Source organism: Microplitis mediator, chromosome 7 (genome assembly GCF_029852145.1).
Source record: "Microplitis mediator isolate UGA2020A chromosome 7, iyMicMedi2.1, whole genome shotgun sequence".
Classification (NCBI taxonomy): Eukaryota; Metazoa; Arthropoda; class Insecta; order Hymenoptera; family Braconidae; genus Microplitis; species Microplitis mediator.
Window position 1 is genome coordinate 9033641 of NC_079975.1, and position 144179 is coordinate 9177819.

Here is a 144179-nt window from a genome sequence, read left to right on the forward strand (position 1 = left end):
CCAAAATCGACTGGGCTCTGAAGCTTTATAAGCCGCGTCGATTGCCACCTCAACCGTCTCAATCGGTTTATTCGTTTGAGAGATATCGTTGATGAAAGAAATAGTGAAAAACGTTTTTTTTTCGAATATTACAAAAAAATTGAATCAATCGATTTCAAAATCTAATCAGTTCTAGAACTTAATAAAACACGTCGATTGCCACCTTAACCGTCTCAATTGGTCGATTCGTTTGAAAGATATCGTTGGAGAAAAAATGGTGAAAAACGTTTTTTTTTTCGAAAACAACAGCATACAAAAGTATTTTCGAGCTCGAAAATGTATTCACAATAATGTTTTCGAGGTCCTTGAGCTCGGAAACAGCGGGAAGTTTTGGGGCTGGCCCGCAGGGTCAACCGATAGACCGATTTTTTTTTTTGTTCATGCATGATTATATATAATTATATATCATCAGATCCTGCCAATTTTTAGATCTAATCATTTATAAGTTATTGTTTATATGATTAAATAAAATCATTTTTTCCCGGGTATATATAACTTTATATGATTATATAAGACTTTATATGATTATATAAGATTTTATAAAGTCATATAAGTTTTTATAGGACCAATTTCATTATAATACTATATGGTTTTATTTGAGTCACTTTTATATAATTTATATATGATCATATAAGAACTTTTTTTCCCGGGTGGATCATAATAATATCTTAAATTTGACGTTTTTTACTTAAATGGATACTAAGTAGGTTCAGTTAGCCAAAATCGAGTGTGTTTTTCATCTATTTTTGACTTGCTTTTCGACATACTGTTCATATAAGTCAATAAAATCGAATTTGACTTGTTTTTGGCTTAGTTCATTCAAATTTAAGTCGAAAAAGTTAAATTTGAGTTATTTTTCTGACTTGGAAACCATTCAAAAATAGCATCAGTGACACATAACTGATATATTCCTCCAACCACTTACAGATATGTCAATTCAACTATAATGAATTTCTGAAATTTTCAATAAACTTTAAGGTAAAAAAAAAAATTCATTTTTTTTCTTTAAAATTTTGGGAAATATAGCACTTGTGACTAGAAAAGCTAGTTAAAATTATTATACTTTTGTAATAATCAATTTCTAACTACGTATACTATGAATATCACTCTCAGTGTGTATCAATTTATTTTTAAAAATATTGACTGCATATTTAATTTATGAGGAATGTTTTCATATAAAATTTTATGAATTAATTTAATCATCTCAACTAAAAACTTACGTTTCGCTTGTTTTGTCTGTGTTATTTTTAGACTGTAACCCTGTGTTTTCCATTTTGTTAAATGTTGTCCTCACAATGTAATTTATGCCCCGAACAAAAAACACTATTAGTAAATGTGATAATCCGTACGCTTTGTGACATGAATGTATGAAGCACGGATTTTCCGTCTTCTTGTTACATATTTAGATAAATCAAATTAAAAATATACTATTTTTTTTAAGTAAGGTATTGTTAGTTCGTATTCAAATTGGTACTCTCGAATAAATTAATATTAATTTTCTATCTATTGCGGAAAAAATTTGAATTTAAATTAAATAGGTGTTCGAATATTCAATATATAACTGAAAGCTGAATCGGTATACAATTAAATTAAGATATATAAATAAGATTTATCAATCTTTGAATTTTAAATGTAGATCGCAAGAGTCTTGAAACAACCTACTAGTACCAGCTTTTCGTAACAGACTGGAGATCCTTTTTTTTCGGAAATGGAAAACTGGCCCCTGAGGAAAGTAGAAGGAGTAGGTGGTGTTTTCCTATGCAGAACTAGGCTTATCCGGTGGTCTCTATTCTCCCCACTGTCCTTTGAGTACCAATGCTTCGGGTATGCACCCTCTCCACATGGGTTCCTATCTGAAGTCACAGTGGATCTGTTTCCATCCCCTCTACAAAATATTATTCATCAAAATAATTTATGATACTGATTTTACAGTATTACAGATGAATCTATTCTGATTCGTTCAAGATTTATGATCAAATTCTACATCTTATCATAAATCTCGAAAGAGTCGAGTTTTTAAATTGACAGAGCTAAACGCAAACAGACCACCTAAGATTGTTTGTGATATAAAAATTTTAATCATCTTAAGAGGCTCATTATGCCTATATTCCCCCCTTTCCCTCGGATACAACAGTAAAAGGTTTTAATCTTAAATTATTTAAAAATTACATTTTTTAAGTTGTTATTTTTGAATCAACTATTGAAAATGATAAAAAATTCAAGTATGAATTCAAAAATTCAGTAAATCAAACGTGACCACGACGTAGTTTATCTTATTTATTTCACTTGCAGTACCCACAGTACTTAAAGTGTTAAATAACAATGGTTTTATACCTGAGTTAGTTTACCTGGCTTCACCAATTTAAACGACTCCCAAACTTCTCAAATGCTGCTTTCTTAAATTTGATATAGTGAAAATAGTGACTATTCAATGTTTACTAGTGAAAAGTATGTCACTAATTCAAATACCCATGCAGAAACTGCCAGAGTTGAACGACGGGCCCCTACTTGGCCCAGCACTGGGGATCCTAGCTTTGGCACACCTATATTGGCCCATGCTTGGCTCAAGATTGGGTACTCAGTCCTGGCCGTAACAATGATTACCCGGGCTTGGGCCAAGACTGGGCAACTTAGCCGTGGCCATTCAATGACTTGGGCCAAGGTAGGATTACCCAAGTTTGGCTATACTTATGGGTTATATAAGTAGATCATATAAATATATCGGTTCAACATTAGTAGGTCCGTCCAGTAGCTACCGTTTGGACCTAGCAATCAGAAGGACGGCAGTTCGCGCCCAGAGCCCAGCAGAATTTTCACCGTGTTTTTTTCACATCATTTACCTCCCTTAGATAATTTAAACGTTAATGATCATGAATATTATACGAGGTTAATAATAATAAAAATTTTTTTAAATTAAATTTATTCGTTTCCTCGATGTATGGGCCAGGTCTGGCAACTAGGCTTGGCCCGAGATTATCATTCGACTTTTACCAAAACTGGGCTAAGATTGGCTTACAAGCCTGGCCCAAGGTTCTACAAAGTTGGACCAAGCTTGGTCCCGTGGTACTTTCCTCTCTGGGTAGTGGTATACTTTTCACTAGCAGTAAGTGACTATTCACTGCCAAATAGTAATTGTCACGTGATTTTCACTAATTCGTTTTTAGTGTCCTAGCGATCTCACCGTGTAAAAAAATTCTTAAAAAAGTGTTGACTATTCTAAACTTCCAAACGTGACACAACGACGAACTTTTTTTGAATGTTTTTTAAACTTGAAAATTCAAGGGAAAAATCAAGAAATGTCTCAGTATTATTAAGATATGCTAAAACGAAAAATGTTCAGAAACAGTTTAAAATCTGTTCTTTCTGAACGTATTTTGCACTGAAAAATGTTGATTTGTAGTATTATCAATTACTTTTTTCTGTGCATTTTCAGAAATTTGAAAATCGTTTAAAAAAAGTTCCTCATTGTATCAAAGTATTATTACTGCACATGATTTACACGATAAATAGTCGTATGTTAAAATAAATTGTAGCTTACACAAAATTCGATACTTTGAATTAAATCATTGAAATGAAGATTTTACCACAGCTTATTTACCAAATTCCCTTTGACTTCTAATTGATAACAACTGTAAGTAATTTTTTGCATCAAATCTATATCATGGCGATATTGTCTCTAGCGGATCCGAATTACGGTTTGTACCGTAAATTACGGGCATTTGCTGTACAAACACGTGTCAATCTACCATAATTTGCGGCATTTTTACTATAAACGAAGTACAACACCTTGTGGTAAAATACCGTAATTTTGTAGTTAATCCGCACAATTGCGATGAAATATCACAATTTCACTGTACTTGTAAGGTAAATACCGCAATTGTACAGTAAAATACTGTATTTTATCGCAATTTCCTGATTACCATAATTAACCCTCGCGAATTTGAATCACGGTGGGTTTGTTCCATTTTACCACTGCGATTACGCGGTGTATCCACCGTGATTCCACGGTGGCTTTACCACCGTGTATACACGGTGTTTCCACTGTGATTACGCGGTGGATACACCGTGGAACCACGGTGGTGAAATAGCACAAAGCCACCGTGGAATCACGGTGGATACACCGCGTAATCACAGTGGATACGCTGTGTATACCCGGTGGTGAAATGGAACAAACCCACCGTGTAACCACGGTGGATCCACGGTGTTTACACTTCCACGGTGTTTCCACCGTGATTCAAATCTGCGAGGATTAACCTAATTCGAATTAGTCAGGGGTTACTCCATGTATAGAAAATTATGGTGGCCATTTCTAGTTTATTTATAAAGTATTAACCCACAAAGTTATGGTAATAAAGTAAATGTCCTAATACTGGGACAACGAAAGGTATACGACTGATTTTCATCGTTTCAAAGATATTTTAATAGTTTTTAATAATATAAAAGTGAATTGGAGTCAATTTCTTTGTCTAGAAATGTCTTCGAAAAAAAATATGGACAAATGAAAACTTACATATCGCTTCATATTATTTGCAGTGCAATAAAAAGTAAAATTGCTAATTGAAATATTAATGCATCAATTATCTTACAAGTATTTTCATAGCTACTGAAAATTCACAATCATAAATTTTCAGGACCATCTATAAGAAGTTCGAAATCTGTATCTGGTTGTAAATCTTCATTAAGCTCAGAGAAATCATTTCATACTTTTTAGTCCGTTTTATTTTTATTAATAATTAATTTAAACAAGTAATGCCACAGTTAAAATGACTGGAAAACAAATTTTCTAAAAATATTATATTTTTTATTTAAATTATTAGAGTGACTTTTACAATAAAAAAATAATAACTCTTATACATAAAACATTTAATACGTAATACAAAATGAAATTTTATTAGTAGATTGTTTATAAGTAGCGAACTCATTTTTATCAAGTATAGTTAATGAAATTCAAGTTTTTAAATTAAATGTTTAAGATGTATGACTTACTCATGTTTTAAGGTCAAAACAAAATATACCAGACTCATTATAACGAAATTAAATTTCTATTAATAAATATCTCAATAAAATTTTAATGAAAATGTTTAATTTAAATTTATGATAATAATCATTATTCTTAAATAATTTTAAAGAAAAAACATCTACTCAAATTAACTTTAAATCGTCTGACTCATTTCTTTCACATAAAAATATTTTACTATACTTATATTTAAATTCCAATAATTATTTCTTCTTACAATAAAATCATAATTTATATTCAAACAGTAATTGCAATTAAGAGAAGCTTAAATACACTTATCATAATTCATTATTTATGTTGAATTTGTATCTATGCATACATTTATGTGTGTATACAGTAGTATTGTGCATGAATAAAGTTTCAATAGAACCAACTTTTAATTAAAGATTTAAATCTACGTTTTAATTATCATAACATCTTGAGTAATTCGTTACTATTAAAATGAACACATGAATGCCGTCGAGGGAATTCTCAGACCATGCCCCCACTTTACCAAAATACTTAATGTTCATGAACTATCATAATTATATTAAAATTTTTTGAATTAATCAAAAAAAAAGTTGAAGCATTAACGGAAAATGGACGATGCAGTTAACATTTGGCTGAAAAATAGATTTGAAAAAAAAATTTACAGTTATTGTTAATTTGGAGTTCAGCGTAATTTGATAAATAAATTTTAGCAAAAACTTGTCCATACTATAATTTTAAATGTCAAATTTTATAGGCTAAAATTTATTTACCAAATTTCGTTTAACTCCTAATAGATAACAACTGTAAAAAATTTGTTTTCTGATCTTTGTCTCGAAATTGTAACTGCGCTGTGCTTTTTTCAATTAATGATTCAACTTTTTTCAATTAATTAACAAAATTTCAATACAGTTATGACAGTTGAGTCATTAAATATTTTAAAAAAATGGGGAACTCTGTCTGAGAATGGCTTGAAAGTTACATCTTGTTAAACATAACTAAGTAATGACAATTTTAATTACTGTCTGTATTAAATCAGTGGTAAAACAGAAAACTTAAACTAATACATCGTGAAAATATTTATATGATAAAATATTCAATAAAAAAAACAGGGATTACTTCTTATAAAAACTTGAAAATTTTAAATAAATAAATATAAAGTAGTAAAAAGTAAACTTGTACGTTTAAGAACAATACATAATTATTCTATGTTTGATATCCAATCATCAATTTAAAAGTCCCTAACAATACAGCTTTTGCAGCTGTCATTTCTTCACAAGGATAAACATCGTATTTTCCCAATGTATTCAGAAGCGCAAATAAATTAGACATTAGATTTTTTAGTCTCTGAGGAGATAAATCTTGAGCAGAATCACTCGAAAGAATTTTGGTATATTCATCACAACATTCAACCAAGACCGTTGATACACGAAATGCAACTCGTTTTGGAATAATATTTTGCTAAAAATAAATAAAATAAATCGTTATATTTTAAATTGTCTTAATCAACCATTTTAAAATAATCAAATTTGCACTGAAAAAAAAGATTTTTTGGTGCGAAAAATTTTTACTTACTCCAAGAAAATTTTTACTCGCCCTAAGAAATTTTTCGCTTTATAAAAAAACAAAATTTTTTTAGGGCGAGAAAAAATTTATTACGTTAAGAAATTTTTTCTACACGGAAAAAAAATAGGCACTGCAACACAGGACAAAATTCTGTTGCTGCAACAGGATTTTGTCCTGTGGAAGCTATAGGATAAGGTACAAGTTTCATATACTAATTTTTTTTGTCAGTTTGGAAAAAAATTCAAATTTCGAGCAAACTTTAGAGTTTTAAAGAAATTTTAAATTTCGAAGAAAATTCAAATTTCAAAAAAAATTTGAATTTTGAAATTTTTTTCAAATTTTGGAATTTTATTACACTGACAAAAAAAAATTGGTATGTGAAACTTGTTCCTAATTCTATTGTTTTCACAGGAAAAATCCTGTTGCAGCCCCTGTTTTTTTTTTTTTTTTGTGTAGTCCTAAGAAATTTTTTATTTCATTTCATAATAGAATATTTTTCTTGCGCCAAGAAATCCTTTTTCTTGGGTACATAAATATTTATTACCATACAAGCTGATGGGAAGTCATGGCCTGGGTTCCAATCATTAACACAAGCGATGCAGTCACACCAATAACTTCGAACATTTTCCAGTTTAGCTCTGCGTTCGGAAGTCGGTTTATCTTGAAAATCGGGTCCATAATTTAAAAATATCTGTTGCCCTTTTTTGATAGGATGTATAGATATAAAGGTCGTTAAATCACGGCAATCAAATCTTTGTATATCAGGGTCACAGCTATGATTATATAAAGATTCTAGTGGAATCAACACTCCACCACACTGAGGTAGATCCTCTTCTAAATTGTCACTGTTGGCAGCAATCTAAAAATGATATATTAATAAAAACAATATTCGAAAAAAAACTAATAAAATTATACATTAAATTAAAAAACATAATAATAATACCGCAAACATGTTACTGCTGCTTAACACAGTTTGATGAAAAAGCAATTTTCCAATGAATACAACCCACTTGTTGTTGGCTAATTCAGTCATACTTTTCATTTTTTTACCAAATACATCAGTTGTAAGGGCCATTGCATACATATATTGAAGAGCTTTCAATCCAGTCTGAACTTGAAATCTTAAATCCATAGGCTTTCGATTTAGTGCGTAAACACTTGCAAATTTAGTATCATCGTAAGTATTGTCACTTAATGTTTGCATTATTGGATCTATATAAAATAATTCACCAAAGTATGAGTTATTTTATAATAAATATAAAATATTTATTCAACACATAACTGAGGTAAAAGACCCTAAACCCGATCAGTGCCATTAGTCGCTAACTTTATCTAAGTAATGCGTTTTTATAATTTTTGTAAAAAAAAGATCAATTTAAAAAATTATCATTTATGAATCTAAAAATAGTAGAATATGACGTATAAAAAAATTTTACAATTTATTACAAATTGAAATTAAGTGATGGTCTTCAAAATCGCGCTCAGGGGGAGCAAAACGGAGTACTTAAGGAAATTTTAAGTTTTCGGGGATTGAAATGCGTCAAATTTTTTTTATTTAATGATATTCAAAGTAAATAGAAAAAATTTACAGTTGGTAACATGATTGCTACTTAGTTGGGTGACTGCTTAGCCATGCGTCGAACTCAAGCGGAGGTCTCCCCTGATAGCCAGAGTTTCTGATCAGAAAGTTGGTGTACATGAGTTGCGACTAACTTGACGACAAGTTGTCGACAACTTTCAGCTTGTGTAATTGTTGACTACAAGTTGCTCAGAAACTTGGCGACAATCTACTACCGCAACCTGTCACTAAGTTTCTGAGCAACTTATAGGCAAGTTGTCGGCAAGTTACACGAGCTGAAAGTTGTCGACAAGTTTTTCGGAAGGTTGCCGTCAACTTATGGAAATCCTAACTTTTGCGGCCAACTTGGCTATCAGGGTCTGAACGCTAGGCACGGAATGATCTAATCGGTAAAATGGGAATTTTATCGATTACCAGAGCTTCGCCCAAATCGAAAAAACTGTACCTTGATAGGCAAGTTGGCGATCAACTGGCGTCAAACTAACAGCCGCAACCTTTCGCCAAGTTGGCCGCAAAAATTGGTATTTCCAAAGTTGATAGACACTATCTCAGAAAGTTGGCGGTAACCTGTAGCCAACAGTTACAAAAGCTAAAGTTGTCGACAAGTTCTTATCAAGTTGGTCGCAAACTAATGAATACCAACTTTCTGACGAGCAACTCGTGCTATCAGGGTACTTGCATAGATTTGCTCTTTAGTTTCCCTATGCCGCTACATCTCTACCGCAAGATGAGCTAGTAGGGGATCGTCGTGATGATGCAGTACAGTACAAGTACTAGTCGGGCCACAATCGCAAAATAAAGGAAGAAAAGAGCTTAGGGTGATAAAAGATAAAACGTTGTAAAAAACTAAAAAGCTGTACAACTACAGCACACAATTATTTATTAGTTCAATTGATATTGTTTTTGAGCGACTATGGAGCCATGTGCTAATCGAGTAATGGAATATCAAAATTTTTAGTGAGCGACTATGAGTACAGCCAACGAGTTTCACCGAAAGATTAGAACCCGACTAGTTACTGTTCTGCACCCAACTCAATACGGTGCTGAAAAAAATGCTCGGTTGAGGTGCAGCGCCACACTGATTACTGTGCGGTACTGCACCACAACCGAGCATTGTCTTTCAGCACCGTATTGAGATGGGTACAGAACAGTAACCAGTCGGGTTTTAATCTTTCCGCGTTATTCGAAAAATGAATAATAATTGCAGTCCAGTCGCGTTATAAGTCCGCCGACTTATATTTCTTGGAAGACATTACCCCTCTATGACTACGAAAATAATCATGTACACACTCACACGCTTGCAAAGTAGGGGAAGTGTGAGTTACGGCGTTCAACTGCTGAGCAGAAGTGGGGGTATAGGAATTCTTAGAATTATATTCCCCTACACCCCTGTAGGCGGTCTTATAACGTGATTTGACTGTAATTATCAACATTGTTATTTGAAACTATAAAAACTAACAATAAAAAAAAATGATTTTTCAATTCATCAATCAAAAGCCAGTGGGCAATGGGTCTTTTAGTTTATCTTACCTTCCATTGAATTCATTTTTTGTACGTCTTCGTACAGCGCTTCTACTGTTCCATATTCTTTCAGTGCTTTTATTAGTATCCTCAAACTCATCAAACTAATCTCTTCATAAAATTGAGTGGTATATAATATAGCATTTAAAATAGCGCACTCGATGTCATGATACTCATTCCAAGAAATATCACGACATTCTTCACTGCAATAAATAACATGGGAACACTTGTTACAAGGAACACTAGACCAGCAGTGTTTTGAACAATTCCAACAACGTTTGAATTGGTATTCTTCCAAAAGTATTAACGCGTACACTTTTTTAACACACAGTGCTTCACCTGCTTTTATATCTCTTGTAGCTACAATATGACGTCCAAATTTATCAGAATAATTAACAGTGATAGCACCTGATGTATTTTTAAATCTTGGATTATCATTTGGAGTCGCAGGCATAAATACTTGATTATTTAACTCTTTAACTGGTTTTTTGAATTTCTTTGTTTTGAGTTTATCAATATTGTTTAGAAGTTTAGTTTTTTCTTTTTCACTCATCTTCGACGCCCAATGCTTTGCTTCAACTATTATTTCATCAACATTTGTAACTGGATTTAGAGCTAGTAAATTTTTTGCTCTCCGAACATACAGTGTAGCTCTTAAATGATCCGGATAGTTTTCTTCTAGTGCTCGTCGGATATCTTTCAGTGACTCTTCATACCTTCCATTTGTAGTAAGTACTGCTGAACGATTTGCAAAGGCGTGTGCTAATAACTCTGATCCAGGTGATCCATTTGCCATTGCATAATTGAAAGCTTCTACAGATTCAACGAACGATAAACTGGAAATTCGTTTCCCTTCATTCAAATACCACTTAGCTTTATCAGCACATTTCAAAATTTCTACAGCTGGTAGTAGATCTGGCAATTGATCTTGCATATCTAAATGCATCTTTAGAGCTTTTTTAACGAAATCTTCGTCAGTTTTAGCGCCTTGAAAATGTTTAGACGCTAGAGAGTGTATTTTCAGTGTATTAAACTTTTCCAGCAATTCTATTGTTGTAAGAAAATGAAAAAATGACAAATTTAGTATCTATTCTCTGCATGGAAAAAAATGGACTATATGAATTGTAAAACGATAGATAATATAATAATAGTGATTAGTAAATACTATCGTTCTATACGGTAATTCATTCATTTATAATTAAAACCTGAATAATTATGGGATAAGTATTAAAATTTATTGTCTATGCAAGAAAATTTAATATTTGAACTTAAAATCGTAACAAAAACTTCCAAAATTTATGACACGTTTTATAAAATTTATTGTTTGGAATGTTAACATTCCCTATATTGACACTCAAGATCCGGGTTCCCGATGAAAAATAAATTTATCTAAATATATATGATTATACATGGAATTATATATAATTATATATGAACCTATATACAATTAGATCTGACCAGACATGACTGATATAAACTCATAAGTAGTTATGTATATGTCTGTATATGATTAAATTTGATCAGGCTTCATTGACATCAAACCTATATATGATATGTATCTAAAAATCGGAAAGTTTTTATGTACCTGAAGTTCAGAACATTTTTCGCGGAACGAAAATGATAAAATAAAATGAAAAGTAATAAATCTACTGGATCTAGATTTCTGCGATGTTTGCACAGGTACATTGTGAAAAATTACCAACAAATTTTACTATGGGTGCATAGTAACACTAAACTATAAGAAAACTGGTACAAAATTTACAAGTGTCCCATAGTAAACGTATGCGCATAGGCCACAATCGTGTAGTCTGTGCATACATTTACTATGGGACACTTGTAAATTTTGTAGCAGTTTTCTTATAGTTCAGTGTTACTATGCACCCATAGTAAAATTTGTTGGGAATTTTTTGCAGTGTACTAGTATGTCAACCGAAAATTGCAGCCACCTCCAATTACCCCTCAAGCAGTCAAATTACATAAATTTTTTTTATTTTCATTGCGCGAAAAATGTTCTGATCTTCAGGTACATAAATTTTTCGCGCAACGAAAATGAAAAAAATTTATGTAATTCGACTGCTTATGGTGACTTGAAGGGTAGTTAAGGGTGGCTGCAATTCTAGGCTGGCATACCACCATTGATGTGCGAAATATTTTAGAAATCTAGTCATCCACTAGATTTTTTATTTTCCATTTTTTTTTTTGTCGTTGTGCGAAAAACGTTCCGATCTTCAGGTACATTATATGATTAATTTTGTATACAGGTCCATAATATAAGTATATATATATATATATATATATATATATATATATATATATATATATATATATATATATATATATATATATATATATATTACATAATGTAACAATTTTAATATTAATGTTATTAAATTTTTATTTTGTCAACTATCAATTAAAATTAAATCCCCATTACTTAAAAAATGTTCAACGGTTTCGGCAGTAATTTAAACCTATGAATAGATATCGATTCTTATATGGATACATATAAGTTTATAAAAAAAAAGACGATTACATCTATCTAATGAATTTTACTGTAATTTATGTACCGAACCAAATTCATCATTTGGTGTGTTATTCACGTAAAATCTATTAATTTGATCATTTGAGTTAAGTAATACTATGAATTGTTCATATTTATAAGTGTATAGCAGGCTGCAATCCAGCTATAGACAAAGTTAAGTAGCTTCGACGTGGGACAGTAATTAGTTGGGTGACCCCTTAGCGAAATAGTAGCTAACCGAACGAGTGTGAACGTAGCAAACATCAGACAAATTTAAAATCATAAATAATAAAAAAAATAATATTTATAAAAAATGCATTTATTAATTTTAAAATTATTTGAATTCGCATTTTTTTCATTTTAATTTTATTCATTATTTACCCCTTTTATTAATAATTTTAAATTTGTCTGATGTCTACTAGATTTACACTCATGTTAACCGAGAGTTAATGTGTTTTTTTTTTAAACTTATATATCACTGACAATTATATTAATGAAGGCGATAAATTACAATTGAATTATTTAATTAATAATTTACAGATATTTTTAATGAGATTTTATGAATTACTATATTCTGTCATGCGTGATTATATATAATTATTTATGATTATATATGATCAGATCTGGCCAATTTCAGATTTGATTATATATAGAATCATATATAATTACATAAAATTATTTTTCATCGGGAGTAAGTTTTTAAGAAGACTTGTTTGTTATTCAACTAATTTTCTTTAACTATAAGTTTATTATTACCAATCATTTATATATTTATATATCTTTATGCAATATATATTAATGACGGTGGACATAATTGTTAATAAAAAATGATCCTGGAGTTAACAGACAATTAGTAATTTTCAGATTTTTTTTTTTTTTCAAGAAATCAAATACAAAAAAAACACAAACAAAATATGCACTAGTAGAAGATTTAAAAAACTACAGGTTCAATTTTTTCAAATATATATTTTTTCTTGATTTATTGCTTAAAAAAAAAATCTAAAAATTATTAGACGTCGGCTAACTTCAGTATCATAATAAAAAACTGTAAGTTAATAATTTTTTTACATTTGACGAAAGAGTTATAGTCTGTTCTATTGTTTAAACAAAATTAATTATATATATACCATTTTTATTTATTCACTTAGCAATTGAATAGCCTAACAAAGTATAAGTTTTGATTTCCCACTTTGTATGTAAAAATACATATAGAATAACAAATCAAAAAAAAAATATCCAGATATTATGTACATTGGAATATTTTTTTTTATATAATTATAAATAAATATTTTATAGTTGTATGAAATTATAAATAACTTATTTTATTCGGGTGATTAAAATAAAAATTACCTGTCAATTTATGCATTGTGTTGTTTTTTTATGATGATGATAAATATTGATGTAAAACAAGCATTGAATTTTTGTTTTTAAGAATTCACATAAATTCTTTTTTATATCAACTTGATAAAGAAAATATTGCGTAAATTCAATTAAATAGGTTAAGTTTTGTCATTCCGTACGTTGGTCAATGGACGCCATTAGTCAAATGCTATAAGTATAAATATTGATGATTAATTTTATCTACAGTTAATGTTGTATAAAATAATAATAAAAAAAAATTTTGGAAAATCCAAGAGTGCACCGCAATCGCTCATTGTATTTTTTATTTTAATCATTATTTTTATTTCATAATATTAATTTATTTTATTTTTTATTTTGAATTTTTATTCAACTTATAAATTATCAATTTGATTTTATTAATTCTTATTTTTAGTTTTTTATTTTTTTATAAACATTTTTTTTTTAATATCCCGCCTTTTTGTCTTAGATGCCGCTCATTTTTTCAAACCTATACTGTTACGCTAGTGCTACTGCCAGTAGTTAATCTTCCATCCGTCGCGCTATGAGCGCCGCGCGCGCCACAATTTGAATTAAAAGATAATATAGAAAGAAAATAAACATCTAGTCTACTTGCCCTACTACGATACGAAACTTTGTGGCGAAAAATTGCCGTAGTCAAATAAAAAATTAAATAAAATAGAGAAAAATCTCGTGAATTTCCCGCTACAAAAACTCGACAAAAAAAGGTGTAATTTTTTTTGTTATTAACAAAAACGTTTTGCAAGTAAAGCCTCAGTCTACTTTAACGGAATACTGGATAAAGATTTTTCTCATGCAGTTAATGAAATGTACAAAATAAAATAATTCAATCTTTTATGAATCGTTTGGTCATGAAGTTTATACGAAAATGTTAATTATTAATTATGAAAATAATTATTTAATCTAATCAACACAAAAAAATACTAGCCTAACAGTTGCTGTTTGTACCGATGTGGTCTGCGCATATCCATAGTGGGGAGAAGTTGCGCGCGTCGCCATGATTTATTTAAAATTCCAAGCGCGTGAATTATTTTATTCCAGGCAATTATTTATTTTAATACTATAAATTCAATTAATAAATGAGAAATTTTTACAACAATTCATAAAATTATTAAAATTATTGATATATACTGTGCTTGGAATTTTAAATAAGTCATGGTGACGCGCGCAACTTCTCCCCACTATGGATATGCGCAGACCACATCGGTACAAACAGCAACTGTTAGGCTAGTATTTTTTTGTGTTGATTAGATTAAATAATTATTTTCATAATTAATAATTAACATTTTCGTATAAACTTTGTGACCAAACGATTCATAAAAGATTGAATTATTTTATTTTATACATTTCATTAATTGCATGAGAAAAATCTTTATCCAGTATTCCGTTAAAGTAGACTGAGACTTTACTTGCAAAACGTTTTTGTTAATAACAAAAAAAATTACACCTTTTTTTGTCGGGTTTTTGTACCGGGAGATTCACGAGATTTTTCTCTATTTTATTCAATTTTTTATTTGACTACGGCAATTTTTTGCCACAAAGTTTCGTAGTAGGGCAAGTAGACTAATCCTAGTCTTTTGAAATTTTATGAGTTCTTCGACTGTACTTTTTAGGATCGAATGAATTAATAAAATAATAATTATTTATCCGATATTTTAAATATCAAAAAAATAATTTTTTTTTTTTTAAAACCTGAGAATTGCGGTGATTTGTCGCTGACGCGAGTAAAAACTCGGGCGTTGAAAGTGTTCGGATTTTCTGCGCAGTGTTGCCAGTTACTTCTATGCTTTCTCTAATATTTTTATTTCATACAAAACTTTTGTTTTAGTAAAAAAAAGTACAAATGTTTAGTCGTATAAGCTTGTGTGGTTTGAATTTTGAAAAATCATAGTTATGATACTTGGCAACATCGCAATACTAAATAAATGGCGGCGGAACGAATGATCGATGGCGAGACGCGCGATGGATGGAGGGTTAAAATACAATTCTTTTTATACTGTTAATGTGTTTTTTTAATTGTATGTAATTCTAGATATATACACTGTAAAAAAATAAATAATAGGAATTACTATCAAGTTATATTAAATCAACCCCGTCGAAACTTCAATACAGGAACTTTCACTCTGCATTCTGCAGAGGATACTGCATCGTAGATATTAATTCCAAAATAAAATTATAAGCTGCAGAATCATCATCTTGGAAAAAAAGTGTTCTTATAATCTTTTTTGAACATTACTGATTAAAATTATCATATTGAAATCAGCAGACATCTAAATCATTACTATTATTATTATTTTTTTTTTCTCGATAAATAAATTACTTCAACAGAAATCGAAAAAAAAATTTGCACACGTAAATATTTTGATTACAATAATTTATCTTTAAAAAAAAAAAGAAATTGTTTGACATCTGTTACTCTCAATATCATTGATTCTTAACATTAACAATAATAATTCGGAATTAAAAACACTGATTTCGATTTTTCGTTTTACATCGCTTGTAGATTGAATTTTTCAAAATTTTGCGCTTATGCTTACCATCGATACTAATAATCGATGTTCCGATATTTTTTTTAAAAACATCGATAGTCCGATGTCGATATTTTTTACCAATATCGCCCATCCCTACGTATTAATTTCTTTATCATTTATTGCACGACTCATAATGCGAAGCATTAGGGAGTGCTTTACGATCGAAAATTTTTTTTTGCCTCCTTTCTACAACTATTTCTGTTATTATCGTCTTCTTAGTGAACAGAAACATCTCAAATGATGCACCAATTTACAGACAATGTAATAAAGATTATTTCTGCAATTTTTAAAAACAAATTCAGGGCGATAGAAACGAGAAAATCATTAAAATAAACTAAAAAAATTTTCCCGTCAAGCAGTAAAAAAATTTTGTAGCTTGAAAACACAATATCTCGAAAAAGAATCCATAATTTAACTCCATTTTTTTTTTTAAATGACCTGTTTTGCCCTAGAAGGATTTGCTTTCGAAAATGGCTATCTAACTTTGTGTTATGCAATTATAATTAATAAAAAATTAAATCGCATTTTCTTTAATTTTAGCCTAAATATGTGTGGACATTCGCTTAAAAAGTGCGCATGCGTGGTTTTTTTTTTCTCGTACTGTATATACTGTATATACTGTATAACCCAGTGTGCGGCTTGCAGGCACACCGTCAAAAGTAAAAATTTCAGAAGTATACCAACTTCAGAAACTCACAGTTAGGAATGTAAAAAATAAAGATGGTTCATAATTCAGAATGACAAATTATCACCTTGTCAAAAACATCGAATCTCTAATCTTTATATCAACACATACTCAGAATTTACAATATTCATTCTTTCGTAATAAAGAATTAACAATATTTAGAATGACAATATTTCAGAAATCCAATACTTCCGAAATTTCAAACTACGAACGCCAATTCTTCAGAATTACATTTTATACGAATGACCATTTTAGTAAAATTTTCTAAGCTTTGCTGACAGTCGGTATTACAGACTTTCCCTATGAATTTACCATTATCATGTGAGTGCTTTGGCGGATTGATTGGGTTTAAAAAATTTGTATGACTCGTTATGTAATAATTATATATGAATTTTACGAGTTTAATTTGTATGAAACGATTATATTGAATGTACTGAATTAAGATAGAAGTGCTATTTATGGCCAGTGTTTTATTTTTAGACCTTTAATATTTCATTTTAATTAATGGAGAAGTATAAAAAAAAAAAAAAATTCATTCTAATACAGTGAAAAAAATTGGTCTGTCAGTTGACCCTGCGGGCCAGCCCCCAAACTTCCCGCTGTTTTCGAGCTCGTTGAGCCAATTTTGTATACAATTACTACCACAATAATTATTAGTATTAATTTTATATATAATTTGTATACAATTACTATCACAATTATTATTAGTATAAATTTCATATATAATTTGTATACAATTACTATCACAATAATTATTTGTATTAATTTTATATATAATTTGTATACAATTACTATCACAATTATTATTAGTATTAATTTTATATATAATTTGTATACAATTACTATCACAATAATTACTGTCATAGAAAATCGATAGAAAATTGACAGAAAACAAAAACTTGTTGCTGTCAGAGAAAATCGATAGAAAATCCATAGGAAATTGACAGAAAACAAAAACTTGTTGCTGTCATAGAAAATCGATAGAAAATCCATAGAAAATTGACAGAAAACAAAAACTTGTTGCTGTCATAGAAAATCGATAGAAAATCAATAGAAAATCAGTCTGTCAGTTGACCCTGCGGGCCAGCACCAAAACTATCCGCTGTTTTCGAGCTCGCTGAGCTCGAAAACATTATTGTGATTACATTTTCGAGCTCTTCGAGCTCGCAAATACTTTTGTATGCCATTGTTTTGTAAAAAACCATTTTTTAGCATTTCCTTCTCCCACGATATCTCGCGAACGAATTAACCGATTTTGATGGTTGAGGTGGCAATCGACGCGTTTTATCAAGTTCTGAAGCTGATCAAATTTTGAAATTGATTTATTTAGCCGTTTTTGAGAAATTTCAAAAAAACCAAGGTAAAAATTTTTTTTGAATTCTTTCGTTAACGGTTTCTCTTGGACGAATAAACCGATTTTGATGGTTGAGGTGGCATTCGACGCGGCTTATAGAGTTTCAGAGCTGATTAAATTTTGGAATCAATCCATCGATCAAATTAAAAGTTATCCAAATAAAACATTTTCGAAAAAATTTTATTTTTGAAATATCTCTGAACGCACCCTACCGATTAAGTTCAAATTTTCACGGCTTCAAGACATTAACAAGCCGCGTCGAATGACACCTCAACGATCAAAATCGGTTCATCCGTTCAAGAGTTATGAATATTTACATACATATATACGTACGTACGTACGTACGTACACACATACATACACTCGGACATCATCGTGAAATTAGTCATAATAGCTTTTTAGGACCTTGAAACGTCGACATCTGATGGAAATTCGATTTTCGTAAATCGGACCGAAACCAATAACTTCCCGAATTTTTGAAAATTTACAATTTTCTTAGCGGGAAGTTAAAAATTCCCTTTAAATGAATTAAAAAAAATTCATCATATCATTACGTACTTTGCGTATTATTTTATTAAAATTTTTGAAGTAACCAAAACTGGTACTAAAGTGGCCAAAAATGGTACTTCTATCCTATATGAATTATAAAATAAAATTCAAATAAGATATTGAAAATAATACACGGATCAATGTCCAATAGAATGAATCAATTATTCTTGAATTATAATTATTATTTAAAATATTGGACCTAATAAAACATAAACGTATATGTTAATTATAAATTTATAAATAAAAAATGCATCTGGATTTGATTTAGGCTGTATTTTTATTCATCACACAAGCATTAATAATAATTAAGTTACAATAATAATAATCCGAAAATTCCCATAGAATCCAATCACATGCGACAAAAACGGCATTGAAACCAATACAGTCTATAGGATTCTATGCGGTTTTTGTCGCAGTTACGTGGATTCTACAAGAATTTTTGGACAGAGTATATACTGATATACATCAAGATTAGTTTCGATTAAAATTTAGTTTAGTTAAATTGATAATATTTAAAATCTATAAACTATTTTTAAACAGATGAGATTATATTGTTTATTAGTATGTGTTAAAAAAATTATGTCACTAATTTTACGATTTTATGTTGAAGCTTAAATAATTATAACTCAACTATTCTTTCTAAACATGAATAAGTCAATATTCACTAATTCTGAGTGCCAACCGAACCACTTTTTGAAATTAGCGGTTCGGTTTGCACTTGGCATTAGTAAATCTTCACTTATTTTCACTTATTCATGTTTAGAGAGTTATTAGAACTTAATTATTACTGGCCACAAATAGCACTTCTATCTTAATTCAGTACATTCAATATAATCGTTTCATACAAATTAAACTCGTAAAATTCATATATAATTATTACATAACGAGTCATACAAATTTTTTAAACCCAATCAATCCGCCAAAGCACTCACATGATAATGGTAAATTCATAGGGAAAGTCTGTAAAACCGACTGTCAGCAAAGCTTAGAAAATTTTACTAAAATGGTCATTCGTATAAAATGTAATTCTGAAGAATTGGCGTTCGTAGTTTGAAATTTCGGAAGTATTGGATTTCTGAAATATTGTCATTCTAAATATTGTTAATTCTTTATTACGAAAGAATGAATATTGTAAATTCTGAGTATGTGTTGATATAAAGATTAGAGATTCGATGTTTTTGACAAGGTGATAATTTGTCATTCTGAATTATGAACCATCTTTATTGTTTACATTCCTAGCTGTGAGTTTCTGAAGTTGGTATACTTTTGAAATTTTTACTTTTGACGGTGTGCCTGCAAGCCCAGTGTGCCTGCCCCATATTATATACTTCTAACCAATTCTTTTGGCGCGGGTATTTCGAAAATAAAAATATAAAAAATTGAGATGAGACGAATAAATACATAAATAAAAATAATAAATAAACAAGTAAAAAAAAAATAAAAAAAGAAAAAAAAACGTAAAATTTTTCACAGATCGTACGGCGAATAATTTCGGAATTTTTTACGTTTGAAATTTATTATTTTTTTTTTTTTTTATTATTTTTATATAAATAAATAACATTTGTACTTCAAATTTTATTTATTTTATTTTGCCTGCGACATTACCCTTACGCAGTGTTTTGATATTTACGATCAAATAAGCATTATGAGTCGTACACTTTTGGATTTTCCAAACTTTTTTTTCTCAACTGAAACTTCACTTTATTTTTCCATTCATTGAATTTATTTTAATAATACCTTCTTTTAATTTTGAGGTTCTCCAATTACTTAATTTTCTTTATTAATCAATTTTCCGATTATAAATTTTTCACTTAATTAATTATTTCACTATTGTTGTAAATTGATTTTATCACTGCAAAATAATCCGTTCCATAACATCAAGACGCTTACTACTTTTACTACTCAACGATACCTTATCAAAATTCTTGGCGTCACTTTTAACTCCGATTTATTTTAGAAATTTATTAACTTAGTTTTATGATTAATTTATAATTATTTTTACGACTAGAATGTGCAATTAATTAATTAATTTTGGGCCTGAATATAATTTATACACGTGACTAGAATTAGAGGTTGTAAACAGACTATATAAATTCGGTCAGTGATTTAGAATCACCTGGGCCTGAATTTGACAATGTAAAATTAAGCAGATTATCTATTGATTAAATAATTCGGCCAATGGAATAAATTCCGACCTCAATTAAGCTATGACGCGATAAAGAAAATTAATTTATAGCGGTCGATGGGCCTGAAATAAATTAATAAATTGAACGGGTTACCCATTCCGGAAAAACAAATGATTTTATAAATTGTGCAAAATTTTATAAAACTTTATACTGAAAATGGCCTGGTAGAATTTTATAAAATTTTACCAGGCCATTTTCAGTAAAAAATTTTAGTACTAAAATTTTGTAAAATTTTATAAAATTTTATAACAACATTTTTTTCCGGGTAAGTAAAATTTTCTTCCGAAAAACTTGAAGAAAACAGCAATAAAATAATTAATATTAAGATGAGTGACTCTTCTATCGGCCAGTTAAGCGTATTTTTTTTTCGAATTAAGAATTAAAATATAAAAAACCAATTCATGTATAAAACAGTAATAGAACCTTGAAGCTTATACATTTAACTTCAAATTAAAAAAATTATATGTAAAAATATTTATTAGAAATTAAATAATAAATGAAAATAACTTCAATTGCTGATGTCCCCTTTATCAGCCTAGCTGTCCCCTCTATCGGCCTGCCTAGACCCCCTTTATCGGCCACCTTATAGATAAAATTTTAGCTCATCGGATGTATATAATTTATTTACATCTATTCTAAATATTTATATTTATTTTGAAATATAACTTAATCAATTTGTTGATTTATTTTGACATTAACAAATTAAATTGACTATTTTGCATATAAATGCTGATAACCTCAAAAAAAAATAAAACTAAGGTGGCCGATAATCCATACAGAGGTAATTTTCTTGTATCTATATTCGGCCACCCTATTTTTAAGATAAATTAGGCAAAAATCATTAAATTTTTAACTCCTAAAATTACTATGAAACGAATTAATGAGATTACAAAAAAAAATCGGACTTTTATTGTTATTTTTAATTAGTAATAGGTTATTGAAAAAACAAGAAACCTTAACCTACCTGATAAGAAATCACCAGAAGTCGCATCTGACGCACTACTATTTTTTTTTTAATTATAAAATGAATTTTTACAATAATCAGAGTTGACTCTGCTCCTTACGCAAGTATCTTCGCGAAATGTCACATCAAATATATTGAGGATATTTTGTGGAAGTATCTCGCCCCAAAATTCATAAGGATTAAGAAAGCTATTAGAGTAATAATTTTAATTAGAATCCATGATTACACAAAGAAACATAAGTAATTATGATAATAGTGCCTGTCCAAAAAATAACTTGACGTTTTAATTAACTTTTATGAATGATTGGCATAGTAATAATATTTTCTCCTCATATGATAGAGTTATATTCAGCATGTATTGATTAGGTGGCACTCTATCTGCTAATGCTTCTGGATCAAGTACATAACCTTCGGTTCCATAATGACCCTAGAAAGAGTTAGAATTAAGATTAAAACATTGTATAACAATGAGATTCATAGATATGAGTAACAAAAATCAATATTGAAATTTAAAAAACGATTTTAGTTAAAGATGTATTCAATATCTAATTAATCATTATGTCTTGTGTCAAAAATTGTTTCCATTCTCGGGAAAAAATGTTTTTAAAAAATTTTAGAAAATTATATCAAATTTTATAAGATTTCACAGCAAAATTTTAGAGAAATTCATACAATTTTATAGAATTGTATAAAATTTTATAAAGTTTTACACGATTTTATAATATTATATCAAATTTTATACACAATTTTATGAGACTCTACAGTGAAATTTTATATAGTAAGATCTGAGTAAGGGACGTAATAAGTATAAATGAAATTTTATAAAATTGAAAAAAATTTTCTAACATTTCATAAAACTTTAGGGAATTTGATGTCATTATTGCATCTAGTGTGAAATAGCATTTTGTAAAACTTGATAGAATTTCACACAATTTTGTAAAATTTTATACAGTTTAAAAAATGATAAAAATTGTCATATGACAACTGTATGTATAAGGTTTTATCTGATTTTAATATAAAATTTATTAAAATGTTATAGAAACATTGTCCCCGGCACCTTATTACTAGTCAAAAACAGAACTTGATCTAAACTAAGTCACGATTTAAGGTGATCAAGTCTGAATCAAGTTTTATTTTTGACCCGGGTATGCAGGTGTTTGTGAATCACGAATTCGCTAGTAGTTGTTTGCAGCATCGGCTTCGCCTTGGTCAACAATTACATGTGATCTGAGACATTTCTTACTTTACTGCCAAAGGTATGTATACTATTTAATGCTTCTGAATCGCCCTTATGGGCATTTAATATTGCAAATCGTTTATCTTAAGGGGCAACGGTAACGGATTTTTAATTCAATTTAATTCACGGACAAACACTGGAAACCTAAAATAGAAAGTCTTTAGCGTTTTTTAAAACCTTAACAATGCTAAAAATTTCGTATTTTCAAAAATTCTGATTCGTCTCCGAAAAAAATTGTTTTAAAATTCTCCTTTACTCTACGAATGCAACAGACGTAGTCCTATTTATTTTTCGGAGTGTGAGGAAAAAGTCCGGTGGCGTTCCTCTTTAATCAGGGAGTAGCATTTTTGTAGTTACATTCTCTGACGAAAAAATATTAATGAAAAACGAGTGGACTAGAATTTTTGCACACTAATGCTTTAGTACCATTAGTGCGTTTAGTGGTCTTGGTATTTTCAGTGTTATGAGCGTAATGCACTTATTCCGTATCAATGTGTAACGAAGTTGAAATAATTTGAGTTGAGCCCATTTTTTTTTCTGTTTTTTTTTAAATATTGAATTTATTAATTTTTTTTAACTTCCCGCTAAGAAAATCGATGATTTTCAAAAATTTCGGGAAATTATTATTTTCACCCCGATTTGCGAAAATCGGAATTTCATCAGATGTCGACGTTGTGAGGTCCTATAAGAAGCTATTCTGACTATGTTAAGAATAATGTTCGAGTGTCTGTGTGTGTGTATGTGTGTGTGTGTGATCGGTCTATAACTTTTTAACTAATGAACCGATTTGGATGGTTAAGGCGATAATCGTAAGAGCTCGTTGGCCATCAACTTTTCTGAATATTTCAGATCATTTGATCAAGTAGACTCGAAAATATTGGCGAATTACGAAAAAAAATTTTTTTTTCAGTTTTTTATTGTTTTCTCAGAAACGAGTTGAACGATCGACTGCAAAAGCTACTCAACTCTAGAACTTTATAAGTTGCGTCGAGTGCGACCTCAACCATCAAAATCGGTTACATCGTTCGCGAGATATCGTGGGAGAAAGAAATGCTAAAACACGGTTTTTTTCGATAACAATGGCATACAAAAGCATATAAAAAAATTTTTTAGTTTTTATTAATGTATTCACAACAAAGTTTTCGAGCTCAAGGAGCTCGAAAACAGCGGGAAGTTTTAGGGGTGGCCCGCAGGGTCAACCGATAGACAGATTTTTTATTTTTGTGATCAATTTAGCTATAAATCTACTTTTTTGCTTAACATCATTCAAAAAATGAAAGAAAATGAATTCGTTAACGTTTGAACTTTCCTTTAATCTCTTGTGCGAAATCGCCGTCATGAAACTGTATATTTCTTGGTGCGTTTCACATACACCGTAAAAAATCCGGAGTGAATCCGGATTGAAAATAAATCCGAATTCACTCCGGATTCACTCCACCACTCGGAGTTCCGGAGTTTTAAAAAAAATCACTCCGCATGCGGAGTGAATTGGGAGTTTTTTTTGTAGCGGAGTGATCTCGGAGTGATGCAGATTTTATTTCACTCCCAATTCAGTCCGTTCCGGAGTTTTAACATTTAAATTAATTTATAGTAAACTGTTAAACAGCGTGTGTGTGCGAGCGCCAGTGCGTGCGTGCGAGTGTGTCGGTGTGCGCGTGTCTGTGGATGTGCGTGCGTGCGTGAGTGCGCGTGTGTGAGTGTGCAAATGTGTGCGTGTGCGTTTATGCGAATCTGTTCGTGTGTGTGCGTGTGTCTGATCGGGTGTGAGTGTTTGTGCGAGTGTGTTCGGATCTCTGCATGTGTGTGCGCGTGTGTGCGTGAGTGTGTTTGGGTGTGTGCGAATGTGTGCGTATGTATATTCGGGTGTGTGTGCATGTGTGCGTGCGTGTGTTCGGGAGTGTGCGAATGTGTGCATATATGTGTTCGGGTGTGTGTGTGTGAGTGTGTGTCTGCGTATCAGTTGATCAATACTGTACTACGCGATTTTTATTTCGATTTCACTTAGTGGAGTTATATTTTACTAATAATATTCCTAAAACTCCCCTCCGGAGTGAATTTCACTCTGGAGGGAGTGAATAATTTAAAATTCATTTACTTCGCATTCACTCCGGATTTAATCCGCATTCACGCCGCGAATTTTTTACAGTGTATGTAAAATATTTTATAATTTTAATCTTAGTAAATATTATTTTTTGAAGAATGAATATCACTCGCTTTGGCTTTTGTGTTTTCAAAGGTGTTATAACTTACAATTTCCGGTGGACAGTGGTCTTGAGAAAATCCAATTGCACTAAGAAAAGGAGCTGACACAATAGGGTCCTCCATTATATCACACAAGTCCACCGTTTGATCAATTCCAGTACTCACAACATATTCTCCCATTGATGCTGCTAGTATTGTGAGATGTCCCTAAAATTTATGAATAGATTATTTTTTTTGATTCATGAGCTATAAAGCTTATATACACGAAAGAAATATCGTCAGAGTGAGTATACGTATCGCTATTCTGGCTAATACGCTGTATACTCAACTTACTTACTGATACGCCGTATAGCCAATTCAGCTATACAGAGTTTCATCACAGTGGATCATCAAAATGATGATCCATATCCTTATTTTAGGCATTTTATGAATCTCTGATATGACTATTACGCAAACTCTGTATTTAGGGAACCGAAAACCGATAACGATGCAACGTATAGCCAATTTAGCTATACGGATCCTCACGCAGGCAAGACAGATACTTATATCAATGAAACTACATATATTTACAAAGGCTACTATTTGTCGCATTTTTAAATTAAATAAATGAATGTTTATCCTAACATAAATACATATCTTTAATTTAACGATACTACAGACTATTGAATTAACATATTAGTATTCTTAAATAAGGTATACGAATCATTATTCTCACGATACATCATTTGAAGATACATTGGATAGTCATTCTGACATTATATTTCTCTCTGTATACATCGGAAACTTGATTCTTTTCAGAAAAAGGCTGCTATGGTCTAACATCTAATGTTGATAGTTTACGAGATATAATCTCTAAAATGTTAATTATTCAAAAAAGTGGCTAGTGAAAAGTATGCTACTGATTTAAATAGTCGTATACTTTTTACTGCAAATAAGTGACTATTCAGTGCCAAATTCATATTTTCATTAATTTTTAGAGAACCTACTCTCTATAAATGTCTATAGACAATTTAAATATGTTAAAACAAAATATCTTCATAGTATCATTTGTACATTTTACTCGTTCATAATAGAGGGGTAGCTGAAAAAGTTTGTTCAAAATACTAACACTGCACAGCATTATAGTACAATCAAGTGAGAATTTCAAATACATAAATGAGGTGAACAAATTCGAAACATTTTGGAATTTCGACATTTCGAGAGTTTGTTAATAATAAGAAAAATAATAGAGAGCTCTCTAAAACTGAATTAATAAATATTCAGTATTTACTAACTCGCTTTTAGATAGAACTCTGGTAGACTAAAAATACGGTACCCGGGTCGAAAAATTCGATCTGATCTTAGTCTAATTGAACTGCATTTGGACTAATTGGCCTGTATGTGAACTATAGTTAATCTGTTTTTGATCTTTTATAAAAATTTTAAGTTGTCTTTGATCTGCTGTTTAAAAAAACGTAGGTAGCCATTTGAAATTTCCCATTTAAATAACATGCAAAAAAAATTTTTTTGATTAAAAATATTATAACTTTTGAACCGTGAGAGATAAAAATTCGGCTCTAGAATACTCTTGTATGGCACTTTTTTAAATTAAGCTAAAAATTTTGCCCAATGGGAGAGTTTTTTTCTCAATATATAGGTCCTTTTTAAGACGTAAATTCGATAGGTTAGTTTTTTTGGCTCACCCTAATGTCCCCGAATCACTTCCCATGAGCAGTAAGTTTAATTGAGCTTTATTTATTCTTATTATTTTCGATAAATCATGTATGTAGTGGTTAATGGAATAGTAATTAATTTTCTCCATAAATGGAAATATTAATTGTTTTTAACTTCCCGCTAAGAAAATTGTAAATTTTCAAAAATTCGGGAAGTTATTGGTTTCGGTCCGATTTACGAAAATCGAATTTCCATCAGATGTCGACGTTTCGAGGTCCTAGGAAGCTATCCTGACTAATTTCACGATGATGTCCGAGTGTATGTATGTGTGTACGTACGTACGTATGTATGTATGTAAATATTCATAACTCTTGAACGGATGAACCGATTTTGATCGTTGAGGTGTCATTCGACGCGGCTTGTTAATGTCTTGAGGCCGTGAAAATTTGAACTTAATCGGTAGGGTGCGTTCAGAGATATTTCGAAAATAAAATTTTTTCAAAAATGTTTTATTTGGATAACTTTTAATTTGCTCGATGGATTGATTCCAAAATCTAATCAGCTCTAAAACTCTATAAGCCGCGTCGAATGCCACCTCAACCATCAAAATCGGGTCATTCGTTCAAGAGAAACCGTTGACGAAAGAATTCAAAAAAAAATTTTTTTTTGGTTTTTTCGAAATTTCTCAAAAACGACTCATTAATCGATTTCAAAATTTGATCAGCTTTAGAACTTGATAAAACACGTCGATTGCCGCCTCAACCATCAAAATCGGTTAATTCGTTCCCGAGATATCGTGGGAGAAAGAAATGCTAAAAAATGGTTTTTTACAAAACAATGGCATACAAAAGTATTTGCGAGCTCGAAGAGCTCGAAAATGTATTCACATTAATGTTTTCGAGCTCAACGAGCTCGAAAACAGCGGGAAGTTTTGGGGCTGGCCCGCAGGGTCAACTGACAGACCGATTTTTTTTTTAATGATTTTGTGAATTCAAATTTACTGCTGTTACATTCTGGGAAATTAGTTGATTTAAAGCAGATAAAATTTTTCGACCCGGGTGGAATGCCCCACATACAGCTATAAGAATCTATCGGATTTTTTAAGCAGGGAAATCTGTGGTGAAACGCAACAAATTGTATCATATTATAATTAATATCTGTTAAGTATTTACTGGCGTACGGAAAATCTTGAGTATTATTGCTCTCTAAAATCGAATTAGTGAAATTCTCGCGAATCAGTGGATAGTTACTATTTCTACAGCTATAAGTATACCACTAATTCAACCAGTGGTATACTTATAGCTGGTTCCCAGTGAATATTCACTAATTTGAAGTGAATTTCACTGATTCATTTTTAGAGAGTGAATAAAATAAACAATAATATGAGTAATAACGATAATAATAATGCGAAACAATAATTACTTGAGTTTCTATCGGAAGTTGTTTAATTATAGTGATGTTTGAAGCAAATTGATTCTGATTATTTACAAAAACTTCAGGTTCTAAGAAATATTCCTTATCGTAGAAGGGACACTCGGTGTCCTCGAGAACAATATCTACGGCTCCCTAAAAAAATTACATTAAGAACAATATATTTACTGCAAAAAAAAAGGAACAAATGTGAGTACACAGAAAAAAAATTTCAGTTAATTGAAAAGTAACCTACATAGTAAATTTTGAAGTGAAGACATTTGAAGGTTGATGTTTGTTAGAATATAGTCCAAGATTAAGTTTATATCATAAATTTTAATGGAATTTTCTTTCCGTGTAGAATAAAAAGTTGGTATTATAATTAAATAAATTACCTGTATGCCAAACGATTGAGTGATGACAACTAGAGTGATTAGTAACATCATATTTTCGTGTAAACTGTTATACCTTCGAAGATTACGATACTTATGAGCCACAAAATCGTAATCAGCCTGTTATATTATAACGAGAGAGAGACTTTAATTAGAGCAAAAATTCCAGGCCACCGGTGACGTAAGTATACACTAAGCTATCGTCACAAAATCAATCAACAACAATGTAAAAATGCGATTTAAAAAAATACAAAGTTAGTAATCAGTGAATCAATCTTTTTTTGAAGTCCGCGTGCAGCCATAATTATATATTAAAGACAAATACTGTCCGGAAATTCAAAACTTATCTAATATCTTATTTGATTGAAAGGCGAATAATAATAATAATAATAATAATAACAATCTATCGGATTTCCCGACAACATTTCTGCTTAGTATATAATTATGGCTGCACACGGATTTCAAGACAAAACTGATTCACTGATTAGTTACTTTGTATTGGTTTCATATCACATTTTTACATTGTTGTTAATTGATTTTGTGACGATAGCTTAGCATATCGCGTGCTAAAAGGTAAAAGGGTGCATTGCTACAGGTTAGTAGGGAATTATGCTAAAAGGGCGCATGAAACAATTTTTTTTTGCTATTAGCTTTGAAATTTTTCGAAACGCAAAGATCTGCAAAAAAAAAATTTGGGCATCCTTAAGCTAAAAGGGCGTATCTCAAGACATACGCCCTTTTAGCTTTTGAAAAGTAGTGCCTAAAGCTAAAAGGACGCATAAAAAAAATTCAAGTTTTAATACAAAATATTAACAAATCGTTTCACAAAACAAGTTAGATGAAAAAAACAGTCTCCTACACTTTTTTTTTTTTTTTCAAAATTTATTAAAAATAAAATAATTAAAAAAAAATGAAAATATCAAATTTTTAATTAAATAAAAATTTTCAAAACGATTATAAAAAATAAATATTTACTGGTTTTTTCTTTAATTATTGTTTTGGATTATTATGGATCTGCCATAAATCAGAATAATTTTAAAAATAAAAAAAAAGTACAGATATGGATAAGGGGGGTATGGGAGTCGTACCTAAATGAACCGGTTACATATTTCTGCAAATTTTTTTTTTTTTCAATTTACTATAAGATTATAACAATCATAACAACAAATATTAATACAATCACGCGTACTTTGTGATTTTTCTAAGCATATTTTTAATTTTGATATTAAAAGAATGCATCAGTTAGAATACACCTTTTTGACTGCAGCATTTATTTTTTTTTCATTTTTAGACTTCGGCTAAGCTTTTAATAAATTTTTCAGAAAAAAAAATTTATACGCTCTTTTAGCTTTCCCTCTAAAAACGAATTAGTAAAATTCACTGCGAATCAGTGGATAGTCACTATTTCTACAGCTATAAGTATACCACTAATTCAACCAGTGGTATACTTATAGCTGGTTCCCAGTTAATATTCACTAATTCGAAGTGAATTTCACTGATTCATTTTTAGAGAGTTTAGTCACAAAATTTTCAAATTCCTAAAGCTAAAAGGGCGCATAATTAAAGACATACGCCCTTTTAGCTTTGGAAAAACAATGTTTGATTTTCAAGCATAGAAAATGTTTACTAATCAATTGGCGATGAAAAAAAACTTATGCGCCCTTTTACCGTTTGGCACACGATATGCTTACGTCACCATTTTTCTGGAAGCTTTGATCTAATTAAAGTCTCTCACTCATTTTAATATACACTCATGCCATAAAATAAAGGAACAGAAAAATTTTCGAAATTTTTTAGTGATTTTTGGAAGGCTGTAACTTTGTGAAAAATAATCGTATCGAGATTGAAAAAAAGGCATTTTATAGATTGAAATCTCTAGTTCCGGTGCATTTTTATCAAAATTTTTTAAGAGCTCCAGCTATTGTGCAAACATGGGAAATACCGCGAGACAACAATTTTCTAAATTTTTTCTTTTCTTTGAGAGAGTCCACGGGCTGCGAAAAAATTTCAGCAGCTAAACCAATGCAAAGGTCAGTTAGCAAATTTAATTAGCTTTAATTTGAATTTTTGTTTAGATTCTTACGACAACTTGCCGCTGAGATATCAGCCTACAAACGAAAAATGATTCTTTTGGGTTTGATCATCGATATTTCAGCTACCAATGATTGCACAATAAATTTGAGGGTGGCGTTGAAAACTCGAATAAATTCCCTACAAGACCCTTTCATCATTTTTCGGAAAAAAATTTTTTTTTTATTTTTAACATCCATTAGAAGTAAGTACAAAAAATGGCTTTTTTTTTATTTTTAGTAAATCAACCGCTACTTTGTAAATTTCGATGAAAAAAAAATGTTGCCAGGTACTTTTTAACCTCAATGTACCCCCAATAACTCTGCAAATTTTTAAATTGATCTATCGAACCCTTTTTCGGAGTGGATTGATCAAAGTTTTGCAAAACAATTAAAGGAACAAGTTTGTTTAGGTTTAGGTAAAGCTACCTACTATATAGGGGAAGGGGGGGGGGGCAAAAGGGGGTAGTGTAGGCAAAACGGGGTACCCCCAAAATTTTATAAAAAAAAGTTTTATATTTTAAATGGTTTTTAAACATTCCAAAATCACTTCTGTAAATATAATTAAGCGTTAGTTTGAATTTTTTTTGGTAAACTTTTTCAAAAATCAATTGTCAGTTGAAAAATATTAATGACGTTTGTTTTATGATAAAAACTATCAAACATTTTTTTTCTTCTTTTGAATCCGATAAACTTGTAAAATACAATTTTTCTTCATGTAAATTACTTACAAAAAAATTCAACTTAATTAAATTCGTTTAAAATCCAGAAATTTTTTTTTTTTACCTTTTTTAGGGGGTACCCCACTTTGCCCGCAGAAATGAAAAATTTTTTTTTTCAACGATAACTGAAAATTTCTTCTATTTACTTTGAATATCATTAAAAAAAAAAAGATTTAGCATATTTGAGTCCTCGAAAACTTGGTATTTCCTTGAGTAGCCCCTTTTGCCCCTCCCTCCCCTATATGATTATATAAGATTAGATCTGGCCAATTTTCAGATCTGATTATATATGGACTCATAGATAATTATACAAAATCACTTTTTATCGGGTTGTAATAAATAATAATAAAGAAAGTTTTATTGAATTTTATCACGTACAAGTTAAAATATAATATGATAATTATCAAAACGTTCCGGCATTGGGGACATTTACCTTATCTCTGATTAAATTAATTATGATAATTTCCTTTAACCACAAATTTAATCGATTTTTTGTCAATTAAAACTTTATATTGAACAAAGATTTTATGTTTAGAAGAGGACATGTCTTATAATAAATAAAATGCATAGAGAAATTAATCACTTATTCTGAATACAGATTTTATTGTTGGTACATAAAAAAAAAAAAAAAATTGAAATGTTTTTTTATAAACTCGAATCACTATGATAGATATTTTTGATTAAATTATGAAGAGATAATAAAATTTTCTAATTCAGTTTTTATTGTTAATTATTTTACGTATTTATTCATTCAACTTTATGAAATATATAATTTTTAAAGAAAAAAAAAGTTCCTTAATAAAATTGGTAGGTAGTTTTTTATGAAACATATGAAACACAACATGTTCAACTTTGTCAAGAATTTTTTTAAGTTATAATGCTCTTGCCAAACGATTATTAATCATCCCCCCGTACAACGGAAACTTAGATTTAACCATTTCTTCATTAAAATTGACATTATCGTCAATGGATTTCAATCTCAAACCCAGTTTGTGTTGTGATTTATGTCCAAGCTAAAATAACTTTAGAACAGATGGATTTATTCAAAAATCATAAAGCCCGTTTTTGTAGAGCGTTGAATTACTTACAAATATATATCCTGGGCTTATTTGTAATATACGCCATTACCGAGGTATAAAATTTCAACCTTAAAATTTTTCTTATTTACTGGATAAAATCGAAAATTTTTTGGCATTCGAAAACATCAAAATTCTTGTGCCACGGAGAATAATGTTGGCTCGAAATCAACCAATTTTTATTATGCTGTCGACCAAACTTGAAACAGTAAGTAAAGCATCCAAAAAATTACTATACTCTTATAAAAAATTATTATGCTGCATCAAAATTATTATAATGTATGAAAGTAATTGATATCAAAGCTTATCGATAAGTTTCTCACGCGTTGTAAGTATTGTGATGCAGCATAATCATTTTTTATAAGAGCACGATAATTTTTTGGATGCTTCACTTCCTCTTTCAAGTTTGGTCGACAGCATTGTAAAAATTGGTAGGTTTCGAGCCAACATTTTTCTCCGTGTGAAATCTTATTACCGAAGCGCATTAGCATATTCCAAATACCAAGAAAATTAAAATAAATTTATAATTCTAGATTATTATTATTATTATTTATATTTAAAAAAAGTTCTGTTTTTGTCCTTAAAAACAATTGAACACAGACCAATAATTATAATAAAAAAGTCTGTTTTTAGTCTAAACGCGATTAAAAACAGACTAAACATCATACGAAATTAAGTCTGATATTGGCCTGGATAAGGAATAGTAAGGGCAAAAACAGATTAAATTCCTATATAAAATAAATACGATTTATACACTTGAATTAAAGAAAAAATATTTAAATTTATCATTTATTTTAAAACAGATTTAATTTTTTGACCCGGGATCCAAAATAGAAACAAAGAATTTAAAATACAAATCAATGCTTAAGGCACGGTTACAAGGAAATGGCTCGTTTTACGTCAATTTACTAAGAGATGTTTTTGTAAGGAATTTAATTTCCTTTAAGAATACACATTGCTTAAATTTTTCAGATAGATGATTTACGAGTTCTGGGTAAAAAATGAAATTTCTGTCAAAAAACTTATAGAAGTAACGATACACCTCTTAATATCAATATTAAGGGCTCAAACTTGCACAATAATTTTTTTTTGTCATCAGGAATAATATTTTCACAGTATCGAAAAAAAAAAAAAAAATAGTCGATTTTTTGGCCCAGTCTAATGTTTACTATACATGGTATTTTAATGCGAAGATGTGCACCCAAAGCATTCGTACTCAAGGAACACTGGGGGGAATAGGGACCACCGGATTGGCCTATTTCTTCCTACAGAGAAAAACGCCACTTACTCCTCCTGCTTTTCTCAGGGGCCAGTTTTCCAATTCTGGAGAAAAAAGATATTCAGTCCGTCACGAAGAGCTGGTACTGGTAGATGGTTTCAAGACTCTTGCGATAGTCATTTACTACTCATAGATTCATAAGTCTTATTCATATATCTCATTTTAATTGTATCTATTCAGCTTTCAGTTATACATAAAATATTCGGAGACCTTTTTAATTTAAATTCAATTTTTTTTCACCAATTGATATTAAACTAATTCTAATTCATTCAAGAATATCAACTTGAATACGAATCAACTACCCTACTTCAAAAAATTATATCTTTTTAATTTGATTCATCTAGACATGTAACATGTAATGTCGTACATTAATATAGACCAAACAAACGATACGTAAGTTTTTAATTGAAATAGTTAAATTTCTTCATAAAATTCTGTACGAAAACTTTCTCATATAATGCAGTCAATATTTTTAAAAAATAATTTGATACACTGATAGTAAATTTCATATAGTGTAGGTAGTTAGGAATTGAATGGTATAAAAGTATGATAATTTTATCTAACGTTTTAGTAAGTAAACTAGTAGGGGAGACCGGAGCAGGGTGGCCCCCCTAAGCCGGTTATTACTTTTTGTGGCTTTCAACCATCAGATCACTTTAATTTCGTCCTATTTTGAACAAATTTATAGACATTTTGCCGAAACTCTGAAAAGAAAAAACTTTTTTTTTTTTTGGCAAGGAGGCCCCACTCCAAAAAATGATAATTTCTTTTTTTTTTTTAAATTGTTTTCATCGTTAAGAACGTATTTCTTTTTCTTAAAAACTATTTTTACTTTTATATGACTCAAAAAAACTTTTTAAGGTGTAATATATCGTTCCTCCACGATTAGATTAATTAATAATTATTGTTTAAAAAAAAAAATTCTACATTTCTTATTTGTCATTATTTTTAACTTAAAAACAGTGTTTTTTAATTTTTTAGATAATGGATAGTTTTACTTTATTTAAAAAATTTATCAACTAAAAGAAAAATTTTTACTTCTGAATATTTTTAGTGACCAAATTTGCCTCATACATAGAGAATCAGCCGAAAAATATGGAAAAATCATTTTTTCAGAATTTTCACCTTGTCCATTTTGCCCCAGGTGTCATGCAAAGGACTAAAAATGTGCAAACATATCGGATTCATAGTAATTAGACGAAAAAAAAAAAATTTTTTTTTGATCAAAATTTCAGGGGGGCCTCTCTGCCTCGGTCTCCCCTATTCATTTATTCGAGAACATCAATTTAAACTCAAATCAACTACCCTGCTTAAAAAATAGTATCTTTTTCATTCGATTTATCTAAATATGTAACAGGTAGACGGGAAATCTACGCTCCATACATCCAGGTCACAAAGCACACAGATCATTGCATTTACTAAGAGTGAACTTTGTTGGGAACATAAATTATATTGTGAAGACAACAATCAACAAAATGGAAAACCCAGGGTTGCAGTTACACAATGATATAGACCAAAAAAGCGATGTGTAAGTTTGTAATTACAATCATATTATATTTATTATTAGTTAATAATCGTCGACGATATCTCTCGAACGGATTATCTGAATGAGACGTTCTTGGCAGCGATCGATATCTTTCATTGATTTCTAGAGCTAATTAAGTTTTGAAATTGATCGATTCACACACACACACACACACACACACATCTCTCTGAAAATGTCGGAATAGCATCCTAACACCTTCAAACGTCGACATCTGATGAAAACCCGGTTTTTGATAAAGTTTTAGGACGCCGTCGACATGGTGGACATGCTGGAGGAGTCGAACATTTAAGGAACGGATACAAGTAATATTGCTGATTGTTGCAGTCATTGCAGTTATTGGCTTGGCAGTAGGTATTAGTATAGTAAATGTGAAGGTGAATTCACGCAGTGGCACAGATGCAGGTAAAAATATAATTTTTATTATTATTATTGCACACCTCGACCGCGAAGCGGAGAGGTAGTGCTCTACTGTCATCAAATTTTAAAACTGAGTTTCGGTCAACTTCTATTATCTCCACTAATTTTATATAGCACTTAATAATAGAAATAATAATAATAGAAATTCTGAGTTTCCGAGGACTCATGAGTTATTTGCAAATACGCTAAATCTTTTTCGTTTTTAATGATAATCAAAGTAAATCGAAAAATTTTTCAGTTGTCGTTGATAAAAAAATTTTTGTTTTTGCGGACAAAATAGGGTACCCCCTAATAAAAGTAATAAAAAAAAACTTTCAGCAGCTCATTTCTAGCTCATTTAATTCATCTCTTTCTTTAATATTTTTATTTAATACAAAATTTTTGTATTAGTAAAAAAATTACAATTGTTTAGTCGTATAAGCTTTTGTGGTTTGAATTTGGAAAAATCATAGTTATGATACTCGGCAATATCGCAATATTGAAGATAGGGTGGCGAGATCGCGTGACGGGCGGAGAGTTAATACAATTTTTTTCATATTGATGATGTGCTGATTTTTAACTCTGTGTAATTTTAAAATACATAAAAAAATTATTGAAAAGTAATTTTATACATCCGAGACTATTGTGATAATTTCCTTTTTTTTCATGCTTCGAATATATTTTAAAATCTATTTTGTATACTATCTTGTAAATGAAAGATTAAGGTTGTAAATAAAGAAAATTTTATTGAATTTTATCAAGTACAAGTTTAAATATAATATGATGATCATCAAATCGTTCCAGCATAGGGTCTTCTTCCAGGTACTGGGACATTTGCCTTATCTCTGCTTAAATTAATTATGATAGTCTGCTTTCACCACAAATTTTATAGAATTTTGACAGAAAGCTTTATATTAAATAAAGATTTTATGTTTAGAAAAGAAAATTTCTTATAATAAATAAAATATATATATAGAGAAATTAATTACTTATTCTGAATACAGGTTTTATTGTTGATATATAAAAAAAAAAATTACAAAAAAATCAAAACGTTTTTTTACAAACTCAAATTACTATGATAGATATTTTTAATTGAAATATTAAGATAATATAATTTTCTAATTTACATTTTATTGTTAACTATTTTATCCATTTATTCATTTAATATCATGAAATCGATAATCGTCAAATAAAAGAAAAGATCCTTCATACAAGTAGAAGGTAGTTTATATAGTAGAAAATACGTTATAAAACACATTGAACACAATACCTGAAATTACGTCATAATTTTTTTTACGTTGAAATAGTTTTACCAAACGATAATTAATCATTCCCCCATACAATGGAAAATTAGATTCAACCGTTTCTTCATTAATATTGACATTATCGTCAATGGATTTCAATTTCAAAGCCAGTTCATGTTGTGGTTTATGTAGTAAATCATAATACGTAAATCCTGTGACGCAATCTTTTGTTTTTTTCATTAAATTAATTTCTTTCAAATATTTTTTACGTATTTTCTTAAATTCTTTGCCTTTGACTGCCTCAATGTTTTTGTCACAAACATCGAAACCAGCAACTATCAGTTTAACAATATGGTGTTTCACAATTAACATACTACTGTCGTAATACTGATAAAACAGATGAAGATTACCTGGTAAACGAACATACTCATAAGGATAATCAATTACCAATTTTCCATTCTTATCCATTAAATTAACATCACAACCGGCTTCCAGTACAAGTTTAGCATATGATTCACTCATGGGTAGTGCCATTATAACATGAAGATAAGATTGCCCTATCGAATTTGTTTGGTTGATTTCGATTGTGGGATGATTAAGTAAAATTTTAACAGTTTTTTCATTAGATTCTTTTTTTAACGCGCTTTCTAAAGGTGTTTCGAATGCTACTTCAAAAAAATTAATTTTATTAATGTCACAGCCATATTTATTAAGAAGTAAATCCATTACTTCAGCACTACCGTTGTACGCAGCAATGTTTAGTACTGGTCGAGGATATTCAAAATTATTGATGTCAATGGAAGCACCGCGACTGATAAGAAACTCAACAATCTCACACGAATTACATAAAACAGCTTGTTGTAATAGTGTATATGATGGATATATTTCTTTTCTTTCGAGCACACGTAAACTTTGACTAGCATCCATCCCCGAGTCGATTAATTTCACAACGTATTTTAGTTTTTTAAATTTAATAGCATATGTCATAATGTGACCAAAATTTTTTGTTGTCATTGAAATATTGGCGTTATTTTTAATAAGATAATCAAAAAACTCTTCGTCATCGAAATAAAACGCAAGGTAAAGAATCGTAATTTCGTAATCATGTTCATCTTCCCGCTGATGACCATTGCCATAATTAATAAGTTCGTCACTAATTTCGTGAAGTAAGTTATGATATTTACTGCTTATTTTGACTGTGGTATCAACTGACAAGATCCCATTCATTATTTTACGACGCACATCACCATATTTCATGTTATCGAAAATTTCCATAGTTTTCAATACATCTTTATTTATTTCTGCCATAATTGTAAAATCTTCCTCAGTTTGTATTGAATTCACTTGAGTAATTACTGTGAAGTTTTATTAATTAATAACCGTTAAAAAATACTTTCAAGATGTACAAAATAATACAGCAATAATTGCGGTGGTCGAATGATAATAACTGTAAGTTGAGTATCTTACTCTATAAATATACGGTTACATTCTTTTGATTTGATTATGAACATAGGTGGCGATAAAATAAATTTTTCACCATAATTAACCGGCTATCTAATGAACTGACTATCCAAATATTAAAACTTGATTTGATTATTGTTTTCACAGATATATCAACAAAGCACGACAAAGAAATTAGGAAACAAAGGTTTTGAATTGATTCATAAATGATGTATTTTTACATGATCCTGAAGTTAGTAGACAATTCAAAATTTTCGGTTTTTTTTTCTCTCAAAGAATCAATTACAAAGAACTAAAAATATGCCCAAATAGAAAATTTGAAACATTATTAGTGCAATTTATTAATTTATTTTTTTTTTATAATTTATTATTTTAAAAAGAATCCGAAAATTATGAGACGTCGGCTCACTTCAGTATCATGTTTTTACACATTAATGTCTTCTTTGAATAATCAAATAATTTTATTTAATGGTAAGTAAATATTGATACGGACCTATTGTCATAAATTTTTACTACTTAAGCTCTTATTTACCCTTATGTTTCCAATGCTGCAACTCATTACTACATTGTCATTTGAATTTATTAATAGTAAATTTGCTTAAGGTATTTGTTTTGCTATTTATATAGAATGTGCTATTGCCCACTCTCTCTTTTGCTATTGCTTACTCTTTTACTCAATATCGCTTACTTGCTTTGCTCATTTCGAAAATGTGAGACAGATATCGTTGAATATTGATAACTTTATTATCAGAAACAAAATCATTTGTTGTTTTGTTTATTTTATAATTATTTTTCTTACAATCTATTCATTTTTGGAAAGATTTAACCGATAGCTACATGAAACATACGTAAAAATGTGACTTGTTTTTTTTCCCTAATTAAAACTCCAATTGAAACCAATGAATTCCGATTTAAAGTCTATTACATTTCAATCAGAACCAATCGGATTTAATCGGAATTTAGCGATTTCAATCGGAGTTTATAATCAGGGTGAAGTTTATCTAACTTACTACATTTTAATAGCGTACACTTTGATTATCGACACCTCGCTTCACAATCGGTCAAAAATTCTGACTATAAAATTACATTCTGGACATTCATCTAAATATCATAATTCAATTTCATCGAATTCTACCGATGAAGCCTATAGCGCAACAACTACCTTAATACTCTGTTTTTTGCTTTACAATATTTTTGATAATTTATTGTCAGCATTTAATATATTTAATTTCATTACTTCAATAGTTAAAAATTACTTTCATATAAATATTAACGTTATAGTCATACATGAAAAAAACAAAACAAACAGAATACTAAATATCAACAAAGAGTAATCAAAAGTTGAGCTTGTCATTAATATGTAATTAGTATTTCTTGAGATTTAGTATCATCATTACCGATTATTTTAGAAGCTTTCACGTGTATATTTAAAACTGATCAGTAAAAGCCAATTAGTTTATGATATAAATAAAACAAATAAGTGACACTTAATGAGATGAAAACCTGCGTTCCCAGATTTCAAATTCTTATTTCAGAAGTTTTAATTTTGATATTTACTATTTATTGATGAATTATGGTTCTAGTTACAAATCAGTACGTACACAAACTAATGTAAGTTTGAGGTATACTGAAAAATTATTCAAATTTTAAGTATTATTTTTTTCGTGTACAAATACAATACTTTTTTTTGCCTGTGAAAAATTATTAATAAAAAGTTACGAAAAGTCATTATTAAAAAAGAGAAACTAACGGGCTTACTCTTACAAAAGAATAATAATCACAACACTTATTGAGTACTCGTAAATAGTGATCTTGAAATAGTTAGAGCTCCTGAAGTAGAGAACCATCCATTCGATTTTGCGATTAAGAAAATAAGTACCCATGCGCATTACTAATCTTGATATCAACGTGATTGAAAAAACCTTAGAAGATTGTGGAAGTTAAAAGATGTAGAATAGTGACTAGAGCAATTGATCATAGAGTAGATCCTAATAAAAAATACCGTGATGATTATTGGTGTTGATGATATTTTTTTTTAATATAATATTACATATTATACAATGTTCCGTATATCCTCAATGTATTGTTTATAGTATATTGCTTTTTTACATGCGATGGTGCAAATATAAATGCTCCTCACGCAGAATGATACTCACCTCTTGACTATATTACTAAAAAAACTCTATATCAAAGTTATTACACAACTTATTGTGACATTATGCACTTTTTAAATTGTTGCGAAAAGATTCAAGATGGTTTTCAAAATGAATTTGTAAGAAAAATCTTGAATACTTGAATACTTTGTAACATAATTCTTAAATACCAAATTCTCACTGTTTCTTCACGAAGAAAAATTTATTGTAACAATTACTATATATTATGGGAATGGTTTCCGCAACGTACATTAACCGGTTTTTTCGAAGTATCGATTATAGAAGCGGCTCCTATACAAATTATGACAACCATTTCTATTTACAGAGTTTTCATTCGTGTACGATATGGGAATACTTTCTATACCATTATGGTAATACCTCCTACGTAATTATAGTAATTGTTCCCACCTATTATGGTAATGATTACTCTAATAGAATTAATTTCTAAACATTATGGTAACTATTACCATGGTATTATATCAACTATTACCATAATTGAGTTATCACACGAAGAAAAATGGAGGCTTCTCCCCATACCCTCCGTAAAGGGCTTACTCCACTTGTTATCTTTCAGTTTGCCAAGAAGATATTATCCGCTTGTTCAGTCCCTGATGAATTTTTTTCTTCGCGAGCTGTAAGACGCTCCGATTATTTAAGCCAAATCAGAAATGAAGGACAGCTCAGGGAGAGTATATGTACAAAAGCATAATCCTGATTTTTGACATTTTCAAATTTTTATGCTTCAAGAGGCTTATGTGGTTCGAAATAAATAAAAAACATATCCTCCAAGTTTCAGGTTTCTATCTCACTTTTAACCCGTGCCGTACAGCGATGTAAGTTTCCCTTTTTGAAATAAGGTCAACCTGATTAGGACTTTGTTAGATCCCGAAGAACAATAATAAGGCAAGTGACCCTTCTATCGGCCCCTTAGTCGAAAAATCGATATATTTTCACAATAAGTACGTATTCATGCGTAAATAGTTTAAAAAAAAAAAGTAAAATCAATCTAGTTTAGATTCAACATACTCTGATTATTGTAAGAAGTCATTTTATTATTAAAAAACAAATATTACACGGAAAGAAAATTATGGAAACTGTTCCCATAATTTTGTAAAATTTTTTCCTATATCATCATAGGAATTACAACCATAAATTATGGGAGCAGTTCCTATAATTATAGGAATGTTTCCCATAATTATAGGAATAGTTCCGATAATTATGGGAATGATACCCATAACGTTATAGGAATGGTTCCTCTAATTATAGGGATGGTCCCTATAATTTATAGGAATACTTTCTATAATATTATGGGAATCATTCCAATAATATATAGGGACTATTCCTATAAATTATAGGAACCATTCCCATAAATTATGGGAACCATTCCCATAAATTATGGGAACCATTCCCATAACATTATAAGAACTATTCCTATACTATTATGGGAACTATTCCCATAATATTATAGGAATAGTTCCCATAATGGTATAGGAATAGTTCCCATAATGGTATAGGAATAGTTCCTATACCATTATGGGAATCATTCCCATAATATTATGAGAATAGTTCCTATACTATTATAGGAACCATTCCTATAATATTATGGGAATGGTTCCCATACTATCATGAAAAAATTAATTTAAAGAAAAGTGTGGCAATCACTTTTACAATACACAGAAATTTGATTAAGTATAGAAACAAAAATTCAAACATTGAAAAAAAAATCCATATTTAGCAAAAATATTAAAATTTTTAACGAAAAAATTTTTTTTAACAAATTTAGCGTCGAATAAGCTTCATTTGGATCTTTCCATATTATTCGGGAAATTTCTACACTGTTTTGCAAAAAAAAAATTTTATGATATTTTATTTACGTAATGGGAGTAGTTCCCATAATATTATAGGAATAGTTCCCACACCATTATGGGAATGGTTCCCATAATGGTATGGTTACTATTCTCATACTATTATGGGAACTATTCCCATAAATTATAGGGACGATTTCTATAATAGTATAGGTACTATTCCCATACCGTTATGGGAACCATTCCCATAATGCATAGCAAAACTTCCCATAATTTTCTTTCCGTGTAGTTCTAAATATATAGAATAGATGTTAATAAATTATATACATCCGATCAGCTAAAATATTATCTAAAAGATTGCCGACAAAGGGGGTATAGGCAGGCCGAGAGAGGGGTCATCCGGAATTGAAGTTATTTTCATTTATTATTTAATTTCTAATACATATTTTTACATATATTTTTTTTAATCTCAAGTTATATGTATAAGCTTCAAGGTTCTATCACTATTTTATACATGAATTGGTTTTTGATATTTGAATTCTTAATTCGAAAAAAATAATACGCTTAACTGGCCGATAGAGGGGTCACTTACCTTAGTTAGAAAATTATAATTTTTCAATTTTCCGAGATATCATCGTCGAGTATAAATTAGTATTAATAAGCACAAAAATTAAAATTTTTTTTATTCTGATAATCTTTAATATGATGTTCAATAAATGAAATATTTCTCAAATTATGTTTTTTTTTTATTAAACAATAAAAATACACTCTTCAAATACCGACGTTGGTTTATTTCTTATAGAATCAATAATTATTATAATCTACTCATTTCACTTTCAGATTTTTTTCATCGCTTTTTCTTTAATTTACATTGATAAAGGAATAGCAAAGGAAAATTTTGAATTAAATTTCGACCAAAATTTATACTATGATGATCAGCAAAGACTTATATGGACGTATTTAAATTTCATAGCTGCTAAGAATAAAATAACAGTAAATTTAGTAGAGGAGAAAAAAATACAAAAAATTAGTATCATTATTGGAGGAATATCGCGTACCCCTTTGATGAGTTTATTCCATCGGTTTCTATTGTCAGACAAAAAAGATTGAATTCAACGGAGTCACGTTTGGAGCCTCGATTGCGTAATGGTAACTTGAATCTGAGAAACGGAGTCGATGCCATGACGGAAATAGCTAAAACTCTGCCGAAAAAACGTATAGACCTTGTTAATTATAAAATTCCAGATATTTATGAGGAAATCGTAGCCTAAATTATATATAAATATATATAAATTATATAAATATGTATGTAATTTAGGCTACGATGTTCTTATAAAGCTCTGGAGTTTTATAATTAACAAGGTCTATACGTTTTTTCGGCAGAGTTTTAGCTATCTCCGTCATGGCATCGACTCCGTTTTTCAGATTCAAAGTTACCATGACGCAATCGAGGCTCCAAACGTGACTCCGTGGAATTCAATCTTTTTTGCCTGACAATAGAAACCGATGGAATAAACTCATCAAAGGGGTACGCGATATTCCTCCAATAATGATACTAATTTTTTGTATTTTTTTCTCCTCTACTAAATTTACTGTTATTTTATTCTTAGCAGCTATGAAATTTAAATACGTCCATATAAGTCTTTGCTGATCATCATAGTATAAATTTTGGTCGAAATTTAATTCGAAATTTTCCTTTACTGTTCCTTTATCAATGTAAATTAAAGAAAAAGCGATCAAAAAATCTAGAAGTGAAAATACTATTTCAAAAATTAGTACTGAGACACAAAAAAAGGGGGAAGTTTTAAGTTTAAATTAAAGTACAAACCAATTTTTTTACATATTTCATAAATTTCGAGGTCAAATATAAGCTGTTGGGCCTTTTATGCATTTCTAATATGCGCGGGTTTGTTTATCAGCAATTAAAGCAATATATTCAAAAGAATATGTTACTCCATTGATAGTCACTGTTGTTGGTTATCAACAAATACATTTATTACAATTGAAGTTTTTTTTTTAATATTTTAGGTGCAATGTGCTTTTCTAATCCACTAAATATTCCCACATACAAATATTGCCCGTAACTTCCATTCTTGTGTAAAACACTGTGGGAATTTATAGAAGATTTATACACTAAAAGAGCACGAGATGTTGAAGTGAACGCACGACGTCCTTCACTAATTACAACCTCCAAAAGCTCAGAGATCGTAGCTGAAGGTAACTTGCCTGTATTGTTAATTACCCAATGAAAAATTTTGGAGTAGAAATCAATAGGCTTCTCCATAATACACTGTATATCCTTCTTTATATCCTGATTACTTCTTGATTCAATTTGAAAACTACCAGAAGAAGAATCCTTGAACCATTGATCGAAGCTGTAAAAAAATTTTTATTAATTTTAAAACTTATTGAATTACTTAATTATAATAAATAAATACTCGCTTTGTTAAACTTACCAAAGGAAGTTTGAGTCTCATTAGCAACACCTGTAGATCATTAACTCCTACTAATTTATTCGCAGCATTTACATTTAAACAATCATCTTCCTTATTTGTGTTTTCCCAATTTGTACTATTACGCATGAAGCGATTTCTTTTTATAATATGAAGTTGCACTTTCACGTTTACGAGATGCGTATCTTTCAATAACATATTTGCAGGTTATATAAAAAATATAACGTATAAAAATAAATATACGCAAACATGTAATTTATAAAAGTGCACACACGTGAACATTTAGTAATGCAACGAGGCTTGAATGTGATACATGCTGGGCTCCATGCTCAGTTTCCAAAGCTTGGATGCGGCGTGATTGTCCATTGATCCAGGCTTAAAACGAGGCTTGGGCCAATGCTCAGTTATCAAGGCTTGACAAGTGGCGAATGGTCCGAGGCTTGGCAAATCGTCAGCCTTGGCAATTCCTACCTGGACAGAAATCATTTATGAATATAATAATTATTATAGAAATACGTTTCGACTGACATAAAAAATCAATAAATATTATTTTTTTGATTAGAAATAATAAATGGTCGTCAAGTATTACTTACCAATGCTTATAACTTTCACTGTGTCTGCGTACTGTTGTATTGTAAATTTTGCACAAATAAGCCAGGGTATTTATACATCATTTCATGTTTGTTTAAATTGATTGCAATCACAAACTGATGAAGTAAGCATTAAATTTCCGCAAAAGACAAATAAAGAATTCTGCTTATATCCCAGCTTATATTTCATCACTATTATATTTTTAAATACTTTCGTAATAAAATGCATATTTTGAAATAAAATATTATGTAAACAGATTTGTCTGGATTCCTCACGTTTAAGAGTTTCTTAATCATTTTACACTTAAACCTTCAAAGATATGGTTACCGGGGGAAAAAGGTTTATATCTGACCACATACAACTATATCTGATCAGATCTGACAAAGCAGATCCGGCCAGATCTTTAAATTGTCTCTATCTAACGAGATCTGATAAGAACTAATTATATCTGACCAACTATCGTCAGATATGATCTATAATTTAGTTCAGATAAAGTTATATCTGATCAGATCTTACGAAACATACGCAGATCTGATCACACATAAACAATTTTCTATTAAAATGAGACAAGTACATGATTTTATTATGTATTATATATGAAAAAATTACAATTGTATAGTAGTATAAGGTTGTGTGATTTGAATTTTGAAAAATCATAGTTATGATACTTGGCAAGATCGCCATGTTAAATACGTGGCGGTGGTACGCCGAAGCGCGTCGGACAAAGGGTGACGGGATCACGTGACAGACGAAGGGTTAATATAAATTCTTTCATATTGTTAATGTGTTTTTTTGAACTTTATGTAATTTTAGATACATAAAAAGAATTATCGAAGAGTGATTTTATACATTTTCCATAAGTTTAAGACCATTAACTGATTTCTTAGCAAATTTAAGAGATATGAAAAAATCGTGGATCCGAGATTATTGTGATAGTTTCTTTTTTTTCCATGCTTCGAATATATTCTAAAATCTATTTTATATCTTATCTTGTAAATGAAAGATTAAGATTGTAAATAAAGAAAATTTTATGGAATTTTATCAAGTACGAGTTTAAATATAATACGATGATCATCAAATCGTTCCGGCATGGGGTCGTGTTCCAGGTACTCGGACATTTGCCTTATCTTTGCTTAAATTAATTATGATAGTCTGCTTTCACCACAAATTTTATAGAATTTTGACAGTTAAAGCTTTATATTAAATAAAGATTTTATGTTTAGAAAAAAAAATTTCTTATAATAAATAAAATACATAGAGAAATTAATTACTTATTCGGAATAGAGGTTTTATTGTTGATACATAAAAAAAAAAAATTACAAAAATTTCGAAACGTTTTTTTACAAACTCAAATTACTATGATAGATATTTTTGATTGAATTATTAAGATAATATAATTTTCTAATTTACTTTTTATTGTTAACTATTATATGCATTTATTCATTTAATTTCATGAAATCTATAATCGTCAAATAAAAGAAAAGATCCTTCATACAAGTTGAAGATAGTTTAAATATTAGAAACCATTTCACGAAACACATTAACTATAATATTTGCAAGTTTATTTTGAAGTTTTATACGTTTAAATGCTCTTGCCAAACGATAATTAATCATTCCCCCATACAATGGAAAGTGAGATTCAACCGTTGCTTCATTAAAAGTGACGTTATCGTCAAGGGATATCAATCTCAAAGCCAGTTTGTCTTCTGGTTTATGTAGTAAATCATAATACGTAAATTCTGTGACGCTATCTTTTGTTTTTTTCATTAAATTAATTTCTTTCAAACATTTTTTACGTATTTTCTTAAATTCTTTGCCGTTGACTGCCTCAATATTTTTGTCACAAACTTCAAAATCAGCAACGATCAGTTTAACAATATGGTATTTTACAATTAACATACTACTGTCGTAATACTGATCAAACATATTATAATATTCTGGTATATAATCATGCTCATAAGGATAATCAATTACCAATTTTCCATTCTTATCCATTAAATTCACATCACAACCGGCTTCCAGTACAAGTTTAGCATAAGATTCACTCATGGGTAGAGACATTATTACATGAAGATAAGATTGCCCCATCGAATTTGTATGGTTGATATTGATTGCGGGATGATTTAGAAAAATTTTGACAACTTTTTCATTAAATTCTCTTTTAAAAGCGCTTTCTAAAGGTGTTTCAAATGGTGTATTGAAAAAACCAGCTTTATTAACGTCACAGCCATATTTATTGACAAGTAAATCCAATACTTCAGCACTACCGTAATATGCTGCAACGTTTAATACTGGTCGAGGATATTCAAAATTATCAATGTCAATGGAAGCACCGCGACTGATAAGAAACTCAACAATCTCACACGAATTACATAAAACAGCTTGTTGTAATAGCGTATATGATGAATGTGATCCTTTTGCTTTTAGCAAATTTAAACTTTGACTAGCATTCATCCTCGAGTCGATTAATTTCACAACGTATTTCAGTTTTTTAAATTTAATAGCATATGTCATAATGTGGTCAAAATTTTCTGTTGTCATTGAAATATTGGCGTTATTTTTAATAAGATAATCAAAAAACTCTTCGTCATCGAAATAAAACGCAAGGTAAAGAATCGTAATTTCGTAATCATGTTCACTTTCCTGCTGAAGACCATTGCCATAATTGATAAGTTCGTTACTAATTTCGTGAAGTAAGTTATGATATTTACTGCTTATTTTGACTTTGGTATCAACTGACAATTTTCCATTCATTATTTTACGACGCACATCACCATATTTCATGTTATCAAAAATTTCCATAGTTTTGAATACATCTTTATTTATTTCTGCCATTATTGTAAAATCTTCCTCAGTTTGTATTGAATTCACTTGAGTAATTACTGTGAAGTTTTATTAATTAATAACCGTTAAAAAATACTTTTAAGACGTACAAAATAATACAGCAATGATTGCGGTGGTCGAATGATAATAACTGTACGGTGAATATTTCCTTCTATATATATCCGGTATCATTCTTTTGACTTGATTATGAACATAGGTGGCGATAGAATAGATTTTTCACCAGAGTTGACCTGCTATCTAATGAACTGACCAATCAAATATTAAAACTTGATTTGATTATTGATTTCCAAGATATATCAACAAAGCACAACAAAGAAGTTAGGAAACAAAGGTGATGAATTGATTCATAAATGATGTATTTTGACATGATCCTGAAGTTAGTAGGCAATTAAAAATTTTCGGTTTTTTTTTTTTTCAACGAATCAATTACTAAAATACTAAAAATATGCACGAATAGAAAATTTAAAAAATTATTAGTGTAATTTTTTAAATTATTTTTTTTTTATAATTTATTATTTTGAAAAAGATCCAAAAATTATTAGACGTCGGCTAACTTCAGTATCATGTTTTTACACGTTAATGTCTTCTTTGAATAATCAAATAATTTTACTCAATAGTAAGTAAATATTGATACAGACGTATTGTCATAAATTTTTACTACTTAAGCTCTTATTTACCCTTATGTTTCCAATGCTGCCACTCATTACTACATTGTCATTTAAATTTATTAATAGTAAATTTGCTTAAGGTATTTGTCTTGCTATTTATATAGAATGTGCTATTGCCCACTCTCTCTTTTGCTACTGCTTACTCTTTCACTCAATATCGCTTACTTGCTTTGCTCATTTCGAAAATGTGAGACAGATATCGTTGAATATTGATAACTTTGTTATCAGAAACAAAATTATTTGTTGTTTTGTTTATTTTATAAATATTTTTCTTACAATCTATTCATTTTTGGAAAGATTCTACCGATAACTACATGAAACATACGGAAAAATATGACTTTTTTTTTAAGTTTATCCAACTTACTACATTTTAACAGTGTACACTTTGATTATCGACATCTTGCTTCACAATCGATCGAAAATTCCGACTTTATAAAATTACATTCAGGACATCCATCTAAATATCATAATTCAATTTCATTGAATTCTACCAATGAAGCCTATAGCACAACAACTACCTTAATACTCTGTTTTTTGCTTAACAATATTTTTAATAATTTATTGTCAGCATTAAATATATTTAATTTCATTACTTCAATAATGAAAACTCGCTTTTATATAAATATTAACGTTATGGTTATACATGAAAAAAAAAAAAAATTGAATACTGAATATCAATACAGAGTAACCACAAGTTGAGCTTGACATTGATATGTAATTAGTATTTCTTGAGATTTACTATTATTACTACCGATTATTTTAGAAAAAATTTTATACTGATCAGTAAAAGCTAATTATTTTATGATATAAATAAAACAAATAAGTGATACTTAATGAGATGAAAACCTGCGTCCCCAGATTTCCAATTCTAATTTCAGAAGTTTTAGTTTTGATATTTACTATTTATTGATAATTTATGGCTCTAGTTAAAAATCAGTACGTACACAAACTAATGTAAGTTTGAGGCATACTAAAAAATATTCATATTTTAAGTATAATTTTTTTCGTGTACAGATACAACAATTTTCCTTGACAGTGAAAAACTATCAACAAAAAGTTACAAAAAGTTATTATTGAAAAAGAAAAGTTAACAGGTTTACTCTTTCCAAAAGAATAATAATCACAACAATTATTAAGTAATCGAAAATAGTGACATTAAAAAAGTTAGAGCTCCTAACAAAAAGGACCATCCATTTGATTTTGCGATTTTAAGAATAAGCACCCATGCGCATTACCAATCCTGACATCAACGTCACTGAAAAAACCTTAGAAGATTGTGGAAGTTAAAAGATGTAGAAGAGTGACTAAAGTAATTGATCATAGAGTAGATCCTAATAAAAAATACCGTGATGATTATTGGTGTTGATGATTTTCTTCTAATATAATATTACATATTATACAATGTTCCGTATATCCTCAATGTATTGTTTATAGTATATTGCTTTTTTACATGCGATGGTGCAAATATAAATGCTCCTCACGCAGAATGATACTCACCTCTTGACTATATTACTAAAAAAACTCTATATCAAAGTTATTACACAACTTATTGTAATCTATAAGAAAATGTAAATATTATATATGCACTTTACAGATTGCTGCGAAAAGATTAAAAATGGTTTTCAAAATGAATTTGTAAGAAAAATCTTGAATACTTGAATACTTTGTAACATAATTCTTGAATACCAAATTTTTACTGTTTCTTCACGAAGAAAAAGTTATTGTAACAATTACTATATATTATGTGAATGGTTTCCATAACGTACAGTAGCCGGTTTTTTCGAAGTATCGATTATAGAAACGGCTCCCATACAAATTATGGTAACCATTCCTATTTACAGAGTTTTCATTCTTATACGATATGGGAATATTTTCTATACCATTATGGTAATACCTCCTATGTAATTATAGTAATTATTCCCATCTATTATGATAATGATTACTATAATATAATTAATTTCTAAATATTATGGTAACTATTACCATGGTATTATGTTAACTGTTACCATAATTTAGTCATCACACGAAGAAAAATGGAGACAAAAAATGTATGAATTTTTATTATGCTGTCGACGAAACAAGAAGATAAATCGTCAAAAAATTATTATGCTGCACTATAATTATTTTGAGCTCGTTACAATTTTTTTTTCTACTATAAATCCTAACTTAGACAAATAATATTAATCACAATTTTTAATAACTTTTAAGTGTATAATATTTTTTGTAGTATAATATAATAATTTTTTGGCAACTCAACTTCTTGTTTCAAGTTTCGTCGACAGCATAATAAAAATTCATAGATTTCTTAAGTCCATTTTTCTCCGTGCATACGATATAGAAGCTATTACCCTAATTACAGGATTTATTCCCACAGTTATGGAGACTTTTTCTAGAAATTATGGGCGTATATCCTATAATTTCTAATAATTATCACTATAATATTATGAGCTGATATTTCATAAACGTACTAGGAGCAGTTACTATAATTTTCTTTCCACGTAGTAACAATTTTTTATTACTACCAAAAAAGTAGAACTAAGCCCTATACTTACACTACCGCTCGAAAGTATTTGGCCTCTCAGAAAAAAGTATTTTGTAACAGCAGTTTGAATAAATCAAACGACTTCATAGTAATTTTAATTATTTATTAGTAAATTATCAGACGTAATAACAATACGTATTTTGTGGTGAGATACAAACAATGAAACCTATGATAAAATTGTTTTAATAAATGTATTGTTTGAAATATAATAAAAATTGCAGGTGGCTAAATACTTTCAAGCGGTAGTGTAGTTTAGCATATGGTTGTACATATTGGGCAAATAAGCAACTTAAAATTAATTCTTATTGATCCGGATTTATTAAATTTGTTTGCCAAGTTTCAGTACTCATTAAAGAAACTTCCATAGATCCCTCTGAGTTAAACTTTAATAAATCTATAATTAATTAGTAATCGAACGTTTTCGTGTGTTTATATTTTACTATGTAACGTTTCAATAACAGAAAATTTACAAAAAAAATTAATTTCTATTTTAATATCGTAAACAAAATTAAATTGAGCTACAGCTGCTCAGGCATTAAAGTACTAATGGAATTAAAGAATAATCAAATCAATACATATTAATTTTTCTTTAAAAGCACCGCAGTATCAGTAAACAATAATAATAATAATAATATTATTAATAATAATAATAATAATAATAATAATAATAATAATAATAATAATAATAATAATAATAATAATAATAATAATAATAATAATAATAATAATAATAATAATAATAATAATAATAATAATAATAATAATAATAATAATATACATAAAGAGATTTAATACTGATTGGTAATTGCTAATTATCACTTACCAATCAACTTATTTAACCACATATTCAATCTTCCAATAATAATACAAGAAGAAATAAAAAAGGAAATTAAATTTAACCCTTCGAATATTTACAAAGCCATTTAAATAATATTATATAATAATGAATAATGTCATAACTTAGTATCCTAAACGTTATTGAAAATTACTTTTATTTTTAGAACTTTGAGTTCTATATCAAGATAATTTCAGCTCACAAAATATATCCTTAAATTAAACGTGAAACAGATTAAATTATATGTAATAATAATAACTTATGTAACATTCTATTTACATCATTTTCCGTACATAATTATAACATTATCGTTAGTTATGTTTCACAAATTATTTATTATAATTAAAGAAAACAGGACTAGAGTAAATCGACCAATATATGGATTTATTTACTTAAAAATTAATTAGGATCTTGGAAAAAAATTATAATAACAGAGTGAATAATAATAATATTCCCAGTAAATGGAAGTACATTTTCCGATCATATAATCTGTAGTTAAAAATGATCCAATTATTGTTTTTAAAATAAAATTAATTCATTTAACTTAAACTTAAAAATTATAAACCAACTTTTTTTAATGATTAAAAAAAAAATACAATTAATAACTGAGCCAATAAAAAAATATAATGTCTAGTATTTTAAATTTTAAAAATCATTCATCACAAGTAACATTGTAGACATCGATCAAAAGTAAATTAATTACAAACTAACAATATATTTATCTATGTATATATTTACCATTGATCTATGTACGACCTTTAAAGGTATTTTATGTAACTCATGCCGAAGAATACGCCGCTAATTGGTTAAAGCCAGCCCCATAAAATTTTATATTAAAATACAATCCTTTCTGATTGGTTAAACGAGTGGTTTAACATGTATTAACACACTGAATTTTAGTAAAATGGGTGGACTATATCCCTACACAATAATTTAAGCCAATAATTATGACCTTTCACTCTTATGACGTTACTTTGAATTTATCTGCCTTATTAACATGACCAAAATCCCTAGACTGCACATGCACATTTAATTAATCAGCCCACGCATGTGTAGATTAATGCAACGTCAGCTGAATGTTATAACCTTATATGTCTTTTAATTGGTAGGACACCAAAGATGACTTTTTTTACAGAGTTCAGTTTTTGTAAGTGAATAGTACTAAACAAAGTACCGAATTTCATGAAGTATAAATCTTTTTTAATAATAATAAAGTTAATTATTTTCATCATAACTCTGACTGCATGACACTGGCCTTAGACATTTAACGGCGTTTTTCTTCATGCCTTCATTGTATATACTATTTTATGAAGTCCTCCCAGAGAATGAGTCGCTGTCGGTTTTTACCCCCACTGTTAAAAAACAAGTATAATCTCACGCCGTTAAACACATTAATGTTAATGTTAATCTACTGTTAATTAACACTACAAACCGAAAACTCACGTCAATTCTCGATGGCGACTTAGTTTCTGGGACGTCTTTACATCTAGTGAAATCAAATCTAATACCGATTCCACATGATGTATTAGATACTATTATGGTTCGAAGGTGGAAAGATCTGCAGATTAACGATTCTATTAATATTAGTATTTTTGTTTGATATGATATTAATTAAAAATTAAAACTTAGAATAGAAATTTCTATAGAAGCATTTTCTACTATTATCTCACCCAAATAAGAACTTATTTTTATTGTGTATCTATCAAAGTAACATTTACACCGTTGGTATTGTGATCATTCTAATTCACACAGCCAAAAATTTAACACCGTGTCAGCGTAACTTTCACACCGGCAGTGTTGAAAATTTGCACACCAAATCATTTACACCACACCGCGGACTGAATTTTTTACAGTTAACCAGTAGACACCCTGATTTAACATTCTTATAAATTCTTATAAAATTTATTTTAATCTGAAATCAGCTTCAAAAATACGGTACTTTGTATCAGAATTCAAAAGATACCTTCAGTTAAATTTATCAAAATATTTTACCCCCGATTATTGGGGCTCAGTCATTTATTGGTCGAGTTACCCTGTCCTTTATTTATTTTGTTTTTCAACAGGAAAGACATTATTTTAATCATTTAAACTTTGAGCATATTTTTTTATTAAATCATCTTTTAAAAAATTGAACAATTTAATTATAAAATATGATTCAAGAGCATACAAAAATATATTTAATATTTTATCTGAATAAAATATATAATATATATTAAAGACATTGTTTTAAAAATTATGTGACTAATAAAAAGGCGAATACTCGAAGGGTTGACAAACATTGATAATTTAAAAATAATACGGCATTAACATTCAATCGAGTCTAATCAATACGTTATTTATTATTAAATAAATAAATGCTAATAGTCACCTGGTATTTATTATTACTATATATGTATATATTCGTTCGTTGGTTTATTACCGTAAAATTACGTAATTATTTTAAAAAATATATATGCTATCACGTGACGTTTGAAGTTAGTTGAGAGTATTTCATATTATTATTACAAGTGATCTTGATGTCTAGGACTATATTGAGGTGACCACGCTGGAGTAGTCGTCTGATTGAAATTAACGGATATCGTCACTGGATGAAGTACAACATCAGGTCCTGTATCTGCTACATAAGACATGTGTGGTCTAATGAAGCCAGAATCAACTGTCAGTGGAATATAAAATGATCCAGCTTCATGTAAAGCAAATATTGGTACGCCGTGTGACTTTTCTGAAGTGGGTAATGGGCTCGATTTTATTCGTTCTGCTGAAAATCGTTGTTTTATCGAACTCTTAAATTTATAATTTGACGGCCTGGGAACTGATGAAGATGCGGTATTTGAATGTGTACTGTGATTACTGTCATCACTGACCATTGTAGGAGGTGGAATAATAGCTTGAGGACGCTCTGAATCGCTGAATGAACTAACTCCCGAACTTGAGCCACGATCTGAATGATTGTTTGGTGGACTAAGTGTTGGAATACTTGTATGAACGAAATTCGGAACACTTGTATCATTCAACGTTGGCATTTCTGGATGAGGAAATCCTAATCTATCACCTGTAATATTTTATCAACATTAATAATCACATTTATAAATAAATAAAAAAACATTCAACACTTAAATGACACGTGTCAGTGAAATTAAATATACGTCAAACAGTAACATTTTGACCTCAGCACGAAAAAATTACCAATAGAGTAGAAGTACCGTTTTTGGCCACTTAAAAATTTTGAATAAAATAATTTGTAAAATATGCATCAACGTAATTAATTTTTTTAAATGTGTTTGAAGATATTTTTATCACACTATTGCGATGAAATTTTTTTAAAATACGTTTTCATTATTTAAAATAAAGTATTAAATGTCCAAAAATGGAGCAGTGACCACAAATGGTACTTCTATCCTACCCCAAGAGTGTTTAGCATTTCTTTTTGAATAAATTCTGAAACATATTTTTCACTTTTACAAACAAGCCTCAACCTTAATCATATTGGGTGTTTCGGATTTTCATAGAAAGAAAAAAAAGCAGGAAAACTATTTTTTTGTTATTCAAATGCGCGCAATTTTTTAAAAATTCAAATATTAAAAAAAAAGAATTAGTTTTACACCAAAGATTCACTACTTTAAGATAGACTGTAAAAAAAGCGGTGTTCAAATTAAATAAAACCGGTGTAGGCGGTGTAATTTGACGGTGTTAAATAGGTGTAAAAAAAAATTCCACGTATAGAAATTAGAAAAAGAAAATGTCTTGCATATAAAAAAAATTTAATGAATATTATCTAAAGGAAATTTCAATTTTGCTATGTGCTTAGGTACTTCAATAATTATTTATGTTATACGTAATTTACTTGAAAATTACACAATTGTACGCCTACGATTTCAATCACCAATAATTTAATTAATTAATAAAAACACTGTGTTAACTGTAAAAATTTCCATAACGTAAAATATTTTCAACACCGAAAAATATTTTAACACTGAGAAATTTTTTTAACACCGGTGAAAAATATTTACACTGGCGATGATTTTACTTTAACACTTCTTTCGGTGTTGAAATTTAACACCGAAAAATTTAACACTTACCCTGGTTTTTTTTTTACAGTGTATACTATTATTTGAATTAGTGGCATACTTCTAATTAGTAAATAGTGAATAGTCATTATTTTCACTATTTCAAATTTAAGAGAAGAGAAAGAAAAAAAGCGGTAAAAAATTTCTTTTTACTTAAATACGCGCCATTTTTTTTAAATTCCAATATTTAAAGCAAAGAATTAGAATTTGGCACCAAAGATTGACTACTTCAAGATAGTTTAGGTTCCATAAATGGGTTTACCAAAAAAGATCCTTATTTTAAAGTATCAATTGTTAATCGATGATAGACATCATGGCTAGTCCATTTCTATAGGTTACATTTAAAAAAAACGAAAATGGTCTGAGGTCAAAACTGCACACGGTGTCATTTAAGAGTTGATGTATTTAAATATAAATATTTACTTGTAGCAACGATTTTTTCACAGTGCTGTTGCAAATGATTAATTAATTGTACGCAGAGGGAGTCTCGTGCAAAAAAACCTTCTCCCTCAACAAGAAAATGTACTGTCTCACTGAGACACTCTTGAAAGCCCATTCTGTAATGTTCAGCAGCTATTGATCCAGATGCTGAATGTGAAACACTATCAACACTATCTTCTGGGTGATTATGAATAGTCGTTACCGAAGGATGTTTTGTGTCTATAAAATAAAATAAAATAAATATAAATATATTTAAATTTAAATTCATATAAATGAATTATTTAAATTTACCTTGATGAGCTCCTTGAAGAAACTTCATATGCCGAATAGCCATTTCGATAATTTCAGTTTTTTCAACTCTTCCTCGGCCTTTTTTCAAGTACTCAGTTGGTATAAGTCGACTAAGATCAGCTAGGCAATTATTCATACGATCTCTTCTTCGTTTCTCGATAATTCTATGTGACATTGGATCTTGCTGTAACATAATTAAAAAAAAAAATTATTTATTTATTAAATTATTGAATTAAAATTTATAATTTTCATTGTATTAAATATATTTTATAAATACAATACAAATAAAGTAATGATTCTGATTATAAATTATATTGTTATTCATTTCGCAAAAAAGGTCGCATGCCATCGACGTCATCGGAAATGCCAGTCATTTAATTTTTTTTTAAATCGAAACATAATTATCAATGACAATGATCTTAAATAAATTTTCCTAAAATATATAACCGTACTATGAAATTTTTCATAAGGGTAATAATTTATATATTTTAACATAATTTATTATATTTTCACATAGAAATTACCTCTTTATTTAAACAACGTCTTTTCCGGCTTAACGGGGACGAATTTAGCGCTTCGTCTTGATTCGCCGGCGTGTAATACTGCATTTTTAAAATATTTTCCATACTATGTGTTACCATTTTTATACATTTAATGATTAATATTTAAATAAATTAGCAACTAATTAAATTTAATTCTACACGATCACAAATAAAATTTTACTGTCTTTATTTTGTTTTATAAAAATCTATACAATCAAAGGTGTGCGGGGGTGTGTGTTATTGTGAATAAAAATTGAGATAATGGCTATTGTATGCTATTATAAATTATTGCGAAAACCCATCAAAATGAAATTTCAATAATATTATTTAATTTCATTTTGTTCCACCTTTGACGAGTTATCAAGTCAGACTGAAGCAACTGCTACCAAGTTACGTCGTTCTGAATGATTGGATAGCTAAGAGTGGTGCTCAACCTTACTCAACAGTTAATGCATTTCTTTAGTGGGCCAAGCAGAATCGTCTTCTTTATACCCCCTCCCCCTTATGTTGGTGTAAATTATATCATCTAATCACGTGTATACGTCTCTCAATAACAAAACAACACGTGAGGATCCAAGTACATAAGGAAATTTATTTTTGATTATTTTAAATTGTAAATATCATAAATGTATATAAATATATTCGTATTTAAATTTAATTTATTGTAATATTATAAATAAATGTTATGTTATTGAAACTTTTGTGACCCGTTTATTTGCAAAACTTATTTTTTTTTTTTGGTGATAAAAAATAAAATGACCCGAAAAAAAAACATAAAGTTGATAAGATGAAAGTTCAAAATAACTGAGTAATTTATAAGTCGGTTTAAACTAGAAATATATAATATAAATAAAATAAATAATTTATAGAGTTTGCGAGTAAATAAATAAATTATTTAATTTTTTGTTTTAATTGCAAATTTTGAAAAAATTTAATTTTAAGTAATTATCCAAATATACATTTTTTAATTATGGTTTGTATACATCACGTTTGCGAGTTGTGTCAATGAATTTAAAACAACGTAAGTATATAAACACGACGTGTTGAAAACGATGTATGTAATGTTTGACAAGTTAGAAGAACACAGATGTAGATATTGATGCAACAGGTGCTTTAAAGGGGTCAAAGTTTAATGAGTAATGAGCAGATATGAATATACCCAATGTACATATACTAGTTATAAATAAACTTTAATGAAAAAGTTTTATTGGGATTACCACTGCGGAATAAAAATAAATAATAAATTTATGTTCGGAGAAAAATTAAGAAATCACGTTTTTTTATATTTATTCCACGAGTGGCACGTGATACAGCTCATAAGAGTGATTAAAAAAAAAAAACTAATGTTATCAAGGAGAAGCAGCAATCCGGGTCGAATGATATCAAATAAACCGGATAAATCTAGTATATTTGAACTATGTGCTTGGTATAAATATTCTCATTATGGTCCGGTTATCTCTGCAAATGACAGTGGAGGTCCCCTGCATGTTTTTCAAACGATAACTGAGATTTACTGGATCTTGCATACGGTCTGACAACAAGACTTCTTCTTTCTTTTTCTCGCTATCTTGACTGCTATACGTGATTCTTAGGTTACTAGAGGTGATCGGCCTCATCATAAAAATCAATAAATTTTTTGTTTATAATTATGAGTTAATAAATTTTATTTTATAGATAAATTGATTATGCAAAATAAATTTTAATAACTATTCATTTTTATTTTTTTGCTGATTACATTCAGAGTTAGCGATTTTTGAGTAAACATCATAGCTAAAGTAATAAAAACAATAATTATAATTATTATTATATTTGAGATTCTAACATTTACTGTAAATATTAATTGGGAAAAAAAATTTTTTGGAAAAATTTGAATATCTTTTTTATGATGAATTTATGCAAAGATTTAATTTTTTGGTATTTAAAATAATTTACAAAAATATAGTAGGGGAGGGGGGGGGGGGTACCTCGAAATTTAAAAAAAAAACTTCTTTTTAAAATGTTTTTTAAACATTCCAAACTCACTTTTGTAAATATAATTGAGCATGATTTTGAAGTTTTTTGTTAAACTTTTTCAAAAATCGAGTGTCAGACGAAAAATGTTAATTCCCAGTTGAAAAATTTTCATTTTTACTTCGACTGTAAAAACTTTAAAAATATACGTAATCTCTCAAAAAGTTCAAAGACACTATAAAATATATAATTTTATAAGCTATTTAGAGTTGTAACTTCTCTTATTTATCAATCAAACTTTTATTTTTGAGCTCTTTGAGATTTTAATGATTTACTTTGATAAGAATCATTATTCAAATCAATTGATTGATTCCAAAGATATATTATGAACACGACAAAAAGTATTTCATTCATACAAATGTCAATTTGGACATAATCATAAATTTCTATACAAATTTCGTTAGACCTCGAAAATTTCGGCATTAGATTTAAAAAAACTTAGATCAAAAGAACTATTGCCTAGAAACAATACTGGTAAACTTTTGTAAATATGTGATCCGTCAAAGGTATCAAAATTTTAATAATTATTAATTATCCACGAAAATTACAGTAAATATGTAAATTCATTCATGACGGACTTAGAAAACTATTGCAGAAACTTATTGTATTTTATTTTTGATGTTGTCATGATTTTAATATATGGAAAAAGACTTGAACCGTCGAAAATTTGTTAATTGGAGAAATCTATTTTATTTAACTGCCATCATTATTTGGGTTATTGATATATTACTTGAAAATGTATAATTAATGATATAACATTTTCATTGTTAGAATTATAAGTAGTGCCACCACATATAGATAATAATGAAACGGTGACATCAAACCGAAATATGCCATGCCTGATAATACGGCAAAGAAAATTAAATGCAACATTGTAAGGAAATTATTGTAGCAAAATGAAAAAGATAGATAAAAGGTATAAATTTAAAATTATGAAACAATATTTTGGCTGTATTGTTTCATAGCACTAGATGCGAAGAAATTCAACTTATGCATTCTGTTGTGAGAATCTAATGCGAGAATTTTTTATATTTTTCGGCCACCTAGCGGAGACTTTGATACTGAACTTATAATTTTTATTTTCTGTACAGTCTAACAAATACAGACGCCCTAACTAATCGAATTGCTATAAAGCTAAGAGATTTATTTTTATTATTAATATTTTAAAGATATAATAATTAATTAATATAAGCTACTAAAACAATATTTTAACTATAACGTAATTTAATGGAATATATTAAAGAATATTTATTCATCGTTTTATTTATTATCAAAAATTATAATTTGGACTTTCTGAAATATACGAAAATTGGCCAAAAGTTAGCTATTAAAAATATATTTTTTATATGTATTTATAATATGTTTTTTTTATACAAAAAATATATATTTTATATAATTTAACATGTATTTTTTTAAAACACTAGAATTTCGAAAATTATATAGAAAAAAAAAGTACAGAAGTCGATAAAATTACAAATAATTTTTTGATCAGTCGATATTTGATAAGATATCTTTGTATTCATGACTTTAATGATATAACAGCGGGAATAATTATGAATAACAAAAGAAAAATATAAGTAGCATTTAGAAAATACACATTGAAATAATAAGTTCCACATGGGATTATATAATTGATATTGTTACAGTTGCTCCCAAAATATTGGAAAAATTTCCAGGTTTCAATTAAATTACATTTTGTATATTTATCCAAGAATATAAAAAAAAAACAGCACACAATAATTTTTATAAAAATATACAATTTTAAATCCAGTTAAAATAAGATTACTTACTCTAGAAACTTTTTTTTTTGTGTAAACTTCATCATCTTCGGATGCTGTTGTAAAATTGAGATTTCCATCACAATATCCTGCACCAATTCCCATTCTATATATTTCATCTTTGCATGATCTTCCGTCCAAGCTGTTGGAAAAAAATAAAAAATTTTAACATTTGTATTAAAATATATATCCAATAGCTTCTTGCAAGCAATAATGTTTTTTTTTCGTAATTTCAATCAAATTTTGAATTTTTGAAATTGTGTAACTTAAAAATATATTTAGTATTTTTTCGTACAATGATTATCTTCATGACTCATGACGATAAATTTTATTACTCAACATTTGCAAGCATACATTATCATTTATATTTATTGGGTATAAAGTTTTTTTCCACTGAAAACAAAAAAAAGGTAATTTTTTTAATACTTTTTATTCACTTGATATATTTTATATAATTAGTTTCTATAGGTTATTGTCATAATTGATTTTTAATTAATATGAGCCTGATTAATTACAATCATAGGCCATATTAAATTAATTTTAAAAAATCTAGAAAACGGTTGACCTATGGGTTAGCCCCAAAACTTTCCGCTGTTTCCGAACTTGAAAACATTTTATATGTATGGATAAATATTAGGGTGGTCGTTAAAAATTAAATTTTCTCAGGCGCCCTATAAAAAGCTTCTTTTTAGTGAAAAAATACGTAGGGAATTTGTTTTTTTCTTTTTAAGTAAAAAGAACACGTGCCGCAGGACGATCAAAGTTCATTTTTCGATACAATCGTGGTTTTTTTTTAATATCTCATGAAATATGCAGATTAAAAGAAAAAATCATATGAACAATTTTGTAGGAAATTAAATTCTTAACAAAAAAGGCCATATTGATTTTTTTTATAAAATGTGTATTTATGAAGATATTTTAAAAAAACTTTTTTTAAATCTGATGATGAATTGAACGTTTTCAGGATTACAATTTTGAAAATAACATTTTTCTAAGTATATAGAAACTATGACAAGCATTAATGATTGATATGTTGCGAAGTTGTCTATATTTAAGAAATAACGTTATTTTTATCATTCGTAATCCTTAAAATGCTCAATTGATAAGATCTAAAAAAGTTTTTTTAAAATATCTTCATAAATACACATTTTATAAAAAAAATGAACATGACCTTTTTTGTCAAGAATTTAATTTCCTACAAAATTGTTCTTATAATTTTTTCTTTTAATCTGCATATTTCATGAGATATTAAAAAAAAACCACGATTGTATCGAAAAATGAACTTTGATCGTCCTGCGGCACGTGTTTTCTTTTTACTTAAAAAGGAAAAACCAAATTACCTACGTATTTTTTCACTAAAAAGAAGCTTTTTATCGGGCGCCTGAGAAAATTTAATTTTTAACGACCACCCTAATACATATATGTACACATTTTCGAGTTCTTTCAATTATAATTTTCCACATGCGAAGCATTTTTACTATTGTTATTTCCTTATAATGACATTAAAATTTTTTTCAACCATTCTAACAAAAAATTGATAAAAACGAAAAACTTTTCAGAAGATTAGACATTCTTGGGCTAAGAAATTATTTTATTGTAATTTTGCATTCAATTAATCGTTCGATACAAGAAATTCATTTTTGACTGAATAAAAATTATATAAGTAAATAGAATACTGGCTTGACTTAAATAATTTTGGTTTGAATGAAAAAATATTGTATTGAGATGAAAATTCGAATTAACAAGAGTCGGCTCTGTTTTCTCTATCACACTCATATGGACGAATGGTACTCTCCTTGTTGCACTTGCGTAGTGAATGGAAACTTTATCCACGTAATTGTCTTAAGCAAATGAACATTTTTTAAAAATGAAAACGTAGATTACTAGATTATATAGAGATATTTGAATAGAGCAATGAGATCCTCGTTCTTAATTTTGCGTTAAGAGTTTTCATTTGAGAGAAAAGGTTGGACAAAAATAACTATCGACCCTTAAGCACTTTGTTTACATAAAAATTAATTCATTAAGTTTAAAAATGAATAATTTATTGACCCAAGAAAGTTATTTTTTTTTAATTGTATTTCTCTAGTGTAGAATCATATTTCTAATTTTAGTTAGATAGGAAAAGTAGAAATCATTTTTTTTTTTTTACAAAATTAGGATTATATTCTCAGTAATTTTAGTTCCATTTACTGAAATTCAAGAATTTTTTAAGTGAACATGAAATAATGAAATGTCACAATAGTGCATACGATCTGTTTATAAGTAATGTTTTTGTCTCTCTTCTACTTATAGAGAAAATTTCAATTTATGTGAATGAGCAGAGTGACCAGAATTACGTGCAACCAGATTGTACTATATCCTTTTTGAATAGTGTTTCAATTTTCTTCAAATAGTCTCTACAATTATAGAGTATAAGTGATATTTTTCTTCGATCTCACTCATATATTCAAATATTAATTCTTTCATAAAATATATATGAAATGGTTTGAATTTGAAATTTTTTCTGGTCTTACCTAACATGTTTTATTTTAAACAATGTCTAGTTTTTGAAAGTTCAAGTTTAATTTTTAGATTCTATTTCTTAAAAATTTCAAGAATAAGAAATGACAATAAACGTAGTAGAATTGGATAATAAGCTTTTATCAAATTTTTAAAACAATGAACTTCGTAACTATTTCGAAATTGAAGCAGCTAAAATTAATATTCAACATAAATAACTATACTCAAAGAATTTTACGGTACTTTTTACATAAAAAATTTATAGAGAAATTACTACAGTAATAGTAGCATGAGGACAGTATGGAATTATGGTAAAAATGACCTATAACATTCCTATCAACAAAATCCAAACGGGAACCCAGTCTAGATTCTTATATGGGAGTTTCTACATGGCGTTTTCGGATAGATTCTCATATGGTTTCCTATAGGAGTATTAATTTATTCTTTTATTAATATAAACAGTTTCCTACGTGGGTTTCCTACATGAAATTCCAGATACCTAGTTTCCTATGTGAAGTTCTTACATGGACATCATGGTACCCACAGTTTTCTATATGGATTCTTACATAAATCCATACTTTCTTTTATGGATTCCTATGGGTTCCCAGACAATCCCACATGGATTTTTTTAATAGGGATAGAATTTTTTAAATGCATCAAACAGAATTTACAATGTACATTATAATTTCACAAAGCGACAATTTTATTTTACAAATTTTTATCAGTTGCATCTTAATTGATTATGCTAAATTAGAACGTTCAGTAAAATATTTATAAAAAATAAAATAAAAGCAATAACTTGAATAAACATTATAATTAAAAGAAAGCTAAGAAGCCGAATATTTCTGAACAAACTCGAATTTGGAAGATTTTTGATAAAATTACTATGCCGTGTAGTACAAAGTATCAAAAATAGTTGGAGTTTTTAAATGTAAATTCATAAGTTTTCTATGAAATTATAACATTTGCATAAAAAACTATGTTTCTTCTAAGTTTTCTATGTAAATATTAAAATAAAGTGATAGATTTTTTTGATAAGTCAGAAATATTACTTTGTGTTATAGTAAAAATAGTTATTCTATAAAGTGTATTTCAATAAAATGTTTTTATAAACTACTGAAACAAATAATATAATTCTCACGAATAATAGGCTGTCCCATGGTTGCCAAAAATTTTTTGGTTATTTTTACTAAAAAATTCTCTGCGTATACTTTGTAGAATTTTCGACATCGTTATATATCAAATAAATAAAAGTATAATATTTCAAAAGTATTAAATAATAGTAAGGAATTCTCGACAAAACTAATAGTTTGTTTAATTTATAAATCTAGAGCACAATTTTTTACTGTTTGTATGTAAAAAAAAATAGTATCAATAACGATTAGATGCGTCCTTCAATGGTCTCTCCTCCCAACATTCATCTCGTCCTCACATTCATACTTTTACTTTCACATCTTTTTAGCAATGTGAGTTATTTGCTTTTTTGCATTTAGTTTTTTACACATAAATCTTAGTATTTCTTCAATTTTGCTATAAATTTTAAAGTGATTCTGGTAAAATAATGTTTCTAACTCTTAAGCAAAACGTTTTATTGAATTTCAAAATTTAAAGTATCTACATATTTTAGAGATATGTTCAAATAAAACAAAAATATATATTTATATATATAAAATAAAATATGACAATTTATTTCAATGGAGTTCCTTCTGATAATCCATAGAAGGATATCCAATTGGTCAATTTAAAATACACGAGCATTGAAGTAAGTTGCGCGAAACATGTCTTATTAGCAAAAGTGTGATAATATCCACGTGTTTCAGCTTACTTATATGTTAAAATGAAAACTCAGTTGACTCATAGTTAATTCACGTGTATGCCAACGTGTACACCGTGTAACAAATGCAGTACATATCACATGTAAAATTTTTATAAATTTCTTTTATTAAAAAAATCTTTGACTGGTTTTTAAATCTTTATTTAAAATCATAGTAACTACTTTTCATCCTACAATTCATTAATACCTTTTATTATACAAAGAATGATAATAATAATTTCATCCATGTCCCTGAATGTATACATCATTATTATTATAAGCTAAACGCTGTCTGATGAATTTATTTGATGTAATCGCTTCATTGAAAATAAGAGAAATTTATAAAAATTCAAATAATGATCATTTCAAATCATTTTTTATATTCTTCATGTATTAAAGCTGCCTAAAATAAATTCAACAATAATTTAGTGTTCTTTTTTGGAAGGCTATAAATTAAAAGACTCAGTAGCCGACCAGGAACCAGTACTCGATCACTGCATGTATTTATGATAGAAATATATATATCTAAATATAGATATACAAGTACATGGAGTGATCGGGTACCGGTTCCTGATCGGATACTAGGTCTTTTACTTTACATAGTTATTATTTTTTAATGAATTATTATTTTCATCAAGTAGAAAATATTTATTTAAAAGTTATATTCGTAAGCTAAACATTAAAAATAAGAACAATTTCATGATATTGCTAACGTAACAAATGACCGCGTGGCAACCAACGTGACTTAGAAAATATAAACGAGACTTGCACATAATTCCCGTTCATAACCTACACTGTTTACTCATGCATATCTTTCATTTTAAACTACACCTCATAATATAAATATATACATATATATACGTAGATTATGGTCGTCTAACTTTTACGCACATAATCTACTAATGGATCTAAGTTTTTATTTATTGTAACTGAAATACAGCTTATAAAATTACTATTATTTTTTTATCATTTTATGAGATGATTGACGGGCATTTGATGAAAAAAAAAAATGAATTTTAACGTGAAACATAATTAATAAACAGTAACCAAACAAAAAAGTAATAATAGTGGACTAAAAATAAAAAAACTAATATCTATATTTTATGGAAATTACGTGAGTTTTATATATCTTATCTAATTATGCGTGTGAAGTAATATCTACTGCTGAGTTCAGTACTCTTTGATAGTTCAGACCTCTGTTAAAATATATATAACAATTTTTATTTTAACGATTCAAATTTACAAATATAAGCTTTTATAATTTAATTATTTAATCCATAAACTGACTGTATAACTTTGATTTTCTCATTTTGATGATTGTAAGTACAACTTAAACAAGTTTTATTGGAAATATTTTTTAGGAAAATGTATTCACAGCAATGTTCTCGAGCTCCTTGAACTCGAAAACAGCGGGAAGTTTTAGGGCTGATCCGCAGGCTCAACCGATAGACAGATTTTTTTTAATAGAATTAATAATTATTGGATGATAACTTCTGCAATAAATTTCGTAACAGTTACTATCAGGATAGTAACAGTTACCATCAGGATGATAACAATTACTATCAGGATGGTAATAATTACCATGATACCATCAGAATGATAATATTTACTTCTGCAATAAATTTCGTGATAGTTACTATCAGGATGGTAACAATCATAATTTCTGATGGTAACTGTTACCATCTGGATTATAAATATAACTATTTAGAATAATAATAACAATTAACTCTAGTTAACATACAGGATTGTAACAATTATTACAAATATGGTGAATATTACAATCTAGATGGTTTATACAATCATCTAGATAATATTCACTACTATCGGATTGATGGTTAAAAATTTTACCATAACTAGATAGTAATTCCTATTATTTTACTTTCTGAGTGTAGAGAATAAAGAGATATTTCAATACTGTTTTCATAGTATTTATAGTTGAAATTTAACATTCCAATATTTCGGAACTATGTCAGCCTAGTGGACAGCAAACCAGGCTTCAAACTCAAATACAAGTTCAATTTCGTCAGAAGTCAGTGTTTTTCGAAAATAAAGTTGGAAATTAAAATTATTACGTATCCCTGACATCATTTCTTTAATTCGAAAAAAAAGTTCATGTTTAATAAGATAAAGTGCTGTCTTGAATCAAGTCACTAGTAATGTAAAGTCACACCAATAGAATGATACATATTTTTGAGACATGAATATCACGCGCCGACTAAAGAATGCAAAACTTGGATCAAAATAATATAATTCTTGATGCAAGAATAAATTTTCTTCAACTGAAATTAAAATACTTAAATCAAAAATTTTCTCGTTCTTGACGTACGTAAGTATTTTCACAAATTAAGAATCCAGAATTTCTTAAAACAAGAATTCAATTTCGGAGAAAGTAAATCAATTTTACATCTTATTTTAAGTTAAATACTTAAATCAATAACTACATTCATGTAAGAATTCTATATATAAATAAACAAGATATACTATTTTTAATAAAACGTATCATTAATAGTGTAGCAAAATGACCGTCATTTTTATGTTTATTCAGATCTCAAGCAATTGACTGACAAGTTATTTAGTTAACTTTTCCGTCATTTTTTTTACAAAACAAATTCTTAGACAATATTAAATGCACAATTACTTGCAATTGTAAGTAAACTGCAAGTCGTATCACGACCGATTTATTTATTCTAAAAAATTTGTAAAAAATTTCTCTTTACTTTTATTTAGATGCGAAATGACAGTAAAAAATTTTTCGGTTAATTTTTTATAAAATAATTTTCTGGGCAAAATCAAGTTCGCGCTGGAACCACCACTAAATTCAAAAAGTGACCATTGGTCAATTTTTCGCTGGTCAATTGTCCATACTATTGTTTGACAATTTCTCTGCCTTACATCGCTAATCATTAATTATCAATAGTCAAATATTTTGCAACGATGTCACTGAACTAATAGGTAGTTAATTGTATGAAAGAGTTTATCATATATTTTTATCTAAATTTTAACCACAAACAAAATCTGCAAATATAAAATAAAGAGTTTGCCATAATGTATTCCACTATGAAAGAGTATATCCTTTTTTTTTTCATTACTTGGACAATGTTAAGTATTGTGTAAGTATAACAAGAAAAGAACCACTTGTTCACTCAAGAGCGAAAGAGATATAACAATAATACGATTATGAAAGGAATACATTAAAAAATAACATACTTCAATTAACTGATCTGAGAAATACGTAAATTTTAGTATTTGTATATTTATATATGTATATATCTGGCGGGAAAAATGAAACGAACGGTGACATGTAAATATACATACTTAACAACCAATGTCGTTCACTGTACCTAGTGATATCGTTCTTTTCCATGACGTATATAAACGCATTACTTACGTCAGAGCTCCATGAACGATGTACGACTGCTACATATATGACTATTAGATCGTACATTTTACTCGATCCCAGTCGATCAATGACAGCGCTCCAAACTAAATTTATACGGCATTAACAACTTTTAAAACAAAATACCGTAGAAAATTTGAAATTTTGATCTCTTGATCTGTTATAAAATAAAAATTAATATGTTTCTTTTAATAGAAAACTAAAAAAATATGAATTTTTTTTGACACCATAAAAAATCTTGAATTTTCAGAGTATGAATTTAAATAAATGGATACAATTTTAAGACAATAAATACTTATAGCAAATTATTTGTTAGTAATTAGAGTAATAATTCTATTGGTATTTTCACTGTTTTTTTTTTTTTTTTTATAAATGGTCATTGTGAGATTTGCGAACTTACTTTTAAATTCCAGAACAAAACTATTGAATTTCAAAATAAGCTTTGAGTATTTCAAAAAATTTCGTTAAATTCAAAATAAGTTTCAAATTTTTTTTTATTTACAATAAATTTTTACAAAAAAAATTTCGAACCTTTGTTAGAAACTAAATTGTCAATTGCGAAATCTAATTACTGTCGATGACAGAATCGTACAAAAAGAAATAACCGCAAGGTATCATATTATAAACAACTCATTTATTCAAATTTAATGTATTTATGTTAATTTTTAAATGAATATCAATTTTGTAATTTTTCCGAGAGCTAAGGTCTAGGACAGACGTGTTCTATCAAGGTTCAAGTTGTGTATTTGTATTTCAATAATCATTTATAAAACTATTATAATATTAAATACTATTAATTAATTCCTAATGTTAATGACATGTAAGATTTTTTTTTATATGATAGTAAAAGTTGTTGTAAATAAATTGCAAAATTTGAAAAAAATATAAATTTACAAATCCATTTGAATAAAGTTATTTATGCCAAAAGAGTCTTTATTTTTAAATCAATTTTTTTTTTAAATGTCAATTCTTGTACATCCGGTATCAAAGTAAGGTAAGATCGATTGAACAGTGTCAATGGCTTGCATGATACATTTGTCTTTGACAATATGTATACATAAAAGACGTGAAATCGTACACGTGATTTAGATGCAATCATTCACAATACCTATGTCTCTCTTTCTTACTTGTTTTTTTTTCTGTATGATTATTTTTGAATTTGAATAAAAAAAAGGTCATTGGCAGCCGAAATGGATGGTAGATTTCTCAAAACAAAAATTTCAATACCTCTATATACATGAACTTTAATAGTGAAAAGATAAATTCTTTAAAATCGTGAAAATTTTAAACAGTCACAGCTTCTAAAGTAATTGACCGACTTAGCCCATCTTTGAACTTAATCAAGGTAACCGCCTGTAGAATAATCCTTGAAAATTTGAGATCCGATGAGAATTGTCAGCGCTTTGCTGGCGACAAGGCCGGTTATATTACATATATATTTATTAGACTGTGCCAAATGAAATCGATATTTTTTTTTCAGTCCCATACGAAATTACGTTGATCATAAAAAAATTGGGTACTAAGTTAGGCCCTACCTCCAACACAATTACGAAACGCGCGCTCGCTTAAATATAATTTCCCATTTATAACATGGGAAAATTTTTTTTTTAAGTTTGAAATGTTATAACTCGTTTACGGATCAATAAATTGAAACGACCGTAACATCTATTTGTAGAGAATCGAATTCTCTACAAGAAATTATTTTTTTACGAAAATTTCAGTTTTCTTCCCAAATAATTAATTTGTAAAACCGGTAATTTTTGAACTGTGAGATTAAAAAATTATTGAATAGGATATTTTGATTGCAAGAAAAAGTGATCTATAAGTAACTTTCAAATGGTGAGATTTATCAAAAAATTATAAGAGACTTTTTTTGTAGAGCATTTAATTTTCTACAAATTATAAAATTTCAAATTAAAAAAAAAATTTCCCATGTTTTTTAAATGGGAAATATTATTTAAGCGAGCGCGCGTTTTTTGATTGAGTTGGAGGACTTAACTAGGTACCCAATTTTTTTCATGTTACATACAGCATAATTTTCGTATGGAAACGGAAAAAAAACTATTGATTTTATTTGACGCAGTCTAATACATAGGGGAGGGTGGGGCAGAGCGGCCCCCATGGGGCAGAGCGGCCCCCCTGAAATTTTGACCAAAAAAAAAATTTTTTTTTTTTCGACCAATTACTATAAATCCGATATGTTTGCGCATTTTTACTCCTACGCATGACATTTGGGGCAAAATGGACAAGCCCAAAATTTTGAAAAAGTGATTTTTTCATATTTTTATCGTCAAATTAAAAAAAAATTATTATAATTCCACATTTCTAGCCCTACGCATGACACCTGGGGCAAAATGGACCAGCCGAAACTTCCGAAAAAATTAATTTTTCATATTTTTCGGCCGTTTCTTTATGTAAGAGGCAAATTTGGTCACTGAAAATTTATAAAAATTAAATTTTTTTTTTTTAGTTGATAAATTTTTGAAATAAAGTAAAATTATAGAATTGATTTTTTTTTTATTAAATAACAATTAGTAATTAAGGTAATCGAGAGTGAACGATTTTTTACGCTTTAAAAAATTTTTTTCGAGTAATATAAAACCAAAAATAGTTGTCAAGAGAAAGAAATACATTTTTAATGATGAAAACAATTTGAAAAAAAAAAAACGAAAAAAAAAATTTTTTATCACTTTTTGAAGGGGGGCCGCTCTGCCCCACAAAAAAAAAAATTTTTTTCAGAATTTTGGCAAAATGTCCATAAATTTGTTCGAAATAGGACAAAAGTAAAGTGATCATATGGTTGAAAGCCACAAAAAATAATAATTGGCTTAGGGGGGCCCCTCTGCCCCACCCTTCCCTATATAAATTTTCGAACTAATGGTAGTTTTTGAACCTACTTTACTTATAATTATAGATTATGACAAAACTCTTTGAAAAATATAAATTTTCTTAATTTTTAATAAATTTGTATTCGCAATTTAGTGACAAATTTTACAAAGTTTAAGTACCGAACACTTTAATCTCCAGCATTATTTATTATTTATTGTATTGAAGGACAATTTTAAGTGAGAGTGAACCACGTGAATGGGATGACCTTGAGACTCATTTTCACTTTACCAAAAAAAAAAAAAATGTCTAGTAGTTTTGTAATCTTACTTTGTACTCAATAAAATATAAAATAAAATTTATTGATCTAATTGGTAAATATGTAGAAGTAAAGCTTTACTTTTTTTTGGTCTTAAAAAATTTTTTTTGCACCTTTCATAAGTTTTATTTTCTCGATATGTATTTGAGTTAATTACGGATTAAATAATAAAAAAACAAAAATTCAAATTAAGAGGAAAAATGACTTAGGAAAAATGACTTAGGAATAAAATACATTTTTGATAACTAAAATTAATTTATTGCAAGCTTGCAATAAAAATATTTTTTGATTAAAGAAATAGCAATTCCTTTTTAGTAATTATTTTAAATAAAAGTAGTTGCTAAAAAATTTTTTAATAAATATTTTATATTGTAATAAGTAATAAGTAATTTTGTTTTTTAAATTACTACACGAAATTATAATTTTTTCAGACAAAAAAAATTATTGCAAGTTTTGCAATAAATTAATTTCTTCGATAAGAATCAATTATTTTTATAAGAATCATTTTTTCTCTCAGTGAACTGACAAATCAAAATTTTTTCAGTCTTATGTAGATACGAAACGTAAAACACTGGAGTCCTTAAATTGATTCCCCGAGGATTTTTTTTTAATTTCAATCTTTTGTAATTAACTCAAAAATTGTCTTATTTCCTGATAATTCTTATCAATTTGAATTAACTAACCGATTGAGAAAGAAATAGTGATTGCAGAATTTTATGATACTAAAGTTAGCCGACGTTTAATAATTTTCGGATTTTTTTCAAAACGATAAATTAAAAAAAAATATATTTTAAAAAATTACACTCGGAATTTTTAAAATTTTCTATATATGCATATTTTCAGTTTTTTTTTTTAATTAAATTTAAAAAAAAAATCGAAAATTGTCAATTGTTTGCTAACTGTAAGATCATAAAATCTTAATTTTTGAGAACCACGAAAAGTGAAGCCTCACTTGCAGATTTTTATCATCTAATTAATGAGATAAATTATATAATTAAAAAATAAAATACGTTATTCACCTTTCATATTTCACCTGCATAGAATGTGCAGAACTTTCATCCCAATAATTCTGAGTATCCATCATTTTGATATTTAAATAAAATAAAAATCTTTGAGACAAAATGGATACGTATAAACACACTTTTAAGTCCAATAAAAGGATAATAGTCTTCTTAAATATTTGTATCTTCGAAAATACTCATATACAATAAGAGCGTGTCAACCACCACGTAACGAATACAATTTGTGTCAAGCTCATGTTAGCATGAGAGTTTATACGAGAATGTGACTTAACAAATCAAAGAATAAGCAATAAAAAAACAATATCTATATATATGTAATTTTTGATTACACAGTCTGAATATTCATTGATAATTTACACTCAAGTATTAATGAATTAACATTAAAATGAATTATTTAGTTATCGAATCGCTAGACAAAACTTTATTTAATTCACTTTGAATTGTTTTTGTCATTAGTTTATTTAGCTGAGCCCGTAAGTTTTCACTAGTTGATAAAATTTATCAATTTACCGGCAAATTTAAATAGTAGATCACTGTCACCACTAAAAAACCAAAATAATGTTTTATTTAAAATATTAACATGTTTATATATTTAGTTATATTATTTGTCTCTTATGAATTTAATCTTAGTCTATCTCTTTTTCTTAAATCTTATGCTTCTGTTCTCGCGTGTTACTCCTGCATCAACCACACGCCCTTCCACGTGATCATCAGTTATAAGTAGTGGGAGGAAGCCTTCAAGATTCACGATACGGCCATTGACTTTTCAAAATTCCTCACAACTCACAATTGTCAGGTGATCTGTGAATGCGTTGAGAAAAAACACTCATTATATTTACAATTACTGTAACTCTTTTATTTAATTTTTAATATTATATACACATATATATATATATATTTTTTTTTTTAAATAATTAATCTATGATCACATTAATGATAATAAAATTTGGCGAAAATAGAGCGCTACCTCTGCGCTTCGCGATCGAGGTGTGCAATATTTTGACAATTTAGTTTTTTAAAATTCAAATTAGACGATTTAATTAAACAAATAAGGGCGACCCCGATTAATTCGCTTGGCACGCGTGTCGTTGCCCGGCAGGTTGCAATACGCGTATAAAACGTGTAGTCGCGCTCCGATCTTCGCGATGTGGTATAGACATATAGAGTTACGTGGTGGGAACAATTACTGACTAGCGCAGGTACGGCCCGACTTAATATTAGGCCACAATCAAATCACTCTGCAAATAAAAAAATTTTTATAAAAATGTAAATATAAATTTAATCAATAACATTTTTTAAATACACATAGACAATGTAAATAATAATTTAAGTTTATTTTTTTTTATTTCATTTAGTCTAGATAATGTAATTTTAAAAAAAATTAATACACGTCATTGATAAAAATTTGTTTACTACGAGTGATCACTGTAAGTATTTATAAGTGAACATTGCACTTGATGATGATGCATATTGGAGGTACATAAGTGATCACATTATCAATTATAAAGAGATAAATTAATTACAAAATTATTTTAAAGTTTATAATCCAAGTTGATTAAAGAAATGATCTCATTTTAATTCAAAGTAATCGTAAATAAACGACTTATAATATATATCTATGTATTCGTAATCTTTTATCAGTAAGTTATGAAAAAAACAAAACAAAACAAATATATATATCTATACATATATTTTACTTAAATATATTAATTATTAGTTATAATTAAAAATTGATATAAAAAGAAAATTTATGTGATTATGGTTTATCTGCTCCTTGAAATTTTTCTATAAATATATATTCATATGTATCAATTTAAAAATTTGGAGTTATCAAGGATACATAAAAAAAAAGGATTTTTTGGCGCGAAAAAATTTTACTTTCTCCAAGAAAACTTTTACTTACTCCAATAAATTTTTTGCATTATGAATTAAAAACAAAAATTTTTTCGAGTTTTAATAAAATTTTGGTTTTCAATTCAAAATGAAAAAGGAATACTTTTTAAAAAAATAAATATGTGAAGTAGTAAAAAAATTAAGTTGCAAAATAATATTGAGTAGAATTAAAATATATGTTTATGATATTTTTAAAAATGATAATAAAATAAAATTAACAAATATATAAATTTAAAAGATGTAGAAAAATTTTAAAACTTTTTGTGAAGCTTGAGACGGTACTGGGAGGGAGTCGGGGTGGCGGCATCGCAACTTCACTACAACCACGCTATGTGACACGTGCAAGTGACGTCACGAGTCCGGTCACGCGAGCACTGTGTGCTCCAGGTCACGTGTCCTGTCACGCGCTTACACCGTAACCAACTTCTTTTCCCCGCCACGTTAATGTTCTTTACCTCTCTCGGTACTCACAAAACTGGACATTGTACCAAAGTAAATATACTGATGATTTCAAAAATTCGCGGCTTAATGACTTTTTAACTCCGTAATAGAATATTTTATTTCTCAGAGTGCATTAGTCCTAGAAATTTTTTTATTTTTAGTTTGCCGACTTATTTATATTACATATAATACATATGATACTTTTCATTTATGTGAAATCATTAAGAGGATTTGTAGCTTAGAATTAATTAATTTAATTGCGGATAAAAATTAGCTAATTAATTAATTAAATTTTTAGTCAGTCAATTCTAACTTTTTTTTTACATTTTACATATAAAACTCTCGTTATAGTTTTTGTCAAAAAAAGACTTAATTATCTTCTTATCAAATTAATTAAATTACTGATTTAGTATCGAACGATCTTGTTTATAGCAGAGTATTATTTTTAATAATTAAAATCATATATATAAAATATATATAACAATTGTATGCAATTAAATTAATTCGACTTTGTGTGCAGTAAAAATAATTATTCATATGTTTAATTATAGATAAAAAAAACAAGATGAAACATAGTATTACTTTTTATTATATACTTATAGACTGAGTACGTAAATAAGTTTGTAAATATGCACACGTGTACGCGTGCCGAGACGAAGTTTAAATTGAACTAAGTATTTTCTGTCCGGCGAGGATAAAAATAAACTTTGTCTGTTCGATAACTTTGTATCAATTTAGTTTTATATTCTGTTAATATAAGCTTTTACGTAATACTGATTTACAAGAAAGCGTGAGTTACTTTTGAGGAAAAATATAAAAACGATATTGGAAATAGCGATTAAATAACATCACTTTATTTACATTACTTGTAGTATGACAACAAAAATATGTTTATAAACTATTTATAGCGACTACTCATTATTATATTGAACAGACATTAAACTTAATTAGAATCTGTTGAAAATATTTGTACAGTTAAAAAATTTTATTCTTTGATATTTTATGAACAAATCAATAATTGATATTCATAAATTTTAAAGTTGGAGGAATTTCTTTTATAGCTTAGAACGTCCTCGAAAACATTAAGTTTTTTATTATATGTCGGTACACGGAAAAAAAAGAATTTTTATAAACAGAGTTCAATATCTAATCAGTATAATATACTCAGTAATTGATTCAATTAATAAAAATGAGAATAAATAAATTTTTTCGGATGTTTATTATTGAAGCAAATATTAAATATCCCTACTGAAATCGATAGAAATAAAATTCAGTGTGTAAAACTGTATATTATACTTTATTGACATGTAAAAAGTATATAGGGGAGAGGGGGGCAGCGTGGGCCCCTTAAGGAAAATAATTTCAATATCATTAATTTTTTTTACGCGTTCACTTCTTTTTAGACCCTTGATACTTATTTTCACTTCATTATTCTGCGTCCATTAAAATTGAAAAATCGAAAATTAGGGGCAAAGTGGGCCCTCCACAAAATTCTGGATTTGATATTTTTTATTCTTTACACGTGTGATATTTGCAAATAACTATAGGACAATTGTATTTTATTAACATAAAAGTCATTTTAATAGGCTGCTGCGACATAACTTTAAAACGTAACTTTATTATTTTTAACTTTCTTAATAAATTATATTTAATGAACAGATTTGGTGGTCTATTTTAGCCCTCATTATATAAGAAAATTCGATAAGTTTATTATCCGTCCGAATTTATTGGCGTATAGAAAATTTTAAGGGGCCTACTTTGCCCCCTCCTCCTCTACCAATCTCATTAAATTTTCTCTAAAACTTTAAAAAGTAAGCAATCTAGTGTAAAATATTTATGTGATTCAATTAGAAATTATTCATTTGAATGGAATCTTATACATCTTGTGAAATCGGTATTATACTCGAGTAGAGTTATGTGGGGCAAGTGTGCATTGTGGGTAAGTGTATGCAAACTCATTCATTTCGGACTGAAATGCATGGGTTTGCGCACACTTGTCCCACATGACTCTATGAGTTTGGCAGCACGTGCGGAACAATTATTGCCAACTCACGAGAGTATAATACTCGATGTCACTAGATGTATACAGTAGTTTATGTAATGATTAAACGAGAAAATCGCCGTTAAATATCTAAAGCCAGCGACATGCAGTCGGAATTATAAAAATAGTTTACTTTATTGTTATCAAAAAAAAATTAATACTTTATGAAATTGAATTGATAGAGATATGTAAGGTTATAAAATTCCGCTGACGTTGATGCATTGATGTGCACATGCGTGTGCTGATTAATCAAATGCGCATGTGCGATCTAGAGATTTTGGTCATGTTAATAAGTCAGCTAAATTTAAAGTGACGTCATAAAAGAGGGAAGTAATAGATTCGCCGTTAATGTCTTGAATCATTGAGTAGGGAAATACTCCGCCCATTTTACTAAAATTTTATGATTTACTACAAATAGTAGTGATTTAACATATATTAAATCACACTTTTGACCAATCAGAAAAGATTGTATCGTAATATAATATTTTATGCGTCTCAGTTTAACCAGTTAGCGGCGTATTCTTCAGATATACGAGTTACAAAAAATGATTTTAGTTTTCATTAATAACATTTAGTTACAAACTTTTATGACGTATTTCACTAGTATAGATAAAAATTGCAGTCTGCTTATGAAAAAATAATTTTGAAATGGAATCGTCTTATTTTATTATATTATTTAATTTAAAAACGTAAGAGATATAAAACATAGACATTAATTGATTAATTATTGATATTGCATGCGTGACACATCTTTATTCCGTATTCCCGTTACATTATATAATATATAACGTGAGATTTAATAACTGCAAATAATACACTGATCGAAAGGTTATCTTGGTTCAAAGAGAATTATCTTGAGTCAAGAGAATATTTAGGAAAATGGAATAAATCTTGGTTGAAGAAAATTTTCTCTTAATTTTGATTATTTTGATTCAAAAAGTTATTTTTTCGACCCAAATGGGTTAAAGTTTTAAGTTAAAAATATATGATTTTAGTTCAAAAAGAAAAAATATTTTAAGAAAGTAAATTGTTTTTTGAATTAATATTTTGAATTTCTTCATTCATGTATATTGAATATTTTATTCTATGAAATTTAACTTCTCTACGTAAGGAGTCAGATTTCTTAAACCAACTAGTGGCTATTGCTTGAAACAAAAATAAAAAAAATTCAAGTCAAGAAAATCAAGCTCTTGGTTTTTTTCCATAGCAGCATTCGGATAACAGGAGCACTCGGGTCTATGCAGCTTCTCTACTTCGGACACTACTTTGTGTATACACGTAGACGCCCGAAGATCCCAAAAAAATGAAACGAGTCTGTTCAGCGCTGGCGCCGTATATGTGCAATTATATATTACACACCAATATTCTAATAGTATTAGTTAATTAATTATACAATTAACTAATTCATATACATAAATTGTTTTGAATTGAAGTGTCCGGTAAAAATGTGAGTTATTGTAGTTATTAGTCATTATATCTGGTGTTTTTTCCTGATTCACGTTAAGTTAAATGGTGTCGTTTCAATCACAAAAAAGAAAGTTAATTATTATTTATGCTGTTTTTAATCATATCAGATAGTCACGTTTGTTATCATTTCTGATCCTAAATTTATATAAAATTGTTTCCTTTTTAGTGTGGTATATATCATGCAGTTGATGCTGTCAATGAAGCCAGGATAAATAACCTAACCTTTCATTTATTTTTGTAACAAAAAAAAAATTTTTTTATTGTAATAAAGAATCAAAATATATTTTGATGATTAATTGTATATACTCTGAAAATAGAATTTTTAATAAAAACCATTAATTTAAAATTGAACTTAATTATTGTATTTTAAAATAAAAGTATTTTTTATTTTACGTTAATGTATAATTTAGTTTTAAAATGAGTTTTTTATTTTTTTAATCTAAAATTAATTGTTTTCAGATAAAGTCTACATTTATTTTGAACTAAATGTTATCAAATCTTTAAATAAATTAATTTTTACTTGGAGTAAGTTAAATGTGCCTCCGTTTAAAAACTCGATGTATCGAAATGAATCGATATCGACTACATTTGAGAGAACGATGTTTTTAGAATGAGTTGGTATCTTCTAAAACCAAGAGCTAAATTTTCTTGAGCCAACCAAGTTGTTTTCTTGTTCGGAGAAACTAAAAACATTTAAAGCAAAAATTTATATTTTTAAATCAAAATTGAATTTCTTTATTGAAGAGCTTTATATACTCTAATTAAAAAAAAAAAAATTTTTTACCAAGAGAAAATTTTTTCAAACAAGAAAAGAGGATATTTTAATTTAAGAATTTATTTTTGGAAACGATTTTCTTCTTGACCCAAGAATTCCTTTTTTTGTGTGTAGCCAACTATCATAATATAAGAGAAAACGATATTTTTTTAGTAAAAAAAATTGTATTTATATTAAATTGTAATTTAAAACTACACTTTATGCTGTTAATTTATAAAAATAAAAACTGATTATAGTGAATATAATGAAGCTTACTCAATAAAAAAAAAAAAAAAACATAGATTTATGTAGACGGTAATAAATTTTAATTTCTGAATATAAATTTTATAACACATTGTTTCGCAAAAAAAAATGACTTGTTCAAGTCAATAAAATCTGTGAAATTGTTGATGTGATTAAGACAAAATAACATCGACAAATGATTGATTGATCAATCAATATCTATATAAGGTCAATTACTCTACTATAGCTTTCAGATCTCGATAGCGTTAAATAAACCTTACTTAATCCTTAGTAATACGTTTAATCATCGACAAATTATTTTATTTATTGTTAGTATGTTATTTCTTTTTAATTATTTATGTATGCCTATAATATAAGTACTTGAAAATAAGAAGAAAATAGAAATAATGATACAAAACTTACATTTTTATTGTACGAGTGTGAATTGATTTTAAAGTTAAAAATTTTTTTTTTTACTTTGTTATTCAATTAAAAAAATTCACAGATCTAAAAATGACGATATTTATGTAATTTATACGCCGAAATATTGAGTTTGCGTCATCACGTTATTTTTAGTTGGGTTAATTACCGGAAATATGAACATCCGAGTGTCTTTTGATATAGCCACAATTGCATGCCTTGTTCGACTTATTTATTATTGAATTTATAAGCTTATTATTAACTTAATATATATAATTGTAAATTTTTATGTAAACAATTTTGAGTACTGCCAATTACTTAATACAGTTACTTCAGAGTATATTTATATTTGAAGCATTTTTAAAATAAAGTAAACAAAATTCTTCAAAAGTATTCTCAGACAGAACCCCTCTCACTTTTTGAAAATATTCAATGACTCAATTCTCATAACCGCATTAAAATTTTATTAATTAATTAAAAAAAATGTTAAGCATTAATTTGAATAAAAAAAAACAACGTAAAGATATAAACTAAAAAAAAAAAAATTACTTTCCTCTGTTATAAGTTAAAAGGGTTAAGTGTTGAACGAAATTTGGTAAATAAATTTTATCCTATAAAATTAGACATTTTGAGTCAATATTGACATGAAAATTTTATTAAAATTTATTTACCGAATTCCGCTTAACTCCAAAATAATAACAACTACACAGAAAAAAAAAATCTTGAGTCAAGAAAATATTTTGGAAGACAAACGTTTTTAGGAATCGTCAAGATTTTCTTGAGCTAAGAAAATTCGTCTTGATCAGAGGAGATTTATACTTTATCCAAAAAAATTTAGTCTTTCAAAATACTTTTGTTGAATCAAGAATATTTGTTTTCAGTCGAGAGTTTTTTTTTCTGTGTATACGTCATTTTTTTCAAAGCTAGGATAGAGGTAGCGTTTTTGGCAACTTTAGGGCCAGTTTTGGACACTTGAAAAATTTATGTAAAATAATTTTTAAAATACACAATGACATAATTTATTTTTAAAAATGTTTCCAAAGATACTTTTATCCGACTATTGAAATGGAAATTTTATTTTATACTTATTAATTAATTAAAATAAAATATTAAATGTCCAAACATGGAACAGTGGCCACAAATGGTACTTCTACCCTACATCACAGCGAAATTATAAGTTGTACTTTTTTCAATTAATGCTTTAGCTTTTCTTTAATTAATTAATAAAATTTTAATACTGTTATGACAGTTTAAAGGTCATTAAATATTTATAAAAAGTAGGGGGGGGTTATTTTAGAATGCCATCACTAATAATAATTTTTAAAGTTTATACCTTTATTTCAATTAAATTATTCAGATAATAATTTAATTATCTAATATTAATTGTTTGTATGTAATTGGTATTCAAATAAGAAATGGTTACCATACATTATAGGAAGTATTCCCATAATATATTTAAATTATTGTAAATGTTAATGACTGCAACTCTAACTAAAATAAAATTTTACTTGTACTCAAATGTTGCAAATCAGTTTTAATTTCTGTAGAAAATTATTTTTGCAGTATTGTTAAAAAATGGATAATGTTGGTAATAAAATAACTTATGTGGAACAAAAGTAAAAGAGAGAGAGAGAGAGAGAGATTAATTGAAAAACAAGAAGAAAAATGTCTTTCAACTAATAGTAAACAGATTAGATAGCTGTCTTTGTTTTACTCCTCGTAATAGTTACAATGAAATCTCACTTTACAAGTTTCTATAATCGGATGATGTGGCCTTCAAGAAATTGGAGCGCTCACTTTTAATTACATATTTCCTCACTATGATTTATTTTTTATTTTTTAATTATTCTCTGATATTCTGCATAGTAAAAGATATGTTGTCGATGTGTTAAAAAAAAAGTACGTGTTAAAATTCAAGTGAATATTTTTAATTTTTGTATGTAAATTTAATACCCAGTCATTATTTTGATTGACCAGTTTTAATCGATTTATTTCTTAATTCATTTTTGTACAAATTTTATTTTTGTACAAAAGTAACACTTTAAATATTACCGCCAAATAAACACACAATATTTTAACATTCCTTTATGTTACTTTTAATCTACATGTATGCATTTTTTTTTTTTACACATCCGCAAATGTTATAATAATATATAAACTAGTTTAACCCGTTTTTACCCGCTATTTGTGTTACTTTTGACAAAAAAAATTGTACCGTACAAATGAATCGTTTGTTTGAGAAACCCCATAAGTCAAGAAAACAAAATTTTTCAGAAAACACAAAAAACATTTTTTTGGAAAAACTTGACATTAAAATAATAAATAAATAATTGAATAAAATAAAGTTAGCATCTCTGGAAAAAATTCCAACAAGAAAAATTTAATTTTTTAACTGAAACTACTTGAAAAAATTATTTAAAGTTGATTGACTTATGGAGTTTTTTAACCAAACGTAAAAAAAAAATTTTTAAATCATTGTTTTTTTAAATGTTTCCACTCAAATCATTGATAACACTGATAAAATGAAGTATTAAATATGTATTTGAACTCTGAAACTCAGAAATTACAAAAAATTAGAATTAATTTAAACATTTTAATTAGTCATATAACAGTCAACCATAAAACAACACTTGAAATTAATTTTCCAAAAAAGCGCGAATTTTAAATAAATAAAAAAATAATAATTTCTGTAAAACTTAAACTGCATATGTTCATTTGAGTCATTGACTTATGGGATTTATCAATTAAATGAAATTGCTGTCACCCCGTTAATTTTTTTTTAAACGCTGATTTGATGTATATTTTGATTGATTTCTATGGGGAAGGGGGGGGGGGGGCATCCAAAGAACCCAAAAATGTAAAAAACTTAATTTTGTAAAAAACATGACTTATGGGGTTTCTCAAATAAACGATTCAAATGGACATTTTGAATATCAAGAAATAATTTGGAAAAGAAGAAAAAAAAGAAAATCTATTAAATTTATTGCTGGTACACGTATAGTACATTAATATACTCTAAAACCAAGTGTGTTACAAGTGTATCATTTTAACACATATTAAATGTGTTTTATGTTTAAGGCCATAAGCGAAACTATAGTTTTTTGTAGTCATTTAAAACACGTTTCACGGTGTATTAAATATCCGTATATTGCTTATGGCGTTTCAATGTTATTTGGGAAGTGTGTTAATTTTGACTACACACTTGGTTTTAGAGTGTATGGAAAAGTCGCAGATCTATTGCCAGTAATGTAACAATTTTATAGCTGGTTCATACTATTGTCGCCAGCACTATTCTCAATCCCAGTTCATAACTGATGATTTAATTCTTTCTTACATGATTTTGAGTTTCACCTTTAACAAACGATAATTACATATTTATATAAATTTTTTATTTTTAGTTAATCATATGATGTGTGAGAGTATTAATGTGAATTTCTTTACTTAAGAGCCTAATGTAAATAACTAATGTTTTACACAACAGTTTTAACGTTCCTTTTTACGACACGTGTTGGGAAGGGTAAAGCGTGGTTAAACGCGTGACTTGGCGACCAAGACATACCCTTCTCTTATACCTCAAGTCACGTGGAATGTAACGCGGTCGCTTATTTCTTTATCTTTTTCTTTTCACCGACAACGATGTAATATTATTCATATGGCTCAGAGAATTTTACGGTATTTTTTATGTAAAAAATTTATAGAAAAATTACTATGGTAATAGTTATAGTTGCATGAAATCAGTCTGGAATTGTGGTAAAATTTACCGATAACATAGAATTTTTCAAATACACTGAACAGAATTTACAATGTGCATCGTAATTTTCACAAACCAACATATTCAATTTTACTTTAGAAATTTTTTCTAACTGTATTGTAATTGATTATTCTAAATTAGAATATTTGGTGAAATATTCGTAACAATGAATACGTGGAAAAATATTCGTAACAAGGAATATGTGGACAAATAAAAGTAATAAATAAAAACAAAAAATTAAAATTAAAAGAAAGCTAAAAAAAATGAGTTAGATACATTTTAAGCTGGTGAACGATTTTGGGTAGATTCTTGAGGTACTTAGAAAAATTGTACAGTCTGGTACAGAAGCTGTTACATCTTTAGGTGAGAACCTTTTGTACGGAAAAGCATTTCAATTTACAGATTAAATTTCAATCGGAAAAAACATTTAATATTTTCCGATTAGTTTTTTAATCGGATTAATTCGGAAAATAATAATTTTGTTTTGACTATATTCCGATAGAAATATTTTGAACGGATTCTATCGGATTCATTGGGAAAATAATCCGTTTTTATCGATCATTTTCTCAATTGAATCCGATAAAAAATCAGTCGAATATTCCCGATTGAATCCGATTAGAATTTTTGATCAAATTCAATCAGAGTTTATAATCAAAGCTAACCTTATTCAATAGAATCCTTTAAAGTTTCATTAGTATATAAAAATCTTTTTGGAATTATTTGCTGCACTATATTTTTAAACTTTAATTTTACTTGTGTTCTTTTTAGTTACAATTTTCTTATTTGTTTTTGTTGAAAGATTTAATTTTGCTATTTTATAATCTCAACGAGCGAATACCAATAAACAGGCGGTCATTTACTGGTATTGATAAAGTCTAACCCACCAATAAATGACTGGTCGGTCATTTACTCGCTGAGTACAGTAACAAAGTATACCAGTGAATGACCAACATAAAATTAATTCACCATGAGAACAAATGCAATAGAATTTCTATGGAATCTACTAATAAAATTATGCATAATCATATATACTTTTGTGCCAAAATATATATCAATCTATAGAATTATATCTGATTATATGAAATTGTTTTTCCCGGTTTCCCATATGGATTTGAGATGATTTCGATTTCCATGGGAAACCACGTAAGAATTTGTGCAAGAATCTATGCTGGATTCCTATAGGAAATCATAAGAGAATCCATCCAAAAATGCCATATGGGAATCCACATGGCAATCTGAGCTGGATTCCCACATCAATTTTTTCGATTGGATAATAACATGGATATTAATAAAGAAACACTTTTTCATGTAAAAAAAATTAATATAATAATTTATTACACTAGTCGTTTTACAAAAAATTAATTAAGTAGCTAATGAATTTTTTTTATTACAAATTCCTATTTGATAATTTAGTCTTAAATATTTTATGCCATGAATAATTTTTTGTATAACAATATTAATTTTGTATAATAATTACATTTTCATGAAACTACTGAATCAAAAAAATATTTGATTTTTGTACTATTTATTAGAATTTTTAAGTATTCAATTTTTTTGAGACAATCAATTGATCATAGAATCAAAATTTTGAACAATAGCTAATACAGCTTGTGTTGGAAGGTCAATTAGATGTTATTAATATATCTTTTACTGCCTCCATTTAATAAAAATCAACATACTGTGCTTCTTTAAAGAGATCGGATGCAAAATCGCCAATACTATCAGCAATATCTGCTTGATGTTCCACGACATCGAATGGATCAACCATAGGTGATAATTGACTTTTTATGCCATTGAACCATGATGAAAAACTAAATGGTGCAGCAAGTCCCTGGATACAGATAGATTACATTAGATAATTTAAAAACACTGATAGTTAATTAAAATATTTGATAATTTTTTTAGATTTTGTGATTAATACAGTCGAGTCGCGTTATGAAGCCGCCTACAAGGCTGTAGGGGAATATAATTCTAAGAATTCCTGTACCCCCACTTTTGGGGGTACAGTCGAACGTCATAACTTACACTTCCCCTACTGTACAAGCGTGAGAGTGTGTACGTAAGTTTTTTCATAGTCATGGAAGGGAAATGTCTTCAATAGAAATATGAGTCATAATGAGCGGACTCATAACGCGACTCGACTATATATTTTGTACGACATTTAAATTTAATACCTCGGAAGAGTTTAGTAATATTCATAAGTTTCTTAAACAATATTTTTTTAAAAATCTAAATTGATTAACAAAAGCTAAGTTAATTATGTATTAAATAACTAATCACTTTGAGAAACCCACTGATTTTATGGAAGGTTAAAAAATTTTTTGATATTTATACAATTTCTAATTATTTGAAAATCAATACTAAACATTTGAATAATAAGTAATTGACACTAAAAAATTTCAATAGTAATTAGGAAACAAATTTTATTAATTACATGGATATTTTCTATTTGTCAAAAACAATATTCCTAGTTATTTAAATATTCAGTAAATTGAAAGAAATATTTTTTCTAAAAAAAAAAGTATTCAAGTTTAGCTGGATTTGAAAAGAATGAACTGCGCTGAATAAAAGTTATTTTTTCAAGTCCCTTAATGATGATCAATTTCTTTAATTAGTATTGTCTATTTTGTAACTAAAAATTTGAACGCAAATTTAAACTGCACTCAGAAATATATTCAGTTGAGTTCTTTAATAGAAAAAATGATCAAAATCTCTTGTTGAAATAAAATAAAAGTGTCAAAAAAATATTAAATATTTCGCAGACAATTTGTCGATGAAAATAATTGACCAATAATAATTCAAAATAATTAATTTTTTTCAGTCAATGTTTTAGTAATTGATAATATTTTTCAAATATTCGAATTTTAAAAAAACAATATTTTGCAAATTACAAAATATCCAAAAAACTAGAAATTTTATTACAACTAATTACTAAATATTTGACTAATTAAAGATATTATACGAGAGAAATGTGAATTTTAGAAAAACATTTAAGGGGTTAGGGGTAGTCAGAATTTTCAAAAAATCGATTTTTTTTTTTTTGCATTTTCTTAAAGTATAATATTTTAAAAATATTGTGTGAAAATTTGAAGTGAATCCGACAAATTCTTTTCGAGTTATTTAACAATGACCAAAGGACGCCAATGACCAAATGACCAATGGAGGTGGATGCGATGGTCGAAATGTTTTCGTATTCTGAAACTAAATATGGAGTTAAGTATGCCAACTATATTGGTGATGGTGACTCCAAGACCTATTCAGGAATTATAAAATCAGATCCTTACGAAAATACAACTGTAAATAAAAAGGAATGTATAGGGCATGTCCAAAAGCGGATGGGGAGTCGATTACGTACGCTGAAGAGTAAACAAAAAGGTCTTGGTGGTCGAGGTAAGCTCACAGGAAAATTAATAGACAAACTAACTGTGTACTATGGTTTAGCAATACGCCGGCATTGTGATTCTATTGAAAATATGAAATCTGCTATAATGGCAACCTTTTATCACTACGGCTCGAGTGATGAAAAACCGAATCATGATATGTGTCCAAAAGGCGAAGAATCTTGGTGCTCTTACCAGCGCGCTGAAGCAAGAGGAGAGCTTGATACCTTTTCTCACGATTATTCTCCTTTACCTTCTGATGTTTTAAAAGCTATCAAGCCTATATACGAAGATCTTAGTAATGAAAATTTACTTTCAAGATGTGTAGGTGGATTCAATCAGAATAATAATGAAAGCTTTAACCAACTAGTATGGAAAATATGCCCAAAAACGGTAAATACTAGTTTTACCATCGTACAAATAGCTGCATACGTTGCTATGTGTATATTTAATGAGGGTATAAATTCATTATTAGTCTTGATGAATACACTAGGACTTAATTGTGGGCCTAATTCTCATCGGTATGCAGAAAGAATGGATGCTGCACGTATCAAAGTAGCAGATAAGCGCGCTAATGATAACACCCGAGAAGGTCGATTGCAACGTAGGCACCAGCAAATCGATATTTTGGAAGCTGCTATGTCGGCTGAAGAGCTATTATATGGTCCAGGAATAGATGACTCAGTGTAAGTTATTAAATAATTCTTATAATTCGACATAAATCCATAGCAAAACTTTAAATGCGTTTTTCTCAAAACTATGTTTTCTGAACTGGTGATCACTGTAACTTAAAAACTGCTCGGTAGATTTCAATAAAATTTATTGTACTTTTGAAATACATTAAAAACTCGTGCCTGATCGAAGGATTTTTTTTTTTTTTCAAAATTTCGATTTTTTTTTAACAATAAACTGTCGGTTTTTTTCTCGAAAATTTGAAAAAAATTTCCTGAGGCCGCCATTTTGTTAATTTCGAAAAAAAAAAAAAAAGCTTCGATCAGGCACAAGATTATCTATTAATAAAACTAATTTTTCTTGTCCGATTGATTTTAGATGAATCTCCAAGGACTTATGATGATCACCGCAAAGGACTTCGGGAGGAACGGGCTCTACAAAAACAGCGATAACTTTTTGAATTATTAATTTTTTTTTTTGAAATTTTCGTGAAGTCAAATCGAAACGTGTTCTAATAAAGCTATGTTTTTATTTTTGTCAAATAAAGTAATTAACTACAAAAAAAAAATTATTGAAAATCATCATTTTTTCATACCCCTGAGTACCCCTAACCCCTTAATTATTGTCTTTTCAAAGCTATTTTTTTGAATGCTCAGTAATTGCATTGAATTTACATTTTAATTTTTTAAAAAATTGGCATTTATTTTTCATTTAATAATAATTTTTATAGAATCTTCATTTTCTGTGTTTTCATTTATTAATTGTTAATTTAAAAATTAAAAAAAAAAAAAGTTACAAAAAATACGCGATGGCACTAGTTATCTAAGATACTGTTATCTCATTATTAAAATCGAAATGTTTTTTAAACTTTTTCATGAATTTAAATAAAGTATTAAATGTTCAAAAAAAGAGCAGTACACTGTAAAAAATTCGCGGAGTGAATGCGGATTAAATCCGGAGTGAATGCGGAGTGAATGCGGAGTGAATGAATTTTTAATTATTCACTCCTCTCGGAGTGAAATTCACTCCGCAGGGGAGTTTTCGCGGAGTAGATAATTTTTCATTAATTTAATCCCTCCGGAGTGAAATTCACTCCGGAGCGGAGTTTTGAAAATATTATTAATAAAATATAACTCCACTCAATAAAATCGAAGTAAAAATTCGCGTATTACATTATTGATCAGCTGATATGCACACACATACGCACATACATATTTAGGCACACACGCGCACTCGCACACACACGCACGCACACATTTGCACATAAGCAGACAATCGAACACACACACGCACACATTTGCACACATGCACACATTTGCACACACGCACACAAACACCTGCACACACCCAAACACACACTCGCACACACACACACACACATTGTTTAGCAGTTTAATATAAATTAGTATAAATTTATTTAAGTATTAAAACTCCGGACTGGAGTGAATTGGGAGTGAAATAAAATCTGCGTCACTCCGCAATCACTCCGCTAAAAAAAAACTCCCAATTCACTCCGCATGCGGAGTGATTTTTTTCAAAACTCCGGAACTCCGAGTGGCGGAGTGAATTCGGATTTAATTTCACTCCGAATTCACTCCGGATTTTTTACAGTGTAGCCACAAATGGAACTTGTACTCTATATTCAGTAATTATTAATATAATTAATCGTGTATTCAAATAATTATTTACTTGTAGAATCAAACTTGCAAAAATAAAACACACGATGAAAATAGTCTTCATGTTTATAAAAATATTTGATAAATTTTTAAAATCAATTTTCGCTGAACTTCTAGACTGACTAGTTCGACCTTGAATTCAGAAGTGAATCTTCTAAACGAATTCATGCCCTTATATATTCACTCTCTGACGTACTGAATTATCGTACGTGACTTATACCGTCTAATTATCCCAAAATGTCCATGACGTTAATGTTCATTTATAAGTAGACAAAAGGAAAACGGATAAATAAATAATGTATTAAGTATTTATTGTTATCAAGCTTAAAGAAATTTTAGTGCTCCTATAAATAATGATTAAATACTTTAATAATACTATTCTTGAAGAAAATAAATTTATAATAATTCATAAAATTTTATATAGTGAATGAATTTATTGTTTTTTTAAATTTATAAAATTTGATACAGGGATAGGATAAAAAAAAGCAGTATTTATTTTTTTTTTTTTTTTAGCAAAATGACTGATGTAGCAAATTATTGTTTTAATATTTTGTAATGAACAATTTTTTTTTTTTATTCTTGTCTTTGATTATTAAATATTGAATAGAAAATATAGTCCATCCCTGCATGAAAATATCATATATGATAAACCTATATTAATAAATATATGATACAGACATAAATAAATATGTGACAATACATGAAATCTTATATAGAACTATATATAGATTTTGGTCGATTTTATTATATTTCTATATATCTTTTCTTTTATATTATTTCATATATATTTCCGTCTATAACTTTAATTTATTATTTATATGTGGAAACTAATAAGAATGCATGTATAATCCATTAATATATGGTACGATACACGTACCATGTATTTAACTTTATATATTTTTCGATATATAGAACCATATGAGTATCCTCATATACACTAACGCAAAAAATTAAAGTAACAGAAAAATTTTATAAATTTTCTAGTGATTGTTGCAAGGCTGGAATTACTTCGTGAAAAATAATCGTATCAAGTTTTAAAAAAAAAGCATTTTTTAGCTGGAAATCTCTAGTTTCTGTGCATTCATTTTCATCAAATACCTATAAGAGCTACGGCTCTTGCGCATACATGAGAAATATCGCGAGACAAAAATTTTCGAAATTTTTTTTTTCTTCGAGAGAGTCCACGGGTAGCGGAAATTTTTTTTTCAGCTAAACCAATGCATAAGTCGTTTAGCAAATTTATTCAGCTTTAATTTGCTTTTTTTTTAACCTTGTAGGACAATTTCTTGCAAAGAAATCAGCCTACAAACAAAAAAGGATCCTTTTTGGTTTGATCATCGATGTCTCAGCTACCAATAATCGCACGGTAAATCGGAGGGTGACGGTAAAAACTTGAATAAATTCCCTACAAGACCCTTTCATCATTTTTTGGGGGTAGTAGGGGAGAGTGAGGTCAATTGAACCAAAAATACTTTAACATTTTTTTTAGATGAATAAAAGCAAAATGATAACTTTTTTAACTTCCCGCTAAGAAAATTGTAAATTTTCAAAAATTCGGGAAGTTATTGGTTTCGGTCCGATTTACGAAAATCGAATTTCCATCAGATGTCGACGTTTCGAGGTCCTAGGAAGCTATCCTGACTAATTTTACGATGATGTCCGAGTGTATGTATGTGTGTACGTACGTACGTACGTACGTACGTATGTATGTATGTAAATATTCATAACTCTTGAACGGATGAACCGATTTTGATCGTTGAGGTGTCATTCGACGCGGCTTGTTAATGTCTTGAAGCCGTAAAAATTTGAACTTAATCGGTAGGGTGCGTTCAGAGATATTTCAAAAATAAAATTTTTTCGAAAATGTTTTATTTGGATAACTTTTAATTTGCTCGATGGATTTATTCCAAAATCTAATCAGCTCTAGAACTCTATAAGCCGCGTCGAATGCCACCTCAACCATCAAAATCGGTTCATTCGTTCAAGAGAAACCGTTGACGAAAGAATTCAAAAAAAAATTTTTTTTTGGTTTTTTCGAAATTTCTCAAAAACGACTTGATAAATCGATTTCAAAATTTGATCAGCTTTAGAACTTGATAAAACACGTCGATTGCCGCCTCAACCATCAAAATCGGTTAATTCGTTCGCGAGATATCGTGGGAGAAAGAAATGCTAAAAAATGGTTTTTTACAAAACAATGGCATACAAAAGTATTTGCGAGCTCGAAGAGCTCGAAAATGTATTCACAATAATGTTTTCGAGCTCAACGAGCTCGAAAACAGCGGGAAGTTTTGGGGCTGGCCCGCAGGGTCATCTGACAGACCGATTTTTTTTTACGAAATTATACTTTATTATATAGACTATCATTTCTCATAAGCACATAACTTAAAAAGTGATGAAAATTTTTACTAAATACGAAATTGTACAACTGCATCAAATGGTTCAATCGTCCCCTTTGCGGGGGCAATTGAACCGTTAGTCGGGGACAATTGAACCAAGAGTATTAGAACCACAAACGAATGACTTTAATGAATAATTTACTATTCATTACAGCTTAAAACTGAAATTACAATACTTCTAATAATATTGATCATTTTATATAACATTATATGTTATAACAATCACTTTTACAACTTCTGTCAATATAATTATTTTTTTTCTTGGTTAGTTTAGCTTTTTTTCACATTCAGTCAAGATGCGCGCGCATGTCTGATGCTCACAGTGTGATTCGTGTGGTTCAACCGTCCTCGAGAGTACTGGTTCAATTGACCCCATATGGTATCACAAAAAAAAATTTTAAGATTACATTTAAAAATTAAAAACTTATTAAACAATTTGTCAAGAGCTGAAAAAAAAGTTCAGATGCCTAAAAACACAAAAACTTGAATTTTTTAAAATTAAATTATCATATTGGTTCCAAATTATGGTCAGACTAAGGTTTAGTGTATTAAAATATAATTCTAAGAGGACGACTGATTTTTTTATTTTTTTCGATTTTTTAAGCTTACTGGTTCAATTGCCCCTTGGTTCAATTGACCCCACTCTCCCCTACAAAAAAAATGGCTTTTTTTGGTTTTTCAGTAAATCAACCACTACTTTGTAAATATCGATGAAAAGACTAATGTTGCCAGGTAATATTTTAGCTTAATATATCCCCAAAAACCCTGTAAATTTTTTAATCGATCTATCGAACCGTTTTCGGGGGTGATAGATCAAAGTTTTGTGAAACAATTAAAGGAACAAGTTTTGTTCCTTTCTTTGTGTAATCATCATCAAAATGAAAAAATAATTTTTTTTTACTTTTATTCCATTTTTACGTTGGTTACTCAGTAATTGTGAGGGAAAGAAAAAAAAAATGTCGAAAGATTCGAAGAAGTCAAAAAAATTGAATTTCGTTTTTTGTGTTCGAAAATTTTTGTTTTCGACATTTTTTCGAAATTTTTTGTTTCTTTTTTTCTCTTTCTCTATAAAAACACTAACATTTCGTTAAACTTGATAACAATAATTACTTAATGCATTATATTTTTATCCGTTTATCTTTCGTCTACTTATAAATGAACATTCACGTCATAGATATTTTGAGATAGATGGTATATGTCACGTACGATATTTAAGTACGTCAGAGAGTGAATATATCCCGACTAGAAATTGTCCCAATACATACATTGGGTCCCAATTGGGAATTGCTGTGGTATGCCAACTAGGTCTATCCCAGTCGGAATCCAGTCGAGAACTTGTTGGGATAGCCCAATGCAAAAATAAATGACTTATACTGGTTTTGCCACATTAGGACCCAATCGGGAACTTGTTAGGATATCCCAATGCAAAAATTAGTTACTCAACATCAGTTTTTCCTCAGTGAGACCTTGGTGGGATAACGCAGTACGAAAATTATTATTATTTTAATAACTTCTATAATTTATATAGGGGAGGAGGGGGCAAAGTAGGCTCATAATTAGGCTAATAATTAAAAAAGACTAATGATTATTTTTCAATACAACTTCCTGCAATAAATATTTTCTTTATTTGGATAAAAGTTTTTTAATTATTAACAATTTCCTATGCTTGTAATAATAAAAAATATACGTGAAGTTTTTCAAAATACGTTGAAAGAGAGAAACCAGTGATAAAATTTGATAAAATACAGAAAAAAAATTATTTTTTAATTTTCAAATATAAAAAAAAAATAGTAGCCATCGAGAACCCACGACCAGACCGGCTTAAAAAGTTGTGGTTTGAGTAGTAGTTTACTGTAAAAAATTTTGAAGGAAAAATCAAAATATGCACTCACTTAAAAAAATGCAATTTAAATTTTAAAAATAAAAAAACACGTATTAAAACACTTGAAATAATTTTTTTGTATTTTTTTTCGAAAAGTACATGGAAAAAATATAGTTTTTTATTCAGTGAGTATTTTGATTTGAACCATTCCCTGAGAAGTTATTAGTAAAAACCGTAAAAAAGCGTTTTTTTTTTTTTTAAATTCGATATCTTTTGAACCGGTTATCAAAAAAATCTCAACATCTCGGAAAAAGAGTTTGATGGGTACAAAAAAAATAAAAAAAAAATTGAGGAAATCAAAAATTACAATTTTTCAAACCGTCCGATTTGGCGCGGAATGCTCCATATACTATACGGCTTTCATATAGGTACAAATATAAGAAAATATATATCTTTTTTGGCAACTCATATGGTCCCATATTTATTATATATTTTTCCATACATATTTATCATACACGGAAAAAACAGTTCTGTAAAAGTTACAGAAAAAAATCTGTAAAATTTACTGATGACATTATATGTAAAATTTACAGATAAAATATGTTATTTTGACAAATTCATAAATGTTATTTTTATAAAAAACATAATGCAATATTAGCAGATGATATTCTGCAAAAATTACATATTTTTTCTGTAGAATATACAATATTACTTTATGCAATATTTACTTATAGTTTATGTAAAATCTACATGAGTACACTGTAAAAAATCCGGAGTGAATCTGGAGTGAATTCGGATTGAAATTAAATCCGAATTCACTCCGCCACTCGGAGTTCCGGAGTTTTGTGTGCGAGTGTGTGTTTGCGTGCATGTGTGTGTTTAGGTGTGTGCAGGTATGCGTGTGCGTGTGTGCAAATATGTGCGTGTGTGCAAATATGTGCGTGTGTGCAAATATGTGCGTGTGTGCAAATGTGTGGGTGTGTGTGTGCAAATGTGTGGGTGTGTGTGTGCAAATGTGTGCGTGTGTGCAAATGCGTGCAAACGTACACACACATGCACACATTCGCACACACGTACACATTTGCACACACGCACACATTTGCACACACGCCCACATTTGCACACACGCACACATCCACACATTTGCACACACCTACACATTTGCACATATTTGCACACACGCCCACATTTGCACACACCCACACATTTGCACATATTTGCACACACACGGAAAAAACACTTCTGTAAAAGTTACAGAAAAAAATCTGTAAAATTTACTGATGACATTATTTGTAAAATTTGCAGATAAAATATGTTATTTTGACAAATTCATAAATGTTATTTTTATAAATAACATAATGTAATATTAGCAGATAATATTCTGCAAAAATTACATATTTTTTCTGTAGATTATACAATATTACTTTATATAATATTTACTTATAGTTTATGTAAGATCTACATGAGTACACTGTAAAAAATCCGGAGTGAATGCGGAGTGAATTCGGATTCAATTTCAATCCGAATTCACTCCGCCACTCGGAGATCCGGAGTTTTGTGTGCAAATGTGTGCGTGTGTGCAAATTTGTGCAAATGTGTGTGTGTGTGTGTGTGCAAATGTGTGCGTGTGTGCAAATGTGTGCGTGTGTGCAAATGTGTGTGTGTGCAAATTTGTGCAAATGTGTGTGTGTGTGTGTGTGTGTGTGTGTGTGTGTGTGTGTGTGTGTGTGTGTGTGTGTGTGTGTGTGTGTGTGTGTGTGTGTGTGTGTGTGTGTGTGTGTGTGTGTGTGTGTGTGTGTGTGTGTGTGTGTGTGTGTGTGTGTGTGCAAATGTGTGCGTGTGTGCAAATGTGTGCGTGTGTGCAAATGCGTGCAAACGTACACACACACGCACACATTTGCACACACGCACACATTTGCACACACGCACACATTTGCACACACGCACACATTTTCACACACGCACAAATTTGCACACACCCACACATACACCTGCATACACCTCAACACACACATGCACGCAAACACACGTTCGCACACAAAACTCCGGATTTTTTACAGTGTATTTGCATAACTTGCTCTGTATTTTTTACATAAATACTTCTGTGAATTTCACAACTTCACTATGTAACTTTTACAGCCTCAAAATGTAAAAATTACAGATTTAGGTTTACAGAACTCACAATGTAAAAATTACATTTTTGGTTCTGTAAAAATTACATAATTTAATTGACAGACAAACATCTGTAAATTTTACGGACTTTTCTGTAACTTTTACAGAACTGTTTTTTCCGTGCACGCCCACATTTGCACACACGCACACACCCACACAAACACCTGCACACACCTCAACACACACATGCACGCAAACACACACTCGCACACAAAACCCCGGATTTTTCACAGTGTATTTGCATAACTTGCTCTGTATTTTTTACATAAATACTTCTGTGAATTTCACAACTTCACTATGTAACTTTTACAGCCTCAAAATGTAAAAATTACAGATTTAGGTTTACAGAACTCACAATGTAAAAATTACATTTTTGGTTCTGTAAAAATTACATAATTTAATTGACAGACAAACATCTGTAAATTTTACAGACTTTTTTGTAACTTATACAGAACTGTTTTTTCCGTGTATATGGTATTTTCATGCAGGTCTAAAGAGTATCAATTTTGTAAAGACTCATGTATATTTTTTTGTTCGTATAAGAATTTTGCGCATAATTTGATTATCAAAAACAAAGATAAACGGGAAAAAGTAAAGAATTACCTTAAATTCACCCTTACTGTCATCAAATGGCTAACCCCGGTGTCTTCTATTCTTTTTCCCAAACCCTCGCCTACCCGAAAAGCGCTATTCAAGAGCTTAACATACATGCATTCACTTAGTAACAACAAAATGTAAGCATGTTCATTTGGTAAAATAAACTATAATTTAATTGTTTAAATGAATCGACGTTAACTATAATGGTTTTTAAAATCAACTCAATATCTTGATTAATCACATAGAACACAAATTTTTAAGTAGTAAACAATAGTTAAATAAGACCTCCACTATCGTCTGCAGTTTCATTAATTATTATGATATTATTAACTGTAACAGAAAAGTTTAATCGAGATAACTATTTATTAGTAAATTTAAATATTTTTAATTCAATATGATCAGGAGCAAATTATTATAACAATTATAGTTTTATAGCCAGCAAGCCCACGGCGATTGAATTATCATCACAATAGAATTGCAGAGACCACTGTTATAAATTTATGATCGCAACTACTATACTAAAATAAAATAGTTTGAAATGCTATTCTTATGTATATAGTTTTATTGTCTAATATATAATATTATAACTTATAACTATAGTTATCCTTGAGGACAGAATATGAATTAATTAGAATCATTAAACGAAAGTTAAGAAATATTATATCTTATAGCTTGTAAGTGATCATAAATATTAATGATCGATCAAGTAAACTTTTCTGCTTGTGCAGTGATAGTATTTATGTTTATAATATGATAATTTGGTTTGAAGTAATTATTAAGTTTCTCAAATTTTGTTTGACAGTTAAAAAAAAATAATCGAGTAATATAACATGATAACAATAACACATCCCGGGTCGAAGTCTAAAACATACTTTGATCCTAAATGAGCATTGAAAACCTACATTATTCTTTTTAGGACTTAATATAATTGTAAAAGCTTGAAATGGACCTACTTACTTATGGAGATATGAATTAGACCTATATAGACATAAATCGTGAAAAGAACATAACTAAACTTAACAGAAGGAAGGACTTGCAAGGAATACTACAAAAAGGTAAAATTGTTAAATTCGCAGACTACTGGAGAATTGATGCAAGTGATCCAGTCATCTCTCCAGTGGGCTAATGACACCCAAGGGAGGGTTGGGTCTCACAGGCAGCTTAGGATTACAAAGGGCCGATTTAAAAAATTCGAAGGCTAGTAAAAAATTTCTGCAAGTAATCCAGCGATTTTATCAGTAGATTAATAACACCTAGGAGTTGAATAGGACCTAGAAGCAGAAGCGATCAACAGAGAGTCGATTCAAAAAAATTCTGAGTTCGTTCGTTTCACGATATATGTCTTTGTGGGTCTAATTCATGCTTTTGTAAGTCTAATTTGATTCATTTCAAGTTTTTACCAAGATTATGTCTTAAAAAATCTAATGTAGATTTTCGATGCTCATTAAGGTTCAAAGTAGACCTTAGATTTCGACTCGGGATCATTTTTAAATTGTGAGTTATTTATTGTCTATTTTTTTAGTCCACTTTATGTACGATGTCAAATTGTCTTTTTGTTCATTCTTTGATTTATTTTTTTAATTTCGTACTCATTAACATAAGATATTTATTTTGAAATAACTGACTGTGATAATTTAATAAATGATATTTTTTTATTATTTTTGATAAGCTTACTTACTTGTAGCTACCTTGTTTAGAAAATCTAATAAAATCCAAAAGATTCCCACAAATTTCCATATTTTGAAGACGTTAAATTAGCCGTCAAGGCTGCATTATCATATCATGATCTTTTTGAAGATTATACTTACAAATATATTTTAAAAACTCCAATCAATTAAACAGTTAAAAAAGTATCTCATTAAATATCCATTTATAGATATTGATTATCAACGTCGTATTCCTGATTAAATGAAACGATTCAAAACGATTTATAATGTTAAATGTCCATAAGGAGGGCGATTCAAAAGCATTTAAAAGTATTTAAAATTATTTTTTTCTAATCGTTTTAAATCGTTTCTTTTAATAAGGGATTTCTATCAATTGATAAAAAATTAACATACAATATTTCTAAAAAATTTATTTACTGTAAGTGACGCGGATTTAAATATTATTAGTAATAACTGAAATTAATAAATATATAATACTATTGCTTTTTGTCATATTATTATTATAACTTATATATATATTGTGTTATTAATGACATAATGACTTACTGAGAATTAAATACAAAAATAAATGTGTTATAAAATGTAATTGCGTATGCTATTGGGATAGTTAATGATATCAATAAAAATTAATTAAATTTAATATTTTACATTCTGTAATAGGGACAAATAATTATGCTTACCTCAGTTTTCTACCTCATAATTATTTATGTCTTACGTAATCACATGACTAGTAAAATAACGGTTATTAAAAACCACCAACTTAAGTCGAAACTATGTAATTAATGGACCAAGCAACAGAATATCCAACTTAGTGAACTCCCTGCATGACTAAGTGAACTTTTTTGGTGGCTCCTACCAGGCTTTCCGCTCCAATCTCAGAAAACATATCTTGCAATATTATTAATAATACTGTCAATTTTTACTACACACAAAAAAAAAAATTCTCGACTGAAGGTAAATATTCTTGATTCAAGAAAATTTTTTTGGAGACCTAAATTTTCTCAGATAAAGTAGAAATCTTCTCCAACCAAGACGAATTCTCTTGGCTCAAGAAAATCTTGACTTGGTTCCCGAAAACGTTTGTCTTCAAAAATTTTTTCTTGACTCAAGATATCTGTTTTTTCTGTGTAGGCATCACTAAATGATAATTTATTTTTGTGCAATTTTCGAGCTGGAATTCTTAGATTTCAAAAATTTATAATTTATAATTTAAGGAATATCCAAATTGATGTATAATGCCGATTGGCGTTCAAATAAATAAATAAATGAAAAACAATTGTCAAAATAATTTTCTTTAGAGTTTAAATTAAATTCTCTTTTATTTATAATTTTTTACTGTACTCAATTTATAATTAGACATGCTATCATTAAAAAAAAACCAGTTTTATACTTACTTTGATTTATTAAATGTATTGTGTTATCAAACTAATTTTTAATCGTTTAAAGTTATGAAAGTCACGTTTCTTCCAGACGTACATAATGTACGATAACAATAAGAAGATTACAAAGTTCGTAAATAACATTTCAGTTATTAATTATTTTCATATGAATAAGAAAATATATTTAATAATAATAATATGTAATCCAGACATTTAATTTAAAATATGGATATTATTAATGCGTATATTTTTTTTTTTTGTATAAAATAAAGAGATATATGTAAAAAGTTATTGATGATATTGTTACAAATACTACTTATTATTGTTTAAGATTTAATTCCATAAAATCATCGTATTAAAACCGGTTTTTTCTCGATTTAGCTTATCGCTATTTCAAGAGTTCAAGAAGGCAAAATTGATCTCAAGAAAATTCATCATTTGTGTCGTGTATTTATTGAGAAACGTTATCAGCAATAAATTAATTTTTATTTCGTCTTCAATCAGAATGTGCCCAACTAAGAAAATTTTTTTTAAATTTATATTATTATGATCCTGAAGTTTGCAGACAATCCAAAATTTTCGAATTTTTTTTTTCAACAAATTTATTACAAAAAGAAAAAACTAAAAATACGCGCATGTAAAAAATTTAAAAAGCTACAAGTGCAATTTTTAAAATATTTTTTTTTTTTACAATTTATCGTTTTTAATTCAAAAATTATTAGACGTCGGCTAACTTCAATATCATTTATTATTAACTGTATTTTACCCTGGCGGATCCAAATTACAGTGATTTACCGTATTTTGCAGTATTTAAAGTAAAATGAGGTATTTTCTAAGGCAAATTTGCCGCAATTTACAGTAATCTACGATAATTTACGGTATTTTACAGTGAGTTGCGGTAAAATACGAGAATATACCGTAAGCACCGTATGTTTTTTTATCTTTACAGATTTTACAGTGCAATATTTTATTTTATGGTAAAATACCGCCGGCTTACCGCAATTTTACAGCAAATTACCGTTGCCTTACTGTAAATTTCCGGCAAAAATACCGCAGTTTTACTGCGAAACACTTACGTTTATCGTAAAATACCGTAATTTTGTAGCATACCGTAAATTACGGTAATTTATCGTAATTCGGATCCGCCAGAGTAATTAAATCTTCCAGTTGGGACTATTCGATAATTTCTCTCACTCTATCTATAAATTGATCATTAAGAAGGTCCCTTCATCCTTATCCTTATTCTTCTTCCTCTCCTTTTTTAAAAAACGATAAATTATAAAAAAAAAATTGCACTTATAGTCTTTTTAATTTTCTACATGTGCATATTTCAGTTTCTTTTTTTCTGCAAATTTAAATGTTCAAAATAAAATCCTAAAATTTTTAATTGTCTGCTATCTTCAGGATCAATCATTTATGTTATACTTCCGATCGTAATTGTTTTGTAGAATCCCATAATATTTAGTATTTTAAATAAGTATATACATTTAATAAATTGTAGGGGAGGGTGGGGCAGAGCGGCCCCCCTAAGCCAATTATTATTTTTTGTGGCTTTCAACCATCAGATCACTTTACTTTTGTCCTATTTCGAACAAATTTATGTACATTTTGCCAAAATTCTGAAAAAAAAAAAATTTTTTTTGTGGGGCAGAGCGGCCCCCCTCCAAAAAATGATAAAAAATTTTTTTTTCGTTTTTTTTTTTTTTTAAATTGTTTTCATCATTAAGAATGTATTTCTTTTTCTTGACAACTATTTTTGGTTTTATATTACTCGAAAAAAATTTTTTAAGGTGTAATAAATCGTTCACTCTCGATTACCTTAATTACTAACTGTTATTTAATAAAAAAAAAAAAAAAAATTCTATAGGTTTACTTTATTTCAAAAATTTAACAACTAAAAAAAAAAATTTTAGTTTTATAAATTTTTAGTGACCAAATTTGCCTCTTACATAGAGAAACGGCCGACAAATATGAAAAAATAATTTTTTCGGAAGTTTCGGCTGATCCATTTTGCCCCAGGTGTTATGCGTAGGGCTAGAAATGTGGAATTATAATAATTTTTTTTTAATTTGACTATAAAAATATGAAAAAATCACTTTTTCAAAATTTTGGGCTTGTTCGTTTTGCCCCAAATGTCATGCGTAGGGGTAAAAATGCGCAAACATATCGGATTTATAGTAATTAGTCGAAAAAAAAAAAAATTTTTTTTTGATCAAAATTTTAGGGGGGCCGCTCTGCCCCAGGGGGGCCGCTTTGCCCCACCCTCCCCTATTTTCTACCATAGTTTGTGTTTATTCTGCAATAAGAGCGTGAAGTATTTTATTGTAATTCATTGAAAAATGTATACCTGAAGGCATATACAGATATATGTGTCCCCTTTTTAAAAACACTAAAATATACAAAATTTCTGTCTTATGTATTACTTTTATGTTGAATTAGATCAAAATAGATAGATATAAGGACATTCTCAAACAATGCCCCCCACTTTTTAAAAATATTTAATGACTTTCAATTGTAATGACTGTATTAAAATTTTGATAATTAATTTAAAAAAAGTTTAAGCATTAATTGAAAAAAGGGCAACGCAGTTACAATTTTGCCGAGACATAGATTTTAACAAAAATTATGTTAAGTTGATATCAATAAGGAGTTAAACAAAATTTGGAAAACAAATTTCAGTAAAATCTTCATGTCAATATTATAATTTAGAATGTCAAATTTTTTAGGCTAAAATTTATTTAATAAATTTCGTTTTCTCACCTCCGGGCGGAAAGCGTCAACTTTCGTCCCGCTGTGCAAAACGAAGTTGCCGCTTCCCGCCTCCGTCGAGGAGAAAAATAGTATACACTCCTCGGGAAGTAAATAAGAAAGCCTCAGATCACATGTTTGTTGACCTCGGCTTCGCCTCGGCCAACAATTACATGTGATCTGAGACATTTCTTACTTTACTTCCCTCGGTGTGTAATATACTATTAACTCCTTATTGATTTTAACTGTGAGTAATTTTTTTAAAAATCTATACTTCAGCGAAATTGTAACTGCGTTGTCCTTTTTTCAACTAATGCTTCAATTTTTTTTAAATTAATTAATAAAATTTTAATACTGTTATGACAGTTCAAGATCATTGAATATTTTAAAAAGTGGGGGGCTCTGTCGGAGAATGCCCATAAATAAACAAAAACATTTTTACTGTCGTCGAATAGTTATGAACGTGTAAGGGTTAAGAGAAAAAAGTGGACAAAGTTTCCTATTACTGCGCAATAAGAATAGTTCTGTTCGACCACTTGGGTGTGATAGAGAAAAAAAACCGACCCCTCTTAATACGAGTGTTGGAAAACTTCACGTATATATTTCCGTATGTGAGTCTGCGCATCAACAAAATTTTCCTGCTGGACAGTATTATTTAATTTTATTTTAAAAAGATAACTGAACAAGAAGGAAAATAGATTCAAGTTAATTTTTTTTTTATTAAATAGTAATTTTAATAAATCGTTTATTTAAAATTTTTAAGACATTTCAGTATTATCACGAGAAATCTTATTTAATCTTAGTTGTGAAAAATGGAAATTAATAAAAATTAATATAATTTTTGTTATAATCATATATTGATAATTATTAGTTCCAATAATAAGCCTCTAAAAAAAAAAGTTAATTGCATTATATAATCAAAAATTGATTAATTTCATCAATCGGATACATTTAGCCATAATATTTACAATGGCATTGAATTTAAAATTAAATTTGAATAACAAACATATTCATTTGATGTAATATTAATTGAGGAATGCAAAAAACCATAAGAACTGCAAGCAGATAATTATAATTAAAAATAAAAATTACAAAATAAACAATTAATCTCGGTCTCCTCGTTCTTCAGCGCGTTCTTCTGCTCTCGCTTTCATTCTTGTAATAAAAGCTTGTCCTTTACTTTTACGAAAGTTTTCATACGGATCATTTAGATTAATACCAACACCTTTGTACTGATCATTTTTATCCCGAATTTCTCCACCGGATATGGGCGCTTCGATACCTTGTTCATTGGCTCCCAAACCAGCACCACTCCAACCCATTTTTTTTAGTAATTGATGACCTTTATTGCTTTCATCTAATGACGATTCTAATGGAAGTTTACTGTAGGTTGTGCCACTGAAATTTCAATTCAAATACCAATAAATATATGGAGAATCATAAATTATTCATTTATTTTTTTTTCTTAAATTACTTACAGGAAACTGGGAGGTGTAGGACTGCGATCTTGCCTGTCATTTCTCTTATCAGGGCTTCGCTCTTTATTACTATTTCTCCTGCGTCTATTTCTGTTATTATGAACGGCGCCACCATGTGCATTGCTACTATTATTACGATTATTACGCCGGTGATTGTTTGTTGCAGGAGATTTAGATCGACTTCTTCCTCGTGATCTAGATCGCGATCTACTTCGTGATTTACTTCTGTATCTTTTTTTTGGTGGACTAGGACTTTTCGATCGTGGACGTAAAATTGGTGACGGTGATCTAGATTTAATTCTCAAGCCTGCTAGAATATCTTCTTCTTTGCGTTTACGTGCGGCATTTTTCGCTTTATAATATTCATACAAACCCAATTTCTCCCATCCATCGCTAAAAAAAATTAATATGGTTATATAATGAATAAAAACAATAATTACGGTGTAAAAAATTTGCGGAGTGAACGCTGATTAAATGCGGAGTAGAAGACTTTGTATTTAATTAATCTCCTAGGAGTGAAATTCACTACGAAGGGGAGTTAATTTTAATACGGAAAATTTGTTTTGGAGTAAAATTCACTCTTAAAGGGAGTTTATTTAAATTTTAAAACTCCGAATTGGAATGAATGCGGATTTAAATAAAATCCAGTTCACTCCAAACTGGCAGTGTTAAAATTCTACTCACATCTCTACTCAAGGGAAGCTACAATTCTACTCACTCACAACTTTACTCAGCCTCAACTCTACTCGCAGTTATTTTTACTCAGTTATATTTTTACTCGGCTTCAACTAGACTCAGTAACAACTTTACTCAGCTACAACTCTACTCACGTATTTTAGCCGATCGGTAAAATAACAATTCTTTGTGAGTAGAGTTGTATCTGAGTCTAGTTGAAGCCGAGTAAAAATATAACTGAGTAGAGTTAAACCTGAGTAAAAATAGTTGTGAGTAGAGTTGAGGCTGAGTAAAGTTGTGAGTGAGTAAAGTTGTGAGTGAGTGGAGTTGCAGCTACTTCCCCTGAGTAGAGATGTTGTGAAAAAACGTTGGAAAAATAAAGTTCCCATTTACTACGTATGCGGAGTCATTTTTCTTCAAATTCCGGAACTCCAGAGTGAATTCAGATTTAAATAAAATCCGTAACCACTTCCGATTTTTTACAGACTAATACTTGAATTAAAAAAAAACAAATATGAAAAACAGTTGACCCTGTGGGCCAACCTCTAAGCTTCCCGCGGTTTTCGAGCTCAGAGAACCTGAAAACGTTACTATTGGTAAACTTTTGAGCTCTTCGAGCTCAAAATACGGCTGGAGCGAAAAAATATTTATTTATCTTAAAAAAAGTTATTTTTTTCCGATGATATCTTTTGAATAAATCGACCGATTTATTGATTTGATGATAATTAAATATAAATCAGTAGAGCGGTTTACAACTTATGCAAAAAAAAAATTTTTTTAATTTTTATTTTGTGTTTAATTTGTAAACTACTCGACCGATCGACTTCAAAATTCAATCAGTTCTAAGTCTTGGTGAGCCCTTTCGATTACTGTCATTTGCGCTCAAATCGGTTGATTCGTTCCGAAGATATCGTCAGACAAAAAAAAATTCACACACACACACACACACGGACGTATGTCTGAAATTGGCCAGAAAAATTTCCTAGGATCTCGACACGTCGACATTTGATAAAAACTCGATTTTCGAAAATCAGACCGATACCAATAAATTCCCATTTTTTAAAAAATTCCAATTTTCTTAGCAGGAAGTTAAGAAATAATGATAATCATTTTTACCTATCTCTGGGAGAATCATGATTGGGCGGAGCATAAAACGCTTCAACAGCAGCAACTAAACGATCACTCGGTGGAGTAGGTGGTGGTAATCTTATAGCTTCAGGATCTAATGGTCTGTATTCACCATCTTCTAATTTAATTAGAGGCACCATAAGTCCAGCAGGAAGCTCAAAGTAAGGCATACTAGGCATTAAATCTTCAATGGAAGTCTCATGTACGACAGGCGGTGGTCCAAATCCAGGAGGTGGTTTTGAAAAATCCGGTAAAGGTACTGTAGTAAATGGTGGAGGTTCAGTTGTTGGTGTAACGCCCCAACCAGGAGGAGGCTGTGAAAAATTTAAATCCCCTGCTATCGGTGGTTGTGGTGGCGGTGGCGGAGGCCCAGCATGTGCTGGCGGCATATTTAAATTTTGTTGATTTGGAACCTAAAAATAAATTAAGTTCCTGATTATCAGACACAAATTAAATAATATAAATTATAAACTTACGATTGGTGGAGGTGGTGGGGCAGGTGCTTTTAATTGTTGATTAATACTAATTTTCTGTTGTTCAATATTTGATATCTGTCTCAACGCGTGATTGACAAAAGCCTGGTGCTGAGCTTGATAATTATCAAACGTTTGCTTCGTCGAAGTTGTTATTGGAGTTATCGCACTTGCAAATTGAGCCACTAGATTCGCTTGATATTCTGACCATGATTGACTTGGTATTTTTAATTTTTCAACAATACTTTCATCAAAATAATTATTTTTCGATTCCCATAAACTTAGAAGTTTATTGAGCTTAACTAGTTGATCACTTGATGCTGCTAACGAGGTATTGCAAAACATGGGAACAACAACATTTTCCATAGCTTGTCGAAGATCCATTGACTTTTTTCTGGCGCTGAAGAATCATCTCAACTTATTTTTCCCTTTCATTAATAATTACATGCTCTGACTTACCAATGATGTAATACGTCATTGACCAAGTAGATGACGTGAAGTTTTTGGTTGAATGTACCTCCTTGTATTACTCTGAAATAAATTATTTACTTATAAATTTAAATGAATATATTTAAATAACATATACCTTTGACATACTTTTTTAGTAAATATTCAGCAATTACTTCATTACTCTGAGCAGTAATGCTGTTTTGTAGTATCCAAGCTTTACCAGCACTTATACTGTCTTTTGTGCAGCTATCAACAATTGGTTGCAAAACAGTATCGAATGCTGCTAAATCAGTATTAGTACTCTGAGCATTATTTTGAAATGCTGATTCTTGAGCCTGTCTAACAGCATCCTCTACTCTGCCTTGTTGATCTCTCATAAGAGACGCATGTTGGGCTGCTAAATTTTGTTCAGATTGTCTAACTTGCTCTTGAAGAGCCGATTGTTGTGACTGAAGATTTGACAATTCATTTTGTAGCCATCCAGATGGTCCGTTGATATTTACATTTTGTCCCGAGCTACCGATTGATTGATTCACGGGCCCGATTACATTGGGAACAGATCCTAGTACTGGTGCTCCGGCATTGCTGGGTACGCTCAATGATCCAGGAACGCTGGGTAAAACTTGACCGGAATTTCCAACGGGTCCGATCCCGACTACTTGATTTAACGCATTGTTTTGAGTGCTTAAACACGGCGTAAGATTGATGTTATTCATCGGTTGTGCGGCAGGTACCGATGTTTGTTGTTGTTGCGAAACATTTAAACGAGGGTCCGCATTTTGCATTGGATTTATTCCTTTTTGTTTTAAAACTGTAAGTAAATATTTTACAGTGAATTATTGATAAATCCTTTCTTTTTCCGATACAATTACAGTCGAACTCCATTCTCGGGCAAATAGTGGACGGAGGAGCGGAAATTTCTTGGAATTTTAGAGGAGTTAACGAATGTCTTTTCTTCCTTAAAAAGTAAACTATACGCATGTGCTCTTACATTTACATGAATGATGACATTTAAATATACACAGACACATACAAATGTATAGCATTGGCTGGGAGACAGCGTAGCTCGCAGTGGGGGTCAAGATTAAGGGGAAATTCCGAGTTAATGGAGTTAGACTGTAACTAATCTACAGTTAATTTTAATGTTAAACATTTTGTTGCGTGCTCAAATTAATTTTAAAAACCCAGTTTTTTTTTCTTTCTTTAATAAGGTAAAGGCCCATTACCCGCACACTTTTAATTAGAGTAAGATTAAAACAGTCAATATAAATTGGTAAATGAAATGAAAAATTTTTGTAGTAGGGGTGTGCGAATAGCGTTCGAATCGAATCGAATTGAATAACACTATTCGATTCGAAATTCAAATCGAATAATTCGTAACTTTTTGAATTAGTCGATAATTTTTAAACTATTTAAATTAATTGCACAATTCGAATCCGACGAATAGTTTATTTCTATTCTGAAGCTTCAGTATAATTCGAAATTTCCGAGTCATTTTAAAAATTGTTTACATAATGAAATGGTTTTTAATTTTTCAACTTGAATAATACTTAACTAAAATTAAATTGTTTATTTGAGAAACCCCATAAGTCATGTTTTTTACGAAATTGGGTTTTTTGCATTTTTGGGTTCTTTGGATGTCCCTCCATAGAAATCAATCAAAATATGCATCAAATCAGCGTTTAAAAAAAATTAACGGGGTGACAGCGATTTCATTTAATTGAGAAACCCCATAAGTCAATGACTCAAACAAACATATGCAGTTTTAGTTTTACAGAAATAATTTTTTTTTTTTTTTTATTTAAAATTCGCGCTTTTTTCGGAAATTAATTTCAAATGTTGTTTTATTGTTGACTGTTATAGGACTAATTAAAATGTTCAAATTAATTCTAATTTTTTGTAATTTCTGAGTTTCAGAGTTCAAATACATATTTAAAACTTCAATTTATCAGTGTAATAAATGATTTGAGTGGAAACATTTAAAAAAACAATGATTTTATAACTTTTTTTTTCCGTTTGGTTGAGAAACCCCATAAATCAATCAACTTTAAATAATTTTTTTTCGTAGTTTCAGTTAAAAAATTAAATTTTTCTTGTTGGAATCTTTTTCAGAGACACTAACATTATTGTATTTAATTATTTATTTATTATTTTAATGTCAAGTTTTTCCAAAAAAATGTTTTTTGTGTTTTCTGAAAAATTTTGTTTTCTTGACTTATGGGGTTTCTTAAATAAACGATTCAAATCCGAATTTATTTTTTGACTCGAGAACTTGCAGTCACTACGTAACTGCCCAATTATCTCTACTAAATTCATAAAATACTCAGAAAAAAAGGATTTCTTGCCGCAAAAAATTTTAATTTGCACCAAAAAATTTTAAGCGTTATGAATTAAATACAAAAGTTGTCTTGGGGCGAGAAAAGATTTTTTTGGTCAAGAAAAAATTCCTTGCACCGAGTAATTTTTTTTAGTTCTAAATAAATTTTTGTTTTCAATTCATATTGCGAAAAATTTCTTGGGGTAAGTAAAAATTTTCTTTAGGCGAGTAAACATTTTTTGTGTCAATGAATCCTTTTTTTTTTCTATGTACACTTTTTTGGCTTTGAGAAGCTTCATAAAACCAAAAGGGAAAATAAAAATCTGTCATTTTGTAATAAGTAACGCGATATCAATAATATAGCTACATCTCCAGTGACATTCAGTCATATTTAATGACAAATTATTTAAAGTATTAATTTATTTAAAGAAAATAAATACGATCGTCTTTTTTCTCGCGTGATTTAAATGTAATTCGAATGATTGATAAATCTATTTATCTCAATACTTGGCAACTAAAAAGAGTTTAATCTATGAAAAGGCACAAATTCAAGTCAAGACCTATCTAATGATACCACTTCCAATAACATTAATTAATTCTATCATATAGATATGGCAGGAACAAAATTTTCCTTATTCTCTTAATAATATAGATAATAAAATAAACAACGTTATGAACGATAAATCATAAACTTCCGAATAATTAAAAAATTCACGAATTATTCGATAATTTACAAATTATTCAATCTTCGGATAATTCGAATAATTCGAGTTATTCGATTCGAAATCCGTATCGAATAATTCAATTCAAATTGGTGTCAAATAATTCATAAATTCAAATATTCACACACCTCTACTTTTTTCAATTTTTTTTTAATCAATCGATAAAATTTTGATACGCTTATGACGATTTAGTCATTGAAAATTTTTTAAAAGTGGGGAGCACTATCTGAAAATAGCTTTAATGGGTAAATATGATAAGACATTTTGAAAAACTGAGTCAGTTCTTATGAAACATTTTTTAAAATTAAATTGCTTACTTTACATTACGCAATATAAAATTCCAGTTCATTTTTTATAAATTTGCTTATTTTAGATAAGAAATATCGAACTATTATATATTTTTTTTTTTTTTTGAACGTAGATATTTATGCTTTAGTTAAAAATATTTAATTTGCTAATTTAGAAATAAAAAAAAAACTGTCGGATGCCTGTTACTTTTACTCTTATAATTAATAGTCATAAATAAAATTACTGATAAGAAAAACCAAAAGATGTATTTACAATAAAATATATTTCATAATAAAATAAGACTATCATATATATTTATATTTAAAAAACTTACTAGCTTGTTCAGTAGTTACTTTATACTGATAATAATTGAAATATTCTCCTCCAAAAAGAAAACTAAATTTTGGGTTATCCTTCTGTTTATTTTTTGTCATCTGCTCAAACTCAGGTCCATTTCTAGCGACAAATTGCGCTAGCTTGTCAATTATATTCCGCAATTCTATGTCTGTAATTAAATATATGAAATTTTTAATTTATATTTTATTATCTACACATTATTACTGCATTGTTACAGATCACTTAACCTCAAAGTGACAAATTTAAATTAGAGTTTAAAAATAAAATTCTTAAATCAGAAGATAGCGATTAAATTTTTTAATTTTACTTAAAATTTTTAAATTATTCAAAATGATATATTTGTATAAACAGTGCAAAAACATGCAATAAAATATTGAAATACCGGTTAAAAATATTAAATTTACCTGACGGTGCTTGATCCATTATAAATTAAAATTTAAAAATCATCAATAATTAAATTAAAAATGTACACCAGTTATTTATATTTAATCATTTAATTGTACTAATAAATTATAAATGTTAAATGCATAATGATTTTTTTAACAGTAATACAACAACGAAAAATACACTTGATTTTATAAAAAGAAATTTAATCAGTTTACATACAGCACTATACAGTTTTAATGTTCCCATATTTTCTGACTATACCACTTAGTTTTCAGTAAAATGCATTTTTATTCGCTGAATCGACGTTATGTATAGGTATATATATGATATGTAGAACATAAAGAAATCTGTTATACCGAATTAAGATCATTCGCTAGGTGGCTGCCATCGTCATCGTCGACGGTCTCAAAGTTGCGCACAACCAACAGTCAAATTAAAGCAGATATTTCACCCTGATAGCCAAGTTGGAGAAAAACTGACGTGAAATTACAGCCGCAACTGGACACTACGTTGCCCAAAAAAGTTGATACCTCCAAAGTTGATCGACACTTTGTGAGAAAGTTGGTGGTAAAAGTTGGAAATTCAATAAGTTGACGGTAAGTTGCCTCCCATTTTCTCAAGAAATCTGCATTCCAGTTGCGGCTCCATACTGACGTCAACTTTCTCAGAAAGTGGCGGTAACTTGTATCCAAAAGTTGCAAATGCTAAAGTTGTCGACAGCTTGTCGTCAAGTTTGTCGCAAACGAATGAATACCAAATTTGTACGAAAAACCCTGGTTATCAGGGAACGTGAGATCAAAAATTAAGGTAGAAAAAATTTACTTTGATAAGGACTTTCTAAGTGATCAACAAAATGCATTTTAACTCAAAAATTAACATGAAACATTTGACATCTCGATGACGTCTAGTATACATAACAAAATTCATATAATTTTTTGTTCTCTCCCACACGTAAAATTACATATAAACTTGATGTTAATTAGCAGATTTTATTTTACGTTAAATTTATATGTTATTTTACGTATAAGCCCTAATAGCCACACTCTAAATACAATTGCTTAGCAAATTCTGCAGTGAAACACTTATAGTCCAGTCGATGCGCACGAAAAAATTGGTCAAAGATCATTTTTTCGGTGGGTAAAGATCGATTTTGAAATTTTTTTTTTTTTCAAATACTAGAAAAAATATAAGGAAAAAAAGTTATATATTTGGAGGGTGTTCATTTTTTTTTATAAAAAAATTAGATGTAAAATGAAATATCTCTGAAAGTATTGAGAAGTTATCGAGACAAACTAGTATCATTGTTTTTAGGATTTCATAACGAACAAAATGAATTTTGAACGAAGTCTCTACGACGATCAGTTGCTGAGATAAAAATTATTAAAGTGCGAAAAACGAAAAAGCGCGTCATTTCGTCCGCGCGCGGACAAACAAAAGAGTGTAACTCGGCAGCAAATCGATATTTTTACAATTTTTTTTTTATTTTCTTAGTAAATCATATATCAACCATAAAAAAATTTGGTAACTTCCAAAAAAATTTTTTCGAATTTTAAATTTAAAAGAAGTAAAAATCACTTTTTGTTAAATAAAAAATATAAAAAATGAAAAATAAATAAAATAACCTAATGGATAATTTTGTTTGAACCATTACCCAAATAATTACGGGTAATGACAGTTAAAAAAATATTTTTTTTTTCATAAAAAAACCCGTTTTGCAAATTTTTGAAATTTATCAACAATTAAAAAAAAAAAAATATTTGTTTTGATACGACAGAAATTCATCTCGCGAAATTCTGAATCGAATGGTATATACGAATTTTGTTGATTTTTTTGAAATTTTTCTTTTATAATTTTCAACATAAGAACTTACTAAAGTTCAACAAGACGATATGCCTTTATATAAGTATAATAGAAAAGTTGAAGAACATTTTACGAGATTGAAAAAACAACAAGAAAGGCGTGACGAAATGATGAAAGAAACTATTGATCAAGCGGAATGTGAAAACTGGCACAAATATCGTAGAAACCTTATAACTGCGTCAAATTTTGGAGCAATATGTAGCAGAAGGCCAAATACATCATGTGCTGGCATTGTGAAAAAAATTGTGTATCCATCGGTAATGAATAATATTGATTCAATAAAGTACGGCAAAGAGTATGAAAAACAAGCTTTGCGTAATTTAGCGAAAGAATTGAAAATTAATCCTGAGGATATTCAACGCTGCGGCCTTTTTATTGATAAAGATGTAGAGTATTTAGGCACAACACCTGATGACCTTATTGGCAACAATTATATTGTAGGAGTTAAATGTCTTGCGTCGATAAGACATTTGTCACCAGACGAAGCTTTTCAAGCAAAAAAGAAAACTATAACAAATATTTTCAGTCCCAAAACTGGGTGTCTAAAAAAAACAAATCCGTATTATTATCAGATTCAGGGGTAATTACACATTACAGGTAGAAAGTATTGTTATTTTACCGTGTGGACGCCTCACGGGATAAAGTATGAACTGGTTGAAAGAAACCATCAGTTTTGGAAGAAAGACATTGAACCTTTTGTCACTCGATTTTACATGGAATGTGTGATTCCGGAAATTATCGACAGTCGAAAAAACCGCGATATGAGCATACGTGGACCAGAATTTATTTTGGAAGCTCAGAAAAAAGCAAAAGAAGCTAAAAAGAAATTGGAATCTAAAGTTCCAAAAAAAAAAGCAAAAAGTGTACGACTGATGAAAAATCAGTGACCACACCTAAAATTACCAATGTAACGGAAGTTCAAGTAGACTTATCGAAATTTATAAAAACAAAGAATAACTTGACATCAGACAACAATCAACAACAAGCAATGGCAACTTGAGTTACAGTTGAAAAATGTGATGGAAAAAATTTGACGGAAGCAGATATTAGAAAAGCACGTAAAGTAGTAGATGATATACGTACTGACATTAGTCCAGATACTGTAATTGCAAACATTAATAGTACTGAAAGTTTGTTGAATGATTCGGCAATTGAATACTTTATGCAAATATTAGATCAAAATGCAGATTACTATACTTATCCGGTACTATATTATGTTCATTCATACCTCATAGTACCGTCACGAGCAGACATTGGATCTGCATAAGATTTGATGGGACATATATTTTTGTTTATAATAGCCTTTCAGGAATGTCGTTATCAGAGGAAGACTATACATATATTTACAAACGTTATCCACAATGTACAAAAAATGATACAATTAATGTTGAAGTTACTCAGCAACCAGATTGTTTTGCGTGTGGTGTATTGGCAAGGTGCGCGACGGAAACGACATCTGTCGACCGCATTAAATCATCTTCTAAAAGCGCAGAGATAATATGGCAAATTGATATAAACAAATAATTAAAATTTATAAAAATCGTGAAATATATGTGCAATACCACACTTGAAAGGTGGAAAAAAATAAATAGGATTGTATTAAAAAAAATAAGTATAAAAAATTTAAATAAATATTTTTTCGCACTGCATAAGGTTAGCTTCTGATAATAATAACAACAACAACAATAATAGTCATAATAACGAAAGAGTTGAAATAATTATAATTATTTTAAATTTGAAAACATTAATTTGCATTAAGTAAAGAAATCAAAATGATTTCAATTATTTGTAATTTTAAATTTTGAAACTCTAGAATTTAAAAAACTTTGTGTTAAAAATTTTTAACAACTATTTGTTCTCATTTTTTAACACTGCTTTCATATAACAATTCACAACATAAGTGCGATTTAACGCGTGTTTCGTCCACTGCGGGCGCTGTAGTAGATTCGGTTGTCCCTACCCTATACCCCACACCTTGCCAATATATTTTGCTGCTTTCGCAACAACATTAGCTTTGGGAGAAGACCCATGCTCAGTGAACTGCTCTAGAGATGTCATTGCAGTGGGAGCTCACATGATAAGGATCATACAAGATAGAAGACTTACACATTTTCCAACAGTGTAACATCAGATGAAATTATATGTAATAAAAATTTATGACATCCCGTTCTATGAGAAATAAGACTATAAATAAATTAGTTTTAATAGTATAGATATCCGATTGATATCCGATTGGAATCCGATTGAGTATAATCGGAATGAACATGATTTTTTCATGTTTTGGACTCGTCAGAATTAGGAAAAAAAGCATCATTTATTAATTTTGAATTTTACTATAAAAATAAAAATAACTTCGAAAAAACGGGTTTTTTTGAAATTCTCGAGTACCGTTTAAGTTAAAAAGCTAAAAATTGAGGTGAATTATTTTCATTCGACACCAAATCGACCCCCTAAGTTTGACTCAAAAAAGCTATGGGGGCAGAATTCTCACATTAATCCGGCTATGCCCTTTCTTCCTCTTTTTGGACCTTTTTTTAAATTTCAAAAATTTTGAATACTTCTTGAGATATTCGCAAAAAACAGAACCCTTTTTTTTTTTACTAAATTGTTTATAACTTTTGTAATTTTTGCAAGCGCCACTCCAAATTTTTCAAAAGTTTCTAGATGCGATGACGAATCGAATGACACCTCGATTATCATTTTCCGAGGCTAATAAAAAATTTTGACCTAAAAGGCACATGTTGACTAGACTAATATTTTTATGGCTCAATCGAAAATTTTTGTACGATAGTGCAGTGTAAGTATTCCAATTTACCTAAAATAATTCTTATAAATATTTATTTCTATTTTCAAAATCTTTTTAACAACTGAAATTTCCTAAAAAAATTAAGATAAAAATAATTTTGGAAAAAAAAATTCTTTGAAAAATAATAATTTTAAAAAATAAAATAAAAAATTTGCATAAAAAGATTTCGATAAAAACTTTTTGGCAATTTCAAAACATTTACTTAGTCAAATCTTAAGTTTGGAGAAAAAAATTAAAAATCCATTTCCTGCCTACATTTAACTCAATTATAACTATAAAATAACTACAAAATTTGAGTTTCATTAACTAGATTTATATTTATAACAATTATTTTTATTTATATTAACTTTAAATCAGCAGTTATAGCAACAACAACTTCTATTTACATACACTAAAAAAATTCAATTATCGTTAATTTTAAAATTCATATACTGCCAACTAAAATTTTTTAGTTAAAACAACAATTTTCAGAGACTGAAAAATGTTAGTTGCTTTAATTAATTTTTTTTAGTATAAGTAACTACTGAATAGTTAGCCATACTAACGCATTAGTTCCAACAACTAATTTTTAATAGTTGAAGTCTTTTTAGTTAAAATGACTATCGACTTTTCTTTTAGAGGATCTGGGGAATTAGCCGAAAATGTTTCACTGCAGAACTTGCTGAGTAAAGTGTGGCTATTCGAGAGTATTCATTCGTCAGATGAACACATAGAAGACTTCAGATACCTACACACGTTCGTTCTAACTTTGCAAAGTAAAAACTACAAATCTTTATGGATAACTATATGCATTTCAATCACCACGCGTCAAACAGTCGTTGGTTCAAAGTTGTTTTGAGTTTCAATGAGATCAGAACTATAGCTAATTTTTATTACATGTCAACTGTTCCATCAACTAACTTTTTTAAAGTATGTGAGGACATAGTAAATATCTAAATTTTTCCCATGCACATTGTAAAATATACTACTCGATAGCATGTAATATGTAAATGAAGTGCAATTTCCACTAGCAACTGTTACATTCTGGCTTTTACATTTGTGGGGCAGAATATTTTTAAATCTACCAGGTTGACGTCGTTATGGTGTCGATAGACCCCAGATGCATCAGCTGTTGACCTTCTTTTATTTTATGCAAAAGAAAGTTTTTGACTTACCATGGTAGAGATTATGGGCCCCATAAGTCGACCCAAATAATCTTTTTTTTCCGTAACTTCTTCGCCTCCGCCGGTGCGTATGCGTCCCTATCGGTGGCCTTGAAATATGCCTCCGAATAGTACCTGTACCGAGGGTCGTGGGACGGGGTACTTCCGCTAGGTGGATGGACGGATGAAACGTCCACAGGAACCAGCTGCCAACCCTCGCTGATGCCGGTCCAGAACGCCGAGTTCTCTCTTGAATCCTCTTTTGAACAGGATGAACCTTGAAGGCCCGGTTCCTCCGTAAGGGCGAGCGATTGCAATTGGTTGATAAACCACCAGAGCCTGATGGCTTAACAGCACCTGAGCTCGACGGCTCGACAACACATGAGCTCAACGGCTCAGCAACACACGAGCTCAGAGGCTCAACAACACATGAGCTCGATGGCTCAACAACACATGAGCTCAACGGCTCAACAACACATGAGCTGGACGGCTCAACAGCACACGATTTTGATTTATTGATCGAATCGTTGACGACCACTTGCGGTATTACTAGCGTTACCGGCTCGATAAGAACTTCTTCGGATTTAATTCTCGGACAACCTTGGGTCAGGTCCGCGATAATGCCTTGAAACGCGCGACCGAGCTGTACGGCACGTCCTGATCTCCTGCTTCTTCGGCCTCGAGGCATAAAGGTTGTTATGATAGGTAGTGAAGGAGCCTGAACTGCTGTTTAGCGCTCTGAGCAAAGGAAGGGTGGAACAGCTAGTAAGCGCTCGCCCCTTAAAGGTTCTTAGACAAAAGATTTATATCAAGGTTAAATTTAGGTTTTATTCCTTTAAACCGATGGAGACAGGATAATCAGTCAGTTAATTGTACAGAGTTTCGTGCTCTTTGAGATCTCGGGATCAACAAACTGATTCTGCTGCTCTTCGACTAAGTACATTTGTCAAAGTGTTAATGTTGCATCTCAGGTTTCCTATGAGAGAATCATCGTGGCCCGGGTTTCATGCGTCGTCATCTGTTTAGACTATCCGCGAGCCACCGCGATTCTCTTATCGCAAGAGATTTCCGTTACATTGCTGGCAGTGAATAGAAATAATATCGCCAACAAAGTAACGATTTATTAATTTATTATTTATTTATGATTCTAAGAAGTGTCGAATCGTTTATCCACCCACCGTGGCGAATAAATAATTCAAGACTTTAAAAAAAAAATTTTTTTAATTTTTATTTAAATTTAATTAAAGCTAGAACTTAACACAAGTTGTGTTACACAACATAGTAAAAGTCAATCTATTGATAACTTTTTGAATAAGCAAGTGAGTTATGCACGTTTAGATTTCCCAACTCATATATTTTATATTCAAATAATGATTTAAAAATTAAAGACTTATTTTATTGCAGTTGGTAATTATTTTAAATACGTATAGAAAAGTGTAGGTTTTAATTCAATTTGATAGCCAACTCCCTTTACGAACCTCACTAACAATAAAAATTAATTGTTAATTTTGATATTTTTTTTATAATATTATTAGTAATTACATAAATACAAATTTTACAATAGCTATCATACTTTCACATTTCTTCTTATACCTAATTTGCACATCCCCATAAAATCTATATTTTTAAATTACTTTATAAAAGTTTTTTCTCCATTACTTTACAACAAGTTTCTCCAAGTCCGGGAAATATTACATTTCCTTGTTCATCAGTAATGTCATTCCATCTGCGATCTAAGAATACGCTGAATCCGGCATTTATAGCCGCTTTTTGTGCGATTGGTGAAGTAAAAAATGTTGAAGTAACTGGAATGTTGTATGCACAAGCAATTTTATCCCTGCAATACATTAATTTATGAGATATATTATTGACGAGTTAAGATCAATAGTAAATACCTCGCTAGTAAAAGATGAGTGCCTAATCCTAGTCGACGATAATGTGGATCTACATCTAATCCAGCAGCAGATAAATAATAATCGACACTCCATTTTTTACAGAAATCAACTTCTACAGAAAGGTTGTGCATAAAATTGAGAAGCTTTTCACTTCTCGACATAGTTTCCTAAACAAAACGCATGTTTTTTTTCTTATAAAATAAGCAAGAAAGAAATAAAGGAGGAAACTTACCGTAACCGGTACAATTGTTTTGTCAGAATCTTTATCCTCAACCATAAGCACATTTAATCCAGCTAATGCAGATATTCGATTGTTTTCATCTGCTTCAAATGCACCAATTGTAATTCCTTGATCAAGAGCCGTTTTCCAAAAAGCACGAAGTTCAGCGACTGAGTCTGGATCATCTATCAAATCTATGAAAACCAAAAAATTAAGAAGATTTTAATATTTCTTAAAAGTACATGGACAGGAACTTATGGTAAGAATTACATACATATTACAGTCGACTCTGTCTAAAGGTTCTCTGCCTAAAGGTTCCCGCTGTCTATAGGTTCCAGGATACATTGCTTAAAGGTTCCCGGATATTCCCCCACCCACTTTCTCGAGTGACGAATCACAATGCAGTTTTCGAACGCTAACTTTAAATGCACGTTTTTTTGAGGTTATGTTTACTGCGCAACGTGTTCGTTTTAGCGTGCGCCTCGGCGCTCGAGGGGAATATATTATAGGGGAAGTGCTGAGGGTGGGGAGGGAACCTTTAGGCAATGGTCCTGTCCCGACGTGGAACCTTTAGACAGAGTCGACTGTATGGGAATAGTTACCATAACGCATGGTAACCGTTTTTTTTTTGCAATGTCGTTTATAGGAACGGCACCCATACATATTATGGTAACCTTTCTTATAAATATGCGTATAATTCCTATATGATATTGGAAAAGTTCCTATGGCATTATGGTAATTGTTCCTATGTCACTATGGTAATTGTTCCCATCATGGCATGATCATCTTTCTATAATATTATGTTAACCATTAATATAATATTATGGTAATCGTTACCACAATGTATACCATAATCTTATAGTACATTGATAGAAGGATTTACTGGAGAGTAATAAACTAGATTTATTACAACTCTTGTGAGGAGCTTCTTTGAGACAAATAAACATTTATTACAATTAAATCAATCGTTATTTTATCTCAAATAAATGCTTGTAATGTTAACAAAGCCTTCTTCGACTTGAATAAATATTTGCTTCCACCAAATAATATTCATTAATAGTTAATAAATATTATTTTGGCAAATATTATCGATAGATGACCGAATATAATAAAATATAGTTGTATATATTAGCAAAAGACTAACAGAGTTAGTAGTAAGTGTTGCCGCACAGCCATATTTTATATAAAATATAAAAATTATTTTAAATAATTGTTTGCTAATTATTTAATATAAATAATTTTTTTATTATAATATATTCTTTATCTTCCCACTTAAAATAAATTTTTTTATATATGTTTATAATTTATATTTTGAAAAAATGAGGTGGTATTTTCAAATACGTCAAATTGCGACAAATAAATGAATGATTTACTTAAAAGGAACGATTTAAAACGATTTGCAATATTAAATGCCCATAAAAAGGGTGATTCAAAAGTATTCAATGTATTCAGAAGCATTAAAAAGTATTTAAAATTTTTATTTTTTGATCGTTAAATTGCTTCTTTTAATAAGGGGTTAATAAATATTTATTTGAGTCTGCTCATTAATAAACCATTTGTTAAATATTACTAAATCTTATTAAATCCAAAGAAATCATTCTATCAGTGTAATAATTTCCATGCATTATGGTAACGTCCACCATAGTATCATGGTAACAATTACCATAATATTATGGGAATGTTTCCCATTTATGGGAATGGTTGCCATAATATAAAGGGTTTATTCTCATATGAACGTAGGAACCGTTACAATGTGATTATAGGATTTGGTTCTATTTGCTCATGTGAACAATACATATGAGTATAGTAATCATTACAATAATTCTATTACCATGCGATATGAGAACAGTTACCATTACAATGGAAATAGTTCCCATAGTTATGGAAACTTTTCTCAGAAAGTATGGACCCATATCCCATAATTCAAAGTAATTATTACCATAATGACATGGAATGATATTTCATAAACGTACTAGGAACGGTTACTATAGATTTCTTTCCGTGTATTAAGGAATTAAAAATTATAATTTTATTTAAAAAAACTTACTTATACTTGAGCATATAGCTTCACTTGAAATAAAAACAGTGCAAAGATGATCTAAAGCTTCTTCGTATCGGTCTGGAGGTATTTCTTGAATAATAAATTTAAGTTTTTTTCCATCTGCATTAACAGATTCTACCGTACACCATACTCTTGGATCACCAGGCGGACGAGACCAACCCATTTCTTTTCACCAATAATTCAAATGCAATTTATTTTTAATATTTTAAGTAATCGAAAAATTATAAATCAGCTAAATAATAACGCGACTTAATACTTACCTACAATAAACTTTTTATTTTACTATTAATGCAGTATGATTGTCAAGTAGTTTATTATATTTAATCCTAGGTAATGTTTTCCTGTGTTGATAAGATTAATTCTGATCAGTTGAAAAAAACAATTTTCCTTATAAATTTTTTCAAATCGCAGTGAGTCACACCTACTGCTATTCACTTTAATGACACTCGAGTTTGAAAGTTAGCATGCGGTCACAATTACAGTCAAGGAAGACATTATTTATATCTCTCACGGATAAATTTTGAAAATATTTAAAACTTAAAGAAAAAAAAACTTGGCAGCTTTGTCAGCTGGCAAGTTTAAAACGATAAGTACTTATAAAATTCGTGTCATATATATATATCATATGATATGACAGGCGGATAAGCTATCATTATTAAATTTATTATACCATTTATTTAATCTATATTAATTTGATGCATGTCGATATAAATATTTTTTACCTAATAATAAACGTACATCAACGATTCTTTAATTGAATAATTCCAAAGGCGTGCGTATAAATTTTTGCAAAACATGCAACTATAAGCATGACAGAAAAATTAATTCTAGTAATTTTTTCCATCTATCAAATTACATAAAGCTAAATTTTATGCAAAAGCTATGATATTAAATTTTTTTTTATTATGCAAATGATTTCAAGGTTCATCTCGTTACACTAAAATTGATACTGCTTTAGATTTATGCATTTCTGCGCAACGCGTACAGTCATTGTTATTATCGCATCTTGTGATTATAAAACGTAGAATTATCACTACCACAGTGCGCATGCGAAAAAATATATAAATTTAAGATAAGTATATTTCAATAGTTTATATACAAATTACCGTAAAAAACTGTCTTAATTAATGTAGGGGAGGATATTTTTTAAAAAACGATCACTTGCAGTATGCCCTGTTATTTAAAAAAGAACGAGCTCACAAATATACACACTAGACGAATCTATTTATGTTCTCACATTTGTGTGCATTTATACATATGTATATATGTGGATGACATGAAGTGGAGTGGGAAGATACTTAATTGACAATGGTAGCAAGATTGGGGGCGAAGTGGTCAATTAGTAGAATAAGACTAAATAAAACTATTACAAGTGGTTATGGAATAAGTTAAATAAAATATTTTTGTTGGAATATGTTGAGAGAATTACTGAAATTAAAAAAATGTGGAATACTTATTATAGAAATGATTTCATGAATAAAAATTACCACGAAGTGTATACCACTGGTTTCGCTTACAATTTTTTTATTTCTTATAACACTAATCCATTAATATGATTTACGCAAATTTTATTTTCAATTATGCGCAGTTTATAATGACTTTCACGACTCTTTGGTGCTAAACTCATGCCATCTAACAGTTAAATGTTAAATTCAATTCATTTTCCTAGATAGCCATTGCGTCTGCAACTGAAACTTGGCGCCAACATTCCTGCAGCCCGTTGGCGTGCGCAACAGTTGATGATAACTCGTCGCCAAGTTGAATGCAATAGTAATGCGAGTAAAAAGTTGCTAACAACTTGATGGAAACTTTCTTTGTCAAGTTGCCTTTATATTGCGGCTGCAGGTTGTCGCCAACTTTCTGAGAAAGTTGAAACCAATTTTGTAGTCAATATGTAGTCAATAATTGGATGGTTAAAAGTTACCCTCAACTTGACGGCACATTGACAAACTGTTTTTCCGTAACTCAGTTACAAAGGAAACTGTGGTTACCCTGATAGCCACACTTTATGATCAGAAAGTTACGGTGTACATTAGTTGCGACCAACTTGACAACAAATTGTTGACAACTCTCAGCTTTTGTAACTGTTGACTACCACCCAGAAAGTTGGCGACAATCTACTGCCACAACCTGTCAATAACTTGCTGAAAAAATTGAAGGCAACTTTCCGTCAACTAATGTAATGCCAACTTTTGCCATGAACTTTCTCAGAAAGTTGCCATCAACTTATGGAAATGACAATTTTTGCTGCCAACTTGGCTATCAAGGTATATCGATATGCCGCAACCTGTCGCCAAGTTTCTATGCAACTTGGTCAACAGTTACACGAGCTGAAAGTTATCGACACGTTTCTTGGAAAGTTGCCGTCAACCTATTGAAGTGCTAACTTTTGCGGCCAACTTGGCGACAGGTTGCGGTAGTAGATTGCCGCCAACTTGGCTATCAGGGTACGCAGAACTGGGTTGTTATTTGTTATTATTAACAACTATCACGAATGGTAAATTATTAAAACCGCTAGTCGATTACACATACTATTATCTATTGAGTAGCCGGTAAATTAAAAAATTTATCCTGATAGCCACCTTATCCACAAGTTAACTTCAAGCTACTGCCGTATTCTAAAGCCAACTTGAAGGAAAGTGTTGGAGAGCAAGTAGTTACCTTTAAGTTGACAGTAAATTGTCTGTTAACTTGAATTCAATTTGACTACAAGTGTTACTGTCAGACAATGACGTTAAGTTGATCGAAAGTTTCACTTCAAATTGATGGCAAGTTTTTCTGTCAAATTTCATTCAGATGACGGCAGTTGATTTGCATCAACTTGCACGCAAGTATTATCTAGCCAAAGCTTGCCAGAAACTTGTCGTTAAGTTAGCCGAAAATGTTTCACAGCAGTTCTTAAAGTGTTTTGCTGCAGAACTTGCAGAGTGGCTATCAAAGTAAATATTAACGATATTAACTTTTAGAAGGTACACCTAAAAAAATTACGTGAGATTCACATATGGGTAATTTATACCCATTAAATTGAAAGCATACATCTCATGATCGAATTGAACAAATTCAATTACTACTTTTTTTTAATCGATAAAATAATTTATCAAGAGTATGCGTTCCAAAATGACGAATATTTAAAAAGACCCGGGTTATTTTGACCCAGTGTGTCGTTTATGGGTTAATTTATGCTATGGAATGGTTTCTTATAATAGATATAGATAGTCTTCCCAAGTTATTCTCATAAACAAATTAGAATTTACTCCGTTACTCGGAGCTCCAAAGTTTAAAAAAACATCACTCTGCGTAACGAGAAAACAGGGAGTTTTTTCTCTTCAGCAAATTGAATTCGGATAAATAGATTTTACGTAATTTAAACCGCACACGGAAAAAAACGTAGTTTAAAATTAACTAATAACTACACCCATGAATGAAAAAACGCCGGATACTTTCGAAAAAAAAAAATTTACAATCCAAACTAAAAATTGCCAATATTAGTCACAAATTTTATTTTCTTATTGATCATTACTTTAGCGTAACCCGATCAAGAATTTTTTGGCATTATAATAAGTTGATTCAAAACCTCTCTATGCACGGACAACTCTATAGCATTTCTCTACCTAAAACGTATCTATCGTAAAATAAAACTATCCTTGAACTGATTACTGAACAACTCTCCTCAAGCTCAAGCTTTACTCCGAAACTTCTATTCAATGACAACACTACCCGAAATAATACTATTCATTATCGATTTAACTACAAAATCATATCGGTAACTGAGAAAACAAGTTAATTCACCTTATAATTGACGAGTTTTTTCAGTTACCGATGATTTTTTAGATGAGTCAATAATAAATAGTGTTATTTCGGATAGTCTTGGCATTGAATAGAAAAGTTTCGGAGTTCAGTTTGCACTTGAGGAGAGTTTTTCTGGATAGAGATATTTTGGAGTAATCAGTTCAAGGATAATTTTATTTTACGATAGACATGTTTTAGGTAGAGAGATACTATAGAGTTGTCTGTGCATATCCTACTTAAAAAATCCGATAGATTCTTACAGCTGTATGCATAAGGCCCTATACTTAACTATAACACTTATTTCTCATAGAACTCATTCATTCTTATAAAATCTTTATGGGAATTAATTCATTTATGAGAATCTAGTGGATTCTACGAGATTTTCTGAACAGGGTAGAGAAATTTTGGTGTGACGATTGGTCATAATGACAATTTTTCGATCTAATCATGTGTGATTGAATTCAAAGAGTCAAATATACTTGGATTGCTATTTGAATTAACTAATTATAATTATAATTAAAAATCATACGCCCTCTTGGCTTTACACAGTAATTAATGTCAAAAGAGCATATAAAAATATAAGTCCTTCTAGAATTAGTGACGTGATATATCTGATGCTTCACGTACACACCTACTTCATCATCTTATCACTCACTTCATTCGTGTGCTCAACTTCGGTCTCGTGGACAATCGATGATTTACCGCACTTCTTGCACAATATACTATTGAATTTGTTTATTTAATTGACAATTTGGAGAGGAGGACTTGGAGGTACACATAAATGATCAAAAATAATAAATTAATTGTAATTTTACTCCAAGAATGAATATTTATTATTTGAACTCACTGACAATTACAGTAAATAGATATACATCAGACATGTTAACTTTTCATTACTTAAATTAACGAATTACATTACAAATTAAAACTGAATATTGTTTATTTTATTATGTATTTAATTTTCAGATGTTAATGTATTGATATAAAGTATTATCAAGACATATAATTATGTTATGAACTGGTGATCTAATGAAGAAAATGTATTTTTTTTATCATATATTTGACTTATTCATTTATTAATTAATTTATGTAGGGGAAGGGGGGGGGGGCAAAAGGGAGTAGGGTAGGCAAAACGGGGTACCCCCAAAATTTTATTAAAAAAAGTTTTATATTTTAAATGGTTTTTAAACATTCCAAAATCACTTCTGTAAATATAATTAAGCGTCACTTAAAATTTTTTTTGGTAAACTTTTTCAAAAATCAATTGTCAGTTGAAAAATATTAATGACGTTTGTTTTATGATAAAAACTGTTAAAAATTTGTTTTCTTCTTTTGTCTCCAATAAACATGTAAAATATAATTTTTCTTCATGTAAATTACTTACAAAAAAATTAAACTTAATCGAATTCATTTATAATCTAGAAATTTTTGTTTTGTACCTTATTTAGGGGGTACCCCACTTTGCCCGCAGAAATGAAAAATTTTTTTTTTCAACGGTAACTGAAAATTTCTTCTATTTACTTTGAATATCATTAAAAAAAAAAAGATTTAGCGTATTTGAGTCCTCGAAAACTTGGTATTTCCTTAAGTACCCCCTTTTGCCTCTCCCTCCCCTAAGTACTTAACAATTAACGAAAAATTTGTATAGACAAATTTAAACAATTAATATTTATTCATTACTATTTAATAACATTATAATTATTTATTTTTTATAATTTTTGGTAACTTAATCCTAAATTTTATAAAAATTTCAACATTTTTATCGCAATCGTCATAATAACTATAAAGTATCTTTTTTATTGTGACTTTAGTTGAGTTTTAAGATCCGAGATGACAAATTTTATAACCATGAATTAAATAAATTCATCGCAAAGATAAGGATTTTTAAGTTTTTGTATAAATATATTCAAATATTTAATAGTTTTTATAGAATAAAAAAATTGTATTTATACAAAAACTAATTTTTTACCACTACACTTTTTAAATGTCTATTATAAAATAAGTAAATTCGGATTTTTTTCCGAATAATAAATATTTATTTATAGGGATTAATTATTTTTAATTTTGAGTTATATTTTGTACTATAAAAATTATATGATATCAAAAAAAGTATATCTACTAAGGTTTATTTTTTTCCTGGTGAGGTTTAGTCGGAAGACGTGCTTGAAATTTATCATTTCGAATTTGATACTCTACATTTATTATTCATAGAAGTATTATCAATAATTACATGACGTTTACGTGAAATTTTCATACAAAAAAAAAAAAAAAAAATCACTGGTTACTGAGCAATATAAAACCATGCATTTATCCTCAGTGTATAAAATTTTCATGTACATTTTGAAAAATCTAAAAATAAGAGTTTTATACATCGAAATTTTTTTTTGTTTTTTTTTTTTTTACATTAAAAATTCTGACAGCATAAAAATATTTGCATTCTAAAATATTATAAAAAAAAAAAAAATATTGTAAACTCTGCAAATATTTTAAATATTTTTATCAAAACCTTTTTTTTTAAATATAGTGATGATAATTAATTATTTCGTATATTTAACAGTCACTATAATCTTAATATAACAACAAAAATCTATATGGTGAAAAAATAATTGAATTTTTTCTGATTAAAAATATTACCACACGGCACACTTGTGTTTAGGATTCATCCTTGATTCTAGGGGGCATTGGAAATCTTCAGCGAATTCTGGCATATTAGAAAGTGGTCCAAGAATACGGAATTCATCTGGACTGTGGAATCTAGTCCTAATACGTGATTTTAATACTCCAGGCCGAATTACAGAGCACCAGATGTTGGCAGCACTGATCCAAAACATTTGTCTCGGCGTAAAAGAAAGTCCAGGAAGTGTTGGTTCTGGTTTGTGTCGATCAGCCCAATCTTTATACGCCAAATATGCTTCCTTTATACCTCCATTGTCAGCAATATTTTCACCTTGAGTATTAATACCATTCAGCTAACAAAAAAAAACAACATAAAATAAACAACAATCATTATAAAAGACGTAATTTTTATACTCTCTAAATATGAATTAGTGATTTTTCACTAATTTCAAGTGAATATTCACTAATTGTCAATGCTACAATCGTACCACGCAGAATTAGTGAATATTCACTAAATGAATATGTGAATATTGGAATTCATTGATTTGATAAGTGGATATGAGAATCCACTAAATTGAAAAGTGAATATGGGAATCCACTGATTTCATCGGTGCAAAAAAATATTATATTGCGAAAAAAAATATAAGACACTTGTAATTAGATCCGAAATGTGATTAATGTATTAGAATCATTACTTAGAGGAAGTATACATGATTTTGATTGATGGAAAAATCCCGGTGACTGCTGGGCTCGAACCTGTATCCTTCCGATTCAGAGTCTTTGATGCTATCCACTGCGTTGACCTACGCATGTGATCGCGTGAGTGTAAATAGTATATTCGTTATGATACCAAACAATAACTGATGAAGAAATAAAAAATCCGTCATGTTATGATTGACGTACTCTTCATATAAATATATTATTGTTCTGTACTTCTATTTTTTATTATTTTGAAAGTTTTTTTTTCAAATTTTTAAAAATAGCACCATAATTATTAATTATATTTATATCTAGTAAAATATTTAATTATTTGCTAGTTAAAGTTACTAGTGAAATTGTGAAATTCATAAATTAAGAAGTAAATAACAGTTTCACTTGTAGAAATTATGAAAATATCGCTAGTTCAGTAGTGAAAATCGCTAATTTGCTAGTAAAAATTATAGTACTAAGTTCATTAGTGAGAATTCACTAATTTGTTATTTAAATACACTGATTATGAAGTGAATAATGCTTCACTATCGTAATTAATGAAATTTCCACTAATTCATGTTTAGAGAGTACTAAAGTGAATTATTTATTTTCTCACTTTCTTTCCAACTTTTTTTACGGTATAATTGCGGTACTGATTAATTATACATTCAGCCTTCTCTAAGTATTTTTCTTTGGTTGACGGTGCCCACCAATCGACTAGATTTCCATCTTTATCTAACTGCCTTCCTAGATCATCAAAGCCGTGAGTGATTTCATGACCAATTATGAATCCAATAGCACCATAATTCATGTATCTCGGACGGTCATTACTAAAGAATGCACCTTGAAGAATTCCAGCAGGCAATTCTACTCAAAATAAATAAGAAACTCAATACACTGTAAAAAATCCGGAGTGAATATGGATTTTATTTCAATTCGAATTTACTCTCTCACTCAGAGTTTTGGAGTTTAAAATAAAATCACTCCGTATAAGAAGTGAATAGAGAATTTTTATGAGCGGAGTGATTTGGGAGTGACGGGGATTTTATTACAGTCCACATTCACTCCGGTCCAGAGTTTTAATACTTAAATAAATTTATATTTAATATTAGAAACAGCTCTGATTAAAAAAAATGATTAAAAATGATTTCACACGTTAAATGTCCATAAGAGACAGGATTAGAAATGATTTGAAGGATTAAAAAGTATTTAAAATGATTAAAAAACAAATCATTTTAAATACTTTTTAATCATTTTTTTTAATCAGGGAGCTGTTAATTAAAAATATAATCATTTCAATTAATAATTGATTGAGATATTAATAATTAAACTTGAAATATTATATTTTCAATATATAAAATGTTTTAGTAACTCGGTAAATTGTAATTTCAATTATAAAATACATAGTGAAAATAATATATTATTGAATGGCTATAGTGACATAGTTTTTATGGGAATATTCTATCCCACATAACAATCTTTTTCAATTCTTGAGCAGGTCTGCTTTCAAGATCGATAGGTGCTAGTGTCTTTTTCCACGTATGTGTCTTGCTGCAAATACTTGTGACCAGATTTAAATTGTAAGCCTAGTGCAAGCCTTACCCAAGAAATTCGTGCCAGATTATAACTTAATTCTGGAGGAAGACTATAGTTGAAAATAGTTGCGCATTGCTTGCTCAAGATCTGCTCAAGGCTCAAATTTGATCTCGAGCCTTGAGCAGATCTTGAGCAAGACATGCATAAGTACATATACTGTAAGTTACTGGTGCAAGAAATACATCAGACACTCTTCATTGCACCGTGTTCAAGATATCTTTAATATTCTTGCGTACGATTCCATGAGCATTACATATACAAATCTTGACATAGGTTTCTTGATACACGATCTTGCGAAAGACACAAACATAGAAGAAAACACTAGCAGCTAGTGGTGTTGCTCAAGATACTTACTCCAGAATCTTGCTCAAACACGTGTTACTAGTGATATTCCGCTACAATATGAAATGTTATCTCGTGGTATGATCGAAGTAAATCACACGACAGGTTGTGACTCAGGAAAATTATATTTGCAAAAGTTTTATTGTCGGGTGCTTATAATTTTTAATAATCATTTCACATGAATATATGGAAAGAGAGCTCGTAATCAATTTTGTACTCAATACAAATATCTAAATATCAAAGACCTAAGCTCACTATGTATTAGTAATATTTTTAATACTTTATATTCTCCGAAGGGGATTGAATAAATAAAAAGTCATTTACTCCGCGTTCACTCCGCAAATTTTTTACCGTAAGCACCTCATTATTTATTCTTAAATAATTAATTATTAATAATGTATGTGATGAATAATAAATTAATTATACATACGAATACTGTTTTCAGTTGGGTAATAAAATGCATTAAAAACAGCTGAGTGGCCGTGTGATACCCAATCACTCTTATTGACCGGTTTTCTTAATTGGCTAAATGAGTATTCTATGCGAAATAATGTCAAGTTCAACATATTTTCAAAATAAGAAGCATTGCCATCAAGTTTTAGGTTTCCATAGAATTCTTCCAATTTCGCGTCATTCAAAAGCTCATCAGGATACGCGATATGGCTTGTCATGGATGCAGCTTTTTCCAGAGCACTTTTTCTCGTCTCTTCATCCATCCAGTCAACCTGTTATAAATTATTTAAATTAGCAATATCCTATCAATTATGATGAATAAATAGAAGGACAAATAATAAATTATTTACTGTTTTTAATATTTTATTGAACTGATTACGGATGTCCGAAACCATTTCCACGGCATTTTTCTTGGCATCCTCGTTAAAATATTCCCTTACATACAAAGCTCCAACGCTTATTGATAAAGTACTGGAGACGATGTCAACACACTCCTTCCATCGAGGTTCTCTTTTTGTTCTACCACTCAGAGCTGTAGAATATTCAAGCTTTCTCTTGCGAATTTCATCATTCAAGTAACTCACAGATGCAGCAACGGCCCGCCACATTACATAATTAGCCTGTACCCTCTTTGGTGTTAATTTCATTAGTTGTTCGAAGTCTGATATGAAACTAGGAACGGTAACGATAGTTATTTCGTTGTCATCAACTTGAACATGAGGCTTGAGAATTCTGTTGAAGTATTCCTTCCAAGGGATACTTGGATATTTATTTGATAACTCTGTTATTGTCATCGGGTTGTACAGTAAGTTGCATTACGTCGTTTCTCAACCGGCAAAGATATCTAAAATTGTTAATAAAACTTTTTATATCATCATCGTACTATTAATCATTAATTGATTAAGTTAAATTTATCATTTAATTTTACATTGGCAAGTTTTATTTCAAATTTAAGAGACTTCATTAGTTCTTCTTTAGCGCGTTCTCGATCAGCACCGAGAATTACTGCAATATCGACCATGTACCGGTAATATTCTTTTACATTCTTGTCACCAAATCCTCTGGTTAAGTATTCTCGCGATAATCCAAGCGAAGCTTGATCTAACTGCAATAACAAAAAAAAAACGTTGGAAAATCCAAAATTGCACACCTCAATCGGTCATTTTATTTTTAATCATTACTTTTATTTATTTTTTTTTTATTATTAATTTTTATTCAACTTTTAAATTATTAATTTGATTATTGTATTTCTTAATTCCAGTTAAATTTTTTGAACTTTCCGCTAAGGAAAGTGAAAATTTTCGAAAATTCGGGAAGTTAGTGGTTTCGGTCCGATTTGCAAAAACTGAATTGTTATCAGATTTTGACGTTTTGAGGTCCTAGGAAGCTATCCTGACTAATTTTACGATGATGTCCGAGTGTATGTATGTGTGTACGTACGTATGTATGTAAATATTCATATCCCTTGAACGGATAAACCGATTTTGATCTTTGAGGTGTCATTCGACGCGGCTTGTTAATATCTTGGAGCTGTAAAAATTTAAGCTTAATCGGTAGTGTGCGTTCGGAGATATTTCAAAAATAAAATTTTTTCAAAATTGTTTTATTTGGATAACTTTTAATTTGCTGAATGGATTGATTCCAAAATCTAATCAGCTCTAAAACTTTATAAGCCGCGTCGAATACCACCTCAACCATCAAAATCGGTTCATTCGTTCAAGAGAAACCGTTGACGAAAGAATTCAAAAAAAATTTTTTTTTTGTTTTTTTCGAAATTTCTCAAAAACGACTGAATAAATCAATTTTAAAATTTGATCAGCTTTAGAAATTGATAAAACACGTCGATTGCCGCCTCAACCATCAAAATCGGTTATTCGCGAGATATCGTGATTCGTGGGAGAAAGAAATGCTAAAAAATGATTTTTTAGAAAACAATATGGCATACAAAAGTATTCTCGAGCTCGAAGAGCTCGAAAATGTATTTATAATAGAGTTTTCGAGCTCAACGAGCTCAAAAACAGCGGGAAGTTTTGGGGCTGGTCCGCAGGGTTAACCGATAGATCGATTTTTTTTTATTTAAACTTTTTCTAAATATCCCGCATTTTTGTTGTAGATGTCGCTCTTTTCTTTCATTCCTACTGTTTTACGCTAATGCTGCTGCCAGTAGTTGATGGGAAGAAAAAAAGAAAAAAAAAATTTACTTTTGTGATAATAACAATAGTAAAAATAAAAATGGCCGCTAAACTTTTCGTGAATAATCAGTTTTACGTTTTTAATTAATTACAATTAAACTAAATGGATTTGGACAATAATTTTCAATAGGGTTCTTGTGATAAAAAATACAAAGGTAATAAAAAAAAAATCGGTCTATCAGTTGACCCTGCGGGCCAGCCCCAATACTTCCCGCTGTTTTCGAGCTCAAGGACCTTGAAAACATTATTGTGAATTCATTTTCGAGCTCTTCGAGCTCGAAAATACTTTTGTATGCTGTTGTTTTCGAAAAAAATCGTTTTTCACCATTTTTTCTCCAACGATATCTCTCAAACGAATTGACCGATTGAGGCGGTTAAGGTGGCAATCGACGTGGTTTATTAAGTTCTAGAGCTGATTAGATTTTGAAATCGAATGATTAAATTTTTTTGTAGATATCCGAAAAAAAACGTTTTTCACTATTTTTTTGATCAACGATATCTCGCGAACGAATTAACCGATTTTGATGGTTGAGGCGGCAATCAGCGTGTTTTATCAATTTCTCAAGCTGATCAAATTTTGAAATTGATTTATCCAGTCGTTTTTAAGAAATTTCGAAAAAAAAACAAAAAAAAAAATTTTTTTTGAATTCTTTCGTCAACGGTTTCACTTGACCGAATGAACCGATTTTGATGGTTGAGGTGGCATTTGACGCGGCTTATAAAGTTTTAGAGCTGAATAGATTTTGGAATCAATCCATTCAGCAAATTAAAGTTATTTTTGAAATATCTCCGAACGCACCCTACCGATTAAGCTCAAATTTTTACAGCTCCAAGATATTAACAAGCCGCGTCGAATGACACCTCAAAGATCAAAATCGGTTCATCCGTTCAAGAGATACAGGTATTTACATACGTACGCACGTACACACATAACATACACTCGGACATCATCGTGAAATTAGTCAGGATTGCTTCCTAGGACCCCAAAACGTCATAATCTGATAACAATTCGGTTTTTGCAAATCAGACCAAAACCAATAACATCCCGAATATTTGAAAATTTTCAATTTTCTTAGCGGGAAGTTAATAAAAGTTAGGCCGATTAATTGTGTCTATCGAGAGTTATTTGGTTTACTAAATTTTATACACGACAATTGACAACTCGTGTCACTGGGATTAAAATAATTTATATTTAATTAATGGAATAATTAAGCGACTTAATATTGAGTCGAAATTATTCTTTAATAAATTGTCTTTGTGTTGGTATTAAATTTGACCAATTTTAGTGTAACCGAAAAAGTCTAGAGATAATTTAATGAGAGTGAATGAGTCAAACAATTTAGAGCGATCATAAAGCACCTTCAGTTCTTTCGCGCTTGAGGTGTGCAATAAGTATAGTAAAAATTTGTCACGAGATTTCTTATTACCCAAAATTGCAGACAGTATTTAGATGTCAAGTAACAGAGTTCATTATTTTTTCATGAATAGTTAAGGGCCGCTCATATAATACATCACGCAAAATTTTACTTTTTTAGGTCCCCTTTCCCTTTTGTTACATTTTTTTGCGATCCCCCTCTAAATATTACGTCACAAATGATAGACTCTTTCTTACTATGCCGGAAATATATACATAGAGATATTTATATACTTACAAATATGAAACAAATGATTTTTTATCGAAACAAAAAAATAAAATTAAAAAGAACGAGAAACATTTGTGAAATTGCTTGATGAGCTGCAAACGTCACGATTCCTTAAACCCCCTGACCTCCCTTCCCAGGAAAAAATGATCAGACCTGACTATGCCTGTTCATGTATGATTAGGCCTGAAATTAGACATGATCAGGCCTGATCATACCTGTCCATGCCTGTTCATGTCTGAAGCGTTAAATACGCTCAGGCCTGATCATACCTGTCCATGCCTGATCATGCCTGTTCATACCTGTCCATGCCTGGTCATGTCTGTCCATGCCTGGTCATGCCTGTTTATACCTGTCCATGCATGTCCATGCCTGGTCATGTCTGAAGCGTTAAATACGCTCAGGCCTGGTCATACCTGTCCATGCCTGGTCATGTCTGAAGCGTTAAATACGCTCAGGCCTGATCATACCTGTCCATGCCTGGTCATGCCTGTTCATACCTGTCCATGCATGTCCATGCCTGGTCATGTCTGAAGCGTTAAATACGCTCAGGCCTGATCATACCTGTCCATGCCTGGTCATGCCTGTTCATACCTGTCCATGCATGTCCGTGCCTGGTCATGTCTGAAGCGTTAAATACGCTCAGGCCTGGTCATACCTGTCCATGCCTGATCATGCCTGTTCATACCTGTCCATGCCTGGTCATGTCTGAAGCGTTAAATACGCTCAGGCCTGATCATACCTGTCCATGCATGTCCATGCCTGGTCATGTCTGAAGCGTTAAATACGCTCAGGCCTGATCATACCTGTCCATGCCTGTTCATGCCTGTTCATACCTGTCCATGCATGTCCATGCCTGGTCATGTCTGAAGCGTTAAATACGCTCAGGCCTGATCATACCTGTCCATGCCTGGTCATGCCTGTTCATACCTGTCCATGCATGTCCGTGCCTGGTCATGTCTGAAGCGTTAAATACGCTCAGGCCTGGTCATACCTGTCCATGCCTGATCATGCCTGTTCATACCTGTCCATGCCTGGTCATGTCTGAAGCGTTAAATACGCTCAGGCCTGATCATACCTGTCCATGCATGTCCATGCCTGGTCATGTCTGAAGCGTTAAATACGCTCAGGCCTGATCATACCTGTCCATGCCTGTTCATGCCTGTTCATACCTGTCCATGCATGTCCATGCCTGGTCATGTCTGAAGCGTTAAATACGCTCAGGCCTGGTCATACCTGTCCATGCCTGTTCATACCTGTCCATGCCTGGTCATGTCTGAAGCGTTAAATACGCTCATGCCTGATCATACCTATCCATGCCTGTTCATGCCTGGTCATATATGTTTATGTCTGTTCATGGCTGTTCATGTCTGCTCATAGATCTAAAATTTTGTTGACCAAGAATCTATCACGTATAAGATTTTTATTACTTGAAGTTCATACGAAACTTACATTTCAACTAAATCTCTTAGGTCAGTGGGTAGCGAGTTACACTTTCGAGCGCAAGGTCCACGGTTCAAATCCTGCACACGCCCGAATTTTTTATTTTTTTTATTTTTATAGCAATAATTATATACATGTATAATTGAATATAGTTATACATAATTATATATAATTATATAGGGCCATTTTTTATATATAATTTTTTTACCCGGATGGGCATGAACAGACATGAACATACCTGATCAGATCTGAACATGCCTGATCAGGCCTGGTCAGGCATGGCCATTTTTCATGTCTGATCAGGCCTGAAGACTCATGCCTGTTCATGTCTGATCAGGCCTGATCATTTTTTCCCGGGTTGCCACATCAAGTCACAGTAAGCGACACCCCCTTCTCCTCCAAAAGTGCGAACGTATTTTATAAGCGGCCTTTAACTCATTTTTTTTTTAAATTTTCATTAACTTAAATTTTGTTTTTAAAAATATGAGTTTTTTTGTAACTCACATCTAGAACTCGCTTCGTACTGTTTTTAAGATCAACAACAACGCCAAACTGTATGAAAGAATTAAAAAAATAACCCATTTCACGGAATTTGAAGTCAGATGCCATCCAGCTGAATTCATCATCTTTCCACATAACGCCTTCTATTACCGGCCATCCTCCAAGTTTTTTTAAGATACTCAACAAAGGAGTAAGTCCTTGTTTTTCAATAAAAACTGGAAATAACAATTTCATTACCATAAATTTAATTCAAGGTAATCATTATAAAAAAAAAAATACTAACTTTCATTCATGCAACTCTTGTAGAGAGTTTTTACCAGCCTGAATGGATAAGGCATGTCTATCAATCGCGGATCTTCAATGCTCATTTTCAATTGCTCTAAAATTTGATCACTCATAATACTGAATGTATCTACGCTGACTTTGTCATCAGGTATGATAGTTGACTTTAGGAAACCACCGCAGGCGAATCTGTAGAAATCATCACACGGGTTGACGGATGAATCCATATTTTTTAGGATCTTCGAGGCTAAAATTTTATTTTTTATTACAGACCATTTTTTTTTTTTTACAACTTTATAATTAAGGTCATTCTTAGACAGTGACCCCCACTTTTGAAAAATATTCAGTGACCTTAAACTTTTAGCAGAATGAAAATTTAATTAATTAATTTAAAAAAAATTAAAACATAAATTGAAAGAAAGAAAACGCAGTAACAATTTTGCCGAGATACAGATTTTTAAAAGAATTATTCACAGTTGATATCAATTAGGAGTTAAATGAAATTTGTTAAATAAATTTTAGCCCACAAAATTTGAAAATTCGAATTATAATTTAATATGAAGATTTTACTGGTTTATTTCCCAAATTTCGTTTCACTCCGAATTGATGTCAACTGTAAATAATTCTTTTAAAAATCTGTCTCGGCGAAATTGTAACTGCGTTGTCCTTCTTTCAATTAATGCTTCAACTTTTTTTTAATTAGTTACCAAAATTTTAAAACGGTCATTACAATTGAAAGTCATTGAATATTTAAAAAAAGTAGAGGGCACTGTCTAAAAATGGCTTTAACGATTGCTTACCGGTATGAATACATGATGGTGAGTAGCAAATGTTATCTGGAATTTGCACAACAGTAGATGAGGTTTGAAATGATGAATTAAATCCTAAAGCTACCCGAGTCGAAATTTTAGCCCTCATTTCATACTATTTTTGGGTTTTGCCCCTCATTTGATCCTCAAAAGAGCAAAGTGAGTCTCATCTCGCCCTCAATGAAATTTACTGACCCTCATTTCATACTCAGAAACCTCACGCGACTAAACTGAACCTCATCTCAAACTCATGAACCTCATACTGACCCTCATTTCATACTCAAAAACCTAACTCGACTAAGCTGAACCTCATATTAAACTCATAAACCTCATTTGATACTCATATACCCCAAGCACACTACTGTTATTGTACTATTTATGTTATAGCTCACATTTTCCACCACTCATAATATACATACATAGACACATACATACATGAAACAATTTCGTTTAGAAAAAAACTTAAAAAAATTTTCAACCTAAAAGGACTTGGATGAATTTTAGTATTGCCAAAGAATTCAATTTTTTGAGATAAAAATCAAATTTAAAAATACCAATTATATATATATATATATATATATATATATATGTATGTATATAAAATAACATAATGATGTATATTTATATAACAATATATATAAATATATGATTATATCTTATTATATATAATTTTTTTTTTCCCGGGAGGGTTGCTATATAGCTATATAATATTATAGCAATCCAAATAGTTAATATAGGGATACGTATTGCCGTAGCAACCATCTGTATAGATAGTTGATTTAACAAAACATTGTATGGGTAAAATAGCAACCTAATGATTTTTGAAATTTTAGATGGTTACTACAACCTAACAGTATTGCTACTATAGCAATATTTTTTTTCAGTATAATTGTTATTAAGATTCCAAGGAGTTATTGTTATGAACTTTTAAAAATTTTTTTGAAATTTTCTGAAACTTCATAAAATTATATAAAATATCTTCAAAATTTTACATATTTATTACCTAGATTGAAGAAGTTATTGATGGTATAGATTAAAAATTTAAGATATCGTTGTAAATTTATGAAGTGTATCTATGAGATAAATTTTCAATAATATTTAGTAAAGAACTTACTAGTAAAAGCTGGAGAAGGTTCGTCATTAGCTATTACATCCTCCTGAGAAGTAATTTTTGGAGTAGTAGTTGTTTTTATGATAGTAGGACTAGTAGTAGAAGTTTTATTATTTCCTTTGGTTATCCAATCCCAAAAAAAATATTCCAATACACATGCCTTAATTATAAACCATTAATATTTTAATATAGCAATCGAACATTGCATTTTCAAAATGTTTATACTTACTTCAGGTTCACTTTTTGATGGCAGAATTGTTGAAAAAATGAACATTACTAAAAAACTGGACAGTTTCATTTTAAGAATCGCTTTAACCTAAAACAAGTACTCTTAAATAAATTCTGCCGTTGAATACAACTTATTTGTGTATCTCACCTAATTTATACGCAAGGATGTTATTCTTTTTGATAGACTTTTGATAAAATTCTTTTCTTTATATGATACGAATTCGGCTCAATCTATTATTACACTCGATTGTTTCAAGGTAAGTTCGAAAACTTGATTATATTATTTATTTATTTTTACGCTTATCATTTGTAAAACAAAACACTAAACGTTTTCCTGGTCACGACTTTGATAGTTTAATCTATCAATTATCAAATATTTATTCTCATGTCAATAAGAATAGCCTTCACAGTAAGGTTTTCGAGCTCTTCGGAAAAATAATTTCAAGAAATCATAAACAATTATCAAGGAGAAATTCTTCAATTTTCATTTACCATTATTCTTAACGGTATAGATTAGTTTAGATAGTAATCAATAAGACAGCTCGATGTACATTTGGTAGTTTGGTTTACAAGTGAATTCTAATTAGAAATTCGACAACAATTTTTTCTAGAACTATGATTAAGGGCTTACTCGATTGCTAATAATGGAATTTCTCTTTTTTTAAACATTACACTTATTATAAAAGAATTTACATTTTACCAAAAATGGGTGTGAGTTGCTTTCTGTTTGTTAAATAAAAAATTAAAGTAGAGAACATAAATTTGATAGAAAAGAGATTTTGAATTTTCTAGAAAAAATTTCAACTCCCAAAATTTAAAATTTTAACTAAAAAATTCTTCTTCGAAGAAATTTTTATTTGCTTATAGAGTAAGTTATTGTTTTCACTTCAATGTTGGGAAATCGAGATTTTATTAGATGTCGATATTTTGGAGTCCAATGAAGATATTCTGACTATTTTCAGAGCAAATTCCGTGTGGTAAGCTTTCTGCAACTGTTAAACTGTTTAACTGATTTGAATGGTTTTTGCGGCAATCGAAACAGCTTGTCAGCCGTCAACTTTCCTAAAAAAATTCAAATCATTCGATGGAATAGGTTCGATCAATCTATTTTAAAATCCAATCGGCTTTCAACTCAATCAAACGCGTCAATTGCCGTAAAAACTATCTTAATGGGACGTTAATTCGAGTGATACACTGTAAAAAATTCGCGGAGTGAATGCAGATTAAATCCGGAGTGAATGAATTTTTAATTATTCACTCCCTTCGGAGTTAAATTCACTCCGCAGGGGAGTTTTTGCGGAGTAGATAATTTTTTATTAATTTCATCCCTCCGGAGTGAATTTCACTCCGGAGAGAAGTTTTAAAAGTATTGTTAATAAAATATAACTCCACTCAATAAAATCGAAGTAAAAATTCGCGTATTACATTATTGATCAGCTGGTATGCACACCCATACGCACATACATATTTAGGCACACACGCGCACTCGCACACACACGCATGCACACTTTTGCACCCACGCACACATTTCTATACACACGCCCACATTTGCACACACGCACAAATTCGCACACAGGCACACATTTGCACACACGCACACACTTGCACACACGCACACATTTGCACACAGGCACACATTTGCACACACGAATATATTTGCACACATGCACACATTTGCACACACGTACACATTTGCACACACGCATACACGCACACATTTTCACACATGCACACACACACACAAATTTGCACACACGCACACATTTGCACACACGTACACATTTGCAAACAGGCACACGTTTGCACACACGCACACATTTGCACACACGAATACATTTGCACACATGCACACATTTGCACACACGTACACATTAGCACACACGCACACATTTTCACACATGCACACACGCACAAATTTGCACACACGCACACAAACACCTGCACACACCCAAACACACACTCGCACGCACACACACACACACACACCTACGCGCGCACACATTTGTACACACACGCCCACAATTGCACACACGTCCACATTTGCACACACGCACAAATTTGCACACACGAATATATTTGCACACATGCACACATTTGCACACACGTACACATTTGCACACACGCATACACGCACACATTTTCACACATGCACACACACACACAAATTTGCACACACGCACACATTTGCACACACGTACACATTTGCAAACAGGCACACGTTTGCACACACGCACACATTTGCACACACGAATACATTTGCACACATGCACACATTTGCACACACGTACACATTAGCACACACGCACACATTTTCACACATGCACACACGCACAAATTTGCACACACGCACACAAACACCTGCACACACCCAAACACACACTCGCACGCACACACACACACACACCTACGCGCGCACACATTTGTACACACACGCCCACAATTGCACACACGTCCACATTTGCACACACGCACAAATTTGCACACAGGCACCATCTGCACACACGTACACACTTGCACACACGCACACATTTGCACACACGAATACATTTGCACACGCGCACACATTTGCACACACACACACACACTGTTTAGCAGTTCAATATAAATTAATATAAATTTATTTAAGTATTAAAACTCCGGACCTGAGTGAATTGGGAGTGAAATAAAATCCGCGTCACTCCGATATCACTCCGCTAAAAAAAACTCCCAGTTCACTCCGCATGCGGAGTGTTTTTTTTTAAACTCCGGAACTCCGAGTGGCGGAGTGAATGCAGAGTGAATTCGGATTGAAATTAAATCCGAATTCACTCCGGATTTTTTACAGTGTATTGATGTCGAAATTCAATAATCGGTAAAACACGATTTTTCTTAAATATTTTTATGAATAAGATACATCAAGAGAACTTGGGGATACTGCGGTAAAAGTGCTCGGGTTAATCTGGAATTCAACACAAGATAAATTCCAGTTCGGCTATTCGCTTCCAGAAGCATCACAAACTACTAAACGCACAATTTTATCTGAAATTGCTCGCTTGCTTGACCCACTGGGGATTTTGGCACCGATCATCGTCAGAGCCAAAATGTTCATGCAGAAGCTCTGCTGGCTACAGAATTTCGACTGGGATGCTACGCTATCACCGTTGCTTCTTCAAGAATGGAATTTATTTTGAAATGAACTACATCAGATCTCGAAGATTCAGATACCTCGCTGGAATCATGTAAAACAAAACGTATCTATTGAATTACATGGATTCTCGGACGCTTCACAATAACTCGCTATGGCTGCTGTCGTCTATTTAAAAGTTACTGACGCTACTGGAAGCTTAAATATGTCGCTAGTGTGTGCCAAAACACAAGTTGCACCAGTGAAACCCATAACTATACCAAGAATGGAGCTTAATGCCGCTGTCTTACTCGCTCAACTGATGGTACTCTACGTCAAGAAAGTCTTGAAACTTGAAAATGTACCAATCTTCATGTGGACAGACTCCTCACTAAGAGAAAAGTCGAGAGTCATTTTAACTAAAAAGACTTCAACTATTAAAAATTAGTTGTTGGAAATAATGCGTTAGTATGGCTAACTATTCAGTAGTTACTTATACTAAAAAAATTTAATTAAAGCAACTAACATTTTTCAGTCTCTGAAAATTGTTGTTTTAACTAAAAAAATTTAGTTGACAGTATATGAATTTTAAAATTAACAATAATTGAATTTTTTTAGTGTATGTAAATAGAAGTTGTTGTTGTTATAACTGCTGATTTAAAGTTAATATAAAATAGTTGTTATGAATATAAATCTAGTTAATGAAACTCAAATTTTGTAGTTATTATAATTGAGTTAAATGTAGGCAGGAAATGGATTTTTAATTTTTTTCTCCAAACTTGAGATTTGACTAAGTAAATGTTTTTAAATTGCCAAAAAGTTTTTATTGAAATCTCTTTATGCAAATTTTTTATTTTATTTTTTAAAATTATTATTTTTCAAAGAATTGTTTTTTCCAAAATTATTTCTCTCTTAATTTTTTTAGGAAATTTCAGTCGTTAAAAAGATTTTGAAAATAGAAATAAATATTTATAAGAATTATTTTAGGTAAGTTGGAATACTTACACTGCATATCTTCGGGAAGTGCTAGAGAGAGAAAGTAGGCATAAGACGTAGTGTCTTGTTCTAATGGATAACGATTACTTTCTCTCTCTAGCAATTCCCGAAGATATCCGAAGTCCAATTTTTTCTAAGTCCCGTAGCAAGAAATTTTTTTAAGTCCTTATATTGAAAATTATAAAGGAAAAATTTTAAAAAATCGATAAAAATTCGTATATACCATTCGATTCAGAATTTCGCGAGATGAATTTCTGTCGTATCAAAAAAAAAATTTTTTTTAATTGTTGATAAATTTAAAAAATTTTCAAAATGGTTTTTTTTATGAAAAAAAAATTTTTTTTAACTGTCATTACCCGTAATTATTTGGGTAATGGTTCAAACAAAATTACCCATTAGGTCATATTATTTATTTTTCATTTTTTCTATTTTTTATTCAACAAAAAGTGATTTTTACTTTTTTTAAATTTAAAATTCGAAAAAATTTTTTTGGAAGTTACCAAATTTTTTTATGGTTGATATATGATTTACTAAGAGAATAAAAAAAAAATTGTAAAAATATCGATTTGCTGCCGAGTTACACTCTTTTGTTTATCCGCGCGCGGACGGAATGACGCGCCTTTTCGTTTTTCGCGCTTTAATAATTTTTATCTCAGCAACTATTCGTCGTAGAGACTTCGTTCAAAATCCATTTTGTTCGTTATTAAATCCCAAAAACAATGATACTAGTTTGTCTCGATAACTTCTCAATACGTTCAGAGATATTTTATTTTACATCTAATTATTTTATAAAAAAAAAATGATCCACCTCCAAATTTATGGTAACTTTTCTCCTGATGTTTTTTCTAGTATTTTAAAAAAAATTTTTCAAAATCCATCTTTACCCACCGAAAAAATGATCTTTGAAAATTTTTTCGTGCGCATCGACTGGACTATAAGCCAATCGCATGCAAGTGAAATTTTCCTTTTTGATATTTTATTTAAATTAAGAAATTTATGTCTTTAAGGTTGGGCCGTGGTAAATTGATAAACATAATTTTATTTTTCTAATAACGTCAGAGACAAAAGTTAAAATTAAATAAGTTTATCAAAAAGAACATATTATAAACTATTGCAGAATCTAAAAATAATTTAATTTTAAAATTTCTCTAAACACTTCTC

The 144179-nt window shown here is 29.5% G+C and overlaps 7 protein-coding genes, 1 long non-coding RNA gene and 1 pseudogene across 13 annotated transcripts; 1 reads left to right on the forward strand and 8 right to left on the reverse strand.

Moving 5' to 3' along the window:
* Positions 1 to 5017: 5017 nt before the first annotated feature.
* Positions 5018 to 21003, reverse strand: LOC130671869 (SET and MYND domain-containing protein 4-like). The gene is made up of 6 exons (XM_057475979.1): positions 20447 to 21003; positions 13561 to 13759; positions 9699 to 10736; positions 7533 to 7801; positions 7134 to 7448; positions 5018 to 6484 (listed from the first exon to the last, which is right to left on the reverse strand). Exons 2-6 carry the CDS (start codon positions 13574 to 13576, stop codon positions 6230 to 6232), a joined length of 1893 nt encoding a protein of 630 aa, XP_057331962.1. The 5' UTR covers positions 13577 to 13759; positions 20447 to 21003; the 3' UTR covers positions 5018 to 6229.
* Positions 21004 to 21175: 172 nt separating this feature from the next.
* Positions 21176 to 28902, reverse strand: LOC130671222 (uncharacterized). Its single transcript, XM_057474989.1, has 4 exons — positions 28757 to 28902; positions 28374 to 28517; positions 25347 to 25505; positions 21176 to 22286 (listed from the first exon to the last, which is right to left on the reverse strand). The coding sequence occupies exons 1-4, from the start codon at positions 28805 to 28807 to the stop codon at positions 22143 to 22145; spliced, it is 498 nt and encodes a 165-aa protein (XP_057330972.1). The 5' UTR covers positions 28808 to 28902; the 3' UTR covers positions 21176 to 22142.
* Positions 28903 to 32416: 3514 nt separating this feature from the next.
* On the reverse strand, positions 32417 to 38393 carry LOC130671083 (putative ankyrin repeat protein RF_0381). The gene is made up of 3 exons (XM_057474777.1): positions 37355 to 38393; positions 37155 to 37297; positions 32417 to 32557 (listed from the first exon to the last, which is right to left on the reverse strand). The coding sequence occupies exons 1-3, from the start codon at positions 38391 to 38393 to the stop codon at positions 32417 to 32419; spliced, it is 1323 nt and encodes a 440-aa protein (XP_057330760.1).
* Positions 38394 to 42858: 4465 nt separating this feature from the next.
* LOC130671080 (uncharacterized) lies at positions 42859 to 45705 on the reverse strand. The gene is made up of 3 exons (XR_008990469.1): positions 45551 to 45705; positions 44961 to 45428; positions 42859 to 44879 (listed from the first exon to the last, which is right to left on the reverse strand). It is a non-coding gene; the product is annotated as an uncharacterized LOC130671080 (long non-coding RNA).
* Positions 45706 to 48225: 2520 nt separating this feature from the next.
* Positions 48226 to 74566, reverse strand: LOC130671331 (transcription factor cwo-like). 2 transcript variants are annotated; one of them, XM_057475157.1, is made up of 5 exons: positions 73443 to 74566; positions 61579 to 61708; positions 57237 to 57420; positions 56928 to 57164; positions 48226 to 55489 (listed from the first exon to the last, which is right to left on the reverse strand). In XM_057475157.1, the coding sequence occupies exons 1-5, from the start codon at positions 73505 to 73507 to the stop codon at positions 54939 to 54941; spliced, it is 1167 nt and encodes a 388-aa protein (XP_057331140.1). In that variant the 5' UTR covers positions 73508 to 74566; the 3' UTR covers positions 48226 to 54938. The 2 variants fall into 2 exon arrangements, with proteins under 2 accessions (XP_057331140.1, XP_057331141.1); XM_057475158.1 differs by lacking the exons at positions 61579 to 61708; positions 73443 to 74566 and adding an exon at positions 57761 to 58187.
* Positions 74567 to 87462: 12896 nt separating this feature from the next.
* On the forward strand, positions 87463 to 89090 carry LOC130671099 (uncharacterized). 2 transcript variants are annotated; one of them, XM_057474798.1, is made up of 3 exons: positions 87463 to 88228; positions 88311 to 88521; positions 88886 to 89090. In XM_057474798.1, exons 1-3 carry the CDS (start codon positions 88207 to 88209, stop codon positions 88887 to 88889), a joined length of 237 nt encoding a protein of 78 aa, XP_057330781.1. In that variant the 5' UTR covers positions 87463 to 88206; the 3' UTR covers positions 88890 to 89090. The 2 variants fall into 2 exon arrangements, with proteins under 2 accessions (XP_057330781.1, XP_057330780.1); XM_057474797.1 differs by having other exon boundaries at positions 87463 to 88521.
* A 14726-nt stretch (positions 89091 to 103816) lies between these two features.
* Positions 103817 to 118231, reverse strand: LOC130671247 (calcium homeostasis endoplasmic reticulum protein). Of its 2 annotated transcripts, none has more exons than XM_057475018.1 (8): positions 117063 to 118231; positions 110833 to 111003; positions 107319 to 107982; positions 107181 to 107252; positions 106725 to 107121; positions 106237 to 106661; positions 104446 to 104838; positions 103817 to 104365 (listed from the first exon to the last, which is right to left on the reverse strand). In XM_057475018.1, exons 1-8 carry the CDS (start codon positions 117736 to 117738, stop codon positions 104071 to 104073), a joined length of 3093 nt encoding a protein of 1030 aa, XP_057331001.1. In that variant the 5' UTR covers positions 117739 to 118231; the 3' UTR covers positions 103817 to 104070. The 2 variants fall into 2 exon arrangements, with proteins under 2 accessions (XP_057331001.1, XP_057331002.1); XM_057475019.1 differs by lacking the exon at positions 117063 to 118231 and adding an exon at positions 111260 to 111506 and having other exon boundaries at positions 103818 to 104365.
* Positions 118232 to 118670: 439 nt separating this feature from the next.
* Positions 118671 to 122763, reverse strand: LOC130671248 (uncharacterized). Of its 3 annotated transcripts, none has more exons than XM_057475021.1 (6): positions 122715 to 122763; positions 121488 to 121568; positions 121213 to 121392; positions 119178 to 119359; positions 118946 to 119112; positions 118671 to 118887 (listed from the first exon to the last, which is right to left on the reverse strand). In XM_057475021.1, exons 3-6 carry the CDS (start codon positions 121388 to 121390, stop codon positions 118686 to 118688), a joined length of 729 nt encoding a protein of 242 aa, XP_057331004.1. In that variant the 5' UTR covers positions 121391 to 121392; positions 121488 to 121568; positions 122715 to 122763; the 3' UTR covers positions 118671 to 118685. The 3 variants fall into 3 exon arrangements, with proteins under 3 accessions (XP_057331004.1, XP_057331003.1, XP_057331006.1); XM_057475020.1 differs by lacking the exon at positions 122715 to 122763 and adding an exon at positions 122334 to 122551; XM_057475023.1 differs by lacking the exon at positions 122715 to 122763 and adding an exon at positions 121950 to 121968.
* A 4499-nt stretch (positions 122764 to 127262) lies between these two features.
* LOC130671871 (neprilysin-2-like) lies at positions 127263 to 139037 on the reverse strand (annotated as a pseudogene).
* Positions 139038 to 144179: the final 5142 nt, after the last annotated feature.

Coding starts and splice junctions, on each gene's coding strand:
- LOC130671248 (XM_057475021.1), bottom strand. CDS start 121,390: ATGGGTTGGTCTCGTCCGCCTGGTGATCCAAGAGTATGGTGTACGGTA. Junction 119,360..121,212: donor AGCTATATGCTCAAGTATAA/GTAAGTTTTTTT, acceptor TGGTTTTCATAG/ATTTGATAGATGATCCAGAC. Junction 119,113..119,177: donor AAACAATTGTACCGGTTACG/GTAAGTTTCCTC, acceptor CGTTTTGTTTAG/GAAACTATGTCGAGAAGTGA.
- LOC130671083 (XM_057474777.1), bottom strand. CDS start 38,393: ATGGCAGAAATAAATAAAGATGTATTGAAAACTATGGAAATTTTCGAT. Junction 37,298..37,354: donor CAAAGAATTTAAGAAAATAC/GTAAAAAATATT, acceptor ATTGCGTCACAG/GATTTACGTATTATGATTTA. Junction 32,558..37,154: donor GAATGATTAATTATCGTTTG/GTAAAACTATTT, acceptor AAGTTATTTTAG/CTTGGACATAAATCACAACA.
- LOC130671099 (XM_057474797.1), top strand. CDS start 87,614: ATGGAGGTGGATGCGATGGTCGAAATGTTTTCGTATTCTGAAACTAAA.
- LOC130671331 (XM_057475157.1), bottom strand. CDS start 73,507: ATGATGGATACTCAGAATTATTGGGATGAAAGTTCTGCACATTCTATG. Junction 57,165..57,236: donor TCTTCAAGGAGCTCATCAAG/GTAAATTTAAAT, acceptor TTTATTTTATAG/ACACAAAACATCCTTCGGTA. Junction 55,490..56,927: donor TGAAAAAATCGTTGCTACAA/GTAAATATTTAT, acceptor AAAATATTACAG/GTGATAGATTAGGATTTCCT.
- LOC130671247 (XM_057475018.1), bottom strand. CDS start 117,738: ATGCCTCGAGGCCGAAGAAGCAGGAGATCAGGACGTGCCGTACAGCTC. Junction 107,253..107,318: donor GCTGAATATTTACTAAAAAA/GTATGTCAAAGG, acceptor AATTTATTTCAG/AGTAATACAAGGAGGTACAT. Junction 104,839..106,236: donor CATGATTCTCCCAGAGATAG/GTAAAAATGATT, acceptor AATTTTTTTTAG/CGATGGATGGGAGAAATTGG.
- LOC130671869 (XM_057475979.1), bottom strand. Junction 7,449..7,532: donor GCAGCAGTAACATGTTTGCG/GTATTATTATTA, acceptor TATCATTTTTAG/ATTGCTGCCAACAGTGACAA. Junction 6,485..7,133: donor ACTTCCCATCAGCTTGTATG/GTAATAAATATT, acceptor ATTTATTTTTAG/CAAAATATTATTCCAAAACG.
- LOC130671222 (XM_057474989.1), bottom strand. CDS start 28,807: ATGATGTTACTAATCACTCTAGTTGTCATCACTCAATCGTTTGGCATA. Junction 28,518..28,756: donor CTCAATCGTTTGGCATACAG/GTAATTTATTTA, acceptor TAATTTTTTTAG/GGAGCCGTAGATATTGTTCT. Junction 25,506..28,373: donor AACTTCCGATAGAAACTCAA/GTAATTATTGTT, acceptor CATAAATTTTAG/GGACATCTCACAATACTAGC.